At 41.5% G+C, this 125,871-nt stretch overlaps 12 protein-coding genes, 2 long non-coding RNA genes and 1 other non-coding gene across 19 annotated transcripts; 7 read left to right on the plus strand and 8 right to left on the minus strand.

Moving 5' to 3' along the window:
* The first annotated feature begins 15,130 nt into the window (after positions 1 to 15,130).
* Positions 15,131 to 16,505, plus strand: LOC130140754 (uncharacterized). Its single transcript, XR_008818743.1, has 3 exons — positions 15,131 to 15,275; positions 15,364 to 15,662; positions 15,752 to 16,505. It is a non-coding gene; the product is annotated as an uncharacterized LOC130140754 (long non-coding RNA).
* Positions 16,506 to 31,937: 15,432 nt separating this feature from the next.
* LOC115675967 (protein PEP-RELATED DEVELOPMENT ARRESTED 1, chloroplastic) lies at positions 31,938 to 36,894 on the minus strand. Of its 2 annotated transcripts, XM_030598792.2 has the most exons (10): positions 36,493 to 36,894; positions 35,399 to 35,554; positions 35,006 to 35,074; positions 34,758 to 34,928; positions 34,143 to 34,286; positions 33,770 to 33,919; positions 33,623 to 33,688; positions 33,299 to 33,358; positions 32,844 to 32,899; positions 31,938 to 32,397 (listed from the first exon to the last, which is right to left on the minus strand). In XM_030598792.2, the coding sequence occupies exons 1-9, from the start codon at positions 36,850 to 36,852 to the stop codon at positions 32,855 to 32,857; spliced, it is 1,221 nt and encodes a 406-aa protein (XP_030454652.1). In that variant the 5' UTR covers positions 36,853 to 36,894; the 3' UTR covers positions 31,938 to 32,397; positions 32,844 to 32,854. The 2 variants fall into 2 exon arrangements, with proteins under 2 accessions (XP_030454652.1, XP_056158242.1); XM_056302267.1 differs by lacking the exon at positions 33,299 to 33,358.
* A 204-nt stretch (positions 36,895 to 37,098) lies between these two features.
* TRNAK-UUU (transfer RNA lysine (anticodon UUU)) lies at positions 37,099 to 37,171 on the minus strand. The gene has a single exon. It is a non-coding gene; the product is annotated as a tRNA-Lys (tRNA).
* Positions 37,172 to 40,548: 3,377 nt separating this feature from the next.
* LOC115675968 (uncharacterized protein At5g48480) lies at positions 40,549 to 42,167 on the plus strand. Its single transcript, XM_030598793.2, has 2 exons — positions 40,549 to 40,944; positions 41,612 to 42,167. The coding sequence occupies exons 1-2, from the start codon at positions 40,679 to 40,681 to the stop codon at positions 41,829 to 41,831; spliced, it is 486 nt and encodes a 161-aa protein (XP_030454653.1). The 5' UTR covers positions 40,549 to 40,678; the 3' UTR covers positions 41,832 to 42,167.
* Positions 42,168 to 43,990: 1,823 nt separating this feature from the next.
* Positions 43,991 to 44,299, minus strand: LOC115675972 (putative lipid-transfer protein DIR1). Its single transcript, XM_030598795.2, has one exon. It carries the CDS (start codon positions 44,297 to 44,299, stop codon positions 43,991 to 43,993), a length of 309 nt encoding a protein of 102 aa, XP_030454655.1.
* Positions 44,300 to 48,347: 4,048 nt separating this feature from the next.
* LOC130134748 (uncharacterized) lies at positions 48,348 to 48,973 on the minus strand. The gene is made up of 2 exons (XR_008814272.1): positions 48,668 to 48,973; positions 48,348 to 48,567 (listed from the first exon to the last, which is right to left on the minus strand). It is a non-coding gene; the product is annotated as an uncharacterized LOC130134748 (long non-coding RNA).
* Positions 48,974 to 52,059: 3,086 nt separating this feature from the next.
* LOC115675970 (uncharacterized) lies at positions 52,060 to 54,246 on the plus strand. The gene is made up of 4 exons (XM_030598794.2): positions 52,060 to 52,220; positions 52,323 to 52,541; positions 53,732 to 53,902; positions 54,053 to 54,246. Exons 1-4 carry the CDS (start codon positions 52,215 to 52,217, stop codon positions 54,104 to 54,106), a joined length of 450 nt encoding a protein of 149 aa, XP_030454654.1. The 5' UTR covers positions 52,060 to 52,214; the 3' UTR covers positions 54,107 to 54,246.
* A 926-nt stretch (positions 54,247 to 55,172) lies between these two features.
* Positions 55,173 to 57,024, plus strand: LOC115676109 (uncharacterized). Of its 2 annotated transcripts, none has more exons than XR_008817353.1 (2): positions 55,173 to 55,990; positions 56,383 to 56,442. XR_008817353.1 is itself a non-coding variant. In XM_030598983.2 (2 exons), exons 1-2 carry the CDS (start codon positions 55,910 to 55,912, stop codon positions 56,714 to 56,716), a joined length of 411 nt encoding a protein of 136 aa, XP_030454843.1. In that variant the 5' UTR covers positions 55,706 to 55,909; the 3' UTR covers positions 56,717 to 57,024. The 2 variants fall into 2 exon arrangements, 1 of the variants encoding a protein (XP_030454843.1); XM_030598983.2 differs by having other exon boundaries at positions 55,706 to 55,986; positions 56,383 to 57,024.
* A 439-nt stretch (positions 57,025 to 57,463) lies between these two features.
* On the minus strand, positions 57,464 to 69,356 carry LOC115676108 (AUGMIN subunit 3). Its single transcript, XM_030598982.2, has 18 exons — positions 69,009 to 69,356; positions 68,769 to 68,805; positions 68,527 to 68,630; positions 68,133 to 68,328; positions 67,863 to 67,929; positions 66,943 to 67,046; positions 65,665 to 65,749; positions 65,296 to 65,350; positions 64,744 to 64,875; positions 63,483 to 63,552; positions 62,450 to 62,507; positions 62,294 to 62,349; positions 60,886 to 61,038; positions 60,240 to 60,351; positions 59,988 to 60,129; positions 58,815 to 58,890; positions 58,486 to 58,581; positions 57,464 to 57,787 (listed from the first exon to the last, which is right to left on the minus strand). The coding sequence occupies exons 1-18, from the start codon at positions 69,182 to 69,184 to the stop codon at positions 57,656 to 57,658; spliced, it is 1,851 nt and encodes a 616-aa protein (XP_030454842.1). The 5' UTR covers positions 69,185 to 69,356; the 3' UTR covers positions 57,464 to 57,655.
* Positions 69,357 to 70,264: 908 nt separating this feature from the next.
* LOC115675985 (asparagine--tRNA ligase, cytoplasmic 2) lies at positions 70,265 to 74,631 on the plus strand. The gene is made up of 8 exons (XM_030598816.2): positions 70,265 to 71,039; positions 71,672 to 71,908; positions 72,116 to 72,703; positions 73,172 to 73,357; positions 73,458 to 73,519; positions 73,616 to 73,763; positions 73,901 to 73,959; positions 74,204 to 74,631. The coding sequence occupies exons 1-8, from the start codon at positions 70,563 to 70,565 to the stop codon at positions 74,385 to 74,387; spliced, it is 1,941 nt and encodes a 646-aa protein (XP_030454676.1). The 5' UTR covers positions 70,265 to 70,562; the 3' UTR covers positions 74,388 to 74,631.
* Positions 74,632 to 75,796: 1,165 nt separating this feature from the next.
* LOC115676256 (ras-related protein RABA5b) lies at positions 75,797 to 77,949 on the plus strand. Its single transcript, XM_030599132.2, has 2 exons — positions 75,797 to 76,277; positions 77,287 to 77,949. The coding sequence occupies exons 1-2, from the start codon at positions 75,947 to 75,949 to the stop codon at positions 77,601 to 77,603; spliced, it is 648 nt and encodes a 215-aa protein (XP_030454992.1). The 5' UTR covers positions 75,797 to 75,946; the 3' UTR covers positions 77,604 to 77,949.
* Positions 77,950 to 78,499: 550 nt separating this feature from the next.
* Positions 78,500 to 89,639, minus strand: LOC115676081 (uncharacterized). Its single transcript, XM_030598941.2, has 14 exons — positions 89,253 to 89,639; positions 86,843 to 86,952; positions 86,288 to 86,350; positions 86,013 to 86,202; positions 85,754 to 85,861; positions 85,542 to 85,672; positions 84,804 to 85,368; positions 83,887 to 83,952; positions 83,632 to 83,708; positions 82,473 to 82,754; positions 80,934 to 81,270; positions 80,646 to 80,798; positions 79,688 to 80,224; positions 78,500 to 78,855 (listed from the first exon to the last, which is right to left on the minus strand). Exons 1-14 carry the CDS (start codon positions 89,529 to 89,531, stop codon positions 78,670 to 78,672), a joined length of 3,084 nt encoding a protein of 1,027 aa, XP_030454801.2. The 5' UTR covers positions 89,532 to 89,639; the 3' UTR covers positions 78,500 to 78,669.
* Positions 89,640 to 94,698: 5,059 nt separating this feature from the next.
* Positions 94,699 to 104,435, minus strand: LOC115676034 (cytochrome b561 and DOMON domain-containing protein At3g25290-like). The gene is made up of 4 exons (XM_030598886.2): positions 103,873 to 104,435; positions 96,440 to 96,598; positions 95,593 to 95,847; positions 94,699 to 95,210 (listed from the first exon to the last, which is right to left on the minus strand). Exons 1-4 carry the CDS (start codon positions 104,365 to 104,367, stop codon positions 94,899 to 94,901), a joined length of 1,221 nt encoding a protein of 406 aa, XP_030454746.1. The 5' UTR covers positions 104,368 to 104,435; the 3' UTR covers positions 94,699 to 94,898.
* A 2,977-nt stretch (positions 104,436 to 107,412) lies between these two features.
* LOC115676031 (protein NRT1/ PTR FAMILY 4.2) lies at positions 107,413 to 110,384 on the minus strand. 3 transcript variants are annotated; one of them, XM_030598883.2, is made up of 6 exons: positions 110,172 to 110,384; positions 109,776 to 109,881; positions 109,185 to 109,402; positions 108,645 to 109,049; positions 108,393 to 108,511; positions 107,413 to 108,221 (listed from the first exon to the last, which is right to left on the minus strand). In XM_030598883.2, the coding sequence occupies exons 1-6, from the start codon at positions 110,172 to 110,174 to the stop codon at positions 107,486 to 107,488; spliced, it is 1,587 nt and encodes a 528-aa protein (XP_030454743.1). In that variant the 5' UTR covers positions 110,175 to 110,384; the 3' UTR covers positions 107,413 to 107,485. The 3 variants fall into 3 exon arrangements, with proteins under 3 accessions (XP_030454743.1, XP_056172461.1, XP_056172465.1); XM_056316486.1 differs by having other exon boundaries at positions 109,776 to 109,886; XM_056316490.1 differs by having other exon boundaries at positions 109,185 to 109,591; positions 110,172 to 110,383.
* A 2,009-nt stretch (positions 110,385 to 112,393) lies between these two features.
* On the plus strand, positions 112,394 to 114,606 carry LOC115676035 (60S ribosomal protein L32-1). Its single transcript, XM_030598887.2, has 4 exons — positions 112,394 to 112,475; positions 112,945 to 113,039; positions 113,844 to 114,025; positions 114,153 to 114,606. Exons 2-4 carry the CDS (start codon positions 112,950 to 112,952, stop codon positions 114,280 to 114,282), a joined length of 402 nt encoding a protein of 133 aa, XP_030454747.1. The 5' UTR covers positions 112,394 to 112,475; positions 112,945 to 112,949; the 3' UTR covers positions 114,283 to 114,606.
* The last annotated feature ends 11,265 nt before the right edge of the window (positions 114,607 to 125,871 follow it).

Raw genomic sequence — 125,871 nt, forward strand, 5'->3', positions numbered from 1 at the left:
TGTCGATAAACTCCATTCTTTTGTTTTCTTGCTTGTAGACATTGTTGCAAAGAAGGACAATGACAAAACAAAACAAGAACAACAAAAGAAGAAAGGAAAAATGCCACAATAAAATATCTCAGAAAGATGGAATAAATGTCTTTCTTTAGTGGAATTTCTCGGAAAATTCTTCTTGTTCCTATTTGGTGTTATGTAACATGCAAGAGCTATAATCAGTAATCTGAAGGAATAGCAGGAAAAGAGATTTAACCTGAGGTAGTGTTGATGCTTTAAAAAGCTTTTTGATAGAATTTTGTTGAGCTGATCCCAAAAGATAAGAGAGCAATTTGAGTTCGCAAACTTGATCATGACGATTGCTCTCTTGGCCGTCTCACTTTCGCCACTATTCATGCTACTTTTAGACCGGTGCACGAGTGTATCATCTAAATGTCCATTGAGCTCTGCTTCACTAGGATAAATATGTCGTATACTCACATTGGAAAAAGAATTATCTATGAGAAGATCAAGTATGCATAAGACAGATGCTGCTGATGCTGCATGGTTAGTGCGGTTACTGTTTCGATATCCTTGTTCGTGGATTGCGTCATCCGAGGGATCTGCGCGACGGTCTTCTGATGCGTATGATAGGGACAAACGGTTTGCAGAGTGTTGTTTCTCTGCAAATTATTGCAGCTAAGAATGTCTTATTGGCCAACCTGCATGTGATCCAGTATGTATGTTTTGTCCGGGCACTCAGTTTTGCTTCTTCAAGTTGAAGCACGACACGAGCTTGGGATTTCCACATCACAGCAAACACAGCTGTTACAGGGAACTTGATGCTATATGACAACTGAAGTAGTAAGACTCCACACGACTTGCCTTGCCATGTCCTTACATGTCCTTACACGAGCATCTGAACTCGATCCTCACTGTTCCATCCATTCAAGTAATGTCTTGTGACCAAAATCGTCCCACCAGAGAAAAGCTTTCTTCTTTCGCTACGGTGTCCCACCGATGTCCCGTTCTTTTCGTCTTTCCTTTGTTCCACCATCCCTTAAGATCAAGAAACTAGGAGATTCTCCTAGAGCCTTACATTCCGGAAAAAAGAGAGAAAAATATGCAGTAACTCCGAGGTGGGTCGCCACGGATTTTACCAAATCACTCAAATGGTGTCCAATGATTGTTATAAGAATCAACCTTCTTATTGCGCCACTAGGTACACATGGAATCCAACGCGACTGATCCAATCTCAATCGTTATCGCTGACTAATGGAAACCAGAGCATGAGATGAGTGTTCCGATGTGATAGGCACCTGCATTCCGAATCTACAGAGTGAGCACACTTGGCATTGAGATTAAGCACCCAAAAGAGGGTGGGAAACAGAGAGATCCTCTGCTTTGGACTTTGCGATTGATCATTAGTTGCACCATCAGTGGAGAGTATCTTTCTGCGTAGAAACTTCATTTCATGATAAGTGTACAGCGCAGAATATGTCACAGTAGAGATCGCCCTTTACTTTTGACCGGGTTTTTACTTTTACCCCCTCGAATTCCGCCTTTGTCAGACAATCCCCTGAAATTTTGTTTGGATCGCCCTGTTACTTCAGAACCACTCACTATAAATCACGCGAATTGTAGATGATTTAACTTTAGGGCCGCTCACCGGTATTAGACGCCGTTTTCCTGCCAATATGTTTCGATTTCATTGCCGTCAAGTGACGTGTATAGAATTGCAAGAAACGTATTCACTTTACGGATAAAAGGACAGTCGGAGTGGTTTTTACTTCAGCAATCGTGTCCCATGAAAGTCAAGGAATTGAATTCCCGTCAAATTTAGAGTAACGGTGAAGTTGTTGCATGATCTGACCTACGTAGAAAATAGCACTTAGGGTAATTCTGTGCAACTCGAGTTTGGAGGGTGTAAAAGTAGGAATTTGGTCTAAAATTAAGGTAACGATGCGTAATTTCTCGGTAGTTTCAATGATCAGCTTTTCTCTCCAATTACACACTCGCGCCAACACCCGCCACTAAACCCGGTAGCACCGCCTCTTCCACCACCCACCTCCGCCGCCGCCGCCGGAGCAAAAGCGCCACCTTCTAATGGGATGGCCTCTCTCTTCTCTCTCTCTCTCCCTGACGCACATTCACCAGAAAGTTGCCTATCAAAAGCTCCCACTTTGATATAACTGGCCCCACCAAAACAATATCATGTATATGATGCCTATATTTTCTCTCTCCCTTTTCCTCTTCTTCTTCATAGTCCAAAGAGACCACAAAATCGTGCTGCTATCCGCATTTCGCATGATCCATGTCGTCGCTGTGTTTGTAGGAAGAGTGGGATTTGTGTGACAAGGCAATGGGTCTTCTGAGGACCTACTTTCTCCTTCTTTCGGGAGCTTTTTGAGTTTCCCAAAGTTTTTTGTGTAGCTCTTTTAGTTTATGATAGTGCCGGGCTTTATGTGACAAGTAACGTTTGCCCAATTTCCGGTTGGTCGAATTATCATGAACACCACTTTTCTGTTGGATATATTATTAATATAGTCCAAATAATATGTTCACATACAAGCCCAATAAGTTTAAAGCATGGTTATTTTGGGCCCATATGGGCTGGAGTCCAATAGCTTACATATAAACTCTAGGGTTTACCTACGCTGGAGGTAACACTGTTGAGCGTTCCAAACTTGACGTCTCTTGATGTAATACTTCAAGCAAAACACTATCTACTCTCTCAAACCCATAACCTTCAACAATCTTGAAGTATTAATTCGTGTGTTGGATTTGAGCAAGAAAAGTGTCTACTTGAAGATCTCGCTGAGACGAACTCGCAGGTATTATTTATTTTCGATTTCGGCGGTGGGATCGGCCGAAATCTTTGATTCAAGAACCCAGAAATTATAGCCAATTTCAGAGGGTGAAACCACTTGGGTCTTGTTCTACTCATCGATACGAGCGTTTTGAGTGGTCATTCGCATTGAACGGAGATCAGACGGCTGAGATACGACAACCGGAAGTCCAGCGATTTTTCGGCTTCCAACAAATTTCCGGCGACTTCTCGGCTTCCAGCAACAAGAGCAGTCCATCTTAAGGTTTTTTGGCACTCCGGATTTGTTTTTGGGGTCTGTTTTGGCAAACTCCACCTCTACAGAGCGGTTTGACCAAGGTTAGGGGCTTTATTCGACTTTGTGAGCTCCGAGGACTTCAAGGTGCACTCTTTCTACGTTTTTGCTCTGATTAAAATGGCAAAACATAGTTCCTATGATATTATCAAGCTGCAATCATTTGATGTCACTGAATTTCATGGTTGGAAATTGCATGTTCAATTTGGCATGAAAGAACGTGAAATATTCTACATTGTACTGAGTGATTTTGCATCTACCACTGAAGATGTTGATGAATATCAATGGAACAAAGATGAAGATTTTTGTAAAGATTACTTGTTGACCTCTTTAAATCCTCATGTAGCTATGACTTATAGTGAGTTTAAGACAGCGAAAGAAATATGGGATCACTTGAACGCTCAGTTCCAAAAACAAGAGGGGCTCTCTAAAACTCTTCCCGCGGAGAAGTTCTTTGACTTTAAATTCAATATGAATTCGAGTATCACCTCTCAATTAATTGAACTTGAGAACATGAGGAACATGTTGAAAGAGGATAACTCTGATATGTCCGATAATCTCTTTGTTGGTCTTGTGTTGAGTAAGCTACCTGCTGAATGGAGTTCTTTCAAGACTGAAATGCACAGAAAGAAAGAACAGATGAGACTGGATGAATTAAAGAGGTATATTCACATTGAAGATCAAAACATATCTAGGAAGAGTTTGGAACAAGAAGGACAACAAAAGTCAGTTGCCAACTTAGTTTCACATTCCAATAAACCTCAGAAAAGGTTCAAGTCATCAAAAGATGAATCCTCTTCATAGTTAGAGGCCAAAAAGACTATCTTCAAAAGGAGGAAGAAAGGCAAGTGCCATAACTATGGAAAGTGGGGTCACTGGGCAGCAGAGTGTAAGTTACAAAAGAAGCCAAAGAATGACACACCACAAACTGCAACTAATATGTTAATTAGTAAATCTGAGCCTCAAGCCTTCATTGAATGATGAAGAATGGAAAGGCCAACGTCTCCTCTGAGTGGTGATTAGATAGTGGCGCTACTTGTCATGCTACAAATGACAAGAACTCACTCACTGAGGTCATAGAAGTGAAAGACACCGTAGAAAATTGTAATGGTGGTGAGGCAGAGGTGACTCATGCTGGAACTGCAAATTTAGTGCTTTCTTCAGGTAAATTACCAACTCTGAAACATGTTAGAGTAATACATTTACTTAAAAAGAATTTGATATGTATGAGTTTACTTGATAAAGCTGGTATGTCCTTTTCAACTATGAATGGTAGAGTAACTTTATCTATTAACTCATGTTATTTCGGTTGTGCATTCATGGTTAATGGTATGTATAGGTTGAGTTTAGATACTGATAGCATCAACCATATGAATTCTACTTTGATTGATCCAAAGTTATTACACAATAGACTTGGACATGTGAATTACAGGAAAATGCAACATCTAGCTAAAACTCACAACATTCCATTAGATACTTCTATTCGATTTGACAAATGTGAAGTGTGTGCACAGGCTAAGATCACTAGAAAACCTTTTAAGTCGGTTTCTAAAAACACACAACTTCTTGAGCTAATACATTCTGACCTTTGTAACTTCAGAAATTACGTTACTAGAGGTGGTCGGAAGTATCTACTAACATGCATAGACGGTTTTTCTCGATATTGTCATGTTTATTTGTTGAAATCGAAAGATGAGGTTTTTGAAAAGTTTAAAATTTTCAAGTCTAAAGTAGAAAATCAACTCAACTTGAAAATTAAGAGGTTTAGAAGTGATAGAGGAGGAGAATATACAATGACAGGGTTCAAGGACTTCTATGCTTCAAAGGGCATAATACTTGAAACCACTGCTCCTTACTCACCCCAATCAAATGGTGTTGCCGAGCATAAGAATAGAACATTAACTGAAATGTTAAATTCCATGTTACTTACAGCTGGCATGCCTTCCTCCTACTGGGGAGAAGCAGTTCTAACTGCTAATCACATCCTAAACAGGTTGCCGCACTTTAAGTTATCTATGACACCTTATGAGATATGGCATAAGTGTCCTTGTAGATATGATACTCTTAAGACTTGGGGCTGTGTTGCTTATGTAAGAAAACAAGATCCTAAAAGACCTAAAGTGGGACCTAGAACCATTACTTGTGTATATCTAGGTTGTGCGGAAGATAGTGCCGCAAATAGATTTTTAGATCTATCTACTAATACAGTGATAGAATCTAGAGATGCAGGATTTTTCGAGAACAAGTTTCTCAGAGATCATGGCTTGAATGTTTCTGGATCTACATATATGATTTCAGAGTCTCCTGTAGAATTTGAAGCAAGCTCTTCTGACACTAATTCCCCACAGTTGACTGTTGAACGAGTTCCAGTTAGAGTATCTACAAGAGATAGAGTTCCCAAAAGTTTTGGTAAGGACTTTGTTACTTACCATCTAGAGGATGATCCATTCTCCTATCAGGAAGCAATGAGATCTAGGGAATCCCTACTGTGGACAGAAGCTATAGATGATGAAATGAGCTCTCTGCTGCAGAACCACACTTGGCAGCTAGTCCATTTGCCAAAAGGGGCTAAGGCTATAGGCTATAAGTGGGTATTGAAGAAGAAACTGAATAGTGATGGATCAACAGCCAGATACAAAGCACGTTTAGTAGCTAAAGACTATAAACAGCCGAGTGGAATAGACTATTTTGATGTCTATTCACCTGTGTGTCATCTATCAACTATAAGAATTTTTCTTACTTTGGCATCTATTGAACACTTTGTAGTGCATCAAATGGATGTAAAGACAGCTTTCCTAAATGGAGAGTTAAATGAAGAAATCTACATGGCACAACCGGAAGGGTATGTTATGAAAGGTCTTGAGGACAAAGTTTGTAAATTGAACAAATCTTTATATGGTCTTAAACAAGCACCTAAGATGTGGCATCTTAAATTTGACAAAGTGGTAAAGAGTTATGCCTTTCAGTCTAGTTATTCAGATAAATGCATTTACCATCGTTCTATGTCAAATAAGATAGTCATCATTTGCGTGTATGTTGATGACATGTTAATTCTTGGTTCCGATCATTCTGTAGTGAGCGACGTGAAAGCTACTTTAGCTAAAGAATTTGACATGAAAGATCTTGGTATTGCTAATACCATTCTTGGTATGAAAGTAAGCTTTGAAAGGCAAGTCATCTCCCTTAGCCAGACTCATTATATGGAGCAACTACTTTCTACCTGGGGATACAATGAGTGTAAACCGAGTGCGACACCATGTGATTATAATAAAAGACTGAGTCCTAATGAAGGGACCAGTGTCGATCAGCTAAAGTACTCGAAACTGATTAGTAGTCTCATGTATGCTATGAGTTGCACTAGACCTGACATAGCCTTTACAGTTGGCATGCTGAGTCGTTTCACTAGTAATCCTAATAAAGAGCATTGGGATGCCCTCAGTAGGCTGATGAGATACCTTAAAGGTACTAAAGATTATGCTCTATGTTATTTTGGTTATCCTCCAACCGTGGATGGATATTCTGATGCCTCATGATGCTCAGAAATTGGAAATAGTAAGTCCACTAGTGGATATGTATTCACTTTGGGTGGAGCTACTATTACTTGGAAATCCAAAAGACAGACTTGTATTGCATTGTCGTCTATGGAATCAGAACTTTTTTTCTTTAGCCTCAGCCGGGAAAGAGTGGATAAAGAATCTGATTATGGATATTCCTTTGACTTAGCTAAAGATTAATTCTTTAAACTTGTTCTGTGATAATCAAGCCGCTGTCCAAGTCGTCAAGAATGCTCTCTTTAATTCCAAGAGAAGGCATGTGAGACTGAGACATGCGTTGTTGAATTATCTGCGCGAACAAGGAGTTATCACCTTGATCGATGTGCGATCGACGGATAACATGGCCGATGCTCTCACGAAGGGTATGCCTACAGATCGATTATTTAAAACAATGGGGGAAATGGGGTTAAAGACTATGTAGATACGTCTTAATTACCATTTACTTACCTTCTAATTATATGTTTTGCATTATCGAATCTTCCTTTGTTGGCCACAATGATAAGCACAGTTTATGTGTTTCATCGATGTTCATGGTTGCTGATTAATTTGAAAAGGGTGAGTTGTCTTATTCCAGACTTGATGAAGATGACGTTAACCTAATTCAAAGGTTCTATCTGGGGAGCTTGTGCCATTCCAAACTTGATGATACAATCCAACTAGGTTGGACTATCCTTTTGGTTAAATGATCTCATTCCAAACTTGATGCTAGATTATTTGACTTTAAGGAATTAGTAATTGTGACATTCCAAATTGAAATATAGAGATAGTTGTTTGCATAAGAAGCCTGTTGGTTATTGTAAGTGACATGACTATTGGTCCTGTTCTTTGAAACTAGACAATGGTTATTCACTTACAAATAAACCGAAGTTGATGGCTCTTTGTAATTCAAACTATTTAGGCCTTGTTCATAATTTATGAAACTGGCTTGATGCTTATGAACATGATATTATGATGCTTTATGACATTAATATATGTTCTTCTCTGCCTGATTGAATTCATAATAATATGAAATTCATATTTGACATTCTATAGGAGATGGCAAAGATGGAGGAGAGCTTACTGGGTGGGATCCTGACCAAGATGATCTACTAGATGAATGAATATATCATTTAGAGTATGTAGGGACTTAACAAGTCACCTGCTATTGCCCATTTTGATGGAGTCCATTTACTTGAGACTTCCATTTTGCTATCTCTATTTTGTGAACATTATTGTGCTTGGTTCTTGTATTTATAAGGCTTTGGACTATTTTGGATGGCCTATTTATAATCGACTGTTATGCATATGTTGGTTGTGAACTGATTCTGAGATTTATTTTGGATATTGGGATTTGGATGAGTTTAGACTGAATCTGAAACTCTTCATATTTAATTTTATGTGCTGATCTCAGAACAGATTCATGATAAGGATGATTCACTTATTTATATTGCAAATTATGATTGAGTTTAATATTTAGTGCTAAAACTCTTTGATCGATCCAAGTTGATTGTCTTGGACTGAATGTGGATGATTCATATTTGTTTGAACATTACACTGACCACCGTATTGGATTGTGCTGTATGGTGAACATAGGAGGAGATTGTTGGATATATTATTAATATAGTCCAAATAATATGTTCACATACAAGCCCAATAGGTTTAAAGCATGGTTATTTTGGGCCCATATGGGCTGGAGACCAATAGCTTACATATAAACTCTAGGGTTTACCTACGCTGGAGGTAACACTGTTGAGCGTTCCAAACTTGACATCTCTTTGTGTAATACTTCAAGTAAAACACTATCTACTCTCTCAAACCCATAACCTTCAACATTTTCACAACTATCACACTAAGGGTGCGTTTGGCAACCAGCTAAACAGGAACTATTTCTATTCTTTTGTTCCTAGAATCAATTTTGGAACAGAAATCCGTTTGGTAAATTTTTTGTTCCCAAGCACAAATTTGCAAAAATTTATTCCTAGAATCAGTTTTGGAACAAAATCAAGAAGTAAAAAAATTTTCTTCTTGATTCTAGGAATAAGAATCAAAAATGAAAAAGAAATTTTTTTTTCTTTCTTCTTCTTCTTCCGGGCATGTGGTCAGCCACCGGCGAGGGCGTCGCGGCCCTTGTCGGTGGCTTGCGAGGGTCCCCCTCACTGGCGAAGGTGAGGGCTAGACCCTCGTCACCTACGTAAGGGCTGCCCTCACCGAATTTGGCGTAGGCGACCCTCGTCACCACCCTCACCAGATCCGGCGAGGGTGGCTCTCGGCCTGGGCGAGGGCCGCCCTCGCCAGATCTGGCGAGGGAGACCCTCGCCCAGGCCGCCAAGGGTAGCCCTCACCTAGGCCGCTAGCCACCCTCGTCGAATCTAGCGAGGGTAGCGGTGAGGGTCCAGCCCTTGCCAGATCCGACAAGGGCAGCGGCAAGGGTCGCGACGCCCTCGCTGGCCCTAGGGGTGAGCGGTTCTAGGTTCCAGGTTCCGGGTAGGTTCCGCCTGGAACCTGGAACCTACCCTTGGGTACAGGTTCCTCAAAATGAGGAACCTGGAACCTACCCGTCGGAACGTGGAACCTGGAACCTACCCTGTCACGGGTTCCGGGTCGGTTCCAGGTTCCAACAGTTCTTTTTTTAAATTTTATTTTTAGTTAATCAAAACGAAAATGAACATTCATCAAAAAGAATACAAAAGACAAATTATAGAAAAGTCACATTTTTTCTTAAAAGAAAGGGGATAGCACGATAAATAGTAATTGTTGGGATGCAATACATATGACTTTAAATTTCAAGGTAAGATGCCACATTTTTCTCAATACATATCACCTTTCTCCCCATACATGCTGCAAAAGCACAAAAGCAGAAGACCAAAAGCTTCTTCGGTATCCACTCCGGCATTAAATTTCTTCCTCCTTTAAACAACCACGAGGTCAAAGGCACGCACAAATAATTGGCAGAATGATACAGGCCTTCATTGTGCAAAACACATCCCGAATCTATCTTGACCCATATTATTTCCTACAAGTTCACCAGATTTTCATCACACGATTGCTTCTATCAGACTTGAAGCTTGATATTAACGTGGCCCATTAAGATAGAAAATAGACTATCAAACTGAAAGGGCAAAGAAGTTAAACATGCTGCTTTTCTATTTTCTCGATGCGGATCACTATTCATTTTCCGACATTCTCGAGGAACATCCAAAAACACCATAATTATGGTGAATAACAGCCTGACACAACTTTTAAGAATGTAAATTTCAAAACAGAAGTCTGCGTTATTTGGCTTTTAAACTTTGTTTCGAAGATGGGGAATGGGAGAAAATGATAGGCAAGGTAAAAAGTCGGGACCAAATTTTACAATTTTTGTGAGAGAAATTTCAAATTCTCCTCGACATTGTGTAACCCCCACCTTTGTCGCCCCAAGAAAAAAAATCTTCCAAACAAAGCATAAGTATCCTTGCATTTTAAATGGTTTCTTCAGTTATCAGGAATCCATACATTAGATGGATGGAGTTCCAAGATTCAATTCTAGGTCCTATGACCCCGGACGATAATACCAAAGCAACACTAGAACAAGCAGAATCTAATCAAAGGGTTTACTTTCATTCATTACACATTTCAACTCTAATCTCATAAGGTAACATAGTAACATTGTATGACATAAAAAAGAAGCAGACACTTTCAAGCAATTTATGGGTGCAAAAAGTACCTCCTTTCCATGTCTCTATCCTGGCAAACAAAACATCTTATCTTATAACTCGATATTGTTAACCTGATTGAGAGAAGGGAAATAGTATCACCCACCAACTGATGTTTCAGCTGATCTATATTTTCAGAAAGCTTCAACACACGAAGTTTCAAAGACTACATAACAAAAATAGTAAATAAGTAAGATTTTCATATATAACATGATTTCAAAAGAAATTAAAAAAAAGGAAGAACAAGCCAAGGAGATAAAGAGGCTCTGAATAATATTTTGCAACTTCAGGCATTTACATGATTGCAAAGAGACGACCTTAGCTGCTCCTTCAAAGACAACCAAAGTATTAAGACAATCCATATCAATTTATTGGTAAAATAAAATAAGTATTAGAAAGCCTACCACATATATTTATTCCGCTTCAACTGGTAAACTCTATTTACTGACGATAATCTCCTCATTCAGACAATCCATATCTAAAAAAAAGAAAGATTAAATAAAATATTCACTTATTAGATATATAAAAGGAATTACAATATATAAAGATATAAACATCACTTACCCATCTCAAATTTTTCTGCATTTTCAATGCACTCTTCAACATCAATCGGCACACGAACGGCTCTCAACCAATCTTGAGTGCAAATCAAAGCTTCCACTACTTTGGGAGTCAAAGAACTTCGAAAGCCGTCAAGCACACGACCCGATGTACTAAAAGTCGACTCCGAAGCAACAGTAGTTACGGGAATAGACAAAACATCCCGAGCCATCAAAGATAGGATTTTATATTTTGAGCCACTAGTCTTCCACCACATCAAAAGGTCAAGATCAAGAATATTTTCATTTTTTTCTTCAAGATATTGATCAAGCTCAGATTTGTTGTCATTGCACATTTGTTGGTTCAAGTGCATAAAGGTTTTTCGCCAAGCTTGGGCGTCATACTTCTTGATCTTGCTACCTTCACTACCACCGGCATCGGCATTGGAACCACTACTACTAGCACTCAAACTTTGGGCACCAAAATTTCTATCACTTGAAGCAAGAGAAGATTGTTCATAAAATTCATATAAACGCTCCAATGCATCCTTCACCTTGTAATGCATCTCATTGACTTTCAATTCATCATCATAAATTTGTCCATACAAGAAATTCACATAACTCAACTTGGCTCTAGGATCCAACACAACCGCAATCAACACCAACATATTCACTTTATCCAAACTCACATAGTATTTGTCAAATTTCTCTTTCATTTTCATACCCATAGCTTGAAGCTTAGGATCCGAAGCATCCGCCGCATCTTTCAAATTTTTATACAAAAGAGCTATCCCTTCAAAATAATCATTTGAAGTAACATATGAACTCCCCGACATCTGATTGGTGGCATCATAGAATATTTTTAGAAATTCCGAAAGAATAATGGCATTTTCCCAATCATCATCTTTAGGAAGATCATGGTTAAGCTCACTGGCAAAAGCTGAATCGTCTTCTTCCATCCTTTCAAAAGCTTTTCTAAATTTTATGGCGGTGTCTAACATGAGGAAAGTGGAGTTCCATCTAGTGGCAACATCAAGAATAACCGAACCCTTGTAAGTAATCTTTTCACCCTCAATGCAAGATTTAAATGTATTGGCTCTCATGGGAGAACTCCTCACATACCTAATCACATTTCGTATACGTGCAATAGATTCCCGTACCGTAGTCAAGCCATCTCTAACAATCAAGTTTAATATATGAGCGGTGCACCTCATATGTAAAACACTACCATCTAAGATCAACAACTTTTCTCTTGAAAGTTTTTCCTTCAAATAACCAATTGCAACGTCATTCGAACTAGCATTATCCACGGTGATTGTGGATACCTTCTTTTCTATTCCCCACTCGTTGATGCATTTCTCCACCATTCTCCCAATCTCCCTACCCTTGTGACTAGGCATCACCACAAAATTAATGATTCTTTTATGCAACTTCCAATTTTCATCAATAAAATGTGCAGTGAGACACAAATAATTCAGGTTTTGAATGGAAGTCCATGTATCGGTCGTGAGTGCGATCCTAGAATTTATCTTACCAAAGTAAGTCTTCAAACAAGTTCTTTCACAGAAATATAGCTTCATACAATCTTTAGCCACTATAAAACGTGACAAATGTTTAAAGAGAGGTTGTAACTCGGTGACAAACTCGCGAAATCCAACACGCTCAACCAAGGAAAACGGTTGTTCATCAACTATGATGAACCGAGCAAGCATTTGCCTACAACGTTCTTGATTAAATGACCATGTCGATAAGACACTACTAGTACTAGAACCTCCCCCTGCCTTGTCAGCCAAGTCTACGTTACGCGGTGCAAAGAATTTCTGCCTCTTATCAACATTGCAAGGAAACTTCTTACATGTTTTCAAGTGCTTCCTCATTGTGGAAGTACCATGAGCAACATTGTACTTTAACTCAGACCCACAATGAATGCACTTCACCTTCTATGTTTTTCCATCCCCATCTTTGATTCTTGCAAAATGATTCCAGCAATCGGATGTACATTTCTTATTAAGAGGAGGACGATGAGAACCAAGTACCTTATTTGTTGCACTCGTGGTAGGGGATGGCTCTTCTTCATTTTCATCGCCCGACAATTCAAATTCTGTGATCGGAGTCATCTCCTCACATCTATCAACCTCCATTGACATGTTATCTTGAATTCTTGATAGTTGATATGTTAATCAAACAACGCTGGCCAAGCAAACAACACGAGAACAGATTAGCCAAGAGCACTTGAACAATCAATCAAACGACACGAGAACAGAACAAAATCCCCCCTAAACTCCAGCAACTGCTCCATCAACCTCTTTCTCTCCTTGCACACCCGAACCCTCTCTTCTTCATCAATTCTCGAAGCGGCACAACCCATTACTAATAATCCAATATTGCAATTCTAGTCGGGGTTCACCTACATTCACCAATTCAAGGTCTTGAAGCACGCTAGGAGAAAGTCACTGCCCTAAACAGACCACATCCCATAAATTTTGCTCAGCTCACGTTGATTTCAAGAACCAAGAACCAAGACCCAGTTCCCAACCCAGAATGCTATTCGCATAGATCACGGTTCCCTCACCAGATTCCACTCCCTTCTAAGTAACAAGCGCCACAACAACCAGAACAATCTATATTCGAATTCCTTTCTCGAACACAGAAAGTATAGCCGAATGAGCTAAAGGACCTTCCCAGAGAATATCCCAAAATTCTCAAACACAGAAAGTCATGAGCATTATCAAGAAAAAGAATTTCCCAACAAGCCGACGACCCACCTACACCTTCAAGATCGCTTGAACTCCCCACTCAGCTATGAACCATCTCGACCTCGAAACGCAACCCACCCAAGATCCAGAAATCCTATTCGAAAAATGTATGAAAAAAAAATAAAAGAAAAAAGAAGAAAAAAAACCGTCCTCCGTCCACCTCCTCCTCTTGCTCACTAAAAGGGAACAAAGAGAGCAGCAACGACGACGGAGCACTACAAGAAAAACCCAAAAAGAAAAAAAGGGAAAGAAACAATATCCAGCTGCTCCAGAGTCCACCAGTCCATAGAGAGTACTCTTCGCTCTCGCCAGACTTCTCTGCTCAGAGCAAATACTCTAACAATGTACTATTTAATCCCAGAATAATGAAGAAACCCATAAAAAATAATAAGGAACAGAACAAGGTGAGGACAAGAAGAAACGTTCGTCAGAGCCTAACCTGGAAAATGTCTGACAGCGGCGAGCCCGAATAATCGGAGCGAATCCGCGTAGGGAGATCACGAGACCTGCGGCGAAGAAGGCGGAGCGAGGCGGAAGCGGGAGAGAACCGCGGAAGCCGGAGCGAGGAGCAAGGCGAAAGCAGAAGCGGGAGCAAGGAGCGAGGCAGAAGCGGGAGCGAGACGGAAGTGGAAGCAGGAGCGACCGAGCGAGGAGCAAGGCAGAAGCGGGAGCGACCGAGCGAGGAGCAAGGCAGAAGCGGGAGCGAGGCGGAAGTGGAAGCATGAGGGACAATGATGGAGGATCGGTGATTCAAGAGGAGAAGCTAGCATTTGGGAATTAGGGTTTCTAAATACCAAATGTGTAGTTTATGTTTTAATTTTTAGGGATCCGGTTCCTAGTCCCGGTTCTTGGTTCCAGTTCCGGTTCCCGGTTCCGGTTCCAGGTTCCGGTTCCGGTTCCAGTTTCTATAGGAACCGGGAACCGGAACCGGAACAGCCGGTTCCTAAAAATGGGAACCGAGAACTGGACCCTCTGTCCATGGAACCTGGAACCGAACCGGACCCACCGGGTCCGGTTCTCGGTTCTACCCTGGAACCGCGCTCACCCCTAGCTGGCCCTGGCCTGTGGCCGATCGCCGGCACCGGCGACCTGGCCATGGCCAAAGAAGGGGAAGAAGAAGAAAAATATATATATTAAAAAATTCAAAATATTATTAATAAAAAGAAATTATGTGCAGTTACCAAACGCATTTATATTCTTTTTCTATTCCAAGAATAGAAATTGTAGGCAATTACCAAACACCTTAAAATGCTTAGAAATTATTTCCGGGCACGGAATAAAAAAGAATCATTTCTGAACAGAAATTATTTTCGGGAACAGAATAGTTGCCAAATGCACTCTCACTGCAGTTCTAAAGTATTATTTGATACAACCCATCCTTTTCCGGTTTATTGGTTTTGTAATTGATTGTTTAATTAACTCGAGTATTAACACTCACCCTTGATCTCGAGTGGAAAATATCGTCAGGGTGCTCGACTTCGACTTTGCAATTGCTCGTTTGAAACTGGCTATCGCAGAGTCGCCGGAGAATGAGAAATAACATCAAGAACTGAGTTTCTACTGGGTGTTCGAGTTGTATGCCCCTGCTCTTGGTTGGAATGTGCTGTCAAGAGCAATCAGGCTCTCCACTTGATAACTTTGCCCTAGCTTTTAAAAGGTACCGTCTTTTTCACTAGTAGTAGAACCTTTTCCATCACTATCTAATCCGGCGTTCAATATGTTGAAACTGATTCTAAATTCCTCAGATTTCCGTCTACTTCGGACCATTATTACCCAGTCTCGAGGGTTCATCAGGCAGTGCGTGCGGAAACCGGCTGTAGTATTGGGGGGTTAATTGCCAGGGGATTTCACATACTTGTGTTCCAGGGGCTCGGCACTCAGCTATGCAACTTTTGCTAGTAAAGGAGATGCTGCCTCGAGCATTCTACTCACTACCATCACCATGATTGTATCAGTTCTTGTTAGTATACTTACTCTCGGCTTTCTCGCTGGGTCTGTCGTTGTGCCGATGGCTGCACTTGCAATGTCTAAGTAAAAATCACAGGTAAATTATGTCCAAATAGAATGGTAATCTAGACTTACTAATTGATTTATTCCAGGATTCCGACGAAGGTACTTTATGCAATTCTCCAGGTTGTTTTACTTACACGAAGCCTGTGGTGACGGTGCTAGTGATGCTGGTCGTTGCTATGGCTTGTAGCCCAACCCTTTCGCAATCAATCGATCCATATTTTGACAGCAGAGGGTCTTTCTTTGATTCTTTAAAATTAGCGTTCCGAGCTAGTGGTGGATTTCCCTTTATGCTATTGGTCTCCAGAATCTTTGATCGGCATTAGAAGTTTATGAATGCCACTGTCAATTGTGTGGGGCAAGCGAGGCCGCTGAGTATTTAGTCGACGAAATGAAGCAGCCTTATTCCAACCTATTTTAGATCTATGTAGCGCATGAGCACTTTATACTTGTATTTCTTTCTCTGAGACTACTTTCCTTCTCATTTCACAGGCAAGAAGAAGTGAGCAGGACAATGTCATTGGCGCACAGGAATGCAGAGTTTCACTCTCACAAGGCTTCCCGCAACACTGTTCCTAGGCACCATCAGGCCTTGCCATGGCCATCTTGGGTCTTTTTCTAGCCTCTTTCTGGGCCACCGGCACACGAATTTACGACTAGACACCACTACTCATTAAAAGAGTTGGTTCAAGGGCAAAGATATACAGTCGATGAGAAAGGTATATCTGGGACTTGTGCATTATTCATTATGAAAAAACTGCCAGCAGTAAACCTGAATTTAGCTGCCAAAATTGAGTACATATTGAGCAACAGTCCCAAGCTAAATCTTCGACAAGTTGTACATGCGTACAGCAAGCTGTACGATGATAAACTTTAAGATTCCAACGTCTCGGTTCAGCTAAAAGAAATGATAGCGTCCGGCACAACTCGTGCCACTGAGTTTCAGACACAAATCAAGCTTGCAGAAGGTCTGTTTAGATTCAAAATGAAATTTCTGTTGTGAGTATGCATTGCAATAGGTTGCTCGCGGAGCTTGGTTACCATAAGGTCGATTACATTGTTCAACACAAACAAATCACATGCATAGTTTGGCGTTGCCTCCATCAGATGCTAAATAACTTCATTTACAAAGTCCCTTCACACTTCCTGTAATCATCGCAAAAACTATGCATGACATGATCCAGTCTCATGGGCTTGCTGCAGTTCCTATAGCTACTGTTAATTCTAGTTCGAGCATCAAGCATCGACTCAAATTGCTCAACAGATTCGCAATGAACTAAAGCAAATAACATTATGACCGACATGAATGTTCTATCATATAGAACAAAATATGACGACAAGCATCGACAATGGGAAAGCGGGTCCGCGTGAAAATTTTCACCTGCAAAAACTTGCTCAACAGATTTGCCATCTACTCATTTCCTTTTTTCCTCTTTTGACGACAAAATTAACTTATGGAGAATCGCCGTATGATGAAAAATTATTCTGCTTTCACTTCCCCGCCGAGAAAGATTGAATCGGATACTATTAAATCCAAGCTGATCTAGCACAGGTATCGAAACCAATCACATTCACACCAAATACGCACGTAGGCTTATAACATGTTGGACTTAACCGGTACTTAAATCACAAGCTGATCCATCGTCCAGGACTGAGCTAGGTTACTATTATGTTTCTTCTGCCAAGTCTGAATTCTCCATTTATCATTGTTCGTGGCCTACAAAAGAATTTGATTAATAGTTCGTAATCGAACCTATTACACGCACTTTTCAATCAACATGTCTCCACAATAGCCAATGTCTCCATCAAAGTTTTCAGCCAGATTCGCATAAATTTGTGAAAATGAACTGCTAATTTTCCGCAACGGTACTTTCTCATGGTAATTTTGTTAAATTAAATTTGGGCAAATGGACTATCATAATATGGACAGGTTATTGTCGATGCATTGGATAATCTTTGGCACTGTTGTGAATTCATGTTAAAGCAGGTTTTTAAATATTTAGCATCTTCAGAATTCTTCTGAACAGCAAATTCTTTTTAAGTTCCTGACATGTAATCTACGGAAGTATTGGCTCGTCAAACATTTTGTTCCTCACATTATTTCTAGCTTCAAACTCCGCGTCTCTTTGAAAATTTTTATGTTCCATTTTTCAACTCTTCTAAGATTCAAACGTCTCTGAAAGCTTAGAGAAAGGCTTGATTTAGTATTGAAATATTTTGGCAATCGTAAATAGAATTTTAAGACCTTTAAAGTGCATGCTGTATAAAATTGACTTATTATATGGCTTGTTTAATTTCAAACTGTACATCAACCGTGGATTCATTTCCATATTATTAAAGCATCTACTACAGAAACTACGCTCGGTAATTCACACAGTAAAATCCAGTTCCAAATGCGTCCGCATCATTCGGTTTCCTCTAGAAAGAAATCTCGATTAGAGAAATGTGTAGAAGGAATGAAGATTTAAGCCTATATAAAATAAATAAAAACCAACATTTCTAAAATATGTAGTTTTGAGGTCATTTAAAAGGGAAAAGCCTCTTGTAGGAAAGAAAACAGAAACTAGAAAAAGAGGAAAAGCATCATTTGCCACTTGCTTTGTGACTCAAGGTTACAAATGGGTTCCAAGTGTAAAACTTAATTTTTTTGTTAATATTATTACAAGAGTCATTACATCATTCAAAAACAAATGGATAAAAAGAAAATCATTTTCCAGCTTTGGAGTATGCACCCAAAGGGGCTTGAAAACATGATTCGCTAACTGATTCTCCTTGTCTGAATCCCTTATGAAAATAAAATGGCCTTGAAGAAAAACAAAATAAGTGAATGTCCATTGTGAAAATGGATTTTAATGCAGATCAGTGCGTTTCAGAACATCTAATCTTCTTTGGCCCAAAACACAGATGAACATCTTATCTTCATATCATTCTAGCTTGAGACTTGAGAGGGAAGAAATGGGCACACTTGATCTGTGATGGAGAAACATGAAGGCAGAATTCCAGGAAAGAGCAAAAACGGAAGGGCTTTTTTCACCATTAGCCTTCAACGTGAGCAAAAACACTATGTCACTCATGAATAAGCCTGTGTTATTTCATTGACACTAGGGAATAACTCAAATTGTTAAATGTATTTTTATGCCAAATATCAAGTCAAATTTGTGACTCGATGCTGTGGTTAACCAAATTCGCCCGCATTTAGCATTGAACAATGAATACTAGCAATAAATTACGTAGTGTATCCTTTTCTTGTATGGATGAAGGACTGTTTTGTTTATTGCTTTTGTTAATACTTAGAGATTGGGCATAATTTTAAATCTTGGGGCAATCTTATAAGAACAATAACTATGAAGGCAGTATGTCTTCCTGTAAAATTTTGACTCTCTATGAACATCTAATTTCTTCTTGAACTACTCCTGGTGGGGAACTGCAGGTCTCTAATGTCTCCATTCACTATATGGGCTTTCTACAATCTGCAGTTTAGTGATCAGAAGTTCTCATTTTTCCAAATTTTATGATGCAAAAAAAATCATGAAATTCCCTTTGTGCTATAACCCATGCAATTTTGTTGAAAAATAGCGCTGGGTATATAAACAAACTTTATATATTAAGTCATGTGACAGACTCTTATCGAACTTTGAATATGACCCATTTGCTTTAAAGACCACTTACAATCAATTACTTCACTTTAAATACCAACTATGTGGACTAGTCTTGGAATTCCACATAGTATTCTTTCCTATACTATTTAGGATATCACGCAGAGGGGGAATAAAAACCATAATGTTGAGGGAAAGGAATATTTGTTTTTTGGGTTGTGAGTAATGAAGGAATCATTTTGCAAGCAGAATTCAGGTGACTTGAGAGGTGACAACCCTAAAACGTGGAAAATTTGGTGAGACATGCAAGGGTGTATCTCCTAGAAATAGGGAACACAATCATGTACTGCTTGGACCCCACTGTCACTATAACTGATTCTCTCTACTAGCAAATTGGAAGTATATTTGATCTCTTATTTGTTCTTGTAAACTTCTCCAGTCAATTAAGGACATGAAGATTCTTGTTCCCCAGAACATCATACCTTATTCATAGACTCACCTTGATGAGCTCTTACTGATTCCAGTAATTCCTATACAATACTTGGATAGAAATCAGTCCATAAAGTACAGTTAGAAAGAAAACATGAAATGAATTTCTTCCAACACAGCAATTAATTTTCCACCATAGCCCATCAGCAAAAAGTTAGAGAGAGAGAGAGAGAGAGAGAGAGAGAGAGAACACAGAAGCACTTACAGAGAATTACAGACAATCGTTGAAAAACTATTTACATATACAGACAGATGCTAGAAACCCGTTTTCTTTACACAAACATGAGTCATCACTTGTAACAGATATAGATTACAATACAGCAGTTCATTTATTTCCCAGCTTCTATTTTGTAATCATGCACCTTGGAAGTTTTTCTTTTCTTTTCTTCACTTACCATCAGTTACCACCCAATATGTAGCATAACTCATATCTTGGTCCTTTTTACCAGTTTTTTCCTCTCCACAGTTTGAGTAAGACTCAGAGGGAATAAAAGTCAGCAATACTTCTCATCACCTTTACCTGAGTGATCAAACACTTGATGTAATGAGCTGTCTCGTCCAAAAGACAACAAAAGTCCATAGCTTCGCCCCCGGGCACAAGCTTTTGGAGCTTCTCCGCATGCCCAAAACCGTGCTCTTCAATATCCCTCTTCTTCTTCTTTCTCTTCTTCTTCCCAAGAGATCTTTCTCTAGAATTAGATTTCGAGCATCTCCCACGAAGAAGATTGTGTCGGCGCTCACCATTTCGGGCCCTCCAGAGTGTCGCGCGGCTCCAAGCCCTCCTTGTCCCAACTGCTCTAGCCATCGAAACATAGGCTGCGACTTTGACTCGACGGCATCGTTTTAGGAATTCCCTATGAGAGGATGACGATGACGATGTGGGGTTGTGCTTTCTTATCCTGACCCAGGATTGAAGAAAGACTTGAGTGAACCTAGATCTCAAAGAACCAGGAATTGGGGATGATCTCTGAGGATTCTTCATTTGAAGGCCTGGAAAGGAGAGAGTTTTTGTGGTGAAATATTAGGGTTTCTGGGGTTGTGTAGTGTGGAGTATGTATGGCTTTTTTTTCGTAGGGTTTCCCTTTTGACAATTGGATCAAACGACAAACAGAAAACAGATGGGGAATGTAAGAGGAGAGATCTTCTGATGACACAGGGGGGCCAATTTGCTCAGAACTCACAAGGATAAGAGGAGAATTTAGTTCTGACAATTCTGACACACTGTATCTTGAGAGAGAGAGATGTGGTTAGGGATGTTTCTGAAGGAACCACAAAACATGTGAAGGGAATATGAGAGAGAGAGAGAGAGATGGAAAATGGGAGGTGTGAAAGGAGGATGGGATTAGGGGAATCAAATTTAGGAATTGTATAATAAAAAATTTCTTTTGCATGCAAGAAAATAATTTTTATCGACAGTTTTAAACATCCGAAATTTTATTCTTTACAAAGTTATATCTTTGATTTAGAATTCTCTTTTTTGAGTTAAGATATATGAGATAAGACGCATCCGTAAACTAAACTTCACGCAGACTCACATAAATGATAACAAAAAAACACATTATAATAATGGGATTATGTGCGGTTTGGTTCTTTCATTTTCAGCTTAGCATTTAGGGATGTGAAGTGAGGGAGGGGGGTGTGGGCCTGCAAAGGGCCAACCACCATATGAGTGCACATGGTTCCATTGCCCCCCTTGTGGATTGTGGGACCCCCCCTCTTGACTCATTTTGTTCTCTTATAATGCTATTTAACCTTTTAGCTAAGCCTCACTTGATAATAAATATATTCATTAGCCTATCTATCAATGCTTTTTGTTTAGCCTTTCACCACAGCTAACCACCTCCTGTAGGCATCTAATTCTCTTAGGTAGCTTTCAAATGCTTTTTGATTTCTATGTACCGGACGCGTGAATCGCATTATGCATCGTGTATTCATTGCGACTCACATCAGTTCGTGATGACGACTTGTGAATTTGCCAGAGGTCGAAAGAAGCTTTTATTCTCCAATGTAGTCGCTAAACAACCCAATTGATCATAGTTTCACCTCTTGGGTTGCTTAAATCAAACCACAAAGCTTATTAAGTTGTGGATATTTTTCTTTAGCTCATCAAAGTGAGCGACCAAGGACTATGGCTATTCATGTTCGCTTATCTAATTAATATCGGGATAATTAGCATGTCATCGCAATATTATTCTCCTACTCATTAGTGGGGTAATGTTACAGCCTATGCTTTTTTTTTCTTGACAAATCTATCTCGCAATAGAGACTATACAAAACAGCAATAAATGAAAAATGAAGATATGCTGACTTTGCTGGATTATTAATGTCACTTTACCGAGGGAGCTTACTTTCATCATCAATATAATTTTCTTAATTTTCAACAGATAATTGCTAAAAGAAAAAAGTCACCCATTGGGAGTGAAATGTGATACAATATTAGGAAAAACAGAGGGGCGTATTAGGTGGACAATAAAATAGCACCTAAAAGAGATTGGTGGTGATTAGTTGCGTAGGCCGGAAACACATAATATATATATAGTAAAGTAGCTTTTGGAAGCATTTCCCAATATGGAAAGCAAAACTAGGGTTTTGTCGATCCATGATGGTAATGATCTAGCAGTTTAGCACAGCACATTTTTTCCCATGGTTTGAGACCACGCTCACATAGTATTAACTCATACACTTTTGTTGTAATTTCTTCATGAATTTATGAACATAATTCTCTTTTTTTAAATATCAAAAAGAAAAAATTTATTTTCTCCGTGCAGGTAATTCATTTCTCTATATAAGGTGAGCACGGTTCCAGGGTAGAACTAGAACTGGAGAACCGGACCAGGTTCCAAGGTAAGCATGATAAATTTCAAATTCCAAAAATTAGGGAACTAATTCCAATTGGTAGACTCCAGATTCTAGATAGAACCTACAACAAGTCTTTGTGTTTTTCTTGTTTTATATCTTTGCGCACTCATGCGGTATTCCATGACGTCAGATGATGAGTGTATAATCTGAAACCACTAGTCTGAGCTTTCATTTCCAGTGATATCCATGATTGAGACATTTATTATGTTATTGCTTCATATTTTTCGTGTGTCTAAATATGAGTTGTAGTAAGTGGATTGTAGCAGCAAATGGTGGTCATTAGATGTGATGATTCAATGCAATCGTTCAATTAAGAATACAGGTAGACCTTAGAATCTATGACAGGATAGATTTCAGGTTGCAGGGTATACAAGGTAGGTTCTAGGTTCTAAAAATTTGGAAACTAGTTCGGACAAGCAGGTTCCAAGTGGAACCTGGCCCTACTCCGAAATTGCTCACCCCTATTATATATCGCTCTCCGTATTTGTGGACCTGACCTAAACAAAAAAAGTGACTTTCACACGAAAAAATTAAATGTCACGATAGTTTTTATCTAATGCATTTTCTCTCTAGAGATGTTGATCTAATAGGGTAAGAATGAAGATTCACATGTGAACTTTTTTTTTTTTATGCAAAGGCATGTGAACTGACCAACCCTTAAAAGATCATAAAGATGGTATATAAATAGATGATAATTCGACCAAGATTGGATTAGAAGGTTAAGACAGACAATCGACACAATATTCCCCCTTGATTAGAGCAGGTTTGCATCAGATGCTGGAGAAGATTTAGAAGATCCTTAAAGCCTTGACTTTGCCTTAAACCGACATGCATTTCTAGCGCACGAAGGTAAAGTCTAGATTTGCATGTTTGGCCCGAAACAGTGCGTAGATTCCGCGACGCATTTTGCTATGGCGACCATCCGTGCCGTGGACCACAGTCAAGTTGGCATGCACGCATGAAAATCAAGGAAATAATTGCTGGATTAAATTACTAATATGTTGACAGCTTGAGGTGATTCCAACTTGAGATTAGGTTTGATTGGTGGGCATGGTCTCGTTGTCACAGTCCCCATGATGTGAGACTATCTAATGCTAGCCAATATTCCCCAAATAAGGATAACCCTAGGATGTGCATTGGGTATGTATTGGCAACTTCTCATGTATGAATCCGGTGTTTAGGTACATCGAACACGAAGACATGGGCATAACCGCATCAAATAGGTACAAGGAAACACTTAGAATGATAGGGTTCAAAGCGGAGGAACTTGTGCTCTGACATTAAACTCTTAATGTGTGCCCTGATACATTTAGAAGGTCATGATAAGATCTTGACACTTTACCGGAGCCACGATCAGTTAATTTCAATCCTAGTAATCATCCATTCGCTCGGAGGAGTAAAGTTTATATGGGTTTCGGAAGAATCGAGTTGAGGATGCAAAACAATCGAGAAGCGCATTTAGATAAGGCAAATAGATGGGCTTCGGATGTTGCATTATAGTAAGAGTATTGTACCTTTTATTTCTAGCAAGCGACATTGAGATTGATATGTGGAATATCCAACGTTTGTAATCTTCGCAATAATATGTCGAAAGAGTTTCATTTCCTTTTGTGGCATGATCAAGGACTGTGAAATTTTGAAAAACAAAAAAACATAGGATATGTCACCATCGCTTGTTTGGGGTTCATTGAGGTTTCCCAAAAAAATAAGATATATGTTAAGAACCTCCGCTGTTATCCATTACTTCAAATTGTGTTTAAATATATCCAAAAGGCAAGACCATATTTTTTTTATTCATTATTTAACGAAATCTATTTAGATCATTTATCTTTATGGGTCACCTAATTTTTTGTCCATATTGAAAGATATAAGAAGAAAGTTTTAGTACAAAAAATCTGAAGCTATTTAACTTTATTTTTGTTGATATATCATTTAAACAGTATGGTTTAGTAAATTAATAAAATATTATAATTGTTTAAAATTTCATATTTTTATAGAATTAGCTTATATCTTTATTAGATGGGATTTTATTAATTTTAAATTTTTATTTTGAGTGGATTCGTAACAATTTGATAGATAGTTTTGTTGAGTTAAATGAAATATAAAAGACATTATACACTATATAATTTGTTTCAATACTTTCTTTAATTAAATTTAAACTATATCGTCTGCATTTACATAAATTAATTTGATTATGAAAAATATAATTAAGACACACTCTATCGATTATTCGAGGGTATATAAACTTTCACTTTGTATCCGTTATTTGAAGATAACATATTTTAAAGACTGTAGTTAAAAACTTTCTCATTATCGAATTTTTTGAAATTTAAACTTAATGAGTAATACATTCGCAGGATGACATGTAATAATCATTAAGTTCATTTGGCCATGTGGCAAGTACAGAGGCCAAACGAAGTGCAACGTGACAAGTATTGGAGCGAACATTGTCTTATCTCTTCCTTAAATGATATACCAATAGAATTCCCAAGCATTGCACAGATTTTCATTTTTCTGTTTTACTAGAATATTGCTTAAAAGAATTGGTTTGAAAAATACCCGATTTTTATTTTTGTCGTTTCACTTAGATTTAACAAACTTTGGGACAATCCTTTTCATTTTTTTATTTTTATTTTTGTATTTTACCATGTTGTGATCTTTTCATTAATTGATTTCCACGGGACTTGTCTCAATTACTACTTTATAGTGATGCCTAGTTTGACATTGTGCTTTTCGTATGTCTTTTTCATATTAATAAATATGTGCAATCATACTTATATTAATGTGAGTATTTTTCTGGCATGATAACCTATAGTTGTCTTTATTTAGTTATTATGTCTTAGTAAAATATATAGTCAAGTTTAACTACCGATTTATATTTACAATGCATTTGGCATACACTGTTGTTCAAGCCCATGTTTAAGTACGCAACGTTTTTCCTTATATCTTGGCCAATTTTTGAAAGTATTATAAGTCTCAATTCGATGCCATATGCTATATTTTAACCAAGATATGGTGCAACATTTTTTTCTTAATCGTTTTTTTAATTGTATTGGTTTCAATTTAATATAATACACATGATAAGTGAAAGAGTACATTATAATACATGATAGGGAAATAGAAAATATTGGAGACACTTGCTTTTTTCGACGGTGATTGGAATTATGTTTGACCATGTGACCCAACCACATCAGGGTAATGCCCAACTACAAGTGATTGTAAAATTAACTGTTTTTTTTTTTTTGCCTACATAATAAATAAAATTTCTTATGTAAATTGCCTTTTTACAGATGGCGATATGCTATATAAGTTAATTTTTGCATTCATGTAATCTAACTTTATTTGATTTTCAGTTAGTCGACAATTAATAGCCAGAAAATTAGTTAAACAAAGTTTATATCTTAGTGTAAAATAATGGAAACTTTATGTTATAATCCTAGATCATTATAGTTAGAGTTTGAACCAACGAATCTAATTAATTAACACTCCTTCGTCTCTTAGTTAGTGAAATAAATGCTTGAGGTAGATGGACGGGATCAATGAAACTTGTGACACGTGGTGCAACTACAGTACATTATTCTATCCATCTTTCTAATTAAGAAAAATTTCAAATAAAAGTACGAAGTGGATTTGTTTTCACAAAAGAGGGTTCCAAGTCAATATTATGTCAAATAAGAGTTTCAATTGGTCATTTAGTATCAAATAAGGGCCTGAACGAGCATATGCATATCACATGCCACTTTCCAAAGGCGTGATGGGGGCATTTTTAGGTTTTTCCGTTTTCTTTTTTATTTTCATTTTTTCTCATTCATCATCTTCTTCGTTCATTGTTCTTCTCTTTTCCTTCTTTTTCTTTTTTTTTTACTTTGGTCGACAAGGGTCACCAGAGCTCGTCAGCCATTGGGCGAGAGGGTTGCCAAAGCTCGTCGGCGCCCTCGCCGGCCATTGGCGAGGGTCGCAGCACAACCCTCACCAGCTGTTAGCAAGGGATGCAGCGGCGAGCGAGGCTGGCCTTGCCCAGATCATCGCATCGCAGCGCCTCGCCCTCAGCCTTTGCCATTTTGGTAACCGATCTGCCATGTTAGAGCTCACTCAATAACTCCTCTCAATTCACAGGCTCTCTCTCTCTCTCTCTCTCTCTCTCTCTCTCTCTCTCTCTCTCTCTCTCTCTCTCTCTCTCTCTCTCTCTCTCTCTCTCTCTCTCTCTCTCTCTCTCTCTCTCAAGCTCACCTTTTGAAGTTGAACTGAGTTTCGAGCGTAAAATCGACTCCCGCTCGTCTAGCTATGGTGGAAACCTTATGCCTTGCCAAATTCAACCACCACAGGCTCGATTTCAGACGTTGGATGCCAGCATTCGTGTCTCCTCACACAAGGCACTCCTCTCCGTAGTGTGGATCGTTGCCTTCGCTTTCGTGTTCTTATGACAACGCAACGCCGTCGACACTAAAGGATTCTCAATATTCGGTGGCAGTCATCGGAGGTCAACTAGATCTGGGCGAGGCCAGCCTCGCCGGCCGAGGGTGAGGAGCCGCAATGCCTCGCCCGCAACCACAATGGTCTCCCCCATATCTAGGCGAGGCTAGGCGAGGACTTCACAGCCCTCACTAGCACATTAAAAAAAAAGAGAAAGAGAAAGAAAGGAAAAAAAAAAGTCGCCATGAAGAAGAAGATGAATAGGAAAGAAAAAGAAAATAAGGCTACGCATGGTAACTTGCCAAATAGTGTTTGATTCTATTCTTTTGTTCCCAGAATCAGTTTGGGAATAGAAATCTGTTTGTTTAATTTTTTGATTCTAGGCACAAATTCTTGCAAATTTGTGCCCAGAATCAGTTTTGGAGCAGAATCAAGAATAAAAAAAAAGTAGCTTCTTGATTCTGGGAACAAAAATGAGAATCAGTTTTTTGTTTCTTCTTCTTTTTCTTGGTTTTTAATATAACTTCTAATGTCCGGCGCGAGGGCCACCCTCGCCGTATCTGGCGAGATTAAAATATTTTAATAAAAAAAATTTACCGGCCATGGCCAGCTACCAGGCCATGGCAAAAAAAATAAAAAAAATATTATTAATAAAAAAAAATTTACCGGCCATGGCCAGCGACCAAGCTATGGTGAAAAAAAATAAAAAAAATTTTATTAATAAAAAAAATTTTACCAGCCATGACTAGCGACCAAGCCTTGGCGAAAAAAATAAAAAAAAATATTTTCAATAATAATATTTTTTATTAAAATAAAAAAATTATTTATAAAAAATATTTTACCGGCCATGGCCAGCGACCAGGCCATGGCAAAAAAAAATAAAAAAAAATAACTTCAATAAAAATATTTTTTTATTAAAAATTATCATAAAAAAAATATTTTACCGGCCATGGCCAGCGACTGGGCCATGGCGAAAAAAAAGGAAAAAATATTTTCAATAAAAACATTTTTTAGTAAAATATTTTTTAAAAATTTATTAATAAAAAATTATTTATAAGAAAAAATTTTACCGGCCATGGCCAAAAAAATAAAAAAAAATTATTTTTAATAAAAGTATTATTAATTAAAAAATATTTTTACAGGCCATAGCCAAGGAGAAGAAGAAAAAAAGAAAAGAAAGAAATATTAAAATATTTAAAATGTTATTAAAATATTATTAATAAAAAGAAATTTTATGCCGTTACCAAACGCATTTATGTTCTTTTACTATTTTAGGAATAGAAATTTTGGGCCGTTACCAAACGCATTCAAATGTTCAGAATCAGTTCTCGGGCACAGAATCAAAAAGAATCATTTCTGATCAGAATCTGTTCCTGGACACAAAATGGTTGCCATGCGCAGCCTAAACATAAAAACCCGAAAACGTTCCTACCGTGCCTCTGGAAAGTGGCATATGAGATGCACATACCCATTTAAGTCCTTATTTGAGACTAAGTAGCCACTTCAAGCCATTATTTGAAATAAGATTCACTTATGATCCTTTTTCAACGATACAACTCCACTTTTGATCCTTATTTGAAATTTTCCTTTCTAATTATATATAGATCTCCATTAGTAAAACACACAATTTTTTTAATGCAAATACACGTACGTACATTAATTTGTAATAAAACTTTGTTTTCCCGCACTTTTGTAGTACATACAAAAATCTATTGGTTCAGTTGGAGTGTAAACCAAGTCATATATGTTGCTATACTCGGTTGAAAATACTTCGATTTTGAACTTGTTCGATGTCTTTATTTAGTCAGTTAACGATTTAATGTATCGAGTTTTATTTACATGCCCAAAATTTTCATCTGGGCTCTGTTTGTTTTGCGAAAAATAAATTATTTGGATAACATTTTCCAAAAAGCGATCACTTGTATCGCTTGAAATAATTAGTCAATAGAAAATATTTTCATTATCGACAACAATATATATTTAAACATTTTTGTGGATAATGAAAATATTTATTCAGCCATTCGTCTTTGTGAGCAATATAAGAGATTATTTTTAGGAAAATATTTTCCAAATCGTTCATTCTTCACGAAACAAACGGAGCCTTAGTGTTTGCATGAAAATATAATATCCTTGTAGTTGTCCACTAGATAGCACAGATTAGAAATCAAACTCAACTGTTAGGTACGGATTTCCATAAATTCTTGCAACTTCAGCAGTTCTGTTATAACACGTAAGTTCTTCCTGTTTAGAAAACATATTTATCAGCTAAATATCCAAATTATCGATACATCGGCTATCCATATCACAAGAACGGTCGATGCATCGAAAACTATAGCGTATCCTTATTTAGTTACTTAACAAGAAATTGGAGACATGCCCTTTTCTACAAAAATAAAAATAAAATCCAACTTGATTAGGTAAGCTCTTAAAAAGAACATGGGGACAAGAGACTAATGAGAGTCCCTCCCTCGATGCAAAGTGCTGATTTTTTTTCTAAAAAGGGGTCTTTCCTTCCTTCAACGGAGAAAGCAAGAAGAACATGGTGGGCCTAGCTTGCTTCCTTCATTGCTGTCGACAACAAAAAATGGCTAATTATTCGAAGTGATCCAAGTAATCATTTTAAAGAAAATATTTTTCGAATTATTCATTTTTCGCGAAATAAACGAAACCCGACTATACATATCACAAGAAACAGCCAGTGCATCGAAAATCACAGCGTATCCTCATTGAGTTACTTAACGAAGAAATCGGGGACATGCCCTTTTCTGCAAAAGAAAAAAGAAATCCAATTTGATTAGTTGAGCTCTTGACAAGAACACGGGGGGAAAGAAGAGAGTCCCTCCCTCGATGCAAAGCGCTGCTTATTTTTTCTTAAAAGGGGTCTTTCTTTCCTTCAATGGAGAAAAGCAAGAACATGGTGGGCCTGGGTTGCTGGCGAATCGACATACACACAGAGGATGGGGAGCCTTTGGGGGAGATTAGACTCTTTAACCAACTCATAATGAGGGTTAGTGTGGGAGATAAATAAGCGAAAAGAAGGCGTGGCCACCCCTCCTCCTCCTCCTCCTCCAATTAATTCCATGCTCGCTTTAGGACCACCAGTTCTAATCTGCCCCCTCGCCCCTCCTTCTGACTCAGCCACAGGTGTCAATGTGTCATCTAATGGAGACCCCTGAACCAACTTTTTGTGCTCGAGGTTGTGCTCCTATTTACTTATGCTTTAATTAAAACTCGGGCTCCAATAGCCAGCCCTCTTAGCAGTTGAGGCATGAATAGATTAGTGCATTCTTAATTATCTTTGATAGACTAATAATTATCTCCAGCATGAAAGGGGTGTTTTTCGAGCATATCAGTTACAAAACGAGTCGAATATCCGGCTAGAGATCTCTTAACTTTAATATCGTGTTAAAATTCGGTGCTTTCTTGTTTGCTTTAAAAGCTTAAATTATTGGAGAACCGTAAAATTTATCTTTCATGTCTAAGAATTTGCAAATGCCATTCCCTTTTTCTGTTTCTTTTTTCCTTTTTGTTTTTGTTATATTTTTCTTGGAGGTCTAAGATTTCAAGAGAGATACACAATTTCGCTCTATATTGTGAATCTAATGAATTTGAGCTTAGCATTTGCACTTAAAAGGGTTTCTTTTTAGTGAACATGTCACAATTAATTACGTCCCGTCGTTTTTGAGGTTTCTTCTTAAACAAAAAGCGATACAAGAGCATGTTCTCTCATCTAAGCTTCTTTGATGTTTAAGTAATGATTATTAGTCGTTTACGGACATAGGGAAAGACTTATAAACATGTTTTCACGCTTCATTGACGAGATATTCGCTTACACTCCCTATTCTTCCCCGACACTTGTCATCCAATTAAAAAAAGAACAAAAAATGAATGACCCAAGTGATATTTTGCCATCTAAACAAAGCAAGTCCAAGTGAGCTAGGGTTTCATTCTTCTCTCTCTCTCTCTCTGTCGGTAAGCCCCCTCATCTCCCAAAAACTCTTCCCTCTTTTGAAGCTCTCCTGTAGGCTCTCATCTTCAGAGCCTACTAAGTTTTTGGTTTTTCTTTTCTTTGGTTTGATTGTCTTTTCTTTTCTCTCCCGATTTGTTTTGAGAGTTTGTGTGTGTGAATAAATTTCTGCAGCTGATCTTAAGTAAATGTGGAGACTAGTTCGGCCAATCAACAGCCATCGAAGAGAATATTCATGACATGGCTCCACAATCTCTCCAAGATTAAGCCACTCTCTTATCCCGATTTAGATTTAGGTTTAGATATGGGGGTTTTATTCTCCCAAACTAGATCTAGATATAGATATGGAAGTTCCTTACATGTATTTGATATATGTTTTTTTAAACATATTAATATTGGTATTTAGGCACGGCAATTGTGATAAGGACGTTGAACCTAAAACGTACATCGCAAGACTTTCTAATTTAACTAGCATATTTTTATACGGGGCCAATAAAACGACGTTTTAGTTCTAACTAATCTATTAGAAGCTTCTAGTTATGGAATCAATGTCCAAATCCGGGGTCTTATTATAATCTCAGGAACGCGCCTTCATTAATCAGATAGTAGTTTCAATTTCAAGCACAAGGCCCATTGCAGTTGAAAAGACAAAATGGCGTCGTCTGCACCGCCGGCGATGGCGAAGTCAACTTGACTTGGAAAAAATGTTCAGGAGTCGATTTCAGACCCTTTGCCGTATATCCTCGGAAACAACCTGCGAACAACTTTTTGACAACACCAAAGAGACAAAAGCAAATGCCCTCCGCCTTAAGTCAGTTTCAATCCAGATTTCTACCGACATCTTTCTCTTCCTTTCACTCTAAGAAATTCACCCACAAACTTTCTTGAACCGGTTCGGGGAATTCCTAGAACGTTGTGATCATTCAAGTTATTAACCACAGTCGAACCAAACCCGAAATTTGCCACTTGTAGTACCAAATCACTATACAACAAAAATTGGATGAATTCGTCGTAGTAGAAACTGCTTAGCAACACCACCAGTACAGAACTCGTGTGATGTGATGTCAAGCGGAATGAACATGAGAGAAAAGAAAGAAGATGATTTCCGTGTTTTAAGCGCAACCATTGACATATGGTGGAAACAAACTTGGCTTGAAAGCACTAGCAAGAAACTTTATTTGGAAGGACAAACCAGTCAAGGGTAACTATCTGATTATACCGGCACAGGGCGCTTCAAGAATCGATGACATCTGTGGCTATGAACATATAAAGCTTGGGGGAAACAGATGAGCGCCACAGCAAGTTGTGAGTTTAAACCGCTTCTTCTGATTTGACATGTTACAGTTCCAATGCCATGTTCTTGACTTGTTCATTGCTCTTCGACCCGGAAAGCAGCGGTTCTTCCAAAACTCGAGCCAATTAGGCCAGTTAATTAAGTCATCGTGCTGCAATTTATAAGATATAAATCAAAGCAAGAACGCAAGAGTCTAAGAAACATGCTAGCACATGGACAGTACTTCATGAGAACTGGTGCAGTTATATTATGAGCAACGGGATAGAGATTTCTGGCACTCGTTATGACAAGACAAGACGTGAAAAGCTATCACTGAGTAGTCAGTACTCTGCCCAGCTAGAAGCAGCAATTCATGTCCTTCTTATTAGTAAAAAAGGTAAGGAAAAGGTGTAATCGAGTATTTCTGCCCCATTAGGGACAACATTTCATGGCCAAGTATACATGTCATGAGTAAAGATCGAATAAGCTACAAAACGGCACTCAACCTGGAATCATTAACACAACATACGATGGCGCTACTAATACTTCTACACGATTCAGACTATATTGAGAATTGAGATGAACAAAAATTATTGAAACAGAAAATCAGCTACATACCTTGAGGCTCTCTAAAATGCTATTTCCTGAAGAACTTGAAGTGTCTTCTGATGAACCTAGATGAGAGAAAAGAGGCAACTGGCATTAGCAGGAAGTACACAAAAACGAGAAAAGTTATTTCAAAAGCCAAATCAGGAAATGAATCTTAAGTAAAATTATGGCCACTCAGAGTGTGACCACACTCCAATAAGCGGTGCTAATTTATTATTTCTACTCATACTGGTTGGGTTTTGAGAACACACGAGGGATTGAACTGACACAAGCTTTACAAAATTTTCCAAGAAAAAAAGATGTAAGAGTTAAAAAGGTCCATTAAGTTGATCAAGCAATAAAAGCAAATTCTGAGAATCCATCACAATTGAGAGAGAGAGAGAGAGAGAGAGAGAGAGGGGGGGGGCGCGGATTTCTTTTCTTTCTGACCAGTGAAAAAGGATATCAATACACTAAAATATTACCCATTCTAAGTGCTGGGCTGTGATGCCAGACACATTGCCGGAATATATACCACCTAACACCTGAAATTAAAGGAAACGCTCAGGTCAGTGACAGAATTGACATTGATCCCAGTATAGTCTAGCTTTGTGAAGATGCTTCTGCGACAAGCTTAGCGTCTTCGGTGCCTTCCCTCAAGCTTTTGAGAAATTTTCATAAAATTATATCAGTAAATAAAGAGATGTTTCTCAAGCTTGTCTAGCCCACCAGTCTTTCTAAAATTATAGTAAGCTCGACTTAATTTGCTTTCTAATATGATGACCAAGTACTCAAGAATTAACTTGTACCTTAGTGACAGTCTCTAGAAACATGCCAGGCCGTACAGGAAGTGGTCTGCGTCCAGAAAGACTTGCCTGGGATATCAGAATTTATACTTTAGAACCAGATGTTAGCAGCCAAACTTTCCTCTTTAAAATAAGAAGAGTGAACCTCACCCTTCCGGCGATGCCACCTGAAGGTTTTTCACTGCTATTTTCTTCTAGACTATTATCTGCACCATCATCTTTTCCTTCCATTACATTCTTTATCATCTCCTGTACAGTTTTTCCTGGTTTCAATGCTACAATCTTGGTTAAGAAGTTCACCTGCAAAGAAGTAATCGAGCGCCATGCCAATTGCCAGAGCCACCATGTGGGACAAGAAAAACAAGAGCGGTTACATGATAGAAGTACAAAAGCAAAAAAAAGTAGCAGAAAATCAACTATAACTTTTTTCTGACCAAACAAAAAATCAAATAAAACTTTATATAAGCAGAGAGAGTGGTCATGACGTACTTTACAATAACATTAAGTGTATCAATTAACAGACCTCTGATTCAGGGAGAGTACTAAAGCCACGATCATTTCTTTCATCCAGTATTCCTCCACCCATCATATTCCTTGCCTCTTCTCTTATCAACACCAGCCTTGCAAGTAATTTTCTGTCAGGAACAACATCCCGAGTTTCCATTGTCTGTGAATATTGGCGGAGAAGTCATTCATGAATAGGCACGAGATAACAGTACGCAAAGCATATTCACCTAAAGTAGTTGTACAAGAATGATCTCGAGGCATAGCAAGACGACAAGTTCCATGCAAATCTGATGCAAGTATTATAAATTCCGAAAGAAAGTCTTGGCTTTGTGCCTTCTGCCTTACCAGCAATACAACATGATATCTACCACTGACCCAGCATTAATTGGAATGAAGTGTTCCAAATGCATTAAAAGAAGATAAAAAAGTATTTCTTGGTCACCTTAAGTGTCCATGGAAAGATTATGTATGCAGGGCATTGTGTAACGGATATTGTATTAAAGATAAGCTGAGAGAAACGTTAGACACAATCCTTCCATGGACTATGTTTGCCCCGGGAATATGACCTTGCATACATAATCCTTCAAAATTAAAAAAAGTTAAGAAGGCTTTGTCTCCTTCTGCTATTTACCTCCAGCAAATCATCAGCCTGATTTGCAATATCATTTAGGTTTGCCCCGGGAATATGAACTTTGGTGCCATCTTCACCTTTAAACGCCCCGCCACCAGCAGCCACCCTGCGCAAAAGTTCGTGTCTGCTTTCCTTCTGCGGTGTTCTACAAAGCAAGCCAATCACTTGAACCTAGAGAGAAAAGCAGAAATATCAGGCTTTGACATTTGCAGAACAACAAATACTCTCGAGTTAAGGAACATCCTTACATGTGGGGGGCATTTCTTTGTTAGATGAGCTAGCACAGTCTCCTTGATCACCTCTAATAGAGACTTACGCTGTAGAAAAGCAATTAGAATCAGTCAAAAGGTTGCTGCTAGATAGTTGATTCCATAGTACTATTACAGGCTATAAGAGATCGTGCCATCATCAGAACCATTAAAAGGGGAGAAATGCCAGTAAGAGACCATAAATTCTCCCTTAATGTGGTTGATATAAATGGAAGGCTCCTCACATAGTGGACTAATAAACAACTAGGACTAGGCAACTCTAACAATTAAACAATATTTGGCACACGAATACACGATGCAGAAAACAGCAGAAGATGTATCTCGACACAGTTAAATGCGTATCATTCCGATGCTCAGATGCTCAAGTAGTACCTCATCATCCTGGTCCTTTTCAGCAAGTTGGATCATGTAGTCCAAGGCCATCATAAACCCTGGTTCCATCTCATCGACTCTTTTTCCAATGACTCCTTGTGCAGCCAATTCTACAGCAACCTTCTCAGATGCTTCATCCATCTTCATACCTTCCAACTGCACCCACCAGCAGACATCAGAGACCAGGTTTAAGCAAGCACCCTAATCTTTAATTAGCACAATATTCAAATATAAAAGAGCCGCAATTGTTGGATTGGGACATAGCACAAGAAATTGTACATGAACCTTTGAGGTGCAATCTATGCTGAGAATAACACAAAAATGTTATCAAACACCGGGAACTGAGGGCAGCTGTCCCCAGCAGGCCGTTTTGTTCCACAAGTGACCATGAGAAGAAAAAAGAGTATCACCCAGAAATACTAAAAGTTGGAGAAGATACATATTACCAACAAAATCTGCAAAAGGAAGAACAAAATGAAAAGGAACAATAAGACTTGCATTGGCAGACAGACCCACAAGCCCACAATTGGTGCAGCTGCTCTCGCCGCCAAATGCTCGACAAAGTTTTCAAGTGAAATATAAGAACATGCTTTTGGTTCAAATAAAAAATTCAAGCAAACTCTCTTATCTCACTTCTCTTCCCACCATCCCCAAACACCCCAACCAGAAATTGGGTTCTTAATCTGCATAACCATAAAGCATTCGGATGAATTATAGAAGTGAATTCTCGCAACCAGGTACAGGCTTGGTGATTGAGTATGTAATACAGGAGCAATGTCACTAGCTTATCATCTACTCACTAATTGGTTAGCGAGCTTTGTTCCTGTTCTATCATAACAAGCTGTCTGCAGCAAATTTCAGACGCAAGGAAACCAATGAAGAAAGGGCGATGCGAGGACCCTTCAACTTCATTATCGAAAAGCTAGAAAACACCTCCAATAACCGAGCCGCGTGCAAAATTGTATCATAAAAAAGAGAGAAAAACAAACAGACTAAAACAGACCAACATCAGTACATCGTCTATTCGTTCGAGCAAAAGCCTCAACCAGCCAAAACGCACCGCGATTCGCCCGGTGCATCGAGACCGAACTTACGAGGGTGATCATTTCTTGGAGGACGGAGGTGACTTGCTCGCCCCCTTTGAGGAGGGCCTCGTACTGGGCGCTGTCCACCTTCTGACTCGCTTGCTGGGTCGTCCCCGATCGGTCTCGCCGGTCGAGCTCCTCATCCGGGTACGCCCCCCCGACCTCGTAGGAGCCACCGGACGTGCACCGGAGCCGGCCCTTCTCGGCCGGCCGGTTGAGAAGAAGGCGGCGGCGGCGGCGGCGGCGGGGGAGAGGAAGCTGCGGTTGCGGATGAAGTGAGGAGAGACGAGGAGGGAGAGGAGTGGTTGGCTTCGGGGAGGGAGAAGGGTGAAGCGAGGTGGGAAGGAGGAGCGCGCTCAGTAGCGCCATTTTTCTTTGGAGCTTGTCGATATGGAAAGGTAAGGGGGGGTTTTGGGGGCTGCTTTTCGAGCGTGCGAAAAGGAAAAAAATCAAATAATGAAAAGTATTTTCTTGAAAAAGAAAAAGATAATCGGGAAAAAAAATCAGATAATCAAAAAGTATTTTCTTGAAAAAGAAAAAGATAATCGGGAAAAAAAAATCAGATAATCAAAAAGTATTTTCTTGAAAAGGAAAAAGATAATCGGGAGACGGTCGCGCCGTCTGTGGGAATCGAACCCACGACCACATGGTTAAAAGCCATGCGCTCTACCAGCTGAGCTAAGACGGCTTTCTTATCGTTTCAACTATACTTTTAAAATATATATTATAATTTTTTTCATAGACTTTTTACCAATAAATAATTATACAAATGATCCCTAAAATTTTAATTCGTTTAATGTACTCCCTAAACTTCTGCTAAATGTTTGAATTAGGGACTATATTAGACAAATTAAAAATTTAAGAATCACGTTGTACATTGAATTAAAATTCAAGATTTTTTGACTTTTTCAATTATTTCAACCTGATTCGTGAACTCTTTTTTTTTTTTATATAATTGGGTTCCTAACTATAAGTATGTTTTTTTGTTATTTGGTCTTTCTATCAAAATTGCAATCCCCATCAACCATCGTGTAAGGTTGCCTAACTTGACAAAGGCTAGCCAGGGCTTGGCGGCCCTCATCTGTGTGTGGGCGGAACCAACCCCCTGCAATCTCTTCATGCCTCTCTCTCTCTCTCTCTCTCTCTCTCTCTCTCTCTCTCTCTCTCTTAGGGTTTGGTTTTGTCTAAAAAGATTACAATATTGTCTCCAATCAACACATGAAAATTCCATGTAAGTAGATATTTGTCTGCTCAGTGTTGACGTGGTGCGAATGTGTCACTTCACGTCGACATTTCCGTTTTAATTTTAACAAAAGGACCAACTCGATATGTATACACACTTCAAGAATTTCGATTGCACAAAAGAAAATCCAAGCTTCAATTGAACTGGAAGGCATAATGGGTGGACCGCCTATGGTGGGCCAAACCTGGCCCATGAACTACAAATGTCCACAATGTGGTTATTTGCCTCTTACTATAAATAGTAGGCACCCTTTGGAAAAAACTAAAGTGATTTTTATATGCATAACAACACACATCTTCGAAAGTAACGTCTTATCTGTCTTTCTTTCGGAACGCAAGTGGGTACAAAAGACGATTGAAGGACACTCTCAAGTAAGGGTATCAATAGGTCGGGTCGGGTCGGGTTTCTATGATACCCGACCCGACCTGAATCACGAGGGGCGCATGCTTTCTCTGACCTGACCCGACCCAAAACGCATAGAACCCGAAGCGAAAATCCGGGTCGGTTCGGGTTTCGAGGTTTGCGGTTGGGGAGAAGGAGGAGGTGGGGAGTCGCCGGAGGGAGAGGACGGCGGTCTTGGAGGTGGCGCCTCCCCGAGCGAGGAGGAGGTGGGTAAATTGGGTTCTCGGCCGCCGGCGGCAATGGCGCGAAGGACGGGTGGGTGAGGACGCCGATGGCGGAGGACAGGATGGTGGCCGAGCTCCTGATGCGCCTCAGGCGGGATCCCCACCACCACCACGCCGCATCCGCTCCCCCCTCCTCGGCGGCGGCGTCCCTCCTGCCGCTGCCGGGGTTGGGGATCCGGCAGCCGCGATCGAAGGGTCCTCATTCTGGTGCGATGCCGTGTCGCCGGCGAAGAGGTGCGGCGACTCGGTGAGGAACAGCCCCACGACCCCGCTCTCGTGGAGCGCCGGGACCGCCTCCTCCTCCGGCACCGCCGACGGGCTCGACGACTCCAGCTTGCTGGTCTGCAGCTCCTCCGCCTCCACATCTAAGGTAATCTCTCTCTCTGTCTCTCTCTCATCTGGCTCGAGTTGCGCAGAAAGATGCGTGCGTGTTCTTCGATCGGTCGTAGCTCGATGAGCAGCAGCTCCAGCCGACGCCCTGGCCATAAAGCCGCACCGGTCCTCCTCTGACTCGGTCTACTCCGCCATGGTGAGAGAGAGAGAGAGAGAGAGAGAGAGAGAGAGAGAGAGAGAGAGAGAGAGAGAGAGAGAGAGAGAGAGAGGCTGCGATGGTCTGGTGAAGGAGGAGGAGGAGGAAGAAGAAGAGGCGAAGAGAAGAAGAAGAGGGAAGAGAAGAGGAGGAGGAGGAGGATGCGCTAGGGTTTTTTAAGTCACGGGCTGGCTGTCAAAAAAGCCTGGCCCGGACCGACCCAGCCCGAAATAAAGATAATATTCAAAATTTAAAACTATTCTCGACCCAGAGGAGGCTCGCCCCGAAGAAGCCCTAAATTTCGGGGCTGGACTGGGTCGGTCCGGGGCGGGCCGGGCTTTATTGACAGCCCTACTCTCAAGCGCAAAATGGTATTTAATCTGTGATAATTCCGGATATATTTGTTATGTAATATGCATGTACGATTGGTGATACAAGTTGATGATCATTGGGTACGTTTTTCCGCATTGATTGAATTCATTTGGAGTATGTCTATCGGGGAATGAGTTTTTCCCTAGAGAACAATTTGAAAAGGTTTGGGAGCAATGATGCTTATATCGTGAATACTAATCCATGCAGTGAAAACGTTGGAGGTTTAATAGAAAAAAAAATCACAATGGCTAATGAATTAAAGGTTTCTCGTTTCACCAACGGAAATCTTCTAGTGTGGTGGCCTAATTGTTGGAACTTAAACGCAATCTCCAACGTTATAGAGACTTAAGCGCGTAATCATTGAAAATTCACTCGAATGCTTTGATGGTTATAAAAATTTTATGAAGAAAAGGAGCACTGGAGAGGGTAAGACCCACGACGTATTTGGAACCCATCACACCACAACGAGACACTAAGGAATGTTCTCGAAGTGAAACGGACCGAAGTTCTCTAGAAAAAAAATTTTGTCTCTAGAGAAAGTAGCTACTCAAATCTCAATCATTGCCACTTATTCTTAATCACAGTACACTCACCGTAGGAAGCAAATACCTGCGAAGCCAACCATGGCACCATGGAACCACTGGGTCTGCTCCAGTGGCCACTTTTTATAGTTGGAAATGGAAAGATGGGGAGTTCGATTCTCCATCTTCTCTGGAGGATCTATGGATGGGGACATTTAGTTTCAAATGGGATTTCGACTCCTACGTTCTTTGCAAAGAGGCATGACAAAAATTTGAAAATGAGCTGAGAGTTATGGTAGTAGGATAGACAAAAAAAAAAAACCATGGCGCCATGGTAGAAAGGGAGTGCCACGATGTATCTAATTACAAGATTATCCACCCTCTGAATTACGGACCGCCTTAGTTATAAATTCTGGAAGTTATCTGTTTCAGTGGGTAAATTAGAGCCTAATACGATGTCGACCCATTTATGCAGTATTTCCTTATGCTCGTTTCTAAAAATAAAGGACACATATCACTGATTAAGCACCCATTGGTCGGTAATTACAACTGATTATTTTGTGTAAAATCCTGCTAACGCGGACAGCACGTTTCTCATGAGCCACGACACGCGATTACCGAGAAAAGCTGGGACATTTCTGTAATTAAGCGAAAACACCAGGGTCATCCCCAGAATATTTCAACGTCACGTTCCCCATTTTGCCCCTCGCACCGGAAAAGGCACCAAACGGTTCAGCTTCCCCGCGCTTCTATAAATACCATCACTGTGGACTCTCGCCAACTGCATTTATCCATTCGCCTCTGTTTCTCTCTCTCTCTAACTCCTTAGCTTTCTTTCTCTCTCCTAGGGTTTTTCCGGTTTTCCTCTTCGTCCCTGTTCTCGGAACCCTCGTTCCCCTCTCCGATGGCGCAGCAGGAGGTCCTGAACGGCGGAGCGGCCAAGAAAGCCGTCGTGTTCACGGCGGTGAAGCCGCGGCTGGCGGTGGAGGCCCCCAAGGCCGGCGACGCCATCGAGTTCTACAAGTCCGCGTTCGGTGCCGAGGAGCTCGGCCGCACCTTCTACCCCAAGCGCAAGGCCGAGCAGGAGCTCCCACTCGTCCTCTCCGCCCAGCTCGCGCTCGCCGGCACCACCATCCTCGTCTCGGACTGTACGGACGATTCAGCTGCTCCGTAAGCCTTATTCTCACTGCAGAGAGCATAGCTTGAGTACTCCTGTTTCCCTAGATCGTGCTTCGAAGAACCTGCACTACCTCCATGTTGTTCCCGAGACTTTTTCGGCTTCTTCGCTATTTTTCTTCGGCTGATTATTTGGAGTCACGTGTTCTATCTTGTTCATCATCTAGTTGCTTCTGTGTCAGGACGTTTCGGTTAGTTAGAGAACCTGTTGGACCTTGAGTTTCTCCTTATTTTATACCGGAATATGTCCCTCGCTTTAGTTCCGTCTTGTGTTGGCCTAATGCTTGAGCCTCTCTGCTGTACGTGTTTTCCGTTGAACACTCACGGACATGACATTTCGCTCAGCCTTGGGCTTTCTTATGCCGTGCTCACTGGTGTCATTGTGTATATACGCCTAAATCTGGAACGGAAATGGTTTGATGGGTCCCACTCGTTTTGGTGTCTTTAGCGTTCGGTCGCCGATCCACATTTTTGTCAACAGTCTTTTTCGTGTGCGTTATCTCCTCTAGGGTAAATGTGGTCCCATAAAACCCTCGTCCCGGCTTCTGCGCTTGTCCTCCTCTTGTGCTGGAGAACTTTTTTTTTTGTCCCGACTTTTTTTGTCCTTGGAAATAATTTGCATATATTATTATTATTATTATTATTATCTTCTTATTTGCAGTGTGAAGAACGCTGGCGCCGGGTGCGTGCTCTGCCTGGAGACCGAGGACGTGGAAGCCGCCGTCGCGAAGGCTGTGGCCGCCGGAGCTGTGGCGGAGGGCGATCTAGCCGACGAGGCGGATGCGTGCTGCGGTGGCGGTCGCGTCGGGGAGGTCAAGGACCCGTACGGCTTCACCTGGCTCATCTGCTCCCCAGCCAAAAAGTGCGCCGAGGCCGAATGAAGAAGGAGGGGAGAGGAGGCGGAGCAGCAGTAGTTAAGTTTTGTCGTTTTAACGTCTTTGGATAATGAAGGACTCAGTCACTCAGTGCTAGGCTCTACTCTTTTTTTTATCAGTATTAATATGCGTCGCCGTCTCCGTTTCATGTGTTGGTTGCTTTTCCGTCTAACCATCGTCTTTGGTTGGGGGTGTGTGGGGACCCTTCTCTTTTCCGGGAACAAAGAGGCTTCTTTCTCTAGGGTGGTAGGAATTAGGGGGGGTTAGGTGTCATGAATAGGGGGGCAATGAATATGTTGATACGGTCATCATGGTATTTTTACCTGCTGCTCATTTTGAAAATCCGCTTCTCTCTCTCTCTGCACCCTTTAGTAACTTACGTCTGCCGGTTTTATTGACCGGGATGAGCACGGTTTCTTTTGCTGATTTTTAATTACTACCTACAAGAATGCATTCTCTTGTCGTCGATATCAGCCCGTTACGTGTTGACGTTTGTGCATCTTAGTGGAGGAGGGGTAGGGCTTTATCGTTGGTAGTGGGAGGGCTGCAATAAATGTTCAAAGAGAGAGGAGGGCTAAGTAAGAATGATGCAACTTTGGATAGAAGGGTATTTGTGGAGGACGTTTCTACGGATAAGAGGGGGGGCTCGAATGGACTTTTTTTTATTTAGGTTTCATTGCGAGTGCCTCGATGTTCGATTTTTATGATCGCTTTACATGTATAAAGTTTGATTCTATCGCGGGGGGCGATGGTAATAAGAAGCGGTTAGGACACCACCTTTAGTGGTGGCGGTGGTGGGGGGGAAAATATTTAATGGGGTTCGATGCTTCTCTCTCTGTGGGAAGCCTCGGGCAGTGTACTCGGGTGAAAAGGTTGCAGCGAGGGGGAAGACTCGCCTGGACCACCACCCCCCCACTGTAGGAGATGGCGGGTTGAAAAGGTACGTAGCAAGCGTACGCCGAACTTATACGGTACGGTAGTCGACACGCGTCGCCTTATCAGAAGGTTGCGAAGATTCGGTAAAATCTTTTTGTACTGGAGCATGGGATAGGGTTTGGATGGATTGGGACGAATGTGTGGGGCCCGCGGGGGTTCCCGAAACGACCTCGGACGGAGAGTGCTTGTCTTGGGTCAAAAGGCGAACGTCGTACTTCAATGCGAGGAGAAAGACCCAATAATATGGCCCCCTTCCGTGGGAGAGGCGGGAGCCTCGTGATGCCGCCTCCCTCTCGCGCCCCAGGCTCTGCCTCCCCCTTTTGACGATCGATCTTTCAGGTCACGCAATTTGCAGGGGAAAGTCGTGTGTGGGTAATAAGCTCCCTAAACATTGTCCCCATAGCATGGGGACGACGAGTCGTATTTCATCAAGAGCTCAAAATTCAGGGCGTGTTTCCCATGGCTTCGTCATTTCATGTTCGGCTATTCATTCATTTGCGCTTCGGCGTGTCTAGAGCACTAAACGGGTCGTCTTCTTAGGATGTACATACATTCTTAACAAAGTTTCCATTGACTCGAGAACCGAACGCTGTCGGTCAATGAGAACTGCGGAAGCACAATATGAAAATGGGATCAAGTTTCTGACAATCAGAACAAGCACTTTGCGAGCACGCAGACAATTAGACTACAGATAAAAGTGGAAGCGTCCACTAACAGAGTCGAAAAATGACGAGCCACACGAGCGAACTTTCTACAACCAGTCTTTGAGATTTAACTCATGGAGGCTCCCCTGCGTAACCTGCAAAGTAGCAAAAATGGGTTACAATCGTCCCTGCGTGCGCCGAAGCTTAAAGAGTACGTCGAATTGCCCATGCATCCATCTATCAAGGCCATGGAAGCAAGATACCCGACACTAGCATGAGGATCTCACGTTCCAAATTCAATTTCAAAAGGTCTGCTCCTGATTTTAATACCTGGGCCTAGATAACACGAGACCCAAAACTCTTTATAGGCTGAGTGTTACTGCTTTACGTTTTAAAAGCCCAAATGACTATTGAAAGGCCTCGCTTATCATACTCTTTCTTTAAAAAAAAGCCTTTTAAAAACCTATACGAGACGTCACGCGTGTTACTGCTTTGCCATGTCGTGTTCTTATTTATTTGCGTATAATCACGTCAAAGAAAAACAAGTCAATCGTAGCCATTTGCGTGACGAAAAGAGTTCGTACTTTAGCAGTTGGCGGGAGGAGTAAGACCACACTTAGCAGGCAACCCCATGGCGAGATTAGGATCGATCCCCAGAGCCGGCAACACGGCCGAGTTCTTGTACGAGCAGAGGCAGCTCAGGTCCGCCGCCGAGAGCCCCGTGCAGCACTCTGTCGTCGGCTCTGCTGGGTTCGGGTTCGTCACTGCTGGCTTGCAAGCCATCAGCTGATCATCGCTCATCTTGCACAGCGTTATCGCCTCCGAACCTCCCGCCAATGCGACGGCCACAAACACTACAACCGCCAACACCACCATCAACTTACCCGGGGCCATCTTTTAGGAGTGGTTTTGCAGGGTGCTCGTGGAACTTGTGGTTGGAGAAATGTGTCTGCAATGTGGTTATATAGAGAGCAAAAGGTGGGTGCATTATTGTGACGCAGACGTAAAGAAGGACGACCCGTGAAGGAGGAATTTGGAGGCATTCGGAGTTCACGGGGGGCGAGTAATTCCAAGCTTTGGTTCGTTCCTATGAGGCTTCCATGGCCAACTGCTCTGGTGGGGCTTGTTTGTCGGGAAAACGCGACTCATCAAAAGAGGCGATGACGGTGATTCTTGAAGGTTCGATGAGGCCGATCATATGTGTTCGGATTCCCGGGTTTGTCTCGTTAGGTTGGTAACGTCGGCTTATGAAAATATAGTTGGTGGTTCTCAGTTTATTGGCTTCTTTTGTCGCGTCTGTTCTGGATGATGGAGATCGTTGCCCTAACATGATTACAGACCTTCGCGCGTACATCCATCTGATTTCTTGAGTACTGTTCGTGAAAGTTTGAACACATTGATTTGCTCCACATGCAATGGGCCAGTGGACTGCAAGTGTTATGTGGTAGTGACAATCTTGAAGCTCAAGAATAGCTGATGATCCGTTATATTAGACAATAGTCAACTTTATTCGGACAATACGATGCTTACTCATCTTTTTAGTCTGCAAAGTTAGCGGTAGAATCTCACTGCATACATCTGCAGATGCATTTGGTTACTTGTCGCAGAACCCAAAAAAATATACTTGTGTCTGGCGTATTGAACGCCAATTATGATCCAAAAGAAGGGTTGGAAGCATAACCCGTTTTATCCTCGATCTTGGGAAAAATCCATGAAAGACGGGCATAAGCTTAGGTGTTTCGCAGGTCTTAAGCTTCCCACTCACATTGGAGTTGGGTTGGGGTGGGGTGACGGGCTCGCCTAGTAGGCAGTGATGTGCAGCAAAATCTGCAATTTTTAAACTGAACATTTTGTTACGGGTGATCAATACTTTACTAGCACTAGATGCTTTTTTAGCAAGTAAAAGCTACCATGTCTTTTCGATTCCGCCGGAGAATAACGTACACTTTTTTTTTTTGGTAACCGAGGATCCGCCACCATTCCCCGGGGACGAGCCCGCATAGGTAATCGGAGCGTCTATACCTCGGGGAAGACTAGCCCAGCAACCCACCACCAGAGCCCCCCACTTAAATTACGGAACCGAGCGGGGATTCGAACCCAGAACCTCTGTGGAGGGAAGGAAAGCGCCCACCAACTCGGCCATGCGCAAGTGGGACACATTTTTAAATTACACTTTTGGGAGTGTGCAAAAAAAAAAAGAGAATAATTTTGTATTAAATGTGTAAGGACTAAAGAAGGATAGAAATATCGATTTGAATCTTTTAAGCAGTTGAATCTAACATTTGGCAGGACTAGAGGATCTAAATTCAAAATATGAAAATTCTCGTCCGCCACATAATTAACACCTGTTCAATTTATAATAACAAAGGGTGGGTCCATATCAATGGTAGGCATGGGTTTAGAAAATATTTTCTTTAGCTAAAATGTGAGGTTTAAAATTATTTTTTGGGGCTTGTTTTGTGTATAGTTTCGAGTAGCGGTGAAGTCCAAAATGCGAATCAGAGCCAAGAGTTGTCTTTATGAAATTACTGGTGCTCGGGCCAGGGCCACGTACTTCTGGTTTGAAGAAAATGACTGGGCTTTTCACGGGACATTTTCACTGAATTGGCCCATAAAAAGCCCATTGGTTCAGGCCCATGAGGAGGATCTGCTAGCTTATCCTCTCACTTTTGTTCAATTATAGCTAATCCACGAGTTTGGCTTGCTAATCAGAGAGCGAAGTTACATGGTCTGGATTGTCTAATTGATATCTCTTTCGTCTTTGATTGGAATTCTATTTTGGTTGCCGGCTTTTTCGTTCTTTCGGGGTTTAGATTAATTGATTATGTCGATGTTATTCGATATAGGCCCTCGATAATAAAAACTTGGTTACATCTCTTATCAAGTCATCGATCGTGCTGGTGATTTCGCACCCTCCCCTTAATCGAACAAATTGCTGATGTCTACTTCGCCACCTTAGGTTAAAATATTATGCAATTAGTCCATTTTTAGAGCTGAATATTGTTCAAACCTTGACGTTTGGACAAATATATGTACTCAAGAACGTGAGGATGAAAAGAAAAGATGAAGGGAGAGATGGCTTACTTTTCGTGGAGGATTAGATCCAGTAACTGGGGATCTATGGCTGACTGATATTGCTCATCATCATTTTCACAGGGTTCAACAAGCACTTGATATTTCACAATGCTATTGGATCAAATGACAAAGACATTGTTGAGAAAAAGATGGAGGCAACCCCACTTGCATCGGATGGCCTTGCGGTAAGGGGATCGTCCAGTGGATAATTTGTGTTTTACCAACTCGTTAAACCGAACATTCTAATAGTATCTGGGGTAACTCTCAACCCTGTCCAAATCCCTCTGTGACGAGTAATTCACCAGGCCAAATTTACCTACCTGAAATGATTCTCTTGTAAAGAAAGAAAGAAGTGTGAAAAGAAGCTCCACTTATAATTTATTTCGCGTGCTCGTGTCCATCCCCTGCTTTCCTTAATCTTTATTAGTGAAGTAGGCCTTAATGGATCACAGCAAAAGACAACAAAGAAGCATTAATTGGAATCTTCTGTTTTTTCTTTTGCAGGGTTGGTGCTAAGGGAATCAATACTTTGCGCAGGGTGGCATATTCAATCAAGAACAAAAACATGAGAAGTTGATATCTCCATGCGAGGACAAAAGGCTAGCCCTGCATATTCTCATCTGCAACACTTTGTTGTAAGCTTCTTTTGAGCTTTATATGAGGGATGATCATGGTGGAATCGACATTTGAATTGTACGGTGAGTCAGGGTTGAGGACTGAATCTCCCCCAAAGGCACACAAGTGTACAAATGAAGTGGAATAAAGAGAAAATAACCCCCACCCACGTCCCCATTTGGCTATCCGAAGCTCCAAAAAGAGGCCTCTCCCTTGGAGCTTCTTCACGTTCTATGCATCCTTTCTCCTTTTCTTTGTTAAGATTTGAATCAGAGTGGTCGATAGTACCGGGACCCACCGTGGAACTCGGTCGAGCTGAGCCCGAGCCTGTACCCCTCCTCTAGGCTCGAGCTCCATCCAGCTCGAATACTCAATACTCGAAAATCGACTCGAGATCGGTCGAGTATTGCTCGAGTTCGACTTAGCTAGATTTAATTATAGGGTTAATATCATGAAAAACTCCAAACTGATACACCTGTGACAAATTTACCCAAAACTAATTTTTTGACAATAAAAATCACAAATAAGTACACGTGTGATGAATTTAACCCAAACTAATTTTTTGACCACCAAAAATTCCAAACTAATACATATGTGACAAATCTACCATCAGTTAAATTGGATTAATACAAAAAAAATCACAAACCAATACACCTGTAACAAATGGAGGGTAAAACCTTAGACTGGTACATCCGTCAACTGTCACGTGTCATTTAACTAAGCAATTCAACAATAAAATTTAACAGAAACTAACGGAGGGTAAATTTATTATAGATATACCAGTTTAGAATTTTTGGTAAGAAAAAAATTAATTTTGGAGCAAATTTATTATAAATATTTTAATTTGATATTTTTCGTGATATTAAACATTAATTATATATCGGTAATGCACTTTTCATACACGATTAACGGAGTGAGAAAGATAAACTTCCGTAGTTCCAACCACGACGGACTTTTTTGTCGAAGTGTGGTGGTGCCACGTCGTTCGAGGATCATTAACATACAATTTTAAAAGGACTATCTTTCCTTATCTTTCTTTTCGGGTACATAAATTTTTTGCTGACAACCTCCTATGCCTACAACTAAATTAACCGACTCATTAAATTAACTAACCAAACGCACTTTGCTCTGAGCTCAACAGAGACACCCCCGGCACGTCTCCTCATTATCAGCAACGGTAAGCATTAGATTACATTATCATCAAAATTAAGGAAATTACTAAGAAAACACAACGATGAAAACCAATCGAGCATGCAAGCAGGATCAGTTATTATTATCATTATCATTATTATAATTTCCCAGACAAAAATAAAGGGGTGATGATAATAATAAAGGAAAAGGGAAAAAGGGAATGTTGTAGTAAATGAGAAGGGGACAAGTCATTCCTCTGACCTTGTCGCTGCAAGGGCTCGAGCTTTTTTCTTTAAGGCGAGAGGACCGCAGCGTGTGCGCACGGTAACAAACGCAGGCAGCTGCAGCAGCAGCAGCAGAACAACGACCGATCAGCAGCACTTGAACAATAATAAATGACAACTGCAACGAGATAAAAAAAACACAAAGGAAATTGTTGACCTCAGCGCCCGTCTGACTTCGCCCCGTACCAAATCGAATTTAAATCACGTCTTCCGAGCTAATAGCTGCTCGCTCCATGCTTTCGTCGTCGCTTCGGTCGACGAGAGAGAACAGAACAGGGCGACCCCCAATGGACATGGCGCCATGGCACGGAGCACGAAGCTCTCCCCTCTCTCTCTCTCTCTCTCTCTCTCTGGGGTTAAAACGGATATGGGGGGCAAGAGAGGGCATTAATGGGGAGGGAGATGATGATGATGTCGGGTTATGTGTTGGACATGAGACTAGTGGGTTCAATAGGATGGCGTGTCGACCGGGACCAAGAAAAGAGATGCACGAGACTTTCCTTTCTTCTAAAATCCGTGATTGCAATTAATAGTTCAGCAATCGACATGTTGGTCACTGTAGAGTCTCCTCCACCGGTTGCTTGGCGAAATCCCGAGTTTGTTTTTGGGAAGAACGGCTTGAGTTTGGAAGGATGGATTGATGGAGAATACGAGAAATATCGATTGTATTTTGGGGAATCTGTCTAATCAGTCGTTGTAGCGCCTCTGTCCATCTTGTTCCAGGGTCGGGTTTTGCCGTAGGAGAAAGCGGCTAGGATGGAAAAAAGGGTTTTGAAAGTTTTGAAAAACTCGAGATTTTGAAACAAAATTTACATCAATGGAGTTGCCACTGACCAATTTTAAGAAACTTCGGCTAATTGGACAAGTAGGTGCACATGTGGAGGCATTGGTTATTTGCAAAAATATTAGATATTGTGGTCCGGTAGTTCGGTTACTTAAGAGAGGAATTAATGTTCCACGACGCTCTTTCAGTACCATTTTTTGTAATTAGATCCGTTGAATGCAATTATCAAATAATTTCCTAAAACACTGATGCAATTTTGATTTTTTCGATGACGTAATAAAAAAAGTCTTCCTTGACATTCCAACCTTCGGCATGACTTTGTGTGCCATATGAGTTAGTGTTTTGGAAATTTCCCGACCCCTTACAATTGGACAAACAATAGTACCATTCAGTAGTACCATTCGATTGAACTTTTGATGTAGTAATATTTTTTCTGTCAAATTTGATCAAACCTTAGTTCAAAATCGAGTGTCTACAGCTATTTAACAATGTCCTTTGGAATATTCATTAACGCAACCTATGTTAAAGTGATATAGCAAATGTAGCCCTATTAGTTAGCTTCGTCGTTAGATAACGAAGAACGTGTGTGCCGGATGGGCGTACGGTACATGTTCGATTTAAGAAACTCTAAATGTAAAGAATTTCCATGCCTAAACCGTTTATTCATTTATCTAGCTCGCATTCTGCCCTGTCAAAAAAGATTTAAAGGGTCATTTCACAAGAGCATTCCGGGCTGCTCACATGTACAAATCCTTGACAGTACCTAATGAAATCACTTATGTAAACCAACGTTAGTGACATTTACTCATCAAAAAGAAGAAGAAGAAGAAGAGTGCTCCGGAAGGGAACGGGTTGCTTCGAGAAATGGAGAACCAGCCTCAACTCAAAAGGGAGAGAAAGGAAGGAAGAGAGAGAAGCGGCTTTATTCTTGGGTTGCTTTCTTGATGATGCATGGGAATATACATAAAACACAACACAGAGACACCCCCCCGTCCACTTCAGGACTTCAGGATCGTCAGCGACAAACTAGGGCAAAAGCAAAGACCCCCTCCCCTCCTCTCCTGATAAAGAAGGAAGAAAGTTGGGGAAAGATCAGAGGGTAGGGACCAGTCGCAGGCCTGATGTGGAATATCAGAATAATGGAACAGCATCAAAAAGAGGAAGAGAAAGCAACCTCTCACACAGCAACAGCATCTCTCTCTCTCTCTCTCTCTGTATCTGATGTGTGATCTTGTGTGGGAAATGAAGATCACTCATGACTTAATGACCAACCTGTCGCTGTGTTTGCTTCTGTGAACCTTCGTTATCGGTGGCGGTTCAGTTTACCTTTATTGCTCTCTTTTTTACCACCCCCCCCCCCCCATCTCCTCCATTCTGTGTCTTCAATGCTTCCCACATCCCCCATTCCTTATGGCCCCTACCTCAATGCTGCTACTCACCTTCTGCTTTTGTACCTGCTTCTCTTTCTTTATTCACCTTCTCTCTCTCTCTCTCTCTCTCTCTCTCTCTCTCTCCCACCCACCGGCATTGATTAGTAATTCTCAGGACTTGGTGTAAAAATTGGATCGTTTCTTTATGAAGTGTGAGGCTCGGAGCGTAGGTAGGGGTGAGAGCCTGGGTCCGATTCTGTCCGTGACCCGTTTGGTCGATTCAATTATGAAGCTGTTCTGGAGAGAACCGGTTCGACTCTTGGATCCGAGAAGTATGAACCGACCTAGAACCATTAGAGTCCATGTTACAAGATTTGGAACCTTCTTGGAATCAATCTAAATAGATAGGTTCCGAGTTCACGAATTTTGTTTAAAACAATAAAAGTAAATCACTTGTGTAAAATTTTTATTTACATTTTACACAAAAGGTGTGTACTCTATTTTTTTAATACGTAAATGTTTTTACGTTCTACAATAAGCTCTTGTGCAAAATTAAGAAGCTTGCTAATTCTAATAGGGACCCGATCGGTTTAGTTCCTGATCACAGGTTTCTCGAGTCGTGATCACAAAGTTATTTACCGATTCCACAATTAGGACTAATCCACCCTCGAATCGAGACAACATGGGGTCTGGTTCCTTACACCTTAATCTCACATGGTAAGTAAGGACGAGACAATATGCCCACCTTAAAAGCTTTTTTCTTTTTAAAGTAATTAATAGTATTCGAGCCAGTTTTCGCACACTTCAAAAGTTTTGTCGCCTTTTAGATTGAGGTAAATAATTAAAGAATTTCGTGAAAAGAGTGACTTGGACTACTTGTTAAATGGCCGAATGGGTAAAAAATACCCTGTTTTTAAACATTATATATGCAACCAATATATTCAAGATCAAAAAATTTCTTCACACAACATACTTAATGAGTGACTTAAAACATTCATTCTAGGGAAAAAAGAAACATGTTCATAGTTCATTTGTCGATCGGGTGACTTCCATCCGGGTTCACTCAAATCCAGTAAATTCTGCGATCGGGTGACCAAACTTTAATCTTGAGCATCTAATGTATTAAGTTTTTCAATTTTTTAACAATGGATTCACCCTAATAGAAGAATCGACCCATTTTACATACAAGCAAGCTGATGACGTGGCAGGCACACGGTCGGTTAATTTAGATTAGATGTCAAAAGATTAGCCTGATTTTAGTGAAAGGCGTACCCAATTGTAACGGTGCTGAAAAAGCTTGGGGAGCATGGAGAATTCGGTAAAGTTAAAGCGATTTTAACCCTTGTTGACCTCACTGCTTCAAACTTACTGCTCTCTCTCTCTCTCTCTCTCTGCGAGTTCTTGCCTTTTTAAAGAGCCTCCCGTGCCCACCTGCTACCATAAAGTAGCAAGTGAAAAAGAAGACCCAATCTCGAGTTCTCTCTTCTGGTTCACTGAGCTCAAGGTCTCTTCCAAAAGACTCCCCCCCTCTGCAACTTCTTCCGCCTCCAATGGACGTAAGCAAGCGCTTCCTTTCTCTCTCTCTCTCTCTCTTGCCGAGTTCTTGAACTGCGTTGTGCATTGCGCGTGGTTTATGCTCTGTGTGCGCGCGCATGCAGGACTATAACAGGTTTCACATCCCGGCGTTCGGGAGCTGGGACTGCTACGACGGCCTCCCCTTCACCCAGTGCTTCGACGAGGCGTCGGCGAGGCAACCCGGGCTGCTCCGCTACGCTTCTTACTCCGTCGACCGCGACCTCTACGTCGCCGGCGACCTCTACCAGAACGACGTCGTCACTCCCGCCATGATCGTCGTCCCTCGTCGCCGCCGTCGACGGGTCAGTAACGCTAACACCGCAACCCACGGTAGCGACGGCTAACAAAGTCGCGGACCACCGTCGTCCTATTGTTTTTCCTAGTATTAACATGCATTTTCTGGTTTACCAATTACCGCCCCGATATGGATTACTATCTGTGGATAAAATGGTCCAATATTTAGTTAAACGAGCTCACGTGAAAGACAACAAATCTGAAATGAATAGCTAAGATTCTGTTTGTTGCATGGTGACTCATAATCTAGTGATCTTTCTTGGGATATACTCTTTCTTGTGGATGATCCATCATCTTTTTTCTGGGCAAAACCCCTTTTTCCTTTCGCTTTACTTTTCTTATTCTGCTTCTTTCTTTTTCCTGTTCTTTCTAAATGATGGACTTTGGCCTTTGTGGTCGTTGCAGCAGCGTGCATACTCATGGCCACGGGCTGATGCAGGTCTCTTTTTTCTTTTGTTTTTCCCCAGTATGAACAACTTCAATTATTTAAATCAACTGTTGAAACGCACGCTTTTTGGGGAAAGTGAAAAGGCTATAGAAAAAGGAGAAAAGGATTGCTTCCAGGCCAGGGCTTGGCTTGGCTAAGCTCGACTAGCTAGGGTTTCTGAATCACGTCTTGGGAAAGATCAGAAAATTTCATCGGTTTTTTCCCCTTAAATTACTTCACGTACTTGTCATGCTCAAATCAGTCAGCTGGGAAGTTAACTGGCCGATTGGACAATTTATTACGTAGGTGAAAGTTTGAAACACTAAAGTTGCGTTGAGATAGACATGTTTATATACTTCGTGTTCATGTCTCAGTTCGTAGCATTTCATAACATGATTAGTTTATTTTGAATTCGCGATGATCTTGTCATTTCTTAGATCATCAATATATGCTTCTATAAACACGTGAAATCGTTGTAATTTCGTGTAAATACTGCTTGAGGATCTCTTTATCTCGATGATGTGATGGACAAAGTTAATGATATGCGTAATAAACTCGGGTTTTGCGATTTCTTTTCTTCGGCTTAGACTATAAACTAGTCTATTTGTTGTATAACTAGGCATGGTAAACTAGGTGAACCCACAGTGTTTCTTTTGAGGTTCATTTATGGAAACTAGAAGCAACCGAGAGAAAAAGTCAATTATGGTAATCATAACCAAGGGGACAAGATAATGTTATCTAAACGATGTGGTGGGATGGTGATAATTGCAGGCAAAAGTTGGTGACCCGAATCATGATGCCAAAGAAATGAAAGAGAAAAGTTGGGCCAGTGACTTTAAGGAGCCTATGAGCCCTGCTTTTGTATCGAGGCCAACCCCAAAACCAGTCGATGAAGACCTGTACAAAATCCCACCCGAGCTCCTTTATGCCGAGCCCAAGAAGGCATCCACTCTCTACCAGCTTTTCTCATTTTTGTCTCGTCTTCCTTTATTTTAATTACACAAAAGAAGGGTGTAAAATATTTCGATGAAAATGATGTAAAGTCTTATCTTTTGGACATTTTAATGATTACTGTTTTGTTTTGGGTTGCAGAAGAGAGGGTGGAGCTTCTGGTCATGCTGCTTGGTGCCAACCTGTGCTTCATGAAGCTGGGACAGAGAGAAGGGTCTGATAGGAGCAAGTACATATATCTTATATATGATGATGATTGATGATTATGAGGATGAGGGATGATTATATAGATGATCTAAGAGTACATAGGTAAAAATGTTTTTTTTTTTTTTTTTTGGTATGTTTGTGTTCTGCTGTATTTGAATTCCCAATTTGTGGGGCATTGGGATGAGAAAGCTGTTGGTTGAGGAAGATGACATGTTATGGTGGTTTGTCATCTAATTGCCATGTGAGAGGATGATTGATTTTGTCAATTGGGTATCTTTAATCTTTTAGCAAATTTCGGTTGCTTTCTGTGTTTGCCATATATTATCTGGTGCTTTCTTTTGAAAGGAGACATGGATTGAGAATTTGACTTATCAGAGGACTAGCAAAAGGAAGAAACTTTAGTCCTTTTTAGGTGAATGCGAATGCGGTGGGGTAGAACACATTATATTGGGCAAAAGCGAATGCAGAAAAATAGAGAAAGGGAATGATCCCTTCCTTTTGTTTCCACCAGATCATCAGATAATACTTGATTAGGAGCCAGAGAGAAGAAAAAAAGTCTTCGCTAAAACATGATAACATTGTCTCTCACGCAGTCTAATCTGCCCATCGCTTTACCGGGAGGGGCTTTGATCGCTACACATGGACGGGACGATTTGCAAGGGACATATCTATATGCTTTTTTGTTTAGAAATTGGCATTTAGGTCAAATCACCAACAAGAACCAGAATTATTAAGAGAAGGCTTAATAATTATACATGTTATTTCAAAATACATGTTTCGTATCCAAGCCATCACAGCTACTAGCCACTATTAACAACAATTACAAAAGAAAGCAAATACATCCGACGTTAACTTATAAAATTTAATAACATGTTTTTACAAGCAGTTACTAAACAAACCGACTACTCCGACATTGTGTCCATCACCAACAATACTCCAGCGGTTCCACTTCATGACAATTAACGACAAACCATAATTCCCGGCCACTTCAGTTAGTGGCTTCCAAAATTAGCAGCTCCATGATCTGATGATTGTGTTGGTCTTACAACCGTGTTGATCTTCATGACTGTTCTCGAGGTTACTGGCTCTACGACTTGGAGAACCGACTAGTTTCTAATCCATTGCGAATCACTTTAGTCTTGGCTCTCTTGTCAACCAACACCAACACCCACACCTCAGGACCTAGTAATTCCTTTAGCTTTTAATATCGGCAGCTATGTATTCATCTTGTCGACTGTCTATATTTGCCGATTAAAAGCTCTCAACGCTTAGCAAATTTTACTCTTGCATAATCCTGCGCTCGACATCTCCTAGTCCGAGTCGTCGGTCGAGGACTTTAGCATCTTTTGGTGTCAGACAGCTACGCATGATATATATAAATTTCCACGTGCACCCTTATTATGGGTGCTAACGACGTGGGATGCAAAACCTCATAAAAATCTAATTACCTCCTGAAAATCCAAGAAGTCCCATTATCTGCCAATTCGAGTCGCTACTGTACCAGTGATTTGAACAGGCTACACGTGTGGCGAGACATTGTCGTGCCATGCATGGTCGTGTTGATCGACCATTGGCTCGACCTCGCACGAGAGATATCAGAGAGAGAGGTTTGGGATTTTCCCTCACTTCAAAAAGAGATCCATCCTTAGCTCTCCTCATCAGTATCAACGCCCAGATCCTACTTCCTCGATTTGATCTCATCATCTTCTCCAACAGTTTTTCCTCTTTTTCTTTTTTTTTTGAAATATCTATTTCTTCGATCCTATCTCTCTCTCTCTCTGAAAGCGAGTCATGCCTGCTCAGACTCAGACGCACGACTCAGAAGAAGACGACTACTCCTCTTCAGAGCCGCTGCCATCATCTATCCGGTAGGTACATTTTACTCTCGGATCATCCTCTGGGCAAAATGTGGAAGAATACAAGTTCTCGTAATTCGTAGTTACATGCATTCTTTTTTTTATTTTAGGTTTTTTCTTTGCTAACCATCTATTTAGTAGCACTCGGTACCATTTTCGTTGGGCTCAACCCGGTCATTACTGCAAACGATGTTCGTCTTTTCAAATCCTTGTGCTTGAATTGAACTGGGTCATCATTCGTTTTTTTTTTCTCATGACCGATTCAAACGATTCGACCAGTTGCATGATCTCGCAAATCTCTCTCTCGGGACGTGTCGCTGTTCGAATCTTTGTTGGATGCCCAGCATGAATAGTTAAATTGGACTGTGCATCCTTTTTAAGTTGATGATCTTCAACTTCATCATACAGGGCAAGAGAGATGAAGAGTCCACTCAATCATGGTGAGGATTTGATCAAGGCAATCATAGAGCGCAAGAAATACGCCAAGATGGACGCATCGAAAGAGCATAGCAAACCGGCTGCTCCGCCGAGCAACAGGATATGTATCTGTTCCCCAACAAGCCACGCGGGCTCCTTCCGGTGCCATCTCCACCGAGAGAATCAAGCGACCAAACCATCCTCGATGAACTCGGAACGGCCTGCTTTAACCGAGACCAAGTTCGGGCGCCGCCACTGCTCGTTCAGCAGCCCGCATCTGCTGTCGAGATTCGGTAGGCGCTCCACCACCAAGTCCTTCATGTGATGGACATTCCCACGAGTTCTCGGGCAAAGGCTAAATGCACGAGGTGTGAGGCTTGATAGGGTGGTTTTAGAACCCTTCTCAGCTTTTGTAAATAGCTTTTCATTCTTTTGCAGTTCTTTCTTTTCCATGCTCATCTCACTAAAAGTCCTGGGGTTGGGTGAACTGTTTACATAAAGCCAGTTCTAGCTCGGAACAGAGGCTGTTGGTAGAAAGACGTGCAGTTACTCAGGAATAAGCCCTGCATAAATGTCTGCATTAGTCCTAAAGATCATCTCAAGGTAGAATGATATTGTCATTCGGCTATAAAAGCGAGTTCAGCGTTTCAGTTGATTGCAATACTTCGCTCACATGCTTGTGGGCTTGACAGGCTTGTGAGGTAATGAATGGGAAGTGTATGACCTGGACTTAGGACGAGTGGTGTTATACTACTCCCTCGGTGTTGTAGGGTAGAATTACAGATCCCAATCAGTTTGCGGCTTAGGATTAACATGGACTTCAAAGCAGTGGGACGCGTAGAACACCGAGCATACACATGTAGACCTGATCTGGCCTCGGCTCCGACGGATGAATGACAGAAACAAGAATGAATTACGGATTGCGCATCTTTCGTTTTTCCTTGGTTGAAAGTGGATTCATCTAGTGAATTCGTTCAACCGACATCTCTCGGACGCGGTATGCTATGCTACTTCCTTTTAAGAGCAACTTGGAGATGAGATTGAAGGAATGGATCTGAAGGCCTTAAACGGGTGAGCAACATGTGAACATCTATACAACTCTGTGACCAACACAACAGATGGTCTCATTTGCTATGTGACCGAATGTTCTGCATTCGATATTCACCGCAAAGCTTTCCCCAAAAAAAAATAATAACGACAGATATCCGAGTCTCCATTATAAAAAAGAGAAAAGGTATAAATACACAGCAGAACTAAGAGCGTACTAGGACACCTGAAGAGCTCTGACTCGAGCGGTCAGTTCCCTGACTTGGCTTCTCAGACGCTCGGGATTGCAGAAGAAGTCGACGAAGACCCGTCTTTGGAGCTCGACCTCCTGCGTGTGATGTTTCACAATCTGCAGAAAAAAACGACGAACATAATTTTGGAAATTCAAAAGGAAATCTATATATATACACACACAATACTACGTACTAATTCCTAGTAGTGTCCTTAGTGAACACTACTCTAAACTTCTAACATGCAAGATGATGATCATTCTCCTTGCAGGGAGAACTTTTCTCGCACTCTCCGCTCATCTTGCTTCCAACTAGAATTCCTTCCCCTCCTAGGTGATTGTCTCACTCAATACAATTGGTTTTAGGGAGTTTTAATGCTGCAAATTAGTAATGTAACTCCACCTATTGAGTATTTCCTTTATGAAATTTATTATTTTTCTCTCGTTATTATACAACAATGTGATTGATGAATCCCAATATTCTTCCTATATGATATAACAACGACAATTAGATAGTGTCCCTGTAGTTTATATTAATACATAATACAAGTCGAGGATTTCCCTTTTTTGTTCAAAATAGGAAGATTCATAAGAATGGGGGATACAATTTTACGTATTGTCCAAACTTAAATACATATTTCAATTTTACACAGATGAAAAGATGTCATGATCAATCTAATCCTAAGTTATATCATAGCATGTGAAACTAACAAAAAGACATTGGAGCAGAACAAAGAGACAAACGGAGATTGTCACCAAGTACATAGGATGGTGACTATTCAGTATTCAAATGAAATGAGGATTAAGATTAAGATTACCTCAATCTTTTTGCAGTGTTCAAGAGTCACCTCTTCAACTGCAGCAGCTAGTTTTGCATTAATCTTCTCCATCTCATCGAGCTCTTTCATCAGTGGCTGAAATAATATCAAAATTCCCATGAGTACCGAAACCAGTCTCCAAGAAAAGATCAGCAGGCATTAAGATTTTAGCATCTGCACCCATATGCAGTTAGAATACGCCACCAATTGCAAACTTAAGATTAACATGCGATGAACTGATGTAGGCAAGAAATATTATTAGATAACTTATGATGAACTAGGGAGAGGGATCAGTGGATCGCAGCAAAAGATGACTCTGGTGGATGTACCCGAGGTGTGAGAATTGGTTGCGCAGTTGTTGAAGATGCAAAAAGCAATTGCTGCATATTTTGAATTAGGGTGCACCTGAAACATATAAAGGAAACAATAAATGAAACCAACCGAGATTTTACTCAACATCATTGCGTTTATTAATCACTTATGTGTTATTAACATGTCGCCTGTAAGTAAAGAATCTCGAGTAAGAAAAAAAACATATATGGAGGCCACAATGGCAATTGCTCAATATTAATCAGCATACCAGAGTCTCTCTCCAAACTGAACCATTTCCTTAGAAGACTAAACTTTGTTGACATTTCAAATGTCATCCAACATTTTTCAAATATTCTAAGCAACGAAACAGCTACAATGCCTAATTGCAAAACCACAAAATTGGTGTTAGAGTGTCTTTAAGAAGAACTGATAATCACCTCAAACCCTAGAACTTCACATAAACATTTACGGCAACAACATTTTTGTTCTAACAATATATTACTAGTGACATTTATAAACCCTTAATAGCGATATTAATCAAGTTAAAGTATATTTAGAGTGACAAGCTAGGACCTTAACAACAATGGCCTAACAGGGTTGGTTAACAAAAAAAAAAATCAAATAATCACATTTTTCTCTATGCCATGAGGAAAAGAAATGGCCAGGTTTGTGTGCATCCGTGGGGATTACTTGAGTTCAGATATCCATGCTATCATATAAGACAAGAAATGGCAGGACTTCAAGTCTGCATTTCTAGCCAACTTCGTTACTTCTGCTTCACGCCACTTGTCAGAGTAGGAAACTAAATTGTGGAAGAAAGGTGTTGAACAATGCCTATTTTGTGCAGATTTGGAACACCAGCATAAATGTAGAAGCAAGGATCACTCCTTATAGTAGAGCATACATATCAAGACTTCCTACCAGCATTTTTATGACTAGCATCTTTCTATTTCTTAAAAAAGCACCTTATATTCCTATCCATGTAATGAATATTCATGGAGAAAAAAAATACCGAGGAAACTCAACAAATAAGCAAATTAAAAAGATGGATGATGGTAATTCGCGCAGTTGCCAAGCAGAGGACTAACCAGAACCCAGTAGTCTGATTATGATTAGTAAGACGAGGTGACATGAAAAGGAATAAGCTATTTCAACATGCGTTCATAGCTCTGCAGCATCCTGGAACTTACAGCTCATTGATGCATTTATTCCTTTCCTCTGGGAGGGAATTCTCAAGGTCAGACTTTAAGGCCATGAGATCTGACTGAAGACCAGATATCTGCTGAACAATGCCTGGAGCTGAGACATATGTTGACAGCCCTACTTGAGCATCTAGGATAAGAAGAGCAAACAAAAGATTTCGATATCATTACTCTAACAATCACAAAAAAGTAATAAATACTTCTTGAAAAGAGGACCAGATCATAAGAATAAATGGATACTTGAGTAAATGCTTAGTAGGTCTCGAACACAATGTAGAAAAGTATCCCGATCATCCACTGCTCCCTGTTCTTGAACTTCAGAAGCTGCTTGAATAAGTGCCATGCACCGATCCTACAACAAGCAAAACTATTAAGCAGAAGCTAGGACTGGGATTTCCAAGAGAATCAAAGTGAAATTAGGCATAGATCACCCAACTGGGATTTCCAAGAGAATCAAAGTGAAATTAGGCATAGATCACCCAGCTTTGAAACTTCACATCTAACACACTGCATGATTTAGCGAGCTGACACTTCCCATATGTCAGAATCTGTCCCACAAATCACTTGAAAAACTGCAGCTTACGTCTTCAAAAAAATCTAAGGAGCACTAGCTACTATAATCTCAGTGGGCGCCAAAGACAGTCCTAACTATTTTTTAGCAACTAGATTGAAAAATTACCAAAAGTGTTTTCTCCTAAAAACTTCAAACAATTTATCCTATATTGTTTTTTGAGGTAGCATATACATTGACTGATGTAAAAAGCAACGTAGAACCCAAATGGCAATCGGGATCTACATTAACCACAACCTGCTGCTGAGCATACTTAAGCAACATGTGCACAGAGAGAAAGAGAGACTAACAACAAGAACTGCTAGCTTGACATACCACTCGTCCCTTGGTCGAAGAGAAGAACCCCTGCAGTTCTGACTCGATGACCTTAAGCAGTGAATACGCTCCAAGCATGTTCTTTTTTTCCAGCTGACAAGCTATTTTCAGAAATTGGTGCCTTGCAAGCTGATTAATGAGATGATGTATGAACTGCCAAAGACAACGAAAGAGTATATGTGATTATGAGCACACAGAGAGACAAAAAAAATCAGACAAGCTTAACAGAAGGAGTGTTGAACACTGTTAAACAAAGTCTATCTTTCTCATTGTCAGCGTCACACTTAGACAGTCGGTTTACATATAATAGGTTTTCATAACTGGACAAAAGACACAACAAGTAGGCAGCGGCCATCACTTACCTATTCCAATCTTCTGACCTACAATAATATTTATAAGCAGTGTCTTGAACCCTTCAGTGCACTAGCGTATTTGTTCATTCTACAGTCTCTACCTTGTTTCCTATTAATCTAAACTAAAATCAACTTGATTAAGCATATTGATAGACAGTACAGCACTGAAAAAATCTACTGGCAACATGAGATCTCCGGATTCAGAACATCAAGAAGGAACTTCTTTCATGAAAATTCCCAAGATTTTTCATTCCCCTTTACCTCTTGTTTCACCTTCTAATTTGTTCATTTCGCATTTTTACCCTCACTACTGTAGGTCGATCTCACGTACATGTATAAGTTCTGCCGATTTATCCAGAAGATTGCACTAGGGTTAGAGCTATATAATCATGCATAATAGAAAGTTCTTCTACAAACAAATTTAAAAAACCTCAACAAGTGATGAGGAGCCTTTCAAAAATCATCCTGGTTGTTTGAGGTCATGATCAGACTCAATGTTTACTTCTGTTGCAAAAATTGTCCACAAGACGTCACTTCCATAGTTATCTTCACTTCTCTTTTTGGTGAGAAGGATAATAAATCCTCATCAACAAGAAATGCATAAGTTTTCTTATAAATATTAAACGTCAATCATGACTTGTGAGCCAAAGTCGAATCCAGATCTAGAAATATCAGTAGTTGTACTTGCAAAAATCAAGATTCGATTTTTCTCTTCCCTGTTCTTTTAATGGTTTTTAGTACGGTATGACAGCAGTAAAAATTTCACACCGAGTTGAAAAGACATGTCTAAAAGATTGAAAATTAATCGTTTCTCAGCAGCAATGTCATTTAAGGTATGGCAAACAATAAGCTTACGAAAAACAAGTACTTCTAGATAATCTCGACAGCCAGAAGGATCATTTGGCTGGGAATTTCAAGCATAGGTGCAATCTCAACCAACCTAAAGAACATAGGAACTTGAAGACTTAAGGACATTCAATATTTCCAAGTGAAAGTAACAGTAGCAATGCTTCTGCTGAAAACAGTATAAAAAGCTGTAAAGTCGGTAAGCTTACCATCTTCTGCCGATTAATGTAGTACTCCTGGCGCATGACCTTCAAATCGTAATCACCTACGTAAATAAGATAATTGTATGAAAGAACATAAGAGTCATATATTTTATAACCAAAAACAGGATTTATTTTTCTCAAGAGGAAACATGGATGAAGTACCTTGCAAAATATATGTATCTTGGAGTTGAGCTAACTCCCAGCAGAGACTTGGAATTGTCTAGGAAAGAGGAAAGAATAAGGGGTTAAAAAATAAGCAAAAAACAGCATCGCAAGAACAAAAAAACAGCCCTCTGGACTTGCAAGTTTGTTCGTGACATGAGTACAATTATTGTGCTCCTTTCACAGCATTTCACACCTGAAATACCATTGCTTGATACGAATAGCTTGCATATGTTCTTTCTCAGACAGAACATTATGGTAATTCCAACCAGTTCAACCCCATCAATCGATGTAAACCGAGATCACCAGATACTCTTGAGCCTTTAAAGGTGTTTATCTTCTCATGAATATATCAACTATCAAAATTTTCACAAGCAGAAACAAAGAAATGGACAGATAAGAAGTGATCAAACTCCAATAACCAACCAAGACATTATAAGGTGATATTAAGTCTATGTTTTACATATCATTATAAAGATGTTATGTCCTTTTACATAAAGTTTGTCCAAAGTTCATCTGCCACGCGGGATCACCTCTTGATCCAGTAGTAGGTGTTTTATGACTCCTAAACAATCAAAAAAAATTTTGAACGCCTTTTAAAAACATTAAAATGATGCCTTTTAAATTCTTCCTATCATCTTTTGAACTTTGAAAGAATATTATGACTAAACTCTACTGTATGAAACAATTATCATCTAAAACTAGACAAACCAAAAAGTTTCAAACATTTTATCCTATAAAATCTCCCTTCCATCATTACTGGTCATCTGTATTAAAAGCAAACTAAAGGTTTTCGTTCCATTCTTCGAAGCATAACCCTTGCAAAAAGTTCTACAAGATACAGTTGAAGACATTTGAGCTTAAACTTTAGTAGCAACGGACTCAAAAACATAAAATGATCGAGAACAACAAAGTAAAATGATACAATCATGCTTTCGATATGGCCAATGAGCAGTCAACAGATCACATAATATTAGTTTGGGTACATTTGTTGAAGAAATTAGGATATCACGCGGCACAGAGAAGTACATACCTCAGAGAGCAACTTTTCTTCTTTGTGGCTAAGATTTGAAATTTCTCCCACCAACTCAGAATGCTTCCTCCTGCTCAATATGCCAGCTATTAGCACCAAAAATAGAAATAAGAAACTATCAAAACAAAATAGAATAACCAGAATCAAGTCTAAACTTGTGGTGCTAGCCTGGCATGGTTTAAAAGAAAAATAGCTTCTTTCAGGAAAATTTAGAAGAAGCAAAGGACTCTCTGCAGACGACAGTATGACAAAGACATTAATGTTTGCAGTGTAAGACCTACAATTATTGGCTGAGACATCCTTCATTTAGGGCTTGTTTGATTTAACCGAAAAAAAGTGCTAAAAGATTAAATAACAAATCTTAAATGCTGATGATCTTAAGTGCTGAAAAAAGAAACAAAAAGTTGCTTGTAAGTTCTTTCCAAAGATAGAACAATGACCCTTGTTGATAGCGTTTAGCAATATATATAGCAAAATTTTAGTTGCCATCAACTAATTTGTATCCCCTCCCTTACTTACCACATTAAGTGGATTTTTGACTTAATGTCTATTAAGTCAATGCTGATTAAGTTTATCAAACAAGCTTAATCTCATTCAGTGTTGAAAGGCTCCAAGAGCCGTGAGATACCCAAAACTATGGATTGAACAATCTTTATGCAGAGAAAAGTACCTTTTCTGCATGCAACCTACTTCTAGAGAGAAATTCGATAAATTATATAATGTCATCAAACAGGGAAAGTCAAGATCCAGACACCGCATCAGACATTTCGGCAACAAAATTTTGTTACAGCACATACAACAAAGTAATGAATTGGCAACCACTGAGTATGTAGACAACAAAAGGTCATCCTTTGCAAATTCATTCTGTCTCCTTGAAGTGCAAAACAATGAAATCATGATTTATTTTTAATGAATTCCAAACATAAATCAAAGAGAGCGGATGGACTTGTATTAAGATTATATTTTCATCCTCCCTGGATAACAAATAAGGAGTATTCCATACAAGCCATAGGTAACCTTATTGTTTAACTGAACAAGTTACGTTGGCAACAGGAGGGATTGCTCCTTGACATGAATTTAACAGGTTCGTGATATATACGACACTTCATTGGTTTCAAGTTCTTAAGGACATGTAAAAGGAACTTCTCCGTTATTGACAGTTTCCTTTTGGCACATTCAGTGCAGGGGTTAAAGTTTCCATGCATACAAGCCAAGAATTCACTCAATTTAGCCAAATACAGGAAGAACTTTAAAAACTCACCTCAGAGAATGAAGATCGAGGTGTATGTGTGCTTCATCTGATGTTACCTGAGTCTTTAGGGCCACAAGAATAGCTTGCTGCTTAGCATTCTCAACTTGGGCTTCAACCCATTGCTTCTCACTTGTGCCAAATCTGCGCAAGTAAGGAAGAAACAATAAAATAAGCCTCATTTTCTCTTTCTGATTACTAGCAAAAGATAGCATGCATGCATGTGAAAAAAAAAAGGTGAAAAACTTTTAAATATGAGAGAAAGCAAAATGTTTATGAAATCAAATCATTTTACGAAATTAATATATAGGAGGAGAAATTCAAATTTTGTTTGCACTATAAAATAAATCATTATCATAGAATGTAATATCATATGTCAGATTTCATTAGATTTTTTAGCAACAATTCAAGGTTGAAATCCCCCTCCAACTTTGCTTTATTGTATAAAGAGATGTTTAAGAACTGTCTGACATGTCCCGTTTTTGAGTCACTCCCATTTGCTTCTGTTGAAGTTTTGCAAAGGGAAGGAGGGCTTTTTACAAACTTAACAGTAAGATCACATACATGGAACGAAGCCTTTGCAATTCCGATAGTCGTTGATGCTGAGGCTTTTCTGAATCTGTTGAAATGTAAAAGCAAAAAAGGAATATCAGCAGTTCATTACTCTAAAAATAAAAGGCAAAATACTACATTGAACAGGATAAATGTCGAGTTTACTAATTGAAAATCAGACCATATACACAATTTATGATATCATGGGGTGGGCAGTGCCATGCAAGCCCAATAGTTGTAGGGCCAGCGATCCAATTGGGCCCAAAATAATCGTTATGTTGAAGTCAAGACCAAAACGTTTAGATAAACTCAAGCCTAAGTTTATGGCCTAAAAACGAAATTCCACCAAGGCCCAACCACTTCAAAACGTTTCTAAATTACCTCGTACTAAAACATCTGAAGCATCATCAAGACTCACCCACGAACATTTGGATTTGCCATCCTCGGCAACTAATCGAAAAGGACCCTGAAATATTTATTCAAAACAAGAGGATGAACACTAGCATCATGCTTCAAAGAAAAGCCAGCCAAAATCTGAGTGCTGCACGCCACAAAAATATATAATTCTTTTCTGCAGAACACAAAATGAACGATCCATGACTAAACTATGCCACAGACAAACTGATAACAAGAATTGATGCTACTTTCAGATGCTTAGACAAGAAAAGTAACAACCATCGGAAACTACTTCTATTTCTCCCTCTCATGCCCATCAAAGCTCGTGCACAATAAGTAGCAATCATATGTGGGAGCCAAGCAAAAAGTTCATCAAGCACTTGAATATATGTAAATAAGAGACTAGAAGACTAGGATTATTTCATGTTTGAAAGTTGTTACACCAGCACCACTTACATAAAGCATTTAAGGCTTATTTGGGCTTATTCTTCCATCCAGTCTTCTTTTAGAAGTGACTAATTTGAACACTAAAAATTACTTTACCAATTATAAAGCCAGGCTAATACTGAGAAGGTGAAATCCTCTATTCATTTCATCTACTGTCCCAGATGAAACCTTTGCAATCTAAGTATGAATCACTTCATGTGCTTCCAGGCATCATAAATACCAGTAGAAAGAGTTTCTAGTATTTTCACTGTCAACTCCACAGTAAACTGTTGTATCTATGCCATTGTAGATTTCCTTTATTTGCGTTGATTTTTCTCCCTATTTAACAAGGAAAAGGCTTCTCTCGTTGTTTATTCTTGAAATCTTTAATGACTGTAGTATAATTTGTCCTTACATATTCACAAGCCTAGACTCAAAATTTCATTCACAACCACGAACTCACTTCCATTCCACGCATTCTCAGGAATCTAACTACCAAAAGAAACAAAAATATAATCTCATTCACGGCCTTTACTAGCAAATATAAGCAAAAAAAGTCTATTTATTGAACTAGCTCCAGAGTTCAACATCGATTGATAGTCCCTCACCAACCAGGGCTTTATGGATTTCTTACGGAGAATGTATGTTTCCAAATGACATGTTTGATAAGCCCCTCAGGCATCAAATAACTTGTCAGGGACAAGCATACAGAATGGTGTTGGACCGAGCTAACGGAAACTCCTTTAACGATCAGAAAATTAATTTCTAATCCCACATTGTCAGATGGCAGTGCCAAGTTTTCTTAGTTGCAATGACAGTTTCGAAACATATTCTTACCGTGTCCAGTTGCTTAGAAAACCATTGATTTAGTTCCTTCGTACAGGATGAATCTTCAAGCAAGTATGGATGGAAGTCAGAGTATGCAAGATAGATTCCATCCTCTGCATGAACAGAAATTACGAAACTTATTGAGTAATCCAAAATTCAACAGGATGACTCCAAATACTTTTACACTACAAAAGTCTGAGCGAATTTCAGAAAGCTAAAATTTTACTTGAATTTAGAAAGAACCAAGTTGAAAACATCTCAACAAAAAATGCAGAAGTAAAACTACGCCATTAAAGATTTCAAGAATAAACAAAGCTCTGCCTTGATTACTATTCTACTATGTAATCAAAGGACAGTTGACTAGCCTAAGAATTTTAGTTGGCCAAGCTACAATTTTGAACTTTTGATTACATAGTTTTACATGGCCACATAAATGTCTGCCTTGATTCACTTGATGTGGATAAATTCATGGGGCAAATACAGAACAAGGCCTTGGGCCGTGTGTTATCTTCCAATCTTATTGGCATAACACTCATGCTTACATATTTAAGAAAAGACAACCATTACAATATTCTCAAGATAAGGGGAAAAATAGTCCAATGAGTGTCAAATATTTCACATGTGAAAAAATTGACCACGGTGTATTCTAAAATGTGCATGCCACGATTCAGAAAAAGATGAAAGAAGGTAACTGAGGATTATATAGGAAGATAAATAAAAGTGGCCATAAGGAAAAGAACGCAAATAACATGACTTAAACCAGTGAATATAAAGAATATAACAACATCTAGATCATGCTCCACATTATTTCCATGAAACATAAGATTTTTGAGAGAAATTTAAGATCAATAGTACAATAACAAAAATGCCAGGTATTGGCATTACAGAATAAATTATCTATCAATGAGGAAAGACAGAAGGAGTATTACCATCTCCAGAATGATAATGGGCCAATTCTTGAGCAGTAGAAGCAATTCTTCCAAGAACTGCATTCATCTAAATTGCAGAAGTGGTAATAAAAAAGCTCATCATTGAACGGCACAAGTTTAGCCCTGAAACTAAATACCCATGATAAAACCATCTTTTCTACGAGCGTGTTGTGATTTCTTTGGCTGAGAACTTGAGAGGGCAATGCCAGGTTCGATAATGATCTCATTGCCACCAATTAGCAGAGAAATTATCCCTGTGGACACGATTACCTGTAAATTCCTCGCTGAAAGACTGTCGTCTAGTGCAGTAAGTTGTCCATTTACAGTAGATGTTGCAGCAACTCTAGCTCGTCTCCCTTGGATCAAGGACGAAGCCTGTACAGTGAGCATGTCATACTGAGACTGCACATATCTGAGCTGTCTTTGCAACTCTAGAGCTTCAGCTTTGTATGCCAACGCTGCATCCCTAACAAAAAGCGATCCGAAGTTACAGGAAGAGCAATGCAAAAGTGCGGCATCACAGGCTTCGAAACTTTCCATGCGCACAACAGTCGAAGCAAAAGACCAGCCCGGATAATTAGCAATCGAATCGTACTATAAACTAGCTAAGCAAAGAACTACAACAAAGGCTCAAGAAGAGAGGGCCACAAGCAAACTATGTCACCTTATATCTTTCAATCCTTCCTCTGAACCAAAAACAGCCTCCTGGTTGTCCCTCCTCACGGAGAAAGCCGAAATGCTGTCGAAGGCGAAGTCCAGATCCTCCCCCTGTCAGATCACAAGCATTCAAAACTCCCTCAGTCCTACACCATCACAAGCATCCAAATTCCAGAAACTCGCCTCCCTTAGCTTGACCAGAGCAACAGAAAACCCGCACCCAGACGCAAATGCACCGGGGAATTTTACCTCCAGCAACTTCCCTTCATCCACGAATTGCTCGTACCTGAGAAGCACAGCACGGAAACAGTGAGCAATCGCGACGGAAAGCACCACGGCAACACCGCACCGCGCGCATAAAGAAGCTTAGGAACGCCGATTCCTCGAAACGACGAGCGAGGATCAAATCAAATCAAAATCTCGCAAATGCACATCCCTAGCAGTAGCCTAGAGGGAGAGAGAGAGAGAGGGAGAGGGAGAGGTAGTTACTGGGAGAGCTCGGAGAGGGAGAGGACGTTGGAAGGGCGGAGGTTGGTGCAGATCCAGTCGAGGACGGGGCGAGCGTCGTCGTACTGGAAAGGCCACTCGAAGCTGTCGGGGTCGAGCGAGCCGGCGCCGTCGTAGCCCAGCTCCCCGAGCAGCGCGCACAGCCTCGCTCCGCTCATCCTGCTCCTCTTCTTCTTCTTCCTGTTCTTCTTCTCCTTCACCGCATCGGAGGAGGAGCCCTGCCGGAGTTTTTCGAATGTCGATCGCGCGCTTCTCTTCGAGGACGACGACGATGCAGCACGCGCGAGAGAGAGAGAGAGAGGGAGGGAGGGAGGAGAACTTTTTCTCCTTCTTTGGCGCCGGCCGGTGATTTTCGGAAATGGATATGCGAGCGGGCGGCCGGCCCGGCGGTTGGTGACCGAGCCTGCGCAGGTTCGGTTGGCCTGTGCTTATCCGGGCCGGGTTGGCCCGGGTGTAATCGGGCCTCGCCTCTCTAGAGCTGGGCAAACTGGTCATTTTGGACATTTTTTTGAATTTGAAAAAGGAGCCATATGTGATGGTGACAATTTTTAATTTTTAATTTTTAATTTTTTCTTCGCTTCCTCCTTCTCCAACCGGTCGCCGGGCCTTGACAACCAACCAGAGGGGCTCGCCCTTGCCGGGCCGATCTCACCCTCACCAGTGGTTTAGGAATTTCAATTGACAAAATCGAAATGTTTCGAATTGAATTGGCAAAAATGCAATAAACTTATGACTTTTTAGATAATTTTCCCATATTTGATGGCTGAGCTGTTATATGAGTTAATTATATTTAGTAAATTGATTTATAATGGTAAAGTCCAAAATAATATGAATATTAAATAGGTTCAACAACTTATATATACCCAACTCACCTCTACGACTCTCTGTCGCCTTCACTCGATCGCTCCCCACACTCACCACAGTTTAGGTATGAGATTTTTTATATTGAGTTAAATATTGAAGTATTTTAGAAATATGGGTTAGGGTCAAGCACGAGTCATTAGATTTATGTGGCAGAAAAATGGCCAAAATAGATTAAATGAGTCAACCGACTCACCCGTTGGACATGTCTAATTAGCAAATTGGACTCGCGATTAAGACTACAAGCTAACTTCGGCCCAATAAATTAGGCCCACGTCTTGCCGAAAACAGCCACTTCTCTCTCCACATCCTCCTCCTCCTCAGCAAAGTCGCGCTCGAAACGCAGCGAATCTCCAAACTTCAAGAATACGAAATACCTTAACCACCCTCTCTCCTTCTTCTTCTTCTTCCTCTCCTCTCCACCGTCTCTCTCGCGCCATCTTTCGTCTCCCTGCGCTCATCGTCATCCGATGTCGGAGCCCCGAAACAATCCCTTTCCTTCTCCTCCAACCTCTCCCATGTCACGCTCGCTCCCCCAAGCAAAGCATCCCCCGGGCTTCTATATCACCACAATGCACCCTCCCACCATCCGTATAACCGCTCTCTCTCTCTCTCTCGTTCAACACGCTCTTCCATCTCGGCTTGATACTTTCTCTCCTCATTTGACGCCACAATATGGCCCCTGACGAAGCAGCTCTGGCTCCAGCTACGGCTCAGACTCCGACTCCGACTCCGACTCCGGTTCCAGCTCCGGCGGCCATCCATGCGGCGGCTACGTCGAAGTACTCGAACCGAGTGCTGCTGCGGACCGTGCTGGAGAGAAGCGATGACGGGCTGGGGCTGGTTGGGGAGAGACTGGTGGTCGGGGGCTGGGTGAAGTCCTCCAAGGAGGAGACGAAGGAAGCGCCGGCGCCGGCTGCGGTGCCAGCGGCGGAGCATAAGGACGTCAGCTGCGTGGAGTTGCTTCAGACTCGGATACCACTCTTTAGGTCGATCATGAAAGTGTTCGGTGGAGGCAGCCACCCTATCCGACGCAGGATCGAAGCTGGCGTCGCTAAGTCGCCACCACCGTCGCCACCGCCGCAGCCGTCCCCACCGCTGTCCCTTGCCTTTTTGCAAATTAGTGACGGCTCTTGCGTCGCGAGCTTACTGGTATGCGAGTTTTTTTAAGCTGAGTTTATGCAAGATTGCTGTCAATTCATTACAGGTTTAACGAGATAGTGAATGAAGGTTTAAATTGTCCGGACTCTCTCCCTGCATGGCAATTTATCACGTATCTGCCAGATTTATGATAAGCTAACTCTTGATGCCATGCTATGAATGACTGTGAGTGACTTCGGATGAACACTTGGGATCACAGACATACTTGATTAGGCAGCAGGTGGCCTCTAGGCTGAATGACCAGGAATTAGGAGGTATTCTTATTCCTTCTTATCATATCTTAGGTGTCCCATGACCCTTGTGACAGAATAAGATCGATTTTGACATTATAGGATAGGCATGAATGCGTTAGACCTCGCGAGTAAGTCGTGACAGATTCGATGTGGCTGAACTGGTTGAGGATGCGGCCTGAAATTAGCATCATAGTGTTGAAATGGTTTTCGTTGATTTGTCATGTTCGGTAGTGGCTATTGGATCAATGGTAGAAACGAAAGATTTTGGTAAAAACTCCTACTCTTTTGACCGTATAAATAGTCCTCTGTTATTTCTTAGATTCAATTCAATCACTATATCCTAATTATACACGCCTAACGGGCGACTTTCCTTCTTATATAATGTTTCAGGTAGAGGTAGACTCTTCAATAGCTCCCCCCAGTCTGCTCCTGCCTACTGGGACATGCGTGTTGGTCGAAGGCATATTGAAGCGGCCGGAAGCACAAGGCAAGCACACCATCGGGCTTAAAGCAGAAAAAATTATTCACATTGGGACTGTAGATCAAGACAGTTACATACTATCAAAGAAGCGACTGCCTTTGGATGGTTTGAGAAACAACTTGCAGTTTCGACCTCGTACAACTACGGTAAATTGCCTTTGTTGATTCGATATTAGTAGTTTAAAGCAGCAGTCGAAGAATGCTGGTGCTTCTTTTGAGGAGATTTTACCTATACTTTAGGGGAAAATAAGAGAATCATCCTGTTTAATTTCAGATACTTACCAAACTTTCAGGCTATTACCCGACAGAAAAAGTTTGCTAACAACTTAACGGAAATGTTTCCCGCTCATGCAGGTGGCGTCTGTCATGCGTATACGTAATGCCCTCACTTTTGCTACTCACACATTCTTTCACGATAATGGTTTCCTCGATGTGCAAGTACCAATTATCACAAGTACAGATGCTGAAGGATCTTGCCAAAAGTTCCATCTAACTGTACTTTCCAGGAAAACAAGTTTGAAAAGGGATCAAACTGTCATGAAGGAGAACGCTGGTGTGAGTGTTGAAGCCATAAAGGCTGCTGCAAGGGAGAAAAGTAAGCTAGTTGAAGAACTCAAGAGAACTGACAGCAATAGGGAAGCACTTGTTGCTGCCCTTCAGGATTTAAAGAAAACAGATGAGCTAGCATCACAATTAGAAGCCAAAGAAAAATTAAAGCCAGGAGCCCCTGTGAAGGCTGAAGAAATGAAATTCTTTGAAGATTTCTTTCCGAATGAGACTTACCTAACGGTTTCTGGTCGGTTACATCTGGAAAGTTATGCCTGTGCCTTGGGACAGGTTTACTCTTTTGGACCCAGATTTCGAGCAGATAGAACAGAATCACCTAAACTAGTTGCAGAGATGTGGATGGTTGAGGTCGAAATTGCGTTTTCCGAGTTAGAGGTAAAAACTTATAATTTCCTGCTATCAATAGAGTCCCGGTCCATCTCCAGTCACTTCAAATTAAACCATAGCTGTTTCATGCATAGCATGACCATATTGAAAAATGCACTGTAAGGGCAACTCATTATATTTGTTGTCGCTAGAAAAGTTGATGCATGGAAAAACTAAGGCTGCAGCCAGCTTCTTCTGACATCTTGATTTCTAAATATTGTCTCTGTTGCTGTCTTTCTTGGAAGTTCTCATTAGTATATTGCAATATGTACATCTGTGTTTATTGGCTCGGACAATTAGATCTGGGATTTTGTTCTGTGTTTACTTGGAGTTCGCCTATTGACTAAGTTAAAACTGTGTTTTGTGTAATCTCTTCTCTGAGGATCTTTAATAGAGGATAATTAGGTGAAGGTAGCGAGGGGGCTGCCTCCATTCTTTGTTCTCCACTTGATCTCATTATGCCTTGTGATTATTTAGGATGTCATGAAGTGCGCCGATGATTTTTTCAAATTCTCCTGCAAGTGGATCCTGGATAATTGTGCTGAAGACATGAAATTTGTTGCTAAACGAATTGACAAACCAAGCATAGATCGCCTTCAATCAGTACTGTCAAAACCATCTGTCAAGATCACCTACAAAGAAGCAGTGGAGGCTTTGAAAAAGGTTAGTCTACGCCTCATCATTTTATTTGTCAAAATGCCATTACACATCGAGCGGGGGCTATGAAATCTGAGTCTCACTAATGTTCTGATTTTGCTTCTAGGCCACAGATAATAAGGAAATGAAAATCGAAGGGGGTGTTGTTCTAACCGCAGAACATCTCAGGTACTGTACATAGTGGCAATAATATAGACCTGTCAATTACGTTCCAAAGGATCTTTCTTTTGCAGTGAATGTAGCTCCGGTTTTATCTTGTGACAGCTATCTGGCGGATGAGATTTATAAGAGCCCTGTGATCGTCTACAATTATCCAAAAGAAGCGAAGCCATTTTACGTACGCCTAAACGACGATGGAGAGACAGTGGACGATGGAGAGACAGTGGCCGCTTTCGATATGGTTCTTCCAAAGGTAAGGTGTTGCTTTTCCTTTCTTTGTTTCTCTTTAATCTTGTTAACACGAATTCATATAAGAAGAGATTCCCAGTTGCTCTCATTCAAGAATTAATACCCCTGGTCCTAAATCTGTTTTGTGCATCTTGTTTGTAGGTCGGAAAGTTTCTGACGGGTAGCCAAAGTGAGGAACGAATTGGTTCACTGAGCAAAAGGTGAGCTACCCGATCTGCTGTCTTCTTTTGCCAAGAGATTAAGGCAATCTATACGATGATCTCTGAATGGAGTACATCAAACACCAAATTAGATGGATAGTTCCAGGAAAAGATTAGGCTGGCTAGTGTATGAGATTATCATAGCTTATTGGGTTTTCTTACTGCACATAATTGTGCTCCTTTACCAACACAGGAATGGTTGCTAACATTGATACACTGCTGGGGGGCTTATCATAAATTGCAGGATGAAAGAAAGGGGAGTGCCTCAGGAGCAGCTCGAGTGGTACTTGGATCTTCGGAGGCAAGGAGCCGTCAAACATTCCGGATTCAGTGTCAGTTTCGACATGATGGTTCTGTTCGCCACCGGTCTCGCAGATGTCAGGGATGTCATCCCCTTCCCCAGAAGTTTTGGCAATGCCAACTGCTGAAAGTATACGAGCCACACATGATTCGGACGGATTACTGCACAGGTTTGCTCAGGAAAAAAGCGAAAAAGAAAGAAGAAAAAGGATAGTCGTGGCGGAAACCGCCCTTCGCAGATTGCTAGACGCTCGCTGTAACAATTTTTTTTTTTTTTTTTTACGAATAACCCGAGGTAACGGAGACTCGGGATACCACAGATGTACAGTATATAAAGGGTGATAACAGGAGATGCGTGCATTCGTTTCTTGACGCCTGCTTTCAAATCCGGATGCGCTTCTCAATAGACATTACCATTGTCAACCCGTTCTTCTTGGGTTCTAGTCAAAAGCTTGATACGTATTGGAAAATCGTGCGCTCAAGTTCCTGCCCTTCGTCTTCGGGTTTGTAAACCGAACAGGACGCCGATGAACGCGATCGTTCCGCTGCTTCTTGCCGTGCCGGAGAATTCGACAGACCGAAAGCGATAGCATTGGTGATATAGAATAAGGAAAGGGTTAGACAGTTGGATGGAGGGAGATCAAGCGAGACCCACGTTCACCCGATCCCAAAAGGAACTTCAAATCAACGAAAGGAAGAAGGACAATCTGTCTTCGAATCGGGACAAAGACAACTTTGTACGACTTCCGAGATGCTTTAAACGATGCTCTTTTTCGTAACTCACGGGGTTGGGAGGGCGGATAAAACACATCAAAATAGATCTAAATAGTAAAAACGGCTGTTCATAAATTAGCAACCAAACGAGAAGATAATTTCATTCATTCGATCAAACCTAATGTTACATCGATATATTAATCAGGTGCTTCAAAAATGTCGTTCTTCGAGTCGAAAGGGCGTGGAAATAGTACCGCCCCAAAACTAAAAGTCAAACATTCGAAACCCTTCTACATCGTCCTATGAAAAAAGAAAACAAAAAATTAACCAATTAATTAAGGGAAAAAGTCACCAAAAGTTATCAAACTATGCCCACTAGACACATTCATCTTAAATCTTTTTATGATACGGAAAACCTCAAGCTTTTACTCGTGTTACGCGTTTACTTTATGTCAAGATTCCGTCAATGAGCATCGTTAAAAATCTGCCTACATAGACGCCGGAAGACAAACGGTATTGACATGTCGCACGTGAAATAAAGACGACGTTATTTTGGCTGAAAAATCATCCGACGGAACATTGACGGAAGGTAAACGAGTCACGTAAATACAAGCTTAAAGTTTTTTTTATTTATGTCACGAGAGAAAAAGTTCAAGATCAATTGTGTTATGATAGCAATATTTTGAGATTTTTGATGGCTTTTTCTCGTTAATTAATTATTTAATTAACTCAGACTAAAGAGTTTTTTTTTTATTGAATATATATTCCCACCTCAATCAAAACCCCGCCAATTACGCCTTCCCCCGCTCACTAACGGACAGTTTTAACTCTCTCTGTGTCTCCCCCATTTCACACTTTCTTCCGTCTCCCTCTCGTATATATAAAACCCAATCCCCTCCTCCTCCTCCGCCACCACCACCGCAAAAACCCTAACCGAACCAGCTCCGACCTCCACCGCGGCGCCGGCGACCGGATGGAGGACGACGAGCAGGGGGAGGAGTACCTCTTCAAGATCGTCCTCATCGGCGACTCCGCCGTCGGGAAGTCCAACCTCCTCTCCCGGTTCGCGCTCGACGAGTTCGACATCCACACCAAGGCCACCATCGGGGTCGAGTTCCAGACGCAGGTCGTCGAGATCGACGGCAGGGAGGTGAAGGCCCAGATCTGGGACACCGCCGGCCAGGAGCGGTTCCGGGCCGTCACCTCCGCTTACTACCGGGGTGCCGTCGGGGCGCTCATCGTCTACGACATCACCCGGAGGATCACCTTCGAGAGCGTCAAGCGGTGGCTCGACGAGCTCGATAGTAAGTGAAAGCTCTCTCCACGATCATGTGCATTAGGCTTCGGTGCTTGAATTGGTTCGTGAGTTTAAGCTGCTCGGGAACGGCAATCTATCTAGTAGTTTCATTGTGCAGTACGATGGGTCTGACCAACAATCTATTCAACATCCAATTAGAATTGTTTTGCTTGTGATTGCATTGTGCATATCTATTCACGTCCGATTGGAAGCAAGACGGCTTTGGTTGATTTGACCATTGCCCATTTTAATGCACTATGGATGTAAAGTTTCTAATGATAGTGGAAAGATATCTGCATCTATTGAATGGTGTTTCGCTGATTGGCCACGAGCTTCTGTACTCTATAGCGTTTCATAATCGCTGTCTCCGTGAAAATGCCCTTCTTCGTTTTGTGGAAGTTTTTCTCTTGTCTTAGAAATATGGAGAACTTGTCTGTTCATGTCCTGTCTGCACATCCAAGTTTAGAAACAGTTATAGCCTTCCGGAACCCGACTTCTTAAAACCATCTCGTGTTAATAATGCCGTACATGGAAGAGTGCCTTGCATATCGTGATTGATTAGTGTTAAGACTAACTATCAACCATGCCTATGGTACCCCAGCATTCTTCAAAAAATTATGACTTTGAGGGAAGGATATAGACAGGATAACTGAGATGATATTGATTGCTACATGTGATTTGGAGAAGTGTTCCAATCTACTTCCCTTAGTACTGTCACTACCTACGCTCGAGTTACTTTCCTAACATATACTCTGATAAATTCTGGTCTGATCTTGTAGACTTTTAGCCGCAACCGAGAAGCCGGTTTCTCTGGCCATTTTATTGCCTCTCCTTATTACACACTGCCCTGCCCTTCTGACCCTAAATTCTAGGGGGCTACTGCTCTTGGGCTGTTCTACTTTCCTCTGCTTGTGGCCCCGAAACATAATGCAGTGAAAAATGTGATCGCCTTCCATATGTTCTTGTGCCTGTTTTCTAGTCGGAAAGTCTGACTCTAAGTTTTACTGATGATGCAGCTCACTGTGATACCACCGTCGCGAGAATGCTTGTTGGTAACAAGTGTGATCTAGACAACATCAGAGAGGTGAGCACCGAGGAGGGCAAAGCCTTTGCAGAAGCAGAAGGGCTGTTCTTCATGGAGACCTCCGCCCTCGATTCCACTAATGTCCAGATATCATTCGAGATTGTCATCCGCGAGATATACAAGAATATCAGCAGGAAAGTCCTCAACTCCGACTCATACAAGGCGGAATTGTCCGTAAATCGAGTGACCCTGGCCAAGGACGGCGCGGACTCGTCAAGCCGGAGTATCTACTCGTGCTGTGCTAGATGATGTCCGGTCCTTCATGTACGCTCCATCAATTTTTTGGAGTCTCTTGTGCTGTTGTATTTCGACCGATGAACTTTACGGTTTTCTTCCTTTTTATCTGAAAAACCGAAACTTAAATTTTATGGAGGAGGGAATTTTCCCAGTCATTGATAATTAGCATGTATTGTCGCATGGGATATGTCTCTCTCTTCGGTATCCATTTTCAGCAGGCGATCTCCGTTTTCTGTTGGCATTTCCTGTCGGTTCATTATATCTATCCATGGGACCAATTGTATTTCCAAAAATTAAATTTTTCTTCTTAAAATTATGAAAAAAAAATATATATGTGAATCTACGTGGCAATTTTGCATTTGGTGGAGTGAAGACTTTAATTAAGCAAAAAGAAAAAAATCCAGACATGTCCTTAGGGAAAAAACTGCAAAAATCTTGAGAAAATGCTGCTGCTGCGTACTAATGTAATCCAAAAATGGGAGTTATCCTAATTGAGAGCTTCACATGTTGAGTTAGAAAATTTGGGCACACCTACCAAGAAGAAATACATTTCGGGGCTGTTTGGTAACCGGCCAAACAATACCCGTTTGTATTCTTTTGTTCCCGGGAACAAAAAAAAAACAGAAATTCGTTTGGTAAATTTTTTGTTCCCGGGCATAAATTTGTTCCCAGAATCAGTTTTGAAACAGAATCAAGAATAAAAAAAAAATTGATTCTTGATTTTGGGAACAAGAATCATAAATAGAAAAAAAAAATTCTTCTTCTTTGAGACCGGCCATACGCCAAGGCCGGCGAGGGCTGGACCCTCACGGCCTGGGCGAGGGCCGCCCTCACCGGATCTGGCAAGGGCAACCCTCACCCAGGCCGCAAAAGCGGCCCTCGCCCCGGCCACGAGCTGTCCAAAATGGTTACCAAACGCACCCTTCTTGGCAGTGAATGATTTACATAAATAGAATAAATAAATGGCCGGCCAATTGCAGCTAGTACCTCGAGCCTACCTCATCTCCTACCATAAATCATACTTTACACATCTAGATAAACAGCTAGCCACAAGAGAATACGCCGGGACGTATCAATCCTACGGCTTCCTCAGGGCAGATGTCGCACCCATGACCACAGCCAGGGCAAGACCAAGACCCGCTCCAAGAGAAGCACCAACAGTGGCAGCTGACAGAGAGGACTTACCTTGAGAATCTCGGCCTGTGTCAATTGACAAGGCGCCCTCTCGAGCCAATTCTACGGCAAGTCTTTCTTTTGCAAGCTCCTGCGATTTAATTCAAATGAAACAGTGTAGTAAGAAGAAGCTCCAGGTTTCGAAAGTCAAACAAGAAATGAGACTTATGGGACATGACCCAGATGCAAAATCAATTACTAGAAAGAAATCAAAACGAGAACAGCAATCCATAAAAGTGATATTCATTGAACTGCCGAATTGATGAAACGTCCACAGAATTCCTGGCAGCTTGACCTGTGTACATAATTTCCATCTTTACTTTGCACTCGATCACTAAACTGAAACCAAACAAACCGCATCGAGGTGCTACTATATCTAAAGAGTTCAAAGTGATATAATCCCAGTTTCCTATTTGCAAGTACTATACGTGACAGTAAAACCAGAAGAGATCCATAAACGCGAGATTAATTGAACTTCTGAAATGATCAGATGTCCATACAATACTCGCAAGGCTGACCCTGGAGTAATTTCCATTTATACTTCACACTCAATCACTAAACTGAAGACAAAAATACCGCATTTATATGCCGTTAAAGCGTAATCTTTTTAATCAAAGTAAAATGAGAAACGGGTCCTTTGCAAGTATTATTCATGACAGATAACAAATCAGTAAGCAAGAAAGTATGGGTAAGACTTGCACCAAGCAAACCAGTAGAAAACCTATATGTCAGAACTTGTCAAAGCTATAGTCATCATTATGATAAGATTACCGGAATTTTACATGACGATTTCCAAATTATGCTGACTGACAAAAATTTGATTAACCACACAACGAAACCAGGTCAGCATACTCTCCAACTATTCCTCCCAGAAAACCATACAATTCAAAACATGAAGAGAGAATGGTCATTTGGTATTTTACCTCTAAAGAGGCTTCCTCCTGGCTCCGAAGCACTCTATGGATAAGATGACACAGAGAGTTTACTCCCTCAACTGGAAAAACAGTGTCCTTCCTCTGGAAAGGCAACCTGATAAAACTCATTGGAGCAAACATTCGCCTTTGTGTATTCACTTGCCCATCAGAACTTCCAGTAGCTGCGCTCCAAGACAGAGAAGCGGTTGCGGCATCAGGCATGACATAAGGGCAGGAATTGACAACCTCAGTGTGGCTTGGCGTTGCTTGATACTCATGAAGAACAGTATCAATGGCTGCCTTTTGCTGGTGGGCACTGACGGAGAACTTGTTTGTTATGGCAAGAACCCAAGGGATTCCAAGAGCTTTAGCCTCGTCTAACAAGAATAAGAGAGCTGGCCTCTTCTCCATTCCGTTTGGAGTGTTAGATTGAGGTACTCGATGGGAGAGATTATGCACAAGCACAATCAAATCTGTCTTCCGACTAAGGTCATGGATTCCCTTCCATAATTCATCCCTAAATCGCGAGGTCTCCATTTTCAGCTCCTTCACCACATAAAAAAGAAATAAGAAACAGAAAATAATGCAGAATGTGAGCCAAAAATACTCAACTACACAATTAACAAAAGAAATAAATTTAATTAAACAGAAAGAAGTTAGATTCTGGTTCATGCTGGCTTGGGACAGAGGAAGGAAAGGAGGGAGGGGACATATTGCTTCTGTCAACAGCAAATGTTTCGTGCAAGCTAAAGATGAAACAAAGAAAGCAGCCATGCTTAATACCAAAATTGTTAAGTAATCAGAAGATACTCACATAAGATAATGCATCAAAACAATCATATCAATCCACAAATACTAAATATATTGCATGTCTAGGTCCGGGCAACAGTATGTGAACTTTACGAAAAGTTATAATGGCTCTTACAGATTGTGATAGGAAAGGAAAAATGAAAAGTAAAAAAGTTACCTGAAGATTAACTCCCACAGAGTCCGAGTAACAAATGCCACCAGCAATGGCTTCTTGGACATCAGGCTCTGGAAGCAGACTCTCAATATTAGCAATTGTCATTGTTCTGCCATGTCCCATTATTGCCTTGAAAAGAGAAGTTTTACCGGCACCCTACACCAATAGTATATGCAACACTTAGTTATATTCTTGGCTTAAGAAACTGAGACAAGGTATAAGTTCTACATATTAGAATGACAGACACAAGTGTCACAAAATGATATTAGTAATTATTGAGAACAAGTCTACCTCAAGGCCAAGCAGTCGGACTCTTCGAGTTCTAAGATGAACCTCCCTGGAGACCGTGGCAAAGTCGCTTGTGCAAAATATACATAAATCAATTGGATCAGCTAGACATGTGATATTCCCTTCCTTTGATGAATCTGAGTTTTGCACAACATTCATTTTAACAGATTCTGAACGGATCGAAGAAAATGGGGGCATCAAAGGATCTACAACAATCTGATGCTGTGGTGGCCGTTTCAATGGAGAACCCACTAAGACTCGCATCTTTTGTAATTCATGGTCATCATGACCAGAAGAATATGATGGGGCAGATGGAAAACTCTCCACCGTTGTTGACCGCCTGTTGAAGATTTAATAAGTCAGGTGAACAATTGTCAAAGATTGAGAATGACAAGTGAACACACAAATGTTAACGCCAAAAAAATAAAGACAGGGCACAAGAAAAGTGGTGACAAAAAGAAAATACTAATGTTACATGAGGGAGATGTCCACTACTATTACTATAAACAAAAGCAGCTTTTGCTACAACAGAAAAAAAAAAGGAGTATTACACACTCGGAGTCCGTCCCCCCTGCTACTCAAAGTAATCATAGCGTTCAGGATATAAGCTCAATCTTCTCCTCGTACGTCGAACAATCAGATGCCACTTGTCGCGGCTCCCGCTAGAAAAATCTGTGCTAGTAGAAAATGAAGGCTTCCACTAACATGTCTGGAAGTTATACCTCATACGCATAATTTAGGCCGACTGCACTAGTGGGTATTACAAGCAAATTGTAGAACCATCAAACGGTCTGAATATTTTCCAAGAAAGCACAATTTACAAACCGGAACACAGGTCGCAAGAAAAATAGTCCTGAACATAAGCGTAATCCCATCCTCTCCCTATAAGCAACTAATTTAGTGAATTGGCACTTGGCCAAATATATTCCACAGGCGGCTAGGAGAAGCTACAACTCAGCTTGGAGAAAGATGTTTTTATCCAGGAAATATTCTTAACAGATTTGTCAGAACCACTAATGTAAATAGCGGCAATCAGTACTGTGAACTTGGCATCAGTCTTTACTTTACATGTTCTGTCACTCAAGTCTCGAACCATAACAGGTACCAAACGCCAATGAATGCAACAGATAATAGATCGCATATCTAAACCTCATGCCAGAATAAATATCACCACAACTTCTCAGGTAGTCCGCTAGGATGCTTGTGGAACAGAACTCGTGCTTCACCTTTTTATATCCGATATGCGATAAAGCAGCAATCAGGCAAATGCATGTTACAAATCTCTACTTTACTTCACTATAAATGATCCCACGCAGCATAAGTGGGAACATGTTTCAGTTCATGATAAAACACTATTGAGCTTCTTATGTTTCTACATGAAGCTGATAGAGCTATCACTGCATTTCACGGTAGTCTTTACTCTCGATAGATTTAATTGAGAAACAACTCTTTCCCAAAAAAAGTAGATGAATAGACAGATCTAGAAAAAAAGTCCAACATGGAAAATCCAGTGTATATAATATGAGGTGAAATGTGCCATACCAGGTACCATTCACCTGAGCATGTACAAAGGTGCACAGATGCAAACCAAAGCCAGTGATATCTACTTTGAATGGTTCTCCATTCTTTTCTCCAAGACTACCACTCCAACCAAGAGGAACAATTGAAGTAGCCGAGCAAATGGTTGGGGCCTCTACAATATGCCCCAGCTCTACAGTGTCTGCAGCAGTAAGACTTAGCCATTGCTGTAGATGAGGGAAGTGCTGCATTTGTTCTCTTCCTAGAAAAGCTAAGGCGTTATCGCTCATGCAAAGGTCATAGATCCTGCCAAGGCACAGATGCACTTAAAAAATGGCAACATGAATGTAGCAAAAGTAAAACCATCAATCCTGGATCCGTTTGCCGGCCCTTTTCTGAATACAAACCTAAGCCACCAACAACTCATGGCGATAAGCCAAAAAAGACCCAAAGGCACTAGTGCCAGAAATATTCTCACACCAACAGCAGAATTGGATGACCAGTAAAACAATTTCCCGCAAAAAGGAAATACAAAGAGTTATGCCTGTATAAAATGGTGAATAACCATCTTTCCTCAAAAATGTTTAGAGAAAATAAACTTCGTTGCTAGAAATCTAAAAGTACGATACACTGAATTTTAGGAGGATATGAACATTGCAGTAACCATTTTAGCATACATTTGTCAAGTCGTTAACATGCGAATTAAGAAAGTATCTTCTTTTTTTTTTTTTTGGTAAGGAAAAGAAAGTATCTTCTTAGTGTTAAGCTACTCCAAAAATGCCTCAAAATATGGTCCAAGCTTTGAAATTGATTAAAATGAGTTCATATGTTAAGCAAATTCCACTCGAAAAGGATAAGAATGTAAGAAAAATGAGGTGAACTTATGTTTATTTGCCAAATTAAAATAACTTCAAAAGTCATGTTTGCCTTAAAGCCATTGTAACAAAGTAGATAGGACCTTAAAGAACAGAAGCTCAATGTAGGAAAGAGAACTCCTAGTTGAACAACACGAAAAGATATAATGCAACATTTTGGCAAGATAACAAATATGCATTTAAGCTGTGAAAATGGGAAAAAACAAGAATAAATTTAAGAAAGATAGACACTGACGGATCCTAAAGTTGTTAGAACTTCAACTGCTGATAAGATGAGCACGGTGGACTCTGATTCTCGGGCAAATTACCTCTGAAATCGAGATCGATAAGACTTCATAGAATGGGATTGAAACCGTTCTCTTAGCTCCGCAATCACAGATCTAACCTGAAAATGCCTTTGCCAGAAGAAGCAAAAAAGATCAGAGATCCTACAAGAACTATAAGTAGAGAGCCAATCAAAAGTGGAAAGGGACTCAATAAGAATAAAGAATAATCATTAAATATCACAACTACACTAATTAACCCAACCTAAAAAGCGATTTCATGGCAATAAAAGCTCGTACCGATGTCAGCTTCGAATACTCCGCTCCTGACAGTGATTCCACGGATGTATTGCCAAGAAGATACAACTGTTATAACCCAAAAATTCACAGATAATTTTATTATCAGAAAGAACTTGAAATGAGCAAAGCATATGAGCTAGATACAAAGCAAAGCAACAAGAATGATACTATGCTTCTCCCACAGATGAGCAAGCCCAAAAATAAGGTTATTTTTCATACCCTTCATTACTCCACTGAGAAAACAAGAAAAGCTTTACCGAACAATCAAGACGTCCCTATCACAACATAAATGCTCCTACTGGGTCTAAAAACTGACACTCTGCAGGTGCTTATAGAATGTCTTATGACCAAATCCAAATAGATGCTAGATATCGGCAGCTAACCAATTAGTCGGCATTGACCAAGGAAATTGATGTAGATTGACATGTAAACCTTAAAATCAACTAGTCGCCATCGACCAAAGAAACTGATCCAGATTGACATGTAAACCTTTCCCTTGTTAAATTAAAACTCATGCCACTACTTCCCATAGAAGTATCAATCGAATCTGACAACTGACAACTTGAACACTCAATCATCTAGTAAAATAGCTTATATGCTAGAAGTACTAAAAGCCCACTAAAAGTTGTTACTATTACTCAATGGTGTCCAAACTTCAAGGGAGTGTATCATCTAAAAAGCCCAGTATATAGTTTCAAACTTTAAGTGAGTGTTTGAACAAGTGAGGCATATGTGGAAAGCAGCTGGCTTGTTCAAATACCTAATAAGACTTTACCACATTACTTAGTTAATAACTTATAGTATACTTCCTTAATACCTCTACCATTATTAAAAGAATATCCCACTGCACCCTTGCAGTCAGATTACCAGCTAAATCTCAGATAGCAAAACACAAAAACTTAAGCGGCAGAACACACCTGCCCAAATGGTACATATGATGGTAAATAAGGCACCCTGCGCCATGTCCTGCTATCCCCACCTTTCTTGCCATTATTTTCCATCATCTTTCCAGACATTGTCATATCCGATGACCCCTTATCTGTGTCAGAGAATGGTTTTAAAGAAATACCATCAGAACCCTCTTGGATCTCAAGAGATTGTGCTTCGATTACTTCATCTTCAGGCACCGCAGAAATCTTAGTAGATGTTTCTAAAGAATCAACGTGCTTTCCACTGAACTTGTTGAATTGTCTTATCATGCCTTCCAAGGGAACAAGTCTTGAAAGTCTCCAGAAGGATTTTTGCACAGGGCCCAATCCCAGAACCAACTGTTCACCGTCGTTTCCTTTCTTTAATTTCTCTCGCGGTCCCTCTCGTTTCATCACTAGATTATGGGAAGCTTCAGGATCAACTTCAGTAGGTGTCAATGGCACTTGAGAATTATAATGATGAAAATAAGCAGGAGATAAAATACGGGGCACCAAATCTTCCGGAATACAGTAACTCTTGAAGAATTGCTGCCACCCTTTTGTATTGACATAGCTGAAAGGAAGAAAAAAGAGGCTCTAAGAAACATTATGAACTACAGATTTTACCAAAATATCAATCAGAGCACATTCAAAAATTTTGGTCATTAACAAAAGCAAGAACAAGAAAAAATGAAAAGTGACAACCAAAATCAGCTCAAATCATGGTGGAAGAACTCTGCAACATACTCTCTTAAGGCGGCATTTCCAACAGGGGGCTGTGAGAATGTTACGCATTTGACTGGAACTTTTTCAGTTTCCTTTGATGAAGAGGAAGTAGATATTACCCTCAAAATGGCAAGCGTAGCCAATGCTGCTACCTGAATGTACAGGAGAGGAAGTAACTGGATCATTAGTCTCGCAAAGCACATCTAGTTTATTACAAATCTGACCGTACTTACTGCTCCACCAAGTGAATGTCCACATAAAACAAGTTTCCTCTTCTTCTTCTTCTGAGCTAGACGGTACAACTCCAAAGCAGGTATTCCTTTGGCACGAGCCATAAACCCCTATACAATTAGATAATTATAACCCTTATATGTGAAAACAGGATGGATATTGGGAAGAAAGTTTAAGCAATAAAACAAAGCACAAGGTAGAATTATTAAGAGATTAGCCGCCATAGAAATTAGGCATTAAGAACTTCAAAGTCCATCTTACCCGATGAGCAGCTGGTTTAGGTACATCTTTTGGCTGCTTAACCCTAGTCCCGACAGAATTTGATGAACCTTCCACACTTTTCTTTGAACCATCAACTTGGACAGCTTCGGTGCCTTCAATACTTTCAGAATCGTCCATATCATCGTGAAAAATAGCACTTTGCAAGATATTTGCATCAGCCATGACATCCCTTAAAGGTGGCAATTCGAGAAAAAAAAACACTGTTAGAACCAGCTAAGGAGCTAATGCATGCTTATATTGTTCATTGTACGTACTTGTACTGCTTTGTACCAGCAAAGGAAGCAAATAATGTATCACCTGCTTCAGCCAATAAGTATCTGCAAGAAGAAGAGAAGCGGGGATAGTCGACAGATTAATAGGCGAGAATGCTTAATAAACAACAGCCATAAAAAATGCACCTATTTATTGCCAAGCAGTTTAACCAATTAAAAAGTAATCTAGAAAGAGATTTCATTCACGAGAACAAAATTGCAAGTTTGAGGGGATGAAAGTTGAGCCTTGGAGCAGTAGGCTAGCCACAAATGCTACAGCACTTGATTACTAAAGCAATGAAAAGTCATCTAAAAAAGGGGCCATGCAGTGATCTTGAGTATGTATACTGTCAGATTGGATAAAATAATTGCATGGGAACACAAAACGCATTAAAATCTAGACTCTTTTATTCTCTCGAGGCATATTAAACAAAATCTGTATTTATATATGACGTCAAGAAAAAAGTGTACTTCACATCACATATCAGAAGGAAAGCAGAAAGACAATGTATGCAGTTAGATAATGGACGTATTGACACAATATTCAAAGACAAAAACCTGTGAGGAACATGATCTGCTGAAGGTTGAACACGCTCCAGAGAAACAACCTGTCCTCCAAAATCAGCCTTGAATTTGTTTACAGCTCGAACAAGCTCAGTAGAAGGTCTCTGCAGAAAAGATAATTTTATGTCATCTATCTCTCCATATAGATACACAAAGTAAACATATAAATATACATATATTGTTATGTGAAACTGGCTTTTCTAGAATTTGCCTATAGTGTTCTTGCTTCACCTTTCTATTTCAAGACTAATGGGCTTTTCAAGTCATGTGAAACTGGTTTTCTTGTTAAGCTATCACATAACAAGCCCACTATATGCATTTAATGCGTCTCTTAACACTCTCTCTCGCATGTAAGTCAGGTCCCCCACATTAATTAAATAGGATATGGACGAAAGACATCAACCAAACAACCTATTGTTGGAACAATAGAATATGAAAACTTGTAAAATAGAAATAAGAGGAAGTTTCTGAATTTTAAACCCCTAACGTATTATATGATAGGATCGTTTTTCCCAAAACGCAAGTGATTTCTTGTTAAAACCAAAAATGACAAGAAATGGGCCAACAATGCTGTATACATAGCATATCTTTTAACACCTACTAAAACTAATTCTCACGCATAACTTTCATATTGATACATTCTGGTGCAACTACACACTAATCATCAAGAACTATACCCAATAACCCCAGCTTCAGTTCAGACCACACTACTAATACTCTATCTAACTAATGAGTAAGCAAGTTCAAAGTCTATCAAACCAATCCATCATCCGCACTTTCAGTGTTGTAGATAAACAAAGTTCACAAATGATTACGCTATATAGCCAACATCTTCCCTATCTGACTACAAATATCGTGGGAAGAAGAACTTTAACAATTTCTTTTTATGACAGATACAAGGCCAGAAGCCCCTTCCAGCTATAGAAAAATAACGACAGTAAATAGCCAACATCTTCCTACTCTGACTAAAAATATATGGGGAAGAAGAGCTTGTTATTGTCTTGTCATGACAGATACCATGCTAGACAAGAGCCCATCAACAAGACCCAAAAATGGTTTCTGATCAAGCATACGGTTCCCTCCAACCCGTCCCAACTATTCAATCACAAATAGATCATCCCTGTTTACTCCTCAATATCCCCATTCTTTCTTTGTCCACTACGCCTTCAAAGATTTTTTCTCTCCATTATATGGATCCATAGATAGGAAGTCACCGTGGATTGTAAGTATACAAAGACATCAACTATAAGATTGACGGTCATGGGGATATAGCTCTACGGAGACAGCCTGATCAAAGTAAAAGCTTTAGATTAGTCCCCAAAAGAACAATATAACCTAATTTAATTCTTCCAAGTGATGTGCATGCAAGTCCCAAGTTGCTTCTTAGTTGCCAAGTTAAAAAATCCCCCATTCAAGTCCAAATCATTCCAAGCATTCTGCAGCTTATCTTGGGATGATGACAATCACACAAAAGAACCAAACATAACGATCACTTTCCCTTGCTCTCCATGGCATGACAAGAATGCCAAAACAGTTGTACAAAAATTGAAGACAAAATCCAGTCAAAATGCTGACTTCTAGAAATACTCGATACCTCGTACACTCTGTACGCGGGATCTCTATCATGTCTAAGATGGCTAACGTAATAGATCATCCAGCAAAACTATTCAAAAATTCTGGGAGGACATATGTCAAGAAAGAATCTCAGTTTTGCACGTTCCATCCCACCTTCCACATAATGGAAATCCAATCTGCAACAAAATCCCCAATAACATCCACACACCCCAAAAAACAGGAAACGACCTCAACTTCCGAGCAACAAGACAGTCTACCTCAGACCCTGAACTACTGTAGTCACTGACAAAACACTAATAAAGAGCTCCAACCAGCCCTTGGTTCACAAAGCTTTTTCAAATCGAAATGCCTCATTGCCAAGCAATGGTGCCATTTCCCTTGCACTAAAGTAACAGCACTTCCCCCGGACAACTTCCAAACATGCCCGGGGTCAGCCACCAGCTCCAAACCAAAGTCATGCGAATGCCACTCTATTTGACTACAGATTCACTAACAGAAATAACCCCTCTCCCCCAATTTCAATAGTGTCTGGCAATTTGATTGCAGCAGAACGCGCCAGCCGAACTGGAACTCCTCGACTTCCATCAGCGGAAAAAAAAAATATATGTCCAAGACGTGCTAGGAACAGCACTAGAGGAGTTGACTAGTTCAGGCCACAGTGCCACTCAGCAGTCAGCACTGATTCCAACTACACAGAAATGAGCATTCACCTATCCTAGCTTAAACGGAAAACAGACACCGCCGCCTCTCTCCTCACACACTATCTATCGAATCCGAACCAATGCCCGGACCAAACACCGCGGGAGCTAGCCAACCAAGGCATATATACCTTGTAGACGCACTCCGAGAGGACCATGCAGCAGAGGATCTCCTGCAGCTCGGCGACCGACTCGGCCTTGGCGGCGAAGCAGAGGTCGTGGAGCTGCTTGCGGCGGCGCTCGTACTCCTGCTGGATCAGCTTCCGCCGCTCCCGGCGCTCGTGGCCGGCCCACGGCGGGGGCCACCACCGCGTCCGCCACTGCAGCAGCGGGCGGCCCCACGGCACCTTGAGGAACCGCGCCCGCTGGTCCCTGATCCACGTCTCCACCCTCGCCTGCATCGCCTCCATCGCCTGGACGCTGGGGGAATCGAGATTCCGCGGCGCGATCGGTGCTCTTGGATTTGATGACGCGAGAGAGAGGGAGGAAGGTATGGAAGGTGAACAGCGTCCGTGCGCGCTTGATTGAAGAAGAAGGAGAAGGAGAAGGAGGAGGAGAACGAGAGGGAGAAGGAGGAGAATATGCGAAGGAATAATTTACAAATCGAGACGGTTTTTCTCTGATTGCGAAATGAGAGAGATTTGCTTCTGCGATCGCTTCTCTCTCTCTCTCTCTCTCTCTCTCTCTCTCTCCCTCCAGCTATGCTTGCGGTGTTCTCCTTCCGAGTTCCGACAATCCGACTTAGCATGTAAGCTTTGAAAATTTTATTTTTTAAGGGATGATTGCACCGTAAATGTTAAAACTTTTATCGTGAAAATGTGATTGAGTCGTAAAAGTGATCAAACTGATGTAATCGAGTGGTTCCGTTAACTTGATCCAATTTGGTGAATGATTTTATTATTTTCTCTATCTTTCGCGACGCTGACGTGACGGCGCCGTTTCGATCCAAATGTAATTTTTTAATACAAATTTCATTTGAGTTATATTAAAGAATGCACAAACTTAAAAAAAGAAATACAAAAAAGGAGGAAAAAATTAGGCAAGAGCTGCCCTTGTCACCATCATCGCCCCCACCATCGCCGACGAGATCGCTAAGCCCCGACCAAGGCCTAACAACCCTTGCATGGTCTAGCGACCCCGCTAACCGTAGGCAAGGGCCGCCACTAGTGACCCTCAGCCAGATTGGAGCGAGGGCCTACAGGCCCTTACCTGCATTCGGCAAAGTCATCGACAGCTCGCCTAAGTTCCCATTTTATTTTTCTTTATTTCTTTTAGTTTGCTTATTTTAAATATAATTTGTATTAAAAATCATATGTTGATCAAAATGATATCATTTTAGCCTTATATTTCATGTTTTAGCCACGTCATCGCCACGTAAGAGAAAGAAAATAATACAAAAAACAACGACAGCATTTTCCATTAGCCAAATCGAACGGAGTCCACGAAAGGATTTGATTGCATCGACTTTTCAATGTACCACGACACCATTAGTTGTCTCGATCTATTTTCTCAGGATTTTAACACAAATATTGAAAACAAAGATAAAAGAGATAAGGGCAACCTTAAACTTTTGTCAGATGCTTAATCTACCGTATGAGATGCATTCTTTTTATCTTATCGAGTCTTTCAATTAAATTTTTTAATCTATGACTATTTTCTACGGTTATAAATGAGTACAAATACTTACTTCGACACACAGATTGTATTGTTCAACCTCCGACTTGAACTCAAATTACAGAAGGAAAAAGAAAACACCACACGCGAAAAGAAAAGAGAGAGGAGGCACGCCACCTCACATCGGGGCAATGTCATTGCCCCGACAGCCCCGTTCGATGATCGGTGGTGGCCCTGGCCAAGAATCAAGGCGGGCCTCCGACGGCCGCTGCCCTGACCACCCTGTTCGATGATCGGTGGTGGCCCTGGCCGAGAATCAAGGCGGGCCTCCTGTTGCCGACCGCCGGATCTCTAAGATGAGGCGGTGGGCCAAGACTTCCAAATGGGCCGGAGAGATGACATCCCTTAACACAGCCCACTTCCAACATCACCGGCCCCTCTCTGCGACTGCAGCTTTGTGTTGTTTGATGCTTTATGGTATCAAAACATGCCGTTCTCGTCTTTTGGCAAAAGGGCAAGAAATGGTCTTCTTCTTACCAAGCGCGGCGTTGCAGTGGTACAGGGGTCGCGTTATTTTCCGCGGAGCCCATAAGTTGTAGCCATGTCGAGAGCGTATCCCCTGTCAAATCGTTAATTTAGCTGGGCATTCATCACTTCACGTCGAGAGACTTCCCAATCGTGGAACGCTGATCTTAGGCCCTTTCCCGTCTCTCTCTCTCTATGATAACGTCCAGAAGGGATAGCCTGCGCCGATCTTCTCCCTTCATCCTCTTACTTGCACAAAAATGGAAAGACAGAAGTACATATGAAAAATCAAAGAACACCACACAAAGTATATCTCAAGCTCGTGTTCAAGGGGAACACCCGTGTAAACCCGATCGACGACACATTACAGCCAGCCGGACATAGAGTCCATGCGAGAACCAATACGACCCCACCAAATTAACGGTCGCGATTCACCCCGATCGACCAACTACGCCGGAACTTTGCGCTCGCAAAATTATTTCGGCCCAAAAAATGAACAGAGGAGGGGATGGATGCCACACAAACTTTGCTGAATCTCCAGCCCGATTCCACTACGGTCCAAACAGGGAAAAATTGAAGGCCCAAACCCACAGCCGCGGCAGCCAGCAACGAGATGACGGACGAGTGACGCGGACGCGACGTCATAAATCCAAAAAAATTTCCCCCCCAAAATCTTGCTTCGAGCCTAAATGCTGGGGGACGTCACATGGCAATCACCGTGACATGGGCCCCAAAAGATCCTGCCAGTTGCACGACAAACTGGAGGAAAGATCGCCGAGCATTAAAATAAGGGAAGACCCCAGCGCAAGCGTCCCCGAGTCCACGCCAAAAGCCACGAAACGTACCGAAAGCTTTTGGAATCAGCAACGGATTCCAACCTGTCCACTTCACGTTTCGGACTTCTCTAACAAACGAACGAATGGAAACGAAACGACACGACCCTCCTCCTCCCCCCCCGTGAACGAATTGGCCGCGGCGGCGGAACCCACGCCTAACCTTTACCCGTATTCTTCTTCCCCCTCCCGGTCAACACGAAAATACGCACGTCGCTCTTCTTGGAAACCTCACGGTTCCATTCTTTTTCTGGTAAACATCGACATCGGTCTAATACGGTTGAGCGAGCACGGAAGACAGACTCCCATAAACAATGGATCGGAGCGACCCGTTATAGGAGTCGATGTCGTGACCATCAATTGTTTATTCTACGCTGCTAAATACTACAATTTGGGAAAGGGATAATGATCGGTGACAGGAATAGTCCCTGAACTTTGGCCCGACGTGCAATGCAGTCCATGGACTTTTAATTTTTTCGATATAATTTCTGAACTAATCACCTTATGTTCAATGTGGTCCCCGAACATTTGGTACATATTCAATAGGGTCCCTGAATTTAAATTAAGGGAAGATTAAATTGAACATTTTTAAATAATTCATGAACTAAATTGAATATGTACCAAAAGTTCACGGATAAAAAAATGATGGAAAAGAATAGTTGATCCGATCAAAACGTCCCATCCAACGCCATGGTCCCAATTCATTCAAGAAATCATGATAATACTTTGGTCGCGGTGAATGATTATGACGCTTTCATGCCTTGTGCATCTCCCATGCTCGCATGAGAAAAACCCATTTCTTGTTGCTCATGATGACGCTCAACCACCGGCTTTCGTAACCAATCCTTTTGCCCATGCAATGCCAATGATAACATAGAGAACGTCCGCAAACGTCGTTTCTTCCCATGGAATAAAGATGCCTCTTCGACTTGCACTTTCAATCGTAACAAGCCCAAAACCACAACTACTGTGTGATCGCGTGTCTCCGGGAATCATTCAATAGGGAATCGACTCGTCTTTTAATACAACCGTTCAATTGAGATTGACGGGTCGAGTTAATTTGATGCGCGCTTCGATAGAGCACCGGGTACAAATTTGATTCAATCTCTTACACGACTTGAAGAAACACTAGTGGATGCTCGGAAAATTACCGAGTAAATTAAAGGTAGAGCAATTGATAGTCGTCAACATTCGTACTATTTTAGGCAAATTTAAATTTTTGCTAAGGATAAACGAGCCTGTAAAATGATATTACCGATGCCGAGGCTTCGAGAAATCCTAGTAAATTTCACTAGATGGAGACATTTGAATCATAATAGAATAGTCATACAAGAAAGTTGGTGGATCTCTAAGACAGAGAAAAAGTTTAACCCCCCCACATCATCATGGCCTTGAACATACTTTTTGCCCCCAAGCTTTAGCACTTCCCACTTTAATCTGGACTCTTCTCCATGTTTTGTTACTCCTCCTAGCGAGAAGACAAGACGAGCTAACTACTGCATATGACGTCCCCAAACACGCACGGCACACGCAGACTAGAATCCGACGATCATCGTAAGATCAATGGTTGTAATTCACTCGGAGTCCAAGCAAGGTACTTGCGCATTTCCAAGCAGAGAGGACACAGACAGCTCCGACAATCTTACATGGGAATCCTAGCAAACGAAAAGGGGCAACACGTAGAGCATTTTACAGAAAGCAAAAGAGAGAAAGAGAGGCAAAGGAGGGGGCTGGCTAATAATGAAAGCGAAAGCAGTGGGGGGCACTATAACAACCATTTGGCATCGACTGATGAAAAAGTCAAGAGATCCATCAATTAGATTAGGCCCCACTAAGTTGATTTTAGTGCTTAATCACTGTGGTTCGGATTCCAAATAACTTCGCAAAATAAAGAACTTTGCTTTATTAAGCTCGATTGAAACTTCCAACACCCCATTCCATCACTCACCTAACCTCTTGGTTCCTATGCGGCCCCGTCTTCCTTTTCCTCGAAGCATTAGACACGACACGACCCGCTTTAACACCCGCGTTGAAACGAGCCGCGATCTAAGTCAAGATTGGGACATTCATGTAAAATAGCCACGTTACCTAATTTAATGATTCGCGCGCATCAAAGTCGCGACCCCTCTGTCGAGTCGACCAATTTCTCCGAATTTCTTCACCGTGGACGCTACGCGGCTCGAGGAAAGTGCGAATGTAAGTGACAAAGGACGTCCCCATCCACTTTTGTTAGTAGAAGGTAAAGCGTGCTTTTCTTTTGGCAAAGCATTGCCAAAAACATAAAGGCGGGTCCATCAGCTGTTCCCATGGTGGATGTCTCCATCGCCTACATCTGCAAAGCCTCGCTGTAACTGCTCGACTACACAAACTTTTGAATGGCAATGCACTGCACTTCATGACTCAAACTAGAGAGTAAATGCGACTCCTCTTGATCAGGTTTCAAGAGATTTTGGCGATTCTAATCTTATTAGCGCGAGAGCGAAGTGAAAATCGACAATGTCTACGCACCAGAGATCCTACAAGTCGCAGTTAATCCGGAGATTATGCCATCATGGCGAGCTTGAAAAGGAGAACAAAGCGCGCATATACAAACGGAGAAAGCGAATGCTGACCAAACGACCTGTGCATATATTACCAAAGAATAACCCTGTGTCAAACAAGAGTCATTATACAGGCTAGAACTACGCATGACGAACAAAATAGAGAAGACTCTGTAGTAGATAAGAAGGCTCGTAATGTTTTCTGTGAGTGAGTAGCAGCAGATCCTATGTAACCCGAATGGACGCCGGTGCCCTGCTTTGTTGGTTATATGGCGAGCGGTTGTTGCCTCCCTTGTCCATTGTTGTATCCGTCGTAGGGCTTCGTGGGCTTACCCGACTTCCTCTTCAGGACAATGATCCACGTAATCAGTTCCAACAGCACGGCTACTCCGCCCAGCACCGATATGAAGATGATGTACGCCGATTTCCACTTGTTCTCAGGTTGCAGGATGTCGAGGCCTTTGAACACATTGAGGATACCGAGGACGAGGATGGTGTACCCGAGGCCGTGGTGGTAGATATTCCAGTAGAACCGGTACTTGTGGTCCTTCTTCGGTCTCAGGAACAACGCAAAGATCTGCCCAGACAAAGGTAGAGAAATCAACATCGGACGAATTCGATACATGCGCATCGGCACAAAATTACAGAACTCGACTTGTCATATCGCTCTCGCTCCACATCAGCAAGAGTTGCAACTCGTCTCGCAGTATGCCTTTCATTTGGAGTCACGGAGTTTCTCCACAACTTGCAGGTCTTGAAGATTTCTATGATCGTGTGAAGATAAACATCAATCCATACCAGTCCAATTTTAGGGTCTATTTCTTATTTGGGATAGGATTTAGCGTCTCTAGAGGGCCCTAAACGTCAATGTCGTCCCAATCATAACAAGACACGACTCAAAACATTCCAAACAAAGGAACCAAATAGGAATCACGTCGATGTTAGGACGGGGAATCTACCTGCACCGTCGCCACAGCGAAGAGGGCGATCCCGATATTCCGGTGACCGGTGTACCGGATTGCCTTAGATTCGCTGCCCAGCTTCAGGCCGGTTCCCCAACCGGCGACCCCGATCGCGTAGGCCGAGGACTGGCAAAAGGCGTGGAGATAGAACCACGCCGGGTCGGCGGACGGGAAGGCCCTCACGTACCTCGCGATGATGGCTCCGATCGGGAACATGATCCCCCAGCTCACAGCATTGAGAATTCCATGGATCTGACCAATGCGAAAGAGATAACATCAGGGTCACCATATGGTGAAGAACCACATACACGATCAATCTCGCTCGTCCACAATAAGAAGAAGACAGAACATCCGAATTCGACATCATATTGTAAACAATTCTTTCCAGAAATCGAATTCCAAAATCAACAAGAACAAGCTTCCCCTTCAACATGGGTCCATCGAAAAAATTGACTCTCAATTTGGGAAAGCAATTCGTTCACAGTTGAGCTTCCTCAGTCAAATCTCTATGCATGGGCCGTAATCTAAGCACGTATCCTCTTCTTCTTCACCCGCTCATGGACAATTGCAGAGAGCAGAAGAAAAGAGAAAAGATTCTCATCCTCTCTGATCATGAAAGACAGACGCAGAGGAAGAATCTCTCCTAGGAAAAATCCTGGTAAAAATCCCAACCATGACAAACCCACCTCAGATCTGCCCCTTCATTTCTTGATAAAAGGAAGAAGAGAAGAAAAAATTTGAGTGCAAAATCTGCTGAACCCAGCAGAATCAACGCGCGAAAGAAAAAGCAAAATGAACCTGCCAGAAAAACCGAAAAAGGCAAGTAATAAAAGCAGGAGCTTACATTCTTCTTCTTGGTCCCGGATCCACCGCCTCCGCCGCTCGTGCTCTGCCCGGCGACCAAATCGAGCGTCCCCTTCGACTGCATGTTGTCCGTCGCCATCGAGTGCCTGTCCGGCACGCCGCTCGTCACGCTCGGCCCCACCTGCCACACCTGGTTCAGCTTCGCCGGGTCGCCGCCGGTGGGCACCTTGATCTTCGCGTAGATCCTCATCGTGCCGCCGGCCGAGTCGAACTCGGCGGTCCGGTCCCACGTCTCGAGCGAGATCGGCGACTCCTGTAAGGCGTACGAGGAGACGTTGTAGGTCTTCACGGTCGGGACGCCGGTGCCGGAGTCTCGGAAGGCGATGAGGGCCTGGGAGCCGATCATGAGGGAAGCGGTGGGGTTGAGGGCCCAGGAGACCCAGCCGGACTCGCCGTTGGGCGGGGCGGCGACGAAGGCGACGGCGGCGGAGGAGTTGGAGGCGTTGTAGGAGAAGTGGAGGGAGGCGGAGAGGGCGGGGAGGTCGAGGCAGGTGGAGTAGAGGGCGCTGTTGGTGAGCTTCTGGGAGGAGCACGTGAGGGAGTCGGCGGCGGGCGCGAGGAGGAGGAGGAGGAGGAGGAGGAGGGAGAGGAGGAGGAGGAGCTGCGGAGAAGAGGAAGAAGCCATTGGTGGTTTGGGCTCTAACTTCGAGTGTGAACTTAACGGTTCGGACAGGGGAGGAGAGACAGAGAGCGAGAGGAGAGAGAGAGAGGGAGGTTTTATAGAAGGGCGAACATGAAGATGACGTGGAAAATGGAAAGGCCCAAAAAAAAAAAAAAAAAAAGGAGGAGGAGGAGGAGGAGGGGACCAAAAGCCTACTTACTTAAGGAAGTATGAGTTGACTAGAGCGAGGGAGATGGGGAAAGGGGGAGATGGGGAATTTCTGAGTAATTATTGGGGCTAGAATCGAAATTATGAGTGGGGATTGCCTTTGTCAAAATTAGGGATGAGCAAGATGGATCTCTCAAATTGAAACTGGATCAAATCGGACCGGATCAATCGGTTTGATCCGATTCTCGAGAATATCGATCCGGTTTCCAGTTTCTAAAAGTGGAACCGATTACTGAGCGGTCCGGTTTCCCGGTTCTAGGGTGGGAACTGGATCGAACAGGACCGATAGGACCGGACTGATAAATATATATATTTTTCTAATTTTTTCATATATTCATTTATTTATTTTAAAAAAATTTGAAAAAAATAAAAAGCCTAATCTAATTTCCCTAATTCCCTCTTGCATTTACCAATAAGTGATTGGTCCCATTGGAACTCGGTTCGGTCTCCGGTCCTAGAAACTGGGAACCGGTCCTCCCGGTCCGATTCTCGGTTCTTGGGTTGGACCGGACAGGACCGAGAACTGCTCACCCCTAACCGAAATGGGCACGAGATAAGAATAGATGTTGCTAATTCATTAAAAGCGTATGAAGCATTGATGATGATACAATTTTGAGGGCGATAGATTAGCTGTTATGGAGATCACGAACGACCCGATTGAACAAATTATCCCCAAAGGTATATTTGTACGTGTGACAAATTATCGGGATTGCACTTTTGTTAATTTAGTCATAAACCTTTTAATTTGGCCGTCCAAAAAAATTGGTCAAATTAAAAAGTTTAGAACTGAATTGGCAAAAGTGCAATACATTTAATTTAGCCAATTGAATTATAAACATTTTCACATTTTTCCAATTGAGTCCATCCGATTAATTTTAACCGAAATTTGCTGACAACCCGTGTTAATGTGGATAATTTAGAAGAAATGGAAAAACAAAAACAAAAAGCTCGTAAAAAAATTTAAATTTTATTAAAAGTTGTCAACGTTAGTGCCGGTCGTCCGGTCATGCCACGTAGGATGGATGGCGTCCATATCACCGATTTCCGATCAAAATTAGTAGGATGAACTCACTTGACAAAACGCGAAAATGTTTATGACTCAAGTGGCTTAATTGAAAGATTTAAACCGAATTAACAAAATTCCAACAAACTTACTACTTTTTCTTTGCAGTAAACAGAGAAAATTTTGTTTCTCGTGGCGTCGAGGATTGGACATGTGGACATAAGATTTTGTTTTCATAAATGAAAATTGAAGGCATTATTTTTTCGTTTTCCAAATAGCAACGGATGGCCGTGCAAATTATAACGGCGTCTTTCGGTGGCCAAAAGAAATAAAAAAAATTAGTGGCGTGCCTTTCAATAGCAAAAACTAATCCACGCGTCTCGGGGGGGCGAGGGCTTCGATGGCAAACCCCCGCCTCGTGAAATGCGACCAAGATGGACCAGAACCCAGGCATCACGTGCGACACACGTGTGTAATAATCGCGGCAAAGCTCAAAAGAGCCGCAAGAGGGTCAGAATCGGCACGTGACGGAAATGGTTAACAGATTTAAATCGCGGGTGGGTTAGTTAAATCGAAACGGCGACCGATCTCGGACCCGGGGATTCGTGGGGGACTTGTCGGGGCGGGGGCGCTCCTCGGACTCGGGTTCGGACCCGGTCGGTCTTGTGAAAGACCGAAAGACAGAGTAAGACCCGGAGTTCTGAGCTCGAGACCAGCCCCCGTGCGCGAAGATGCTGTCGTTGCGATGCGATTCGTGTGGAGCCCCGTGCGTTTTTTTAGGCTTGCGAAACCGCGATGCGGCTGCTGAGTCGAGCCCAAAAGGTAAAAAAAGTTCCGTAGCTCATTCCGCTAGAGCCCGACGCAAATTGGAGAGCCGCGTTCTGACCTTATTTAGCCAATTTTTTCTTTTTGGATTTCGCGGCTCTCGCGATCTGAATTTTTAGGAACGCCCGGGACGCTTCGAAAATGCATGGAGGTTAGCGTGTAAGGTCGTATGTACATTTCCATGATTTTTTCGGAATTTTTCGAGACCGAATCGATGTGTTTTCGTGCTAAAACATGGGTCGATCAATAGGTGAAAAGTGGACTTGATCTTCTCTAGAATCCCCACCCCCCCGACCTGACTTAGTAAATCTAAATTCGACTAATCTGTGGTACGCGCCTGAAAGTAATCTGAACCTCAAATTGATCCGTCCATCGAATTCCGACTCTCGACTCCTTACTAACCAATTTTACCCAAAACTTTATTGATATCAGATGACCCAATTAATGATCGGATCCAAATCGCTCGTGAACCGACCAGCTACATCTTTATTAGTTACTCCACTTGGTCCACTCCACTCTCGTGGTCAAAAAGACACAGGCATGCTTATATCATCATTAGCTAATTTGAGATGGATGTAAACGAAACCCCATTTCATAAAGATTGAAGTCAAATGCCTACGAAAAGGGATGACCCGCGAATTATTATCTTGACTTCATTTTTCCAACCATTCATTTTTTATTATTATTTGTCCCTTTTTTTCTATATATATATTTATTTTATATTTCCTAAGAGTAGTATGACTACCTTGACTTTTATTTGGTAGACTGCACTGACTCGAGGCAATCAAGGGAACTTCTGGGAACCGTCCCAAGGGGGAAAAAGAAGAAGAAAAGTACGAGCCAAAGTTTGACCAAAGACTGAAGAGCTGACCGGCTGAAAAGTTAGGTGACCTTTTCTTTAGTACGCTGTTCATCCTGAAATTTGTAGGCAAGTGTCGACTATTATAAAGAGCAAATTCAATTTTAATTTCACTCTCAAACCATTTTCCAATTTTCTTTTATTTAGAAACTCTTATCGGTTACTTACGGTGAATCGCGGCTACACATCAAATTCATTAGGCCAAGATGTAGACCGACGTTATAAGATGTCGATGGAAACCTCTCGGAGAACTCCGCTTTCAAGACTCGGGTCAAAACCCAATAAATCGCACAATGTTGTGCCGCTTTTTGCCGAAAAATTCAAAAAAAATTAATTTTTATTTATTATGGAAAATCATAATTGTAATGAAAATAGTTATATCATTTGTCTATGTTGACCCTACCTACATTTTATCTCTCCTTGAATGCGCGAGAGTTAAAATCGGAAAGATTCCCTTCGGCTCTCTTGCTTTTATTATATGCCCTCTTTTATCTTTTGTTTTTTCAGTTGGGTCCTTCGCGTGCCTGTGATCCATACAGAAGCGACCAACGTATTGGTCAGCTATTGCAATTAATAAGTGCTGCAAGTGTTCATGGCTGTGGTCAGTCGACTCTATTTTTATAATTGGGCTATTAGGAAAGCACCGTTTGCTGAAGACGAGACAATGAAAGCCTAGTTGCCTATATCAAATCGATGTGGTTTGGAAATTGGAGTCCAGTGAAGCAATTAACGCGAATGAAATAATTGGGTTCTAGAAAAGAAACTTGTGTATTTTTGTTGAATCGAGTTTAGCACGTACTAGATGTGTTAATTTTCGACTGATTGAATGATGGCCGGATGGTAAGGATATATAGCAAACACCACGCATTTTCCCAAGGCGAATGGCCCGAAATAGATGGTATGCTCTTATCTTGACAGGGGAGATATAAACCGATGGAAATGTCCACGTCTCTCGAGTTTGCAGCTTATTTATGCTCGTATCCTATGCACGGTTGTAGAGATAGATACAGTTTATCAATTCCGATTAAACTTTGAATTGAGATAGCCAAAATATTGACTAGGGAAAGTAACACGTACTTACAAGTGTTCATATTGAAGAGATATGTATAGATTAAGGTGCGCAAATTGACTCCCAAGCGACATGTTGCCCCCTAATTGCTTGGACTTCAGGAGAGTAAGCTCCCTAAAATCACCACGCAATTTGTGAGCCAAACGGTAATTCGGAGGCGATATAGATGGAACTGAGCAAGCAATTCCCCTTATGAGCCCCCGGTACCGCCGAAGCTCGGGCAAGGATTTTTAGGCCCGGCCCGGCCCGTCTAAGCCCCGCCAATTAAGCATGTTCAAATGGTATGCACATAAACAGCGACCTCTCAACTTTCAAAACGCCGTGTCGTGCTGAAAACATGGGTTGGACCACCAAGCAAAGCATGCGGAGCACGTGTAAAAGATCCAGCAGCAACAAATCATGAGTCCAACGGCCCACAAGCTTACACAAACATCATGCCCTTTCCACTTTAGCATGTAAAAACTTGTCATAAGGAGCGCTCCATTATCTTTGGAGCCTGTTCATGTGTCGTCGCCCCTATCTTCGAGGATTCTGATTGGCATGCTAGGACGTGAATGATAACCATTTTATTCCAGAAATCAATTTTTTTATTTTTATTCCATGGATGAGTTTCTTTGCCAAAATACCCGTTTGATAATGACACAAAATTTCTATTCCTGAAATAGAAATTCGTTTGATAACGAAACAAAATTTTTTCCTCCCCAATGGCTGGCAGGCGGTAACCAGAGGCGGCCGGCGGTGGCGGGAGGTGGCCAGCGTCGGGTGGCAATGGAAGGTGAAGAACGGCGGCGAAGGACGGTGGCGAGATGGCGGCGACCGATGGTGGGAGGTGGCCGGTGTCGCGCGACTGCGGAGAACTACAGACAGCTGCCGGCGGCAGAGGACGGTGGTGGGAGTGGGTCGATGTCGGGTGGTGGCGGATGACGATGGGCAGCAGAGGAGGACGGTGGCAGGAGGCGATTGGCGGAGGATGGTGGCGCTAGGCAGCCGGCGAGCGGCGGCCAACGATGGGAGGTGCCCGGCGTCACACAACAGCGGAAGACTACAGACTACGACCGATGGTGGAGGACGGTGGTGGGAGTTGGCCAGCGAGCAGCGGCCGACAGCGGGAGGCAACCGGCAATGGCTAATAGTGGCCGGTGTCGGGCGGCGGCGAAGGACGGGAGGAGGCGACCAGCGAAGGACGACAAAAGATGGCCGGCAAGCGGTGGTGAACAGTGGCCAATGGTGAGAGGCGGACGGCGTCGGGCGGGGGCGGAGGACAGCAGATGGCAGGCGGCAGTGAATGGCCACCAGCGGGTGGTGGTGGAGGGCGTTGGGAGGCGGTGGGACGCAACCGATAGCAGAGGACGGCGGCAAACGGCAAAGGACGATGATGGTGGGAGGCGGCTAGCGGAGGCGGGAGGTGACCGGTGGCAACGGCGGGCAGTGGGTAGGCAGTCGGCTAGCAGCGAGGGCGAGCGATGAGAAGAGTTTTCATTTCTTATTTTTGTTCCAGAAATAAAAAAGTAGATTTTTTTTACTTCTAATTTCTATTCTAAACCTATTTCTGGAGTAGAAATTTGTTCCAGAAATAGAAAAATGAAATTGCGTTACCAAACGGATTTTCGTTCCAAACTTGTTCCTAGGAACAGAAAAATAGAAAAACAGATAAATAAAATGGTTATTATTCGCGTCCCTAAACACCAACTAATCCCTTTTGGGATGAAAAATATGACCAAATATATTTGCTCTTTTTTGAGATAATTATAAAAAGTAAAAGTCATAAACTCATTACTTTGATGTCAATTCGATTCTAAACTTTTTAATTTGGCCAATTTCGTCCTACGGCTTTTGACGAACTTAGCTATTCATGAATATTTAACCTATCCATGTGAGTGGTTATTTAACATAAACGTGGACTAATTATGCATATTTGTTCAGTAAGGATGCAAGCGAATTAAGCTATTCATGAATTACTGGAGCTCGAACTCGGTTCTTTTTGAGATCGAGTCGAGCTCAAGGCAGCTCAAGTACCTTGGTCAAGCCAAAACTTGGAGTTACTTTACTCGAATAGCTTACGAGCTTAATGGATCACTTGCATTTTACATACTTTAATTGTATGTAAATTTCTTGTTATAATTCTGTAGATAGGCAGTACTGCTTTTCGATTTAAATGCATTTTTTGCTATACAAATTCGATCTCGAGGTCGAAGTCGAGCTTAACTAAGCTCAAGATTAGAGTAAGATTGATCAGCCAAGCAAGTCTAGCCCAATTGAGTCAAGCGCAACCTTATTGAAAGCTTAATCGAGTTGTCCGAGCTTTAAGAAGTTGAGCTCAATCAAGATTGAATCGAGTTTCATACTTTGCTACCGTCGGTCTAGTTCAGGTTTTGAACCGAATTTAGTTGACTGGATTATGCTTTATCTTTTTTTTTCTTTTTATTATTGTTTTTATCGAGAGAAAGAGCTGTTTTTTCTAGCAAAGAAAAAAATATGGAGATGACATCAAGAAAATATTTATGGCAAAACCCAAAAAACTGTCTCTCAAATTTAATAGAAGAACATCAGTATTCTCACGAAAGAAACATTTAGTAATACCCGAAGATACTGCTACCTAGAAAAACCAAGCTCAAGACCAAGAAAGCACCGTTACTGCCTTCCCCGATCCTCGAAACTCCACTGGTCGGGGCCGGGGCCGGCGCCGCCGCCGGAGAAACCGCCGGAGAACGACCTGTGATGCTCTCTGCTGCTTCCAGCGCAAGCGTCGCCTTGGCGTCCTTGTTGGCATCCGCCATGTCATGGATCCTCGGCCTCGTTCCTTCGACCGCACCGCCCACTTGCCACACCTGGTTCAGGCTCCTCGAGCCCGCCGGCACCTTCACCGACGCGAACAGCCTCATGGTCCCGCCGGCAGCCTCGTCGGCGCTCAGGTCCCACACGTCGAACGACAGCTTGGACTCGACAATGGAGTGGTAGGAGGAGATGTTGAAGGTCTTGGCGACGACGGAGCCGGAGGAGCTCTTGAGCGCCATCATCGCTTGCGCTCCGACCATGCCGGTGGAGGTGGGGTTGATGGCCCAGGCGACCCATCCGCCGCCGGAGGAGGAGGGCGGGGCGGCGGAGTAGGCGAGGGAGAGGGAGGAGTTGGCGGGGTCGAAGGTGAAGTGGAGGGTGGCGTTGAGGTGGGGGAGGGCGGCGCAGCTGGAGTAAGTCCTCTTGTTGGGGAAGGAGGGCTGGGGGTTGCAGGTTAGGGCGAGGGAGGGGGAGATGAGAGAGAGGGCGGCGGTGATCGAAAGGAGAACGACAAGAGAAGCGGCGGCTGAGGCGGTGGCGGCGGCCATCTTTCAGTGGAAGGTATGGTAAAGGTGAGCAATGGTGGTGGTGGTGGTGGTGTTGTGTTTTGGGTTGGTTTTAGATGCGTGTGTGGAAGGTGAGAGCATCAATATATAGTGAAAACAGATGCTGTGGGTGTTTCACTTTCACGCATGGTTTATTCATTGGAGAGTTGTAGGTGAAAGTATTATTTTTAATTACATATAAATGTGGTTCTACTTGTTGATAGTCTAATTTTAAGATGTTTTTAATCTCGATCATTAGACCTGTCAAAATGAGTGCCGTATATGATGGGTGTATATGATGGGCTGAGTTGTTATACAAGTTAATTATATTCGTAAATGGGTTAAGTGGGTCATAAATGGTTGTAAATGAATTTACAATTTACTTAGATCTAATTTATCTTTATGATTCTCTTTTCATTCCGCTTTCATTCACTTCGCGCTCTCACTTCAATTTGGATATGTGTTTTCCTACATTGAGTTAAATATGGAAGTGTTCTAACAGTAAGAATCGGGTCAAGTACGAGTCAAGTCAGATATGAATCAATAGATTTGTATTACGAACAAAAGGATCATAAACGAGAGAATGAGTCAATTTGAGTCGGACCATTTATGACCCTACTCAACCCAACCCAAATCCGACTTAATCCACCCGTTTGACATGGCTATCAACCATACACAATTGAAAGCTCATCACCTCGTAACGCGGAAGCTTAATTGGATTTTGGTCCTATAAGGAGAAATTGACCGGTTAATCACTTTAAAATTTAAAAAATTATTGCGTAAAATCAGCATACATATTAGATTGAATCTTCTACATCTTTCGGTATACTCTAATCCGATATCTCAGTCATCTCGACCGTTGATCTAAAATTTACTGCTCAATGCAACAATGGTCGAGAGTACACGATGATTATGATCGGTCGATACTTGATGCGCTGCCGTTCCTCATTAAAACATGTTAATTTACTAAATAATATGGCAAATTTTTCATTGCCTATAAATCCAAATAATGAGGCAGGGCCCATGCATCAAATCAAGTAGGGCAGGCCCCCCTAATTCTCAATCTAGTGTCGGAAATAATGCAACGTCGAATCAAATAAAGCTGGAAAGTGAACGCTGAACGGGCCTTGGACGCGAAGAGAATGGCTTTTTACTGGTGATTGCAATGATGCTTAAGACAAGATTAAGGCACGTTCACAGTAAGATGTTAGAGATGGTTTAGGAGGAGAAGGTTGGGCCCCCCCGCCGTGATCACGGGGTTGCGCACCACGAAGCACACAAAAACAGATCGGACTGATTTGATATCAAGCGGCGATGAAGATGTGGAGTTTGAAATTCTGCATCGAACGGCTCAGGGCTGACAATCCCATCAACCTTTTATTTAATTGCATGCACGCATGCACATCCCGGGAAAATGGGCTTTATAAATTTGAAACGGGATTCTATCTTGCGATATCGTTTTTGAATTTTTAATTTAGACAGTGTGGTCTCCGAATTTTGGAATTGATTAATATCCTAAGAAAAAGTTCAATGTGGTCCCTGATTCATCGGACCACACTGAATATTAGACCAACGTTTAAGTACCGCATTGAACAAATTAAATGTTTAGAGGCGACATTGCATATTGAACAAAAATTTTTTGACCACGTTGAACAATTTAAAAATTCAAGCATAATATTATAAGGATGAGTGCGTTGGAAGCCCCAAAACTTGTTACGAAACTATAATCGAGTCCTGAAACTTGTCACAAAGTGCAATAGAGTCCTAAATTTTTCAAAAAGTGTAATTATTAATTGCACTTTTTGAAAAATTTAGGACTCGATTGTACTTACGTGACAAGTTTTAGGCAAGTTTTAGAATTCGATTGAATTTTCGTGACAAGTCTTGGGATTTAATTATGTTTTTTGAAAATTTTAAAACTCCATTATACTTTCGTGATAAGTTTTAGAACTTCTAGTATATTTATCTATATAATATTATATGTCGTACCGAAATTCACGCACATTTTGTGTCATTTTCTCATTTGGAATCTATGGGGGTTCGTGAAACTTTCATTTCTCCAAAAATTATTGGAAGACGAAATTATAGAATATAGATGATTAGGTCCGAATGTGCGGGATTCCGACAACATGAAAAGTTGGCACGCGCTTTGCAACGATGATGTTCGCTGGACCGGAATCCAGGGTTTTTTATTTATAAACAGAACAGACAAACTTAATGCTAGTAATTTGCAGAACTCATGTTCTTAAAAACGGAGATCTCGACCTCGTACCTTATTAAAAACAAAAAAAAACAAAAAAGGAAAATTTGTATTGTTTTCGGCTCCGTTCGTTTGGCGGAAAATATTCTCCTTTTGGAAAATATTTTCCCGGAAGTCATTTTCCTGGAAAATATTTTCCCGGAACATAATTTTCCGATGTTCGGCGACCAATATGAAAAAGTTTTGGAAAATATTTTTCACCGGCGACCGGCGGCGGAGGCGACCGGCGGCCGGCGACCGGCGGCGGAGGCGGCCGGGCGGCCGGGCGGCGGCGGAGGCGGCCGGCGGCCGGCGACCGGCGGCGGAGGCGGCCGGCCGGCGACTAGCCGCGGCAGCCGGCGGCGGTCAAATACCTTTATAAAATTATTAACTTTTCGTGGTTCATAAGTTGCCAAATTTTTATTTGCATAATTAAATAAATTATTGAACTCACGAACTCCCATATGAACTAACCTAAATAAAAGTGACTTCAAATTAAATTACCAACTCGATTAAGGCTATCAAATTTAAGCCAGTTATTACCCACTTCTAATTGCTTTTTCACTATTTAACTATCCGTAATTAGCAACCCTTCATATTTATAACTCTTCCAATAGATTACCAACCTTAATTAGGATAATATATCAGTTTTTATCCAGTTAAATTACCAACTAATTTTGAATTACGACTAACTCTTTCAGAATTTTACTTTCGCAAACGGAAAAAAAAAACCCCTGGAAATAGATCGATAAAATCGCCTGTCGTGCATTCTTGCAATAAACACGATAAATTTTGCAATAGCGATGCTATAGATGTAAGAGATCTTTTAATGTTTTTATTTGGCTCTAAGTATCAGAATAATCCCAAACGGATTTTTGGATCTCAATACCTCTTGGCCCAGAAAATGTAGTTCAGGAAATTAAGGAAATTAAGGACGCAGAGGAGGGCGTAGTAAAGATCCAAACGTTGCCGGTTCAAATCGTTCCCTTCGAGCCACTCCCGCCCGAGCCTCCCGGTGGCCGAGTTGATCGCCGACACCAGCACCGAGCTCAGGAAGTATCCCACTGACGTCGAGCACCACGCGAGGGCGGTGCACGCGCTCCGCATGCTCCCCGGTGCCCGGGAGTAGAAGAACTCGAGCATCCCGCCGAGAGTGAGCATGTCCGAGACCCCGAGGAGCAGGTACTGCCACTCCAGCCAGAACACGGACAGGGCGACCCCGTCGTCGGTGGCGGCCCTCCGCCTCTTGACCTCGACGGCCGCGGCGATGGCCATGGACCCGGACGCAAGGGCCAGCCCGACCCCGATCCTTGGCAGCGGCTCGAAGATCCTGCCGCGAGGCTTGTCCCCGAGCCCGCCGCGGAAGCGCTCGTAGATGGGGATCGAGGCGAGCATGATGGTCAAGGGGAGGACCGTGAGGGATTGAGTTGGGATCGTGAAGTTGTGGATGGTTCTGTCCATGAAGGTGCCTTGCCTCACAGAGAAGGTCTGGAGCTGAGCTAGGCAGCAGCTCATCAGGATCGTGCTTGCGAAAATCGGGATCAGTCCGATGAAGGTCCTCGTCTCTTCGACCTCGCTCGTGCTTACAGTGTCATCGGCCAGCGCTTTGTCTAGGGACCTGCAAATCATTCACAACGCGACTTTGTTATATAGATCAGTAGGTGAAATGAGGCTGATTTGAGTGTTTCACAACGAGAAGCGCCGATTAGTATTTGCGCTCGATCTCTGTATAAGAGGGGCATTAATCTGAGCCTCATCGAAGACTAATTAACGAACAGCTTAATCTTACTTGAACTTCTTGGGAAGCCTTCCGTTAACCGCGGATGTAATGCCCTCTGAATCTACGTCAAATCTTCTGCATATCTCCGCCGAGGAAGCTTTCCGATTCCGGGCTGCCGACGCGAGTACCTTAATAAGAGGAGTAAAAAGCAATATCGCTTCAACAAAAAGATAAACACAAGCATCGAGTATGCGCTTTTGTTTAGTAATAATATTCATTAATCAAACGCATAGCGATAATGAAACCTCCAAGCTCGTCAACCTTGAAAATTCTAGTGAATGCGCTTCCTCGGGGAAGCTTGTACCGGTAGAGACGAAGCCCGGACACGAAAACGGCGAGAGCCAAAGACAAGGCCGCGATCAAAATCTTGAAGCTCCAGCGCCAACCCAAGTTCTCCTCCACCCAGACCATGACGGTCGACGTCACGAGGCCGCCGGTGCACAAGGAGAAGAAGTACCAATTGAAGTAGGCAGAGACGAGCCTCTGATTACCATGGTCGAGCTGGTCCGCGCCGTGTGTCTGCAGAGACCCCTTGATCCCGCCGACTCCTGCGGCCATCGCGTAGAGGCCGAAATAGAGGACAGCAGCTTGGTACTTGTTGGGTGTTCTGTGGTTTGGAGGTTGGAGTGATTTGGAGTGAGCTTGAATTGTCAGAATGATCAGTCCCTATAGAGCAAAATTTGCACAATATCTTACATGCATATTCTGGGCAAATAATCAAGTTAAATGTACTCGAATATGTCCGAGCTCTAAACCTTAGAGCTATCTGGTTCAATTGAATTAGCAACCAGTTAACCGTACCAGCAATTCGACGATCCAAGAGACGATGAAGGTCGTGAATCTGGTGAGGAAGGAGTCGGCGACGAAGCCCGCGAAGATGGTGAGGAGGAAGGAGGTGGCCATGAAGTTGGTGACCATGTTCGCGGCAACGGGGGTCGGGTAATGCATCGAGATTATGAAGTACTCGACAAAGTTTGTGGCACATGACAAGAACACCAGGTTCTCTAGCACTTCCACCACTAGACATGCCCAAAATTAAAAGAGTCCTTGAGCGTGCACTCATTCTGAAATATACGTAGCGTCGCAAAACTACACGAATCTTGACAGATATGATTGATTTGATGCATGCATGAAGAGAGGCCTTCCATTGTGCTCCCAAGGGATGTATCTTTTTAGGAATTCAGAGGATGGAAATTACTATGACGAATCTAATCAAAAGAGGCAAAGTTCGGAAACACACCCTCTTGAGCTTTGCATTTTTCTTATATAGCATTCGAAATTCATAGCGTCGGAACGAACGACCAGGTCTGGTGGTTGCCATAGAAATGACTCGTCGCCCTCGCACATATAATGAAATGAGTCGGGAGCCTAACGAGAAATGAAATAAATTACCACAAGCAAGCGATGCGGCTCTTATGCCGCCATGCTCCTCGGAACTGGCCTTCCTTCCTTCCCAATCCACAAATTCATCCCTCTCGTCTGCTCTCATTTCGGTATCCTGCACTTCACAGCAAGATCATTACAGAAAGATTTGACTTTGCCATCAACTCCGCACACCAAAATGCAGCTGGACAGGAAGTGATCAGCACCCCAAGACCCCCCAAAAAATAACGAAAATACAGAGAGAAGATCGGGATTCCGTCGAGAGAAAATCGGTCGGAGCATCGGGCGAAAACGAACTAACGGGTTTTTTGCCGGGCCGTCCCAAGAAATGAACCGAACAACAGGGCGCGAGAGAGAGAGAGAGAGAGGGGGAGCGCAAAACAGCCAAGGGAAAAAATAGCTTACCATGAAGAAATCCACTGAGAGCCAAGCCTCTCACCCTTCGAGAAAAAAGAGAGAGAAACCCAGTACGAGGAGAGCCAAGAACACAAAGCAGCTGCTCTCTTATAGGGATCACAGGTTGGCTCCCAAGCAGGCATTCACAAGAAGAGCCAGAACAGGAACATGCACAGTGCCAGCCAAGACGTGCCTTCTCAGCATTGGTGTTTCTCGACAGACCAGAATTTATGGCAAGACCTGCATCGACTGCATTGCGAATTAAAGGACGTCGAAACCGGGGCGGTGCTCTAACCCGAATCCACGTGTTTTTTTACTTCGAATGCGCCCAATCGGATTCGAATATGTTGCGTGCGAAATCGTAACGTGCCATATTTGGGGGATGAACATTCAATTACTTGTGCTTGTTAGGACATGATGCGCAGATTTGACTTTGGCTTCTTTCCAATCCCGGTCCTGCATTTATGTCCTTACCGACTCCGTCTCGGGGCTATCGACTGGGCAACCGAAACGAGTCGCGTCGATCGCTACTTTTACCGAGGGTTCCGTGCGAACCGTGTCTTTGTTTATTTCAAGGTTGTTAGCATAATCTTTAAATATGCGATATATTCGAATTCAAAAGCTTTTTCCGTTCATTTTCATTATATTTAGCTAATTGTTGGTCTTTAGTCTGTTGTGTTTATTTATTTTGACTTCTAGAATGCGATTGGACTAAATTACAATAGCGATCGCTTGCTATATCTGGGATGAAGCTTTCAATTGCTTGTGCCTGTGCTCGCTTTCCAATCAGGTCACTTGACTTCAGAGATCTTCATTCATTAGTCAAGCAATTAGCTCAACGACACTCGATTTCGCATTTATATCCTTACTAGTTGAGAAGCCGACTTCGTTCGATGCGACGATATTTCGTTTATCGACCGGACGAAAGGAGCGAGTCGCATCGATCATTCCCCTTGCTAAGTAAAATCGTCGCAAACCGTGTCTTGTTTCATTTGAATTTTGTTAGCATGGTGCCCGATTAACATATAGGTAACATTATTCGAATTTAAAAGTTTTTCCCCATGTATTTTCATCGTAATTTAGCTAATTACCGGGATATTTTTCTGTTTGTTTTCGTGTGAAGAGATTTCTTATGAGGCTATTATGAGTGGAAATGAATAAGATAGCGCAACTATTTATTAGATCAATAAGGAGTTCTCTTCGTAATTTTGTTTTATATGGATTGATTCTGAAATTATGACTGTTTTGCAATATGAGATTCCTATATGAAAATGTATAATTACATTTAAGGATATCGAATTTTAATTACGAAATTTCAGCTACAACTTATGTTGATTTTCTTTCATTGGATTAAAAAGAATGAGATAATACGTTGTTGCTCTTAACAACCTAAAATTGTATAATCACTTTGTAATGAAACCTTTGATGAAAAACAAACTTTGTAATGAAACCCCTTTTGTATATAAATTAGTCTATTGGTAAATATACAACGCGATGAGAAGTAGATACGGTGAACGCACACATTTTGTATGGATCACATTCAATATCTGACGAAAATATTATATATTAGTCGTATATATTAGAGGAATTAAATAAAAGGTTAATACCACCAAAAACCTCAAACGGGGGTATACTCGTGATAAATTTACCCTAAACTAATTTTTTTTTATCACAAAAAACCCTAATCTGGTATACTTATGTTAAACTTACCCTCCATTAGTTTCCAAAAAATATTAATATCAAATTGCTGAGTTGGATGACATGTGACAATTGACGGATGTACCGATTTGGGGTTTTATCCTACGTTTGTCACATATGTATCTGTCTGTGATTTTTTATGGTATTAATACAATTTAACGAAAACTAACAAAGGATAAAGTTGTCACAAATGTATCGGTTTAGGGTTTTTTGTGGTAAAAAAATTAGTTTTTGATATATTTGTCATGGATATACCGGTTTGGGGATTTTGGCGCTCAAAAAATTAGTTTGACGTAAATTTGTCATAAGTTTACAATCAGTTTGGGGTTTTTGGTGGTATGAACCCTTAAATAAAAATTCTCAATTTGTTTTCACGGGTGGGCTTTTTATCAAGAGCAATAGGCCCAAATGACATGATCAACATCATCGAGCACGAGTGGGCCTTCACAGATATTGGGCGCGGCCCAGCCTCAGGCCCATCGCGGAGACGAAACCAGCCTCCTTCTTCTCGCTCGCTCCAACATATATAAGGGGGTCGCCAAACCCTAGCTGCCTCCCTCGATCCTCTCCTTAGGATTTCGCAGCAGCAGAAGAGCTCGGCGTCGCCTCCCTCAGGTCCGTCGCTCCCTTTCTCTCGACGAAATCTGTATGTTTGGCTCGCTAAGGCTCGATTTCGCTTCGCTTTGCTGTTCTGTAACACGTCAATTCTGCGTTCCCCCGATCTTCTGGTTCGGTTTTGGTGTTCTGTTCCTTCTAGTTTAGTTTCGGCGCGCGAGCTAGGTTGTCGTTGCTTGCTGCTGTTGTTGAGCGCGCGTTTTCGTGAGGAATAAGGATGTGCTCGCTCGGCGGAGCATGAGTTAGATTGTGTCGAGTTGAGTTCTGGCTACCCGAGATCTCCCATTTGGAGTCGCGTCGTGATGCGCCGTCGCTGATCCAGTTTGATTTTGAGCTAGTAGTGGCTTTTTAAGTAGCGCGCTCTCCTGTGGTTTTTTTATGGTGGGTGATTGTCTGCATCGTCTGGGATGATTATGCGTGCTGAATGTGTGTTTCTTTTTCTCTTTTTTTTGGCGTTGAAATGATGCAGAAGCAATGGCTGTTCCTCTGCTATCCAAGAAGATCGTGAAGAAGCGCGTGAAGCAGTTCAAGAGGCCTCAGAGTGATCGTAAGATTTCCGTCAAGGTATGAAAATGGCGAAGAATGTGCATTTTGTATTTTCTAACGCTGCAGGCATCAGTTAGTGTCTTGTGGATTTGGGAGCACGCCATATAAATTTAGTGTATAATCGTCTTGTTTAGTTAATCTTCATATCCGGGGATTTGGATTCGGTTAGTTTTGTTTGAAGCTTTAATGCTTGAGGGATGTTGGGTGGGGATAGTATCGGAGCAATTTTGAAGGGCTTTGATGGGGTTTTGAATTTATCATGTCTGCGATGGGATCCGTAGATCTTCTACTAGGTTGATTATCCTAAATGTCTCTTTACAGTCGACAGCACACATTGAGTGCTTATGAGCTCTAGAATTTGACCAGTGAAATCCGTCATGACGTGTACACTCAATCGAAGCCTGGAGGCACTCTAATTAGAGGCTGTTCATATGATTTTCTGTTTACAGGATTTTGTTGTAAGCGTCTCTGTAATTTATCACGGAAATACTGGCGGTTAAACTCTCTTTCTTCTAACAGATTGCTGCACTGGTTGATGTTAGCTTATCCTTTTCTTTTGAAAATAACTCATGGGAAGGATTAAATTGTTTTTCTCCGTTTGTTTGATTATCTTGGTTTTGTCTGGTTGTCTGCCGCAGTCTTTTTATTTCCGAAAAGAATTGAATTTGCTCCGGGTTGCGGAAAGGTATTTTGTGACTGATTTTTAATGTGAACGTACATACCCTAATTCCTGTGATGAAGATCATTGTGTCAATCTGTCAGTAAATTTTTGATCTCCGAATAGATGTACCGGGTGAATAAATTCATCTCTTTGACATGCAGACAAACTGGCGGAGGCCTAAGGGTATTGATTCGCGCGTAAGGAGGAAGTTCAAGGGATGCACTTTGATGCCCAACATTGGTTATGGGTCAGACAAGAAGACTCGCCATTATCTTCCTAATGGATTTAAGAAATTTGTTGTGCACAATGTCAGTGAGCTGGAACTTTTGATGATGCACAACAGGTATGTTGTGTTTTTTGTCCTTACATCTTGAAAATCCTTTAAAAAAGAGCCACACTGGGCCAGTTAACTATCTGAGGTTTGCATTATCTCAGTTCCGATTGCTCACAGCCTCTCGACTTGATTTCAGGACTTACTGTGCCGAGATAGCACACAATGTGTCGACCAGGAAGAGAAAGGAGATAGTTGAGCGGGCAGCACAACTTGACGTTGTTGTTACCAACAAGTTGGCCAGGTTGCGCAGCCAGGAGGACGAATAAGCTCGAGACTAGTCTCTCTGTTTTCAAATGGCAGTGTATTAGTTCTTATGGTAATCCTTGGAAGGGAGTTTTCCTCATGATTTTGTTTTGGCTTTGAAAGTAAACGTTTAGGTTTTTCTTCGATCAGTTCAGTTGTTGAACATCTTGCACTGGCTATCTCTAATACTTTATTTGATGAGGGTATTAAATCTTACCTGCCTCCTGTTTTCGTTTACATAGAGGCGTACTCTACTGTTGTCTGGGGGTGTAGGATTGACCCAAGTAGTACCGACATTATGCTTATCGTTTGACTTTGGCTATTTCAATGTGGTACAATTATTATTATGCGGAGGCTTGTTACATTTGATAGCTTGGAGCTCGTTGCTACAGAAGCGTTCTGAATTGTTGACTCGTGCTTTTGATGGCTATACTGCTGTTACCGTCTAGAGAGCTTGAGCAAGTGTAATCCTGCCTGGTTTTAATATGGGTTTTTGAAGTGCCAGGTCTTGAACTCCATCAAAATTTTCAGTAAAAATGCCAACCTATAGCTGGAGAAGTAGGAATATCGGCTGCGGAGATAATATGGAATGTAGAGATATAGGAACCGGTTTGTGAATACCATCGGCTATGATCAACGATACAGAAGTTGCGGTCGATAAGGTAAGGGGTCGGACTAGATATACCCCAGTGGCCTCCATAGTCGCTAGCTTTGCATATTTTAGCGAGTCTATTTATGAAAGGAAGACTATAAGATGATTATGTTATTAGGCACTAGCTTTGCATATTTTAGCGAGTCTATTTATGAAAGGAAGACTATAAGATGATTATGTTATTCGGCACGGGATCGAAAGCCCATGCAAACTGAAGCTTCTATAAGCCTTTACACGCTTGGTTGGTGAATGTTCAATCGAGACCTTAAGTTTGCAATTTCCAAACAACGGGTCCGCTTATCTCTAACTTGTGAACTTAGTTGATACAAAGATAAATGATAGCACCTAAACCGTAAAAACAGGGTTGTGGGAGAATAATAGGGAAAAGTGCCAAAAAAGTACTAAATCTTTCGCATTGATACTAATTTAGTCTTAAACCTTTTTTTGGTGCCAATTCAGTCCTAAACCTTTTGCATTGGTGCCAATTTAGTCCTAAACCTTGTTTTGGTGCCAATTCAGTCCTAAACCTTTTGTATTCGTGCCAATTCAGTCCTAAACCTTTTTGTCTTTGTGCCAATTTAGTCTTTCCGGCCAATTTTGGCCTGATTTTGCTGACGTGGACGCCGGCCGATTACCGGCGCTGACGTTGACAACTTTTAATAATTTTCCCTCCCCCCTCCTTCCTCCAACCGGTTGTTGGACCGGTGACTGGCTAAAGGCCAAAGGTCGGCGAGGTCAACCTCGCCGGCCACTGGTGAGGCTCACCCAGCCGCCAGCGAGGCTCGGGCCCTCATCGGAGGTCGTGACAAAGGCTTTTGGCGAGGGCTCGAGCCTCGCCAGCAGTTGGGCAAGGCCCGACCTTGCCGTCTGCTGGGCGAGGCATGACCTCGCCAGGTCTGGCGAGGTCCCGCCTCTCCCAGCCATGGTGAGGCTCTTCTTCGCTATCTTTGGCGAGGGCGAGCCTCGCCAAGGGCCAGTGAGATCGACCTCGCCAGCGGCTGGGAGAGGCACGATCTCGCTAGTGGCCGGTCCGGCAATCGGTTGGAGGAAGGAGGGGGGGAGGGAAACAAAAAAGAAAATAAATAAATGAAAATTCAATAAAATATTAAAATATTATTAAATATTGTCTACGTTAGCAAAATCCGGCCAAAATTGGCCGAAAGAACTGAATTGGCACAAAAACAAAAAGATTTATGACTGAATTGACACTAATACAAAAGGTTTAGGATTGAATTGATACCAAAAAAAGGTTTAGGACTAAATTGGCACAAATGCAAAATGTTTAGAACTGAATTGGCACCAAAAAAAGATTTAGGACTAAATTGGCACAAATGCAAAAGGTTTATGACTTTTTTGGCACTTTTTCCCGAGAACAGTTGTTGACACCTAAATTTTGACTAACCATTTAGTGATTAATTGCATAGAAAATTAGGGATTAAATTTTAACCCCTAAACAAAAATATCAAAATCGCATAGCATATAGTTTAGGATCATATAGTTTAATTGTATTCAACATCGGACCGGCGGCAGTGAGTAAGTTGAAAATCCATTGCATAAATCAAGCTCGAGTACCGAACAAAGCTCATCTTGCTCGGAAGACGGGGCCGAAAATCACAAGTCTAAAAGGCCTTGATTGTCTTAATTTAAGCTTAAATCAGCCCATCAAGCTTAATTAGAGAAAAACCCAAATTAATTCGGCCCATTTGGAATTAAATAAAAATTAAAGGATAAAAGCCTAAGCCTAAGCCCATTAGGACTAGAAGCTCGGCCAATTAACTTAGGGTTACGATATAAATATGTGATTATACCCCTTAATCAAGGGGAGCTCTGATAATTCCCGAAAGACAATTCCGAAGAGCACGACATACACGTGAGGAAATAGCGAGATTAAAGAGCAAGAGTGAGAAAGCGCTGCCTCATCGCCACGCTGCCTCGTGCCCGTGCCGCCTCATCGTCGCGCCCGCGCCGCCTGCTCATAGCTAGATCTGTGGCTGTGAGTAGCTTGCTGCCGCTGTTGCTCAACGACGATCCCTGCCGCCGTTGCTGCCATAAAACAATGACCCAACTCAGCGCCTTCTCATCGACGACGAAGCCGCGAAGCTCCACATGATCTGCTGCCCCCGAGACTGGGATCCTTTGATGCCATCGACGAAGTAGCTGAGCTACTGCCCTTGATGGTCCCGTGCCGCTGTAGCTGGACTCTTTTTTGTCGTCAAGTCTCCAGTCCAGCCCTGCCCTGCCAACGAGTTTCCAGTCCAATCCCTACGTTCCTCCTGGTGTGCTTGTTTTGTTGCAACGTGCCCAAAATTCCACAAGGGTCCTTGAAGTTCCTTTGGCGTGTAGTCCGGCCATTAGTCCATGCAAGCTACAAAGAGAGGGAGGGGCATAAAGGAGCAATAAAAGACAGAAGAAAAAGATTGTTTTTTTTTCTTTCTTGCAGGTTATCCACGTTCCACTACTCCTTTGCTTTGTTGACCACTAAAGTCAGGGAGTCTAATTCCAAGACACCCCCGTGAGCCCGGAGCCTAGCCGAGCCACTCCTAACCACCGTCAAGCCCGCCGTCGTCGTCGCCGCCACTGTTGATCCATCGGCCACCGTCCTGATCCGCCGCAAATTCAAATTTAGAAAGAAATCCGCAAATTAGGCAAAAATCTCTATCCGGTATATTTTCAAAATATTTAAATTCTTAGTTTGAATATTTTGAATATTCCGTGAATATTACGTGATTGACTAGATACCTTAGGATAATGCTTGCTTTGTCCGCAATGTTCTAAAATACTCAAAATTAGGAATTATTTCTAATTTGGCAACGTATTTGGACGACTATCTGACATTATCCCTAAGGTACGATACGCGGCTATACGGAAAATCGTTATCTTATTCATAATCACTTGGATACGATAATAGATTTTATTCGCTTTCCAAACTCGAACAATCAGCTTTCCGTCGATATCTATAACCCTATAGATATGACTCTTAATTTGATTTCTTTTCCTAATTCAAATTTAATAAGAAAAATCTTGCGGATTGCGTGGATTGTTTGAATGCGGTTGTTATCTTTGTTTGATTATTTTTTTTAAATAAAGAAAATCCAAAAATATGTTAGTTAGGATTTAAATTAGAAGTTTTGCATGTTTAGGGAACCCTAAATGTATCTAGAAGATAGGATAATTATTTAATTTAAATTAGGACTTGAGATAATTTATTTTCTAGTTTAAATTAGGTATTATTCTAATCCTAATAGATTATTTAGGTTATTTTTAGATTCCGAATTTCCATGAAAATCCCAAAAAGAATGAGTTACTTTACGATAGATTAGGATAGATTGCATTCTTAACTTGAGTAACTTTTAATTTCGAATTTTAATAAAAAAATATAAAAAAAAAGAAGTTGTTAAATTGCATGTTATTTCGAATTTCATTGGAAAAATACCAAAATTAAATCATTTGTCCGTCATTAGAATTAGGTCACGTCGTCGCATGACATATAGTTCGCATGCTAGGTTGCATTAATCGCATGTCATTTTTTGCACATCATTGCATATAGGTTAGTTTGCATTTTAATAAAGCGCAAATCCTAAAGAACATCTTGAGTGCCTTACTTTGTTAATTGGAAATCATATTAGGATTGTCTTTGTGATTTTCTACTAACAATGCAGATGCTTGCGTTGCTCTAAGGTACGTCATTCTCCTAATCTTACAATTTATTTATTGCTTTCTTGGGTGTTAAATTGGTGGTTTGCGCACCCGCATGAACACCTCACATGTTAGTGATTAGGTAATAAAATGGATCCAGACTGCCTGCATAAATATTTTTTGAAAAGAAAAGGTACCGAAAGGGCGTTAGATTAGATCTAGCGTAATCAAGTCCCCGAGCTTAGAATCTCTGGTTCGTAGGAATAAAACATATCTCCCTATATTTTATTTAGGTTTCTAATCGACCCACCACAAATATATTAGTGGCGACTCCAAGCATAAAAACTTTTGTATGTTAAAAACTTAAACCCTAAGTTGCGAATTGGTAGGGCTTGGGAGGGCTCGAGTTAGACTTAGTCTTAATAATCCATTAGCCTGAGAAATTTAGGTCGCGACAACAGTATAATCGTTGTCGTGTTGCTAGACTCTTTAACATTTCATTAGAATTCAAATAAGTGGTAGATGGGAAACTAGTTTAGATCTCGACGCTTCATGCGTCATGCCTGACATGACTTTTTGGTGCATCGATGAAAGTTAGAGAGGGTGTTTTATTTGATGTCTGTATCCTTGTCTTTGAAGAAATTTTTCGAGATTATAAGTGATTCCTTCACTTACTAGTTACTTCATCAAACTATTTGACGGTTAACAAAATTGGTTGATAAAGCGAGATAGTAGAGTTTTACCGGGTGTTGAGCGCGACTTACTCGGTTAGCGCTCATTATAATCTCCGTCGCCTCACTTTACGAATTGATTTTGTAGACGTACTTCTTAAATTATTAAGAATTAGTGGCCGACATTGAAGTTAATAGACGGTCTGCTTCAAGTAACAAATATGAGCATGGTCCTAATAATTTTCTGGATGACCCGCTCCACATTCCACTATGAATCTAGTCTAGTGAGGGGCGATCTTGTCAAACACAGTTCGGCAGTGGAGCACTCGGCTTTAGGACGTGGGAGGTTCGTGGAGCTTCTTTTACTCGTGCCCATCACATTTGGGGTCATTTTCACTCAAATAAAGCTGAAGAAAATTCGTCGTAAAAGTGGGTGAGCCTTCGCTTCTTCTTTTTTCTGATTTGAAAGGTCGGGCAGGGATTGGAACTTCTTCAGGCCTCTCGCAAGCCCTGCAATTGGGTTCTGATTTCGTCTCGTTTGGGGAGCCGAGATTAGCGACGCGACAACCACCGAAAAACTGTGGACGACTGACTCGCGTGTCGGAACATGCCAAGCGTAAATACCGTGCGAGCATTCTTATTGGGCGAACGCAGGGTTGAAAATCACGTTAAAGCTCGTAATAGTCAAAAGATAAATTGCGATTGATATGGCCCAAGAACGGCTCGCACGACACGGGAGGGCTTTGAAACGGGAGACCCGAACGACGAATCGAGAGAACGGCCGAGATCTCGGATTGAGCTCGAGAGGTAATAGATAATCAAAGCTAAGGAGAAAAATTTGCCCATCTCCGGTCTTCTCAGGGTAATGAGCTTGGTGTCCATTTTCATCGTGTCACTTCACGGGACCGTCCCGTGTCTTCGTTAGGTCAACAGTCAAGGACGACTCTTGGGGCATGAAATCTTGAACCATCTAAAAAGCCAAGAGTAATATCCTCGATCTAGAATAGACCTGATTGAAACTATCACAAAGCGCGCACAAACACAGCAAAGAGAGGGTAAATGCGAGAAAAAAAAAATCGAGACACGGGATTTATCCCGGTTCTCCCTTAAACTATGGTTACATCTAACAGATGATTCTACTATAATTAGCACCCCAACCTCTCTGTTACAGTTTTTTATTACAAGAGAAAAAGATTATATATATATAGACGGTACAGTAGCTATTCATAAGCCCAAACCCAAACTATCAATAAAATATATACCCAAAGTATAAAAGCCCTTTGATGGCTCGAGGGCAGCGGGACCCCCTGAGCCTTCCTGTCGATGGGAAATATGAACCACACCTCAACATGCACGATATTTCCAATATGACTTTAGCACCTATTTTATGGTACAACGACGACTTACAACTATTAAATTCAATGCACGTGACGTTCGGATGGGTGAATACCCATTTTACTTATCACGCGGTTTCCATCTAACTCGCGTCATTAATTATACTCCTGAGTATTAATTTTACTCGTCTATGCATCTAAGATTCATCTAACTTGTAAAAACCTTTTAAGAGAATATATTTGATGCAACTTGTGGATTGCATTTTCATACAAAATTTCAATGTACTACTTGCTTCATGAGCTGGGGGCGGCAGCCTAAAGAGAAAAAAGGTTAGGTTCATCTAATTCATTTACTAAGTTGTCTAAACCTATGGGGTAATGTGGACAATAATGTCATAGACATTCAAGAGCACCTTGAGAGATCAATTATCATGGACCACGTCAATGTTTTTAGGCTTAGCATGTGAAGTACATTAAATAATTTGGAAAACCAAACGGTAATAGCCAATACAAGTCAAACCCCCTCGGCCCAAAAAATTTAAAAAAACCCCAAAATAATTAAAAAAAAAATAGGGAAAGTGACTCAAATGGTCCATGAATTATGGTCCAATGTGCAATATGATCCGTAAACTTTTAATTTGTTCAATATGGCCCATAAACTATAGTCCAATATGTAATGTGATCCATGAACTTTCGATTTGTTCAATGTGGTCCCTGGACTTTGTTACACGTTCAATTTAGCCCATGAACTATATGAAAATATTTAATGTTGTCCCTAAATTTGAATTAATGGAATAACAACATTGAACATTTTCATATGATTCAGCGACTAAGTTGAACATGCACAAAAAATCCAAGGACAATATTGAACAAATTAAAAGTTTAGAGATCCCATTGGATATTGGACTGAAGCTCATGGACCATATTGTATATTAAACCAAAGTTCATGGACTATTTATATCATTATCCCAATAAATTAAGAATTCTCTACAATTATTTAGCTATTTTTGGGAGGGTAAAGAGGCAATATTATGACTAGGCTAAGATATGCCCTCCTTCAATGTTGGGGTTGAAAAGGTGGCATGAACTTGTGGGAGAATCCACTAGAATTTTTATTACTTGGGAGTGAGGGAAGTCGCCACGCAATTTGGTCAATTTTTGCGTTCCAATCTGCAAAAATAATATTGCTCTTCTTGATTTAGTCAGCAATGTACCAAGCTACATATCCTTTTCCAAATCTTTTTCGAAGACCATTTGCTGGATAAAGTCAATCTCTTCACATCGTTATTGTTCATTAGTATTTTTTACCCACATATGAGACAAGCAAATCGTTCGGTTGGTTGTTCACGAATTAAGGTCATGAATAGTGTCGATTGAAAGAGGTCAATTCTCTTTTAGGAGCATATAGTCATGCAAGTGCTGTGCTCTGAATGAATTGACATGAGGCTCTGCAAGTTTCGCGCAAAAATGAATGATCTGAAAAATATTTTTAAAAAATTAATCGCTCGTATCGCTTTCGAAAAATGAATGAATCAAAAATATTTTCATTGTCCGTGAAAATGTTTGGATATAAATTGTTGTTAATAATGAAAATATTTTCTCATCGACTAATTATTTCAATCAATGTAAACGATCATTTTTAGGAAAATCTCTTTCGAATCATTCATTTTCCTCAAAATAAATGGAGCTTAAGTCACGTGACTCTCATCGACCTCCACGAAGACTATGGCCAATCATTTGGCGGAGCCAAGTCAAGAGAATCAAGAAATCAAACGCCCAAAAATTTTACCTCACACGAAAACTAAAATTAATACGAAAACATTTCTCGTTAATTAATTTCAGTAACCTATGCGAGCGATCGCATTCGAGCAGGTGTTTTTCCACGTCGTTGATTTTTTTTCCACCAAACAAATGCTATCCTAATCGGAGTAGTTTGGCATCAAAAGTTAGGTGATCGGGCATTTTCATCCTAAGATGATAAAGACGTGCCCTAATCAATATTAGAACCCCGCCAAAAAGCGCGGTTAAATCAACTAATCACTCACTTTTAAGTCTACACAACTACCAATAGCAATTATAATTACACAGGACACGAGATTAATCAAATTAATTAGAGATTATAGAAAGTGCTCATGCTTGACGAAAAGTGCCTAAGCTAGAAGTGGCCTTTTTCTACTAGGCATGTGAAGAAGGGACCTAACTCACGAATTTGCGCATCAAGCTTTTGGCTTTTCTCGTGAATTGGGGGTTGGTGGACCACAGAGAAACTTAAGTCATGTGAATAATTGCACTTTCTAATGGACATAGGAGAATATTTTATAGGGTCGGTATGTGAAATTAAGTGTTATAAAGTCCTACCTAAAAGTTTGAGCTTATAGACGGAAGAAGACTACGCGAATATAAAGAGCATATGAGATCGGTTGTCGAGCGAGGTGGGACCATATTTCGACATTAAAAATGCCCTTGTTGTGTTCATAATGTCGTAAAAAAAAAAAAGAAATTTATTGCCTTTCCAATCGAGGGTCTCTTCGGGAGTCCTTCGAGGGACATGAAACACCTCAGGAGAATTTCGATTTCCTCGTCGAAAATTCGAAAATTGTTTTAATTTCTAAAATTATGGAAAATCTCAAAAGCTGTAGATTTTTTTTTGTTGGAATTTTCCAAGTTTTGATTAAATACTTGGAATATTATTAAACATGGGAGCACGTGGTTTGGTTGAGTCATGTAGAATCATTTACCTAATGCTCGTTTTTTTTTTCTATACCGTCTGATTACGTAAAGGTAGGGCGATCCATATAGTCAATACAACTTTAACTTGATGCTTGATGGCAATCGAATTTCTTTCTTTTCATGACACATGCGCGCTAGTCGTGGACCTTTTAATTGTGATAATTTCTTCCTTTTCAGGTAGGGGCCATTCCATGCCCATGAGTAAAAGACATTCGGGATAATTGTCCAAAAAATCCTGTATCTATCGTGCGGAGGTCAATTCAGTCATAAACTTTTTAATCGTGCCAATTCAGTCATAAACCTTTCGATGATTTGTCAATTTAGTCCTAAACTTTTTGAAGATTTGCCAATAATCTATTTTTTGGATATTTGGCCAAGAGGACTATGTTGGCAGGTCATCAAAATATTTAGTACTAAATCGATAAATCATTAAAAGATTTATGACTAAATTGGCACATTTGAAAGGTTCAAGACTGAATTAGCCTCCATATAATAAGTTATACGTATATTTAGACAATTTTCCCTCAATGGATCGACAATACATCACGTTAGCAAGTCGCGCGATGGCAATGTTCAAGTCGCGTACATTTTCGCGATCTTCCCGGGGACACTCTATATGACCCTTCGCGCTGAAACAACTCGAGAACGAAAGAGGAAGATCTTTCGGACATTGAATTGCTGGCGGCAGATGGAAGGGTTCTCAACGGCAAACGGTCCTCGACAGCAGCAGCAATAAATGGCATTTGGCATGTGTGGCCAGCAGGGAGTGTGCTTCTTCTTCGACGTCGACCCTACTGCTGCATATTGGCCACCTAAAAAACGATCACACGTACACCCACAACACCTTACAGCTGCGTGGAAATTAAAGCAAAGGCGTTGCTTGAAACATACGTACCGGGACATATGGTGAATGTCGGGGAGAATTTTCCAAGAAAATCCTAAATTTATCGTGCGGCAGCCAGTTCACTCCTAAACTTTTCAATTTGGCTCATTTAGTCCTGAATATTTTGAGAGTTTTGCCAATTTAGTCATCCTGGCCAATTTAGGCCAGAAATAGTTGATATGGCGGTCCTGTCAGCGCTGGCCGGCTACATGGCATGGCCTACGACGACCAGCGCTGACGTGGACGGTTCTTATAATTTTTTAAAGAAATTTCCCGAATTATTTTTTCCTTTTTCGTTGTTTTTCCTATGCGAGGGCCGTGATGCCCTCCCCCAGCGAGACACAAAGGTCGCCGTGGCCTCACCCCGGGCAAATCCGGCGAAATTTTTTTTTGCTAAAACCGTCCACGTCATCGCCCGCTGTCTCACGGAAGACGGCCTCGTCCACAGCATCGTATTCCCGCCAAAATTGGCCGGAAGGACTACACCACCAAATCGTCAAAAGTTTGAGGAAGAAATTGACCTAAATTGAAAAGTTTAGAATTTAATCCGCCGTCGTACAAATAGATTCAAGTTTTTTTTTTGGGGGGGACAATTACCCCGTGAATGCAGTTGAAAACCGGAAATAAATGGAAGCAGACGGGACCATTTAGGGTCCACGCCAGTTCAAGCTCGGATGTGTACATAAAGGCTGTGCTTCACGTGCCTCCTTCCACGCACGCACCAGCGGTCCCCCCCCCCAATGGACCTTCCGAGGTGAAAAGAGATTGGAGGATAACACGCCCAATTACTTACAGCATTGAAGTTACGTACATCCCTTCCGTTTTTTCGTTGCGTGTCCATCATCCTCATCTTACGTAGTGACAAAGCAAGAGATCTGCTTCTAATACAGTACAAGTTAGGTGGACGAGGACCGGATTGATGGGTGGTGCTTAACGATCCGGCGATGACATGCGACGACCCTACGTAAAAACGATTTCCGCGGACAAATTGAGGCGGATATGGAGATACAAACGTTGATTCGGAGAATCGAATCTATAAAATAATGCAAACGTAATGTAATTTACTTTCTTAAATTTCGATTTACGGGTCGTAAAAAGTTTTATAAAGATTGCTTGGGGATTAAGTTACCGACGTGTCGGTACGCTTTGCACCAAGATTTGGGTGGGTTGGTCAAAAGCCAAGACTCGTTCCCTCTACTTTTATTTTAGCAATTGCTTGCAGCCTTCCTAAGCCAATCGAATAGAAAGAACAACAGAACAATTGCCGTGGTTGGACTTGCTAAGCACCTTCCCAATCTTTCTTTAGGGTTCTCGACCATGTGCAATGCATTTTCCTCGGGAATGTATGTGCACACACCTTGATCGTTTAATTAACGTATAAATAGATATGTCAAAATGGGTTGTAGATCAATTTGTTAATTCATATTTGATGGGTTAGATTTTGAATCATAAATGGGTGTAGATCCAACTCTATGAGTCATAAATGTGTTTAATATGGGTGTCAAATGTGTTTACAACTTACTTAGACCTAACTCGCCTCTATGACTCTCTCTCTCGATCTCGCGCTTGCTCAATCTGTGTTTTCACCTTAATTTGGGATATGAAATTCCCTAGATTATGTTAAATATATAAGTGTTTTAGTAATACGGATCGAATTAGGTATGAATTTCCATAGATTATGTTAAATATAGAAGCATTTTAGCAAT

Source organism: Syzygium oleosum, unplaced genomic scaffold, assembly GCF_021117445.2.
Source record: "Syzygium oleosum isolate NSW1041296 unplaced genomic scaffold, Sole_v2.1 Sole_v2.01, whole genome shotgun sequence".
Taxonomy (NCBI): domain Eukaryota; kingdom Viridiplantae; phylum Streptophyta; class Magnoliopsida; order Myrtales; family Myrtaceae; genus Syzygium; species Syzygium oleosum.

Excerpts from the sequence above, each read along its gene's own strand:
- LOC115675967 (XM_030598792.2), bottom strand. The coding sequence starts at position 36,852 with ATGGCGCTACTGAGCGCGCTCCTCCTTCCCACCTCGCTTCACCCTTCT. Across the intron at positions 35,555-36,492 it reads TCCAAGAAATGATCACCCTC|TTGGAAGGTATGAAGATGGA; the intron begins GTAAGTTCGGTC and ends TGGTGGGTGCAG. Across the intron at positions 33,689-33,769 it reads CAGGTGGCATCGCCGGAAGG|GCAAGTCTTTCTGGACGCAG; the intron begins GTGAGGTTCACT and ends CTGATATCCCAG.
- LOC115676031 (XM_030598883.2), bottom strand. Across the intron at positions 108,512-108,644 it reads CATTCACTAGAATTTTCAAG|GTACTCGCGTCGGCAGCCCG; the intron begins GTTGACGAGCTT and ends CCTCTTATTAAG. Across the intron at positions 108,222-108,392 it reads AGGCTTCCCAAGAAGTTCAA|GTCCCTAGACAAAGCGCTGG; the intron begins GTAAGATTAAGC and ends AATGATTTGCAG.
- LOC115675968 (XM_030598793.2), top strand. The coding sequence starts at position 40,679 with ATGGCGCAGCAGGAGGTCCTGAACGGCGGAGCGGCCAAGAAAGCCGTC. Across the intron at positions 40,945-41,611 it reads ACGGACGATTCAGCTGCTCC|TGTGAAGAACGCTGGCGCCG; the intron begins GTAAGCCTTATT and ends TCTTATTTGCAG.
- LOC115675970 (XM_030598794.2), top strand. Across the intron at positions 52,542-53,731 it reads CTCGTCGCCGCCGTCGACGG|GCAAAAGTTGGTGACCCGAA; the intron begins GTCAGTAACGCT and ends TGATAATTGCAG. Across the intron at positions 53,903-54,052 it reads TTTATGCCGAGCCCAAGAAG|AAGAGAGGGTGGAGCTTCTG; the intron begins GCATCCACTCTC and ends TTTGGGTTGCAG.
- LOC115676034 (XM_030598886.2), bottom strand. The coding sequence starts at position 104,367 with ATGGCCGCCGCCACCGCCTCAGCCGCCGCTTCTCTTGTCGTTCTCCTT. Across the intron at positions 96,599-103,872 it reads GCTCGAGGAGCCTGAACCAG|CTGAACCAGGTGTGGCAGGT; the intron begins GTGTGGCAAGTG and ends GACCCGGCGAAG. Across the intron at positions 95,211-95,592 it reads TCGCTGTGGCGACGGTGCAG|ATCTTTGCGTTGTTCCTGAG; the intron begins GTAGATTCCCCG and ends TTGTCTGGGCAG.
- LOC115676081 (XM_030598941.2), bottom strand. The coding sequence starts at position 89,531 with ATGGAGGCGATGCAGGCGAGGGTGGAGACGTGGATCAGGGACCAGCGG. Across the intron at positions 85,862-86,012 it reads CTAAACCAGCTGCTCATCGG|GGGTTTATGGCTCGTGCCAA; the intron begins GTAAGATGGACT and ends CTAATTGTATAG. Across the intron at positions 83,953-84,803 it reads CATATGTACCATTTGGGCAG|TTGTATCTTCTTGGCAATAC; the intron begins GTGTGTTCTGCC and ends GGGTTATAACAG.
- LOC115676109 (XM_030598983.2), top strand. The coding sequence starts at position 55,910 with ATGCCTGCTCAGACTCAGACGCACGACTCAGAAGAAGACGACTACTCC. Across the intron at positions 55,987-56,382 it reads CCGCTGCCATCATCTATCCG|GGCAAGAGAGATGAAGAGTC; the intron begins GTAGGTACATTT and ends TTCATCATACAG.
- LOC115676035 (XM_030598887.2), top strand. The coding sequence starts at position 112,950 with ATGGCTGTTCCTCTGCTATCCAAGAAGATCGTGAAGAAGCGCGTGAAG. Across the intron at positions 113,040-113,843 it reads ATCGTAAGATTTCCGTCAAG|ACAAACTGGCGGAGGCCTAA; the intron begins GTATGAAAATGG and ends TTTGACATGCAG. Across the intron at positions 114,026-114,152 it reads CTTTTGATGATGCACAACAG|GACTTACTGTGCCGAGATAG; the intron begins GTATGTTGTGTT and ends ACTTGATTTCAG.
- LOC115675985 (XM_030598816.2), top strand. The coding sequence starts at position 70,563 with ATGGCCCCTGACGAAGCAGCTCTGGCTCCAGCTACGGCTCAGACTCCG. Across the intron at positions 71,909-72,115 it reads TTCGACCTCGTACAACTACG|GTGGCGTCTGTCATGCGTAT; the intron begins GTAAATTGCCTT and ends CCGCTCATGCAG. Across the intron at positions 73,764-73,900 it reads TCGATATGGTTCTTCCAAAG|GTCGGAAAGTTTCTGACGGG; the intron begins GTAAGGTGTTGC and ends TCTTGTTTGTAG.
- LOC115676108 (XM_030598982.2), bottom strand. The coding sequence starts at position 69,184 with ATGAGCGGAGCGAGGCTGTGCGCGCTGCTCGGGGAGCTGGGCTACGAC. Across the intron at positions 67,047-67,862 it reads CCATTATCATTCTGGAGATG|AGGATGGAATCTATCTTGCA; the intron begins GTAATACTCCTT and ends CTGTTCATGCAG. Across the intron at positions 61,039-62,293 it reads ACATTAATCGGCAGAAGATG|TTCATACATCATCTCATTAA; the intron begins GTAAGCTTACCG and ends TGTCTTTGGCAG.
- LOC115675972 (XM_030598795.2), bottom strand. The coding sequence starts at position 44,299 with ATGGCCCCGGGTAAGTTGATGGTGGTGTTGGCGGTTGTAGTGTTTGTG.
- LOC115676256 (XM_030599132.2), top strand. The coding sequence starts at position 75,947 with ATGGAGGACGACGAGCAGGGGGAGGAGTACCTCTTCAAGATCGTCCTC. Across the intron at positions 76,278-77,286 it reads GTGGCTCGACGAGCTCGATA|CTCACTGTGATACCACCGTC; the intron begins GTAAGTGAAAGC and ends CTGATGATGCAG.